This window comes from Xenopus laevis, chromosome 9_10S, assembly GCF_017654675.1.
Source record: "Xenopus laevis strain J_2021 chromosome 9_10S, Xenopus_laevis_v10.1, whole genome shotgun sequence".
NCBI lineage: Eukaryota > Metazoa > Chordata > Amphibia > Anura > Pipidae > Xenopus > Xenopus laevis.
The window spans coordinates 97,082,345-97,203,177 of record NC_054388.1 but is presented as its reverse complement, the minus strand read 5'-3'; the positions used below and the strand labels follow the sequence as shown (position 1 = coordinate 97,203,177).

At 39.7% G+C, this 120,833-nt stretch overlaps 2 protein-coding genes and 1 non-coding gene across 4 annotated transcripts; 2 read left to right on the top strand and 1 right to left on the bottom strand.

Annotated features, from left to right (window-relative positions):
* Window positions 1–21,389: 21,389 nt before the first annotated feature.
* Window positions 21,390–35,653, top strand: LOC121399165 (putative short-chain dehydrogenase/reductase family 42E member 2). The gene is made up of 11 exons (XM_041579115.1): window positions 21,390–22,121; window positions 24,016–24,111; window positions 24,540–24,597; window positions 25,800–25,918; window positions 26,911–26,986; window positions 30,729–30,811; window positions 32,049–32,186; window positions 32,367–32,432; window positions 33,582–33,645; window positions 33,723–33,796; window positions 35,322–35,653. The coding sequence occupies exons 1-11, from the start codon at window positions 21,777–21,779 to the stop codon at window positions 35,562–35,564; spliced, it is 1,362 nt and encodes a 453-aa protein (XP_041435049.1). The 5' UTR covers window positions 21,390–21,776; the 3' UTR covers window positions 35,565–35,653.
* A 6,262-nt stretch (window positions 35,654–41,915) lies between these two features.
* On the bottom strand, window positions 41,916–41,997 carry trnal-uag. The gene has a single exon. It is a non-coding gene; the product is annotated as a tRNA-Leu (tRNA).
* An 11,618-nt stretch (window positions 41,998–53,615) lies between these two features.
* Window positions 53,616–118,096, top strand: LOC108703159 (eukaryotic elongation factor 2 kinase-like). 2 transcript variants are annotated; one of them, XM_041579245.1, is made up of 19 exons: window positions 53,616–53,832; window positions 70,073–70,399; window positions 73,159–73,209; window positions 77,376–77,476; window positions 82,243–82,303; window positions 82,650–82,687; window positions 83,961–84,132; window positions 96,150–96,299; window positions 97,763–97,895; window positions 98,168–98,295; window positions 99,108–99,306; window positions 99,671–99,738; window positions 99,825–99,896; window positions 101,648–101,704; window positions 111,544–111,678; window positions 112,550–112,738; window positions 113,637–113,761; window positions 115,120–115,298; window positions 116,671–118,096. In XM_041579245.1, exons 2-19 carry the CDS (start codon window positions 70,154–70,156, stop codon window positions 116,778–116,780), a joined length of 2,214 nt encoding a protein of 737 aa, XP_041435179.1. In that variant the 5' UTR covers window positions 53,616–53,832; window positions 70,073–70,153; the 3' UTR covers window positions 116,781–118,096. The 2 variants fall into 2 exon arrangements, with proteins under 2 accessions (XP_041435179.1, XP_041435180.1); XM_041579246.1 differs by lacking the exon at window positions 73,159–73,209 and having other exon boundaries at window positions 53,617–53,832.
* The last annotated feature ends 2,737 nt before the right edge of the window (window positions 118,097–120,833 follow it).

Genomic DNA, 120,833 nt, shown 5'->3' with positions numbered 1-120,833 from the left:
TGCTGGAAGTGATGTCATAATTTTACTATGTTGTCTCAAAATGTCCAATTCTGTGGTGTTAGGAATTTCCGTAATCCATTTGAAGTTAGGTTTGTCTTTGTCATCTACGTTTAATAATGGTTTAATGGTGTGATAAATGTGTGAAGTCGAAAGTTTCTTGGTTTTATGCTTCCATAGTTGGTTCAGGAAGTTGTTTTTGTCTGTAGTTGTTAGGAGTTGTAATGTAGCGTTCGCAAAGTGAATGATTTGCAGAGTCAAGTATATGTGGGTATTTGTAAACGGAAATTTTTCTGTCATTTTGTCTAAAGAGAATACTGAGTAATCATTGTCTAATACGTCATGTATGTTATGTAGGCCACTGACACTCCAGTGATGCAGAATGGGATTTCGTATACCAGGTATAAAGTTTTTGTTGCCCATCCATGATATGTAGGAAGTCTGTAGTTTAATTGCATCTGAGTTGTTTCATTTAAAATTCATTGTGGTAATGTACAGAACCAAAATTAGAAAAAAGTTGTCTCTGTCCAAAGATTTATGGACCTAACTGTATATTTATTAATAATATGTATGCATTACCATGTTATATAAGCATCCATAAGAAACATTCTGTTATGTACTAAACTATTTTCAATAAACAGTTTAAAACCTAAAAAAACCTTGCTGTTGTCCTCATTAAAAACAATTTTCCAGTCTTGATTATTAATAACTAAAGAAATCCATATAAGAGATCTGTATAATTTCAAAAGAGCAGAAATGTCCCAAAGCCTGTCAATTTTAATACTTACAGTGTGATTTCTGATCTGTGAGTGTGCTGCTTTCAAATTGAATTCATTTTGCACACAAGGGCTCTTTAGCACTAACTATTGGGGAACCCAGATATCTCATATAACTCTTTCTAAAACTGTTCAGCCAGCCCCACTTGTGACACAAATTGGTAAGGCTAGAGTCCTGCACGGGTCCATTTTTGTTTTAACCCGTACCCGACCCGTACATGCAATTTGCAACCCGCTTGGACCCGCTATCCAACCCGCAAGTACCTTATCCACGACTCGCTGACCATCAAGAATCGAGAAGTGCTGTCATTGTAAACCGGAAGTGACATCATCTGAAGTAGGCGTCATCAGAAAAAAAGGAGTAAAACAAGAAGTGCTGTCATTGTAAACTGGAAGTGACATCATCGGAAGTAGACGTTATCAGAAAAAAAGAGTAAAAATCGCTATTGAGAAGACCCGGGACCCGCAGAACCGCTGCCACGCATCTATGCCCGCACTTGGAACTTCTACCCGCAACCCGCCGGCTACTGCAGGTTTTTGCAGGTACCCGACTCGTTGAAGGACTCTAGGTGAGGCCTAAGTGAACTCACAACTGCCCATAAATGTTTCCGCCGTGACAGCTACCACCAATTGTTTTTATAGTGACACAGATTCGTAATTATTATTATAGTGCAGGCTGGTGTTTTCTCCCTGGGAAGTTTTAGCGGTGCACTTTAATTTTACATCCAAAGGTGCAACATCTTTTCTCTTGGACATAGTCATCTAAAAGAACAGAATTTTTTGGTCTTCTTAAAATGTTCTCAGCCACCTTTTGTTGTCCTCAATAATGGAAACATATCCAAACTCATTGCCAGTTTTTTGTGCATAGGCATTTAGAGGTGATATTCCAGATGGGAAGTATTTTTTCCATTTCTCCTTCAAGATAGCATCCAGGGAATTAGTGCTAGATTTCCTGACCTATAAGCTTAGACAAATTTGGTACAGGAGCGTGACACCGATTTGTTATTATTATTATCGTGCAGGCTGGTGTTTTCTCCCTGGGAAGTTTTAGTGGTGCCTCCACCAACACCTCCTCCAACCTGACTCTATTTTTCCCCTCCTTCTCTTTCTCTATATGTTCTCTCCAGTTTTGAACTAACATGCACAATAAGTTATAATAATACAAACACAACACAATAGATTTTAATGAACTTAGTTTTATTTGTATAAAATAAAGCAGATTAAGAAATCAAAAAAAAAAATTGTAGAAAATTCTTCTATATGCAGGGCTGTAATTTTACATCCAAAGGTGCAACTTCTTTTCTCTTAGACATGGTCATCTAAAAGAACAAAACTTTAAAGTCTTCTTAAAATTTTCTCAGCCACCTTTTGTTGTCCTCAATAATGGATGTGATGCTGCGGGGATCTGTGTATTTTTCAGTGACACGTGCTCTTCGCAGCATTGCAATTTGCTCTTCTGCTGAAACATATCCAAACTCATTGCCAGTTTTTTGTGCATAGGCATTTAGAGGTGATATTCCTGATGGGAAGTATTTCTTCCATTTCTCCTTCAAGAGGGCATCCAGGGAATTAGTGCTAGAAGTTTTAGGCAGTTGGGTACTGCTTAAAGCACTGCTCCTCTGGGAATATTTCTGAGCACTTTCTCTAGGTTTAGAGTAGTTGCTGGCAATAGGAATATTTGTCACTTTGTCACCTCTTTTTAGATCTGGGACCTTTGTGTTAAATTCCTTTACATTTGTTAGTGTAGTCGGCAGCTGTTTGTAGCGTCTCTGCAGTAGCTCGACTTTTGTCTCCAGATCGTTGAGATTATATTTTGTTTTCTCCAAATCAAATTCCAGTTTCTTTGCTGTTTCTTTCTGCTCCTCCACCTGTGCCTTTATTCTCAGACAGGTAGGCCTAAAGTTCTCTATTTTTATTTCTGTTTTGTTCTTTTCCTTTCCCAGTTCGGAGGGTTTTATGCCAGCCATGCCAGGGCTACTGGTGGCCAGGGCTTTATCTTTGTTTTTCTTTTTGGATTTGGAGGGTGGAATTTTTCATTTCTGCCAAATTCTCTTGGGTTTTCTTTTTAAACGTTTCTAATTGCTGAACGTGTTGATTCTTCATTGCATCCACAAACTTGCTTGTTTCCATTCTGTATATTTCCCTTATCTTTTCTTTGTCCTTCTCCAGTTTTAACCTCATTTTCTCTTTTTCATCAGCTTTCTCAGGCAGCTTTTTGTCTTCCAGTGACTTAGCAAACTGCTCTGTTTTCTGCCTGTCAGCTTTCATTTGTAACCTTATCCTCTCATCCACTTCCTCTTCCATCTTGGTTACCTTGTCCATATGTCCAAGATGGTTGGAGGAAGCACGAATAGGTTTGGCAGGCTCTGCAACAGGTTTAACATCTCTTTCTGCATAATACGTATCTAACTTTGAACGAGTGCTTTTCAACTCATCATCAAATAATAATTGTTGGTTATGGCCTTTTACCTCATTAATTTTCTTGTTCCCATTCTCTGTAATTTGGTGCTGAACATGTTGATTCTTAATAGCATCCATAAACTTGTTAGTTTCCATTCCATTTGCTCTGTGAAACCAAACATTGTTTCTGTTTGGTTAAAAATAAAAAACAGTCATATTGTTTGGCAGTTTGTCTTAAACTACAGGTATAGGATCCCTTATCCGGAAACCCGATATCCAGAAAGCTCCGAATTACGGAATGGCTGTCTCCCATAGACTCCATTTTATCCAAATAATCCAAATTTTTAAAAATGATTTCCTTTTTCTCTGTAATAATAAAACCGTAGCTTGTACTTGATCCCAACTAAGATATAATTAATCCTTATTGGAAGCAAAACCAGTCTATTGGGTTTATTTAATGTTTAAATGAATTTCTAGTAGACATAAGGCATGAAGACCCAAATTACGGAAAGATCCGTTATCCGGAAAACCCCAGATCCCGAGCATTCTGGTTAATAGGTCCTATACCTGTACAGGCAGTCATAAATTCAGAGGTTTCAAAAACAGTTTTTATAAGGTACATGTAACCGTGCAATCTGTCTGGAACCCTCTGTATAAATGAGTGTTAGAGGGGTTCAGGTACCTCTAAATGCTGCATGCTTCAGAATCCTGCAGTGCATTTAATCATTGAATTATAAGCTTATATTGATATATTTTTGCAGAATACTTCGCTTTTCTCTTAATGTAGGTGGTGTACATCTGACTATTTAAACGGCTCATGCACAGATACATTGGCAGTTATTTGAAGTGACCGTTGTTACAGCAGTTGCTAAACAAAGGTTAAGTAACAAGCTCAAACTCTGAGGTTCTGTTATTTTGAGGTCCAGACACTTTTACTCAACCTATGGAAAGTTAAAGAACCAGACAGACAGAATTTGGAATCATTTTTCCTTTCCATATATCACTGGTTAGACCATTGGTCCATTTTTTATCAGTTTGCCTTTTGAGGAATTTTATGTGTCATCCTCTGGATCAGGGCCCCAACCTTTTGTACCTATAAGAGCAAGACAAGTATGTAAATAGTTCCAGGGGGTGCCGAATACAGTATTAGCTGCAAAATATGACAGTAGCTTTCTGAGCAGTCAGAATAAAGAATGCACCAAGACCCCTTGGTGATCAATGCTTTGTAGCTGTTTGCTGCTAATTGCAAGCCCCAAACCTTTCCCACAGTAAAGGAGGAGCTGAAGTTGATATTATTTGTCATAGGTCCTGTACTGAAGCTCTCTGCTAAACTACTTACCGACTCTTTTGTATGAATTTAAATACGCAGAAAGAATACCTTGAATTAACGGTAATCTGCCTGGTTGGAGGAATCAAAAACCCTACATACACAGTATATATTGATTTTATTTTCCTTTTGAATGTGCTTATATCTTAGTGTCTCTAATCCAAGGATCCCCAAACTTTTCTACCCATGAGACACATTTATAAACAAGTTGGAGAGCAACATAATCATGCAAGCAGCTCCTAGGGGTGCAAAATATGGACTGTAATTGGTAATTGGTAGCCCTTGTGTGGACTGACAGCCTATTAAAAGCTCTGTTTGGCAGTAAACCTGTTTTTTTTTTAACTTTTATTTTATTGTACATATAGCAATAACAATATGACATTCAAGCATTCAAATTGTTAAGATTATCCAACAAATTAAGGACAATATTAATTTGCATTGAGGTGGTAGCTTCCAATTTAATTGCAAAATTACAAACATTTTTTCTCCAAAATAAGGAGGGTGAAGAAATAGTATAGGAGAAGAGGGAGCATAGGGGGATACCTGGGGAAGAAGGGTGAGGAGGGAACAGGGAGAGGAAGAAAAAATCTGCACCAAATGTTAAATCAGTGAAAAGGTAAATGTATGATCATAGTGGTGAGTCACAAGTTATTTAAAAACAAGGGTCCTTGTTTTTTATGCAATTAAAAACCTGCCTCCAAGTCAATAATTGAAAAATAAGCACCTGATCTGAGGTCAGTGGGAGCAACAGCAGAAGAGTCGGAGAGTAATATGTTACTCACAAGCCACTGGTTGAGGATCACTATCTAATTAAATGCTCAAGCTACAATTTGCAGTGTTCTTATTCCCATACATTTTTTATATATATATATATATATATATATATATATATATATATATATATATATATATATATATATATATATATATATATATATTATACATTTCTGCATGACATATCAAGGAATTGAACAAATAAGTACAGTACATACATACACTTAAGATCAAAGTTTCCAAAGGAAAATAGATAACATAGCATATAAAATAAAAGGGAAAGAAATAATAAAAACCAAAATAAACCAAAACCCCACTCAGCGGTTTTACAAATTTAAATGAAGAGAACTATTGACTAATACAGCAGTATCAAATATCAAAAATATCTTTGAACTAATGGAGATTTTAAAAGTCTTCATGAAACAGTGGGTACAGGAGCTATAGCCTCAGGGTGGATGCAATTTGCTCCGTGCACTGAAGAGGGCGTTGTAGCTCCAAGAACTGGATTCTCCTGTCATTGTAAGCAGCCGGTAAGATGGGAGAATTTTAGTAGCTTCTAAACCAGTTAAAGGTATGGGATCCCTTATCCGGACACTCATTATCCAGAAAGCTCCGAAGTACGGAAAGGTCGTCTCCCAATAGACTCCATTTTATCCAAATAATCCAAATTTTTTTACATTATTTCCCTTTTCTCTGTAATAATAAAACAGCACTTTGTTCTTGATCCCAACTAATCCTTATCAGAAGCAAAACCGTTGGTTTTTTTTAATGTTTTCCTGATTTCCTAGTAGACTTCCTTGGTATGTCCGAATTACTGAAAGTTCCATTATCCGGAATTCCCCAGGTCCCAAGCATTCTGGATAACGGGTCCTATACCTGTACTACTTCACAGAACTACCAATCTTGCTAAGATCAAGCTATTGGGAACTAGTAATTGAGACAATGCTGGCATGTCCCAAGTTTAATATTTCTATATTAACATAAAATTGATCCTGGCCTTGGAAGCTGCTTCATGTGTACTGAAGTCAGTGCTTGCTGATCCCTATGATGCAATTATTTGCTATAGAAGGATGTTAGGTACAAGCATTTAAAGTCTACTACATTTTTTTACATACATTTTAAAATGCCCTTAACAACTTTTCATTTTGTCTTTGTTTCTTTTGTAGAAACCTACAAAAGCCTTCCTATATTGCCCTTTTCCAGCCTCAGCTTAAAATTCTGTATAGATGCTGGGGTCACTGACCCAGGTAAAAAAAAAGTTCCCTGTAAGGCTTCAATTTCTTCCTGGTTGCTAGGGTAGTAAGCCCCTAGCAACCAGAATGATTTACATTCCACGTCTGAGAGCTTAAGAACACAAATGTAAATAACTACAAAGCCATTAAATATAAAAAATGAAGACGAATATCAACTCCTCTATATTGTTATGTAAATAGTAAAGAAATATTTAATATAATTCTGTTGTATTCTGTAATATTTTCTGTTGTATTAATCTATCAGCTAGTAATGTGTTACATGTCTACCCTTTAGTATCTGTCCTCAGAGTGTAAGCAATTCTGTGTGTGTATCTCAAATGTTATTATTTAACCAAACAGGTGCTATCTGACTATATTCAGCAATGCATTACTGGGAGAATTTTACAAATCCACATTATTGCATTTGAGAGTCTGGGCCAGGTAATATTTTTACATATATATATATAATATGTTCATGGGACAAAGAAATGATATTGTAATATTGTCTTAACAGGATGGAGACATTATTCACAAAAATCCTGCTCATAAAACGAGAGATACTTTATGTTTAGTGAAACGCTGAATCCTAATTTAGGGTAGAACTACACGGCCGATTTCAATGCGTTTTCAGTGGATCCGACACTCTCTGCGCCAAAACGCAGGCATCAAATTGAATGTGACGGATAATAAGGTAAGCAATAGCAATGTCGGATGGTGTCGCAGCGTTCATCCAACACGACTTTCTGATGCAGGCGCTGCATGCTGTCATACAGTCGTGTCAGATGAACGCTGCGACAAGATCCGACATTTGTATTTCTTACCTTATTTTTTGTCGCATCCGACTGGACACCTGCGTTTTGGAGCAGCACGTCGAATCCGCCGAAAACACATTGTAGTTCTACCCTTACAATGCAGGAAGCAGCATGTAAAAAAAATGGTGCAATTGGCCTTTTTTGCACTTTGCAGGCAGTGCACAAAGACCTGTGAGCAAGGGGTGTCATGTAGGCGTCCCTGAACCTTCCCCTAACTTGTACGTCATTTACATATGCACACATACATGCAAGTTAGGGAGCATCTGGAAGCACAGCCCACATCAGCGCCCTGTCCTTACTGCATGACCTAAATAGGGTTGAGCTGTGTCTCCTGACTGTGCTGTCTGCTGTGGGGGTGCAGTAATCCCAGGAGCAAAAGTGAGCACTGAGGGATGACCTAAATAGATTAAAAATCTTGCACTTGGTGCAGAAAGCAGTGGCAGGAGCCACAGCTTAGTCCTTAAATGAGAAGGAAAGGTTAAAACTAAGTAAGCTTTATCAGAAAGATCTATATATAATCACCAATAAACACTCAAGGTAATGGTGCTTTGAGTCCTTTGTCAAAAGAAACACCACATTTCTTTCCGTCTATTGTGTACACGAGGGCCTATGTATCAGACTTCCTGTTTTCAGCATAAACCTCCAGGGCACGGACTTGGGCATGCTCAGTTTGCTCCTCTCCCTCCTCCCCTCCCTGCTGTAATGTGAGCCCAGAGCTATGAGTGAGCATGGTGATATGATTGATGTCACACCAAGCTAATATGGCAACTGCTATAACAAACAGAGAGAGCTTCTAGAGCTGTTTACTCTGGTATGTTAAAGTATTCTACAGAATAAATATAGTATTCTATCTTGCACTATTGTGGTTAATCTATTGGCAATAAACTACCAAGGCAGGGCCCTATTGGGGGTTTGCCTCCTGATGCTCCCTTACTTGCACACGTAACTGCATGCAAGTTAAGAATGGGTGGGGGGACACCTACTTGGCTCCCCTGGCTGCCCCTCTTAAATTAGTTGCTGACATACCAGGAAACATCAAAAAAGGCTGGCACAAGCCAAACCACACCAGGTAGAAAAACAGGAAATAAAAATGTATAATAAAAATAAGTATTTGAGATGAGAGCCAATGATTCCTTCAACAGGGTTCCCTACGAAGCCTGGCCAAATCCATTGCTACTCCTCATGGAAGTACTGTTGCTTGTGTTCGGAAGTAATCCATTACTTCAAATTCAATATTACAACTTTGTTGTCAGAGAAAAGGGTGGCAAAAAAAAATAAATGAGTAACTTTTGTTATCCTTTTTGATGTAGCTTGCTCTGGTAGGGTCTATAGAATGGCATTGTTGACACCATCTAGAGCAATGATCCCCATCAAGTTGCTCCGAACAACATGTTGCTCACCAACCCCTTGGATGTTGCTCTCAGTGGCCTCAAAGCAGGGGCTTCTTTTTGAATTCCAGACTTGGAGGCAGGTTGTGGTTGCATAAAAATCAAGTGTAATGCCAAATTGAGCCTCCTGTCTGCCAGTCACATAGAGGCTACCAAATAGCCAATCACAGGCCAAATTTGGAAACCCAGGGACTTTTTTCATGTTTGTGTTGCTCCTCAACTCTTTTTTTACATTTGAATATGGCTCACAGGTAAGGTTGGGGATCTCTAATCTAGGGAGCATGCAGGAAGATGCATCATGAGTGAAAACGAATCAGTTGGCCGTAATGACTGTGAAATAATTGTTTCACAAGCTGTCCGCTAACTATCCACTGCTCATATTTACAGCATGAGTTCTACACCAGCACTGATATTCAGTTACTGCTAAATGAGATCCCGACAACTATAAATGTCCTTAATTAGATCAATGAGATGCATAATGGAATGCTGGGAGATTCCCTCATCAGTATAATGCTGGAGGTAATATATGAGGGGATTAGTAAAGGAGGCTGGTATTATGAATTTATATGATGGTTTTTGTATCAGCCCAATTTTGCAAATTCCAGAGGGACTGCTGTAAGATTCCATAGACAGTCACTATTTAGTGGGCTGATGGGGAGCTGTTTGGGCCATTGGTAATCGAAATGCCAGAAACTATTTTGAATTTCAGTCCAGCTACATAATTATTCCATTGTCTTGAAATTTAAAGGGTGTCTGATTTTATTTTGAGCAAAAAACCTATTTTTACCTTTACAATGACATATTTATAAGAGCTCGTCATGGAACCTCTTTGGCCCATTGTTTTTGTTGTAAATAAGTTGTGGGTGGGTCCTATCAGTCATTTCTCAGAAGCACAGTAGGATGCATAGCCAATCACAGCTTTGCCCTTTAAGGTGGCCATACACATAGAGATCGGGGAAATCGCCAGACGAGCGGATGTCTCCCCGATATGCCCACATTGAGTCGGGCAATATCGGGCTGATCCTATCATGGGCCGAACGATAGGATCATAAAGTAGGCAATAGGGGCAGTCAGATCGCATCAACAAACCGATGCGGCCAAGACCCAACTGGATTTTTAACCCTGCCCGATCGACATCTGTCCAACTTTTGGACAGATATTGATCGGGGAAGCCCGTTGGAGGGCCCCACACATGGGCCGATAAGCTGCTGACTAGGTCTGTCTGCAGCTTTTATCGGCCGTGTATGGCCAGATTAAAGGAAAGACATGGCATTCTCCTTACAGATCTGGCTAATTGCCCGGCCACAAGTTGGGGGGACTAGTTGACTTCCTACTCTATAAATGTGCTTCTTGCTGCTGGCACTCCTGAACCGGGAAAGCAGCCAGCAGAAGATTTTGTTCAAATTTGGGGTTTTTGGTGCACATCTTTATTGAAGCTGTGAAAAGATACCTTTTAAAGGCACATTCCTTTATTCTTCTGAAGAATAACACATTACAATATAATTACAAAAAAGAGAAATAAGTACAATGAGAATTAGTTCTAATTTTCATTGTGGTATACTAGCTCACTTTATGGAAAAATGTTGGTAGTTCTGGGGCATATGGAATATACAGTAGAAGCTTAGCCATCATGGAAGTAAACTATAAGCCTCTCATCCTGAGAGCAGCACTAGTAACATCACCCTAGAACAGCATGGTACTATCAGTGCAATTTGTTCATTTGCATTAGCAAACGGAGAGAACATTAACTACTAGTGAAACAAAGGCACATCTATTAATTAACTGCTCCCTCTTTTTCATTTGAGGAGATCGGTTGGTTAAAGCTGATACATTTTATTGTGTCATTGAGTAGGATTACCGTGCAAGGTTTCAGAACCATGTTAGCCTCTTTTTTGTTATCAGAACCCTATACATTCTTAAAAACTCTCACTCTAATCTTCTCGGCCAATAATGGGTTCAAGTTTCCTTTACTCCATTGAAGTTTTGTTCACAGCTAAGAGAGTTCTAGGATCAATTTAGTTTATTAGTCTTTCTGTGAGCGATTATGCAACAATTTGACGCAGACAAACCAGTTGGTAACAAGAGACTGGTCATATAATGCTTTGCAAGCAGATGTAGTGGTGTTTCAATTGCTGCTTGTGATTCAAAAAAAAAGAAGATATTCTTGATGCTTGGTGTATCCCTTTGGCCTTTTATTACTATTTAAAGTACTACCAAACCCTCTCTGCATGGAGTTCTCTACCCAAAAACTGTTCTTTTTACATAATGGAAAAAATGTAATTCTAATGTCATATGAAAAATAATACGTTTTTGGGCTATCATATGCAAACTGATTAAATAGATTGAGTATGCTTAAATGTGTGAAGTTAGCATAGCCCTTCTAACTGAATCTTCGAAAAGCATCACTGATTTGTCACATGGGGGACATTAAAAAAGTGGAATCATTTTACTCCAGAGATGTAACCCTGTCAGGAGTGCTCCGTTGCGGAGCAATCTGCTTCATATCAAAGATGGTGGCGCCCAGGGCCGAGAGATCATGTCATCGCGCCAAAAACAGCGTGAAAACTTAAAGTAAAAGGACAGCAAGGTCACGGGATTTAATGCCTTATTATAGGTCCCAATTATTGGTGTTCCTGGGTGCTCCTAAATATAATTCTAATTGATTCCTGATTCCTGTTTTGATCCTCTGTTTGCTGCCTGCCTCGAACCTTTTTGCCTGAATTATGATGACGTCTCTTCTTAAGTCTTTGGAGACTTTTAAACCTAGGGCTTCCCATGAAGACCGCCCAAGTAAAGTCTCCCAAAAATTCAGTACAAAAATAAATAGAGGGACTGCACACTCAAATTTAAAAAGGCAAAATTTTATTAAATTTACAAAAATACACTTACATTTTCAGATATGGCCCAATATTGGCCCATGGCCCAGCATTGGCCCTACGCGTTTCGACCACTAACGTGGTCTTCATCAGGGGCAAAATTCATAGATTATTGCAAAAAGAGATAAAAGGCAGAACGAATGTGTCCAGCGAATAGGTTTAAATACCTTTGTGATGCCCTCCATAGTCTCCCTACGCATGGCAAGTGGCGTGTGACGTCACATACGCTCCTAACCCAGAAGCGTATACAACAAGAAATGCGTCACAATCCAAATGGAACGCGCATGCGTTCCAAGTAACGCCTATTGACGTAACTTCCGCCCACTCTTGTCGAGATATGAGGAAGTTACCGATGCTTATTTTATGGAGCGCAATTGCGTTCCAGCATCAATGAAGCCCATAAATTTCAAAGAAAGGTGGTATTTTCAAGAAATAATACCTTCCACCTTACATTTCATTTTAATTTCAAATAATCTCAAAATGCCAACAATAAGATACAGACAACTTCCTCACCTCAACAGATTATCGTTCCTAAACAAACAAAACCAATATAAATAAAAAAAATAATGTATATACTGTACAACAAAAGAAGGAGACCAGAAGAATAAGAAGAATAAAAAAACAAAAAAAAAAAATCAAGAAAATTATTTAACATAATGTATCATATGTTATATGTCAATGAAGGTGTAGTCCTTGTCACCATGTATTTCTCACATTACTGTCGTCACCTATAGAAAAAGGAAAACGTAAATCTTTCAATATTGTGTCAAGATCACTATAGCAACGTAAGGCAATCATACCTACCCAGGATTTGAAAAGAATTAATCTCCAATCAGAATGGCGTGTTGGGGAGTTGAGCAAACCATTATTAAATATGAGAACTATCTGTTCTGTAAAAAGCAAGACAAATTTAAAGAATCATTAAGACCATGAGGTGTAATTGTATTAAGACGATAGATCCACTCTGCTTCTCTCCTCAATAAAAGTGTATTTCTATCTACTCCACCAACTGTGTTAGTAATTTGTTCAATCCCCATAATTCTCAATGATGAAACATTATGTCGATAGTCTTTACAATGTTGTACCAGGGGTGTTGTTTCCCTACCTATTTTTATCACGCTCTTATGTTTACTAAATCTGTCCTTCAATTTTTGAATGGTTTTACCAATGTAATATAATCCACAGGGGCAGATCATCAAATATACCACATGTGTTGATTGGCAAGTGATCCTTTGCTTAATCCCAAATCTCTGTAAGGTTCAGGGATGTGTAAAAGAATCCCCCTGAATCATACTATTACATATAGAGCAACCATAGCAACGATAGTTGCCTGGTCGCGGATTTTGAAGAAAATGTGGAACACAATAATGTGCCTTGTTATCAGCCCTAACCAGTAAATCCTGCAAATGTTTTCCCCTTTTGAAAGCTAACATAGGGGGTTCCTGACATTCATTGCCAATGATCGCATCAGTTTTTAAATGGTGCCAATGTTTTTGTATAGTGTGTTTGACAAACCTGCTGGCAGTTGTATATTTAGTGACAAAAACTTTTCTGGCTTTATCTGCTTTAGGTATCTCAATATCATTATGACGTCACACGCCACTTGCCATGCGTAGGGAGACTATGGAGGGCATCACAAAGGTATTTAAACCTATTTGCTGGACACATTCGTTCTGCCTTTTATCTCTTTTTGCAGTAATCTATGAATTTTTCCCCTGATGAAGACCACGTTAGGGCCAATGCTGGGCCATGGGCCAATATTGGGCCATAGCTGAAAATGTAAGTGTATTTTTGTAAATGTAATAAAATTTTGCCTTTTTAAATTTGAGTGTGCAGTCCCTATATTTATTTTTGTTCTCCATCTTCTGAGACATAAGGCCCTGATGAACCCATAGCAACCAATCAGCAGAAAACTCTTGTAGCGCTATAGTAAAATGAGTGCTCTGTTCTGTACTATTGAGCTCCACTGCCAATACTGTGCTCCGGATGAGACCTTAAATCTTAGGGAGTAAGCCATCGCAAACGGTGTGGAGGCTGGGTGCAGTGCAACTGTAACTTGATGCAGGGTGCAATAATTGGGCGCCAGTAGTTCTTATAACTTAATCAATGAACATATTTATTGAATAATTACAATCCTCAGTGGAGTGTACATAATAGCAAAATAGGATCATACAGAACAGTGGATAGGCATATACTCACAGCACCTTTGGTCAGTATTAGTCCCCACAGGGAAGAGAACATACACAGCAGCAATGAAGGTACACCCAGCTTTCAGCCTTTTCCCTAAGTGGAACCCAGGGGAATTCTACATACTTAGTCCCTACTTCTGGGCAATTCTGATTCTCCTCGTCGGAGCCTTGAGCTGCTTAGCTAAGTAGCCTGTCTATCTGTCACTCCTAGAGTGACCTCATAAGGTGAGTAGCCTATCCTTTCTAGACCTGACCTGTCTAGGTTCCACTCAAGCTCTGCCTGCCTGCTCAGGCTAGAGCCAGCACAAGATGGACCCTGAGAGCATGGCTACAAAGGGGTTTATACTTTAGCACAGTGCCATCTACTGGACACTATTGAGAATCTCAGGGGCATAGCATAAAGCAGAGCATTGACACAAGTCCCCATTAGGACCAATTAAGGTGACTAGAACACTAAGGATTTGCCTGCCTGCTTAACTAGGGGTAGCTATTTTACACATCCCTACACTCTATTCAGTCAACTGCAAGACTAATGAAAGTTTTGATTGCTTGTCATGGACTACAACTCCAGATCAATATCAACCCAATCTATTTGAATTCTTACCACAATTTGCTATCCTTAGGCTAAATGACACTCTTCTGCCTGTAGACAGAAATGTAAACCTATGGGAGAATTCACAAACGTGGCATTAAGGGCAATGACACACGGAGCTACTTGTAGCCAGCTACTAGTCACAGCTACAAAATAAAGAATACTGATAAGTGTCTCTACGTGTGTATTAGCAGAGACAATTCTCAGTATTGTCTATGGCAGGGAATTTTCTGCCATTTTGCCACAACGACAAGATGACTTTGGCGTTAACCTGGGGAAGAAATTTCTTCAACAAATGGTGTGCAGGGTCAAGTAGAATATAGAGCCCTTAGAAAAAAGAATGACCGCTAAAATTGCACCTCCCCATTCGATATTCATTGATTCCTCTAACCAAAATTAAAACTTAACGTTTAATGATGTATTTTAAATAATAGTCCAGATTAACAATGAAGGTTTAAAATTGCAAATAGGAATGAACACAATTGGGATAGTAGGACTCACCCGTGGTATGGATGAACTCTCTTTGCGCAAGGGGCCTATAGTATGGGGACTAGCAGTGTGGTTACTGGTGTCAGTATATTTCTATATAACTTAATGATGATTGACAGGTGCCATGTAATGTATATATGTAATGTATGTATATAAATTACAAACAGGTTTATATATAGGTATGTGCTTATATTTATTCATTTTAATATTTTCTTTTTTTAACCTGATGAGAATGCTGGTCCAGTTGTAGTCATTACATAACATTTTTACTTTGCGCCTCTCTTTTGTGCTTCAAAGGAGTGCGGGCACTTAACTTCAAAATATATAGTGAATAAAGTATGTCCTATTGTAAATTGCATATATTTATATATTTTAATATTTTCTATTTTTAACCTGATGAGAATGCTTTTCCAGTTGTAGTCATCACGTAAGATTTTTCACTTTGCGCTTCTGTTTTGTGCTTCAAAGGAGTGCGGGCGCTTAACGTCAAAATTCAAAACGCAAGTTCAGTGAGTCGTGTGACAAAGAAGACATTACACAGAGCTCCGCTTATAACTGATGACATCACTAAGAGCCGTTTATAAGGATATCATTTACAGGATATTCATGGCTTCTGTGTATTATATCTAAATACATATATATATATATATATATATATATATGCATAAAATGGACCAGCACACCGTTTTCTTCAATCAAACGTGTTTATTCAATACACACTGTGTATTGAATAAACACGTTTGATTGAAGAAAACGGTGTGCTGGTCCATTTTATGCATGTATAAAGACTTTGACCGAGCACCCGGCCTGGAGAAAAAAGTGGACAGAGTGCAGGTGTTTGTACTATAATATATATATATATATATATATATATATATATATATATATATATATATATATATATATATATTTATATATTTGTAACAGTAAAGATAATAATTAGGTTGCAAGATTTAATACATGGTCAAGCCTGGATTTACGAACTGGGCTCCCCTAGGCTGGCTCTGGTCATCAACCACCCACCCCCTCCAGGTCCCTTCCTGTTGCTGTCTATGTATAATATAGTGAATAAAGTACCCCCTCTTGTAAAATATAAGGACTTTCATGACCATATAAAAACACAAGGCCGAAGGCCGAGTGTTTTTATACAGGTCATGGAACTCCGAGTTAACTTCTAATATCCTCATATTTTACAACTGGGGGTACTTTATTTATTATAATACACAAATTTCAGTGAGTCATGTGACAGAAATGACATCAGAACTCACCGTTTATAACTGATGACATCAGAACTCACCGTTTATAAGGATATAATTTACAAGATATTCATGGCTTTTGTGTATTATATAACTATAAAGCATGTACCGTATATTAGGGGCAAATTTACTTAAGATCGAATATCGAGGGTTAATTAACCCTCGATATTCGACTGTCAAAGTTAAATCCTTCGACTTCGAATATTAGTGCTATTCCTTCGATCGAACAAAAAATCGTTCGATCGAACGATTAAATCCTTCGAATCGTTTGATTTTTGTTCGACCCAAAAAAGCTTAGAAAGCCTATGGGGACCTTCCCCATAGGCTAACATTGACTTCGGTAGCTTTTAGGTGGCGAACTAGGGGGTCGAAGTTTTTTCTTAAAGAGACCGTACTTCGACTATCGAATAGTCGAACGATTTTTAATCCGAATCGAAAGTCGAAGGTCGAAGTAGCCCATTCAATGGTCGTAGTAGCCAAAAAAAACATTCGAAATTGGAAGTTTTTTTCTTCTATTCCTTGACTCGAGTAAATGGGCCCCTTAGTGTGCATGTGCTTCTACAGAAAGGAGATAATGTAGCACTGCATAAATAATAATTTTGTAATTAAAGCGGTTGTTCACCTTTGAGTTAACTTTTAGTATAATGTGGAGAGTAAAATTCTGAGACAATTTGCAATTGGTTTTCATGTTTTTTTATTTATGGTGTTTGAGTTATTTAGCTTTTTATTCAGAAGCTCTCCAGTTTTCAATTTCAGCAGTCTGGTTGCTAGCGAGTTAAATAAGAGACTGGGATATGAATAAGAGAGGGGCTGAAAGATGATGAATAAAAAGTAGCCATAACAATACATTGGTAGCCTTACAGAGCATTTGTTATAGATGGGGTCAGTGACCCTCATTTGAAAGCTGGAAAGAGTCAGCTTTCAAGTTGTTTTGCTTAGAACTGGCCATTCTATAACATATTAAAAGTTAACTTAAAGGTGGACCACTCCTTGAATATGATGACTGAAGTATATACTGTATTTGCCCAAGGACTTCACTGACAACATGAGTGACAGTTGTATCAGTAAAATCCTCCAGGGGGCACTGTTAGCTGCACACATGATTTACACTGCTTTTTAATATTTAAGACAAGGGAAGTCCAGGTTTACTCCTGTTTCATTAGAAATAGCACGAGGTGATGCCAAAGGCAGTTACGCTGGAATTGAACCTCTGTTCCTGTGAAGCTGTCAACCAGCGAACTGCTCTTCCAAATGAAGAGAGTCAATGAAATACATTTTCCTTGAATGATTCTTTTTCTTTTTTCCCCAAGAGAAATTGAGCTAAAATCATGAGCATCTCCAGTGAAGACCTAGTAACATTTCCTTAAAGGAGTTCCATTGCCAACAAATGGAAATCAGTGTCCAAAAATGACCCTGGAACGCAAGAGTGTATTATTGTGATGGGAAAGGTGCTCAGCCTGAGTGTGTGTGTGTATAGAACATCTCTGCCTGTAGCTATTCTGCTGCCATGTGGATCGTGATTCATTTAGTAGACATTTAATTCATGTGGATATTGCATTCCAATATATTTTTCATTGACCAAAAAACATACCACAACGCAGTGAGGATGTGCCGATAGGGATACAGAGTTGAGCACTGGATCTGAACTTGAATGGCAAACAGAGCACTGGAAGCAGGTAAGTACATTTCTGCATTTGTCTGATCTTGGCTAATATTATTATTATAATTATTACAGTTACAGGAATAGGATCCATTATCTGGAAACTCATTATCCAGAAACCGCAGAATGAAAAGAAGGCCATTTCCCATGGACTCCATTTTAATCAAATAATTCAAAATGTTTAAATTATTTTTATTTCCTTTTTCTCTGTAATAATAAAACAGTACCTTGTTTTTGATCAACTAAGATATAATTAATCCTTATTGGAGGCTAAACTGTCCTATTGGATTTAATTAATGTTTGATTGATTTTGTAGTAGACATTTTATGGAAAAACCTCCATGTCCAAAGCATTCTAGATAACAGGCCCCATACCTGTATATGATATATATACACTGATTCAGAAGGTCTAATTAAGACTATTTTTATGCCTGACATAGGGAATTCTATAACAGCATCTGAAAATCTTATAACTGACACTTATTCTTGTTAAAGGGGCATTTACCATGTGTCTAATAAAATAAAACATAATTCTAAGCAAGTTTGCAATATATATTCTTTACAAATTTACTATGGTGTTTAAGTTATTTGTATGTGTATTGCTTTTAAAAGCAGTGTCTGTCTATTCCCTGTCTGTCTATTCCCTGTTCTGGTGGCTCAGACTGTTGATACAATGTAAAGCTGGCCATAGATGTAAAGATTTTTTAAAGATCCAATCGTTATTGTGAGACCACGATTATCTCAAAAAGATTGTTTAAATGTACGATTTGTCCATCAACTAAAAAGACCATTTCAGGCGATATTGCCAGCAAAACTGAAGTGTAGCTGCCTGCTTGTCCCTGCAAACATAGATAGATTGCACTGGGACCAATAAAGATTTTTTAACCTGGCCGATCAATTTCCTGACAGATGTCGGCCGAAAAATCGTAAGATGTACGATCGTTCGAATCCAACTAACCGAACGATAATTTGATGGATTGGTCAGACTTCGCTAAAATTGTTCGTTCAGCAACGAAAGATCTTTGCGTCTATGGGGACCTTAAGACAAGGCAGCTGATTAACAGACCTGTCTTTGTTGGGGGACAAAGGTTTTTACAACATTGTTTAAAAAGCAATGACCAAGAGTTAAGCAAATGCTGCTTTCAATAGCAATTGTTTTCCCAAATAACTTTAAAAACGCTGAAAATATGTAATACATTAATATGGGAAAGTTGCTTAGAATAATGTTTTCTTATATTAAGCCAATTTTTATTTTGGGGTTGACTTGCCCTTTAAAATGAATGTTCCTTTCATGTTTACACACTTCTTGTAATTGTCACAGATGATAGATAGATAGATGATAGATAATTAATACTACTTAATTAATTAATATAATTAATACTACATCTATCTATAAATAGATAATAGATAGATGATAGATTAATACTACTCTATAAATAGAAGATAGATAGATAGATAGATAGATAGATAGATAGATAGATAGATGATAGATAGATAGATTACTCCAGCATTGGTGTATAAGTGTGGGGGCCTGTTATTCAGATTGCCTGCCTGGAACCCATGGTCTCTTTCCATAGTTTGGATCACCATACTTTTAATTTAGTAAAAAAGAATGTATACCGGTACATTAAATGCTCAATACGATTGTTTTGCCTCAAATAGGTATCCATTATATTTTAAGTATCATCAAGTACAAGGCACTGTCTTAATATTACAGGGGAAAAAGGAAAGCTTTTATAAAAAATTTGAATTATTTGATTACAATGGAGTCTACGGGAGATGCCCTTCCTGTAATTTAGAGCTTTTTCAGATAACGTGTGTCTGGATACCAGATCCCATGCCTGTATTCCCCAGTCCAGAGACAATGCTCATTGCTTTCTCGTTAACACACAAGTAATATGATGCAAGGGTAATCTGAACCTGGTTAATTGGGTAATTAATTGTTAACTGAGGTGCAAATGTTTAGGAAAGCCACAGATACTGGTTTCGTATGGGATCTTTTATCCAGAAACACCGTCATATAGAAACTCCAAATAAAAGGAGAACTAAAGCTTAAATAAAGAAGAGGCTAGAAATGTTGTACATTATGTTTTGTGGTTCTCTACCAGCCCAAGGCAACCACAGCCCTTTAGCAGTAAAGATCTATGTCTCCAAAGATGCCCCAGTAGCTCCTAGGGTTGCCACCTACCCGGTATTTTACTGGCCTGGCCAGTAAAAATGATGGTTGATCCCAATGTTATTAATAGGGAAGAAAGATAAATATATAGGAAGGCCAGTATTTTTTTCTAGAAAAGGTGGCAACTCTAGTAGCTCCCCATCTTCTTTTCTGCTGATTCACTGAACATGCTCTGTGCTGCTGTCACTTACTGAGTTTAGGGAACCACTCACAATATACAGTACACATAGAATAGAAATGTCACAATATAAAGCAGATTAGCAGGCCCGGACTGGCAATGTGTGGGTTCTGGCAAATGCCAGAGGGGCTGCTATAAGGTCCCATTGAGGCTGGTGGGGCTGTTTGGGCCTCTATGTGGGCTGAGTCGGCCTCTATGTACCTGAAATGTCAGGGCTTAATTTAATTCTCAGTCCGGACCTGCTGATTAGTAATTAATACAGATAATTACTACATGGCAGCACAGAAACCAATGAAACTAGCATCAGCCTTGTAACATCGGCTTATATTACTGAATCTCATTTTTTACTTGAGGATTTGTGACGACCCCTACGGGCAAGGCCAGACGTGGCATTTTTGCAGCGTTTTTACTTTGCGTTTTAAAAAAGAACAGCCAGGTGTAAATACGCCACTGAAACCACATGCGACCATGCGTTTTTCAGCATGTAGGATTCTTTTCCCAACATGCACTTCTTATTGTTCTCATTGAGAGTTTGGATGCCATATTTAAAATACGCTGCGTATTTATGCAAAGTGTGGTTTCAAACGTGCGGATCCCATAGAGTCTATTGACATGGTAGTTTCCTAACGTATTGGCGTTTTTGCTAAAAAACGCCAATACTGGCGTCCTGTGGCGGATTTCAGCTTGCAAGCGCCCTGTGTGAATTGCCATAGTGCGTTTTCCATTCGTTTCAGTGGTAGTGCGGTTTATGCATATTTACGCCTGGCTGTTCTTTTTTTAAAAACGCAACATAAAAACGCCACGTCTGGCCTTGCCCTAAGCTTAGCTTCTCAACAGCTGCTCAGACCCCACTGAGCATGTGCATGTGACTGTCAGTCTAACAGAATTCAAGAATCCTCCTGTGCACAACATTGACGGCTCGAATCATTACTGATATAGAGATTCTGAAACTGTAGTCTGGTGCATTTCCATCCCCTGCGCCTCCAGAAATAGCCTTTCCAATGTCACCCCCTCATCTCCCCCGTGCTTAAATTTTCAAAGCTGTAAATTTTCCACTACGTTAACCTTTTCACCAGAGTCTACTTTGCCAGGTTATACGATAAGATACATCCTCCTCAATCAGTGACATCATATCCTGTAATAAAAGAAGACAAAACGCTTATATTTTAATGTGGGATTATTTTTAAAATTTGTAATTGTTTTTTTTTGCTAATTTTTTTTTAACCACATTTATTTTAGGATGGGCTCATGTCCAGGACAATATTTATAGTATTTATTTTGATTCCTTGGACATTTTTAATAATAACATTTTTAATAATAAGTGGCCGCTTCCAGCAATTTCGCCAGTATTCACTAATAAAGGCATAAATATATTACCTATATCTATTCGGCATATTTAGATTGACTTAAGCACAAGTATGGTAACAAAGTGTGCTGGAGCCTTCCGACGTGAAAATTCGCCCTTTAGAAAATCTGCCCCAATAAATCATGAAAAACCTTACCTGTATTCAGTGTCTGTCCTATTTAAAGTTCCTTTGTTATGTATAAGGATGAAAGTACCATGTTCCTTTTTGTCTCTTCCCTGCACAGATTATCCTTTATTCATCTTTTAAACAATCATTCATCTTTGCAACACCAGAATTACATTCTTCAGGATGAGAGAGAAAGAAGGAACATGCGAGTTAGAAGACCTGAGAAGCCGGGTTGAGATGGGAGATGTGTGCTCCACTTGCCTGAGGAACAGCCACTCATTCCGAGGCAGCATTAAGCACAGGTCCAACGGAGTGGTACCTCACCAAAGCCAGGCATCTGCTTGCACCCCAAGTGCCCATCTCAGCACCCTACTGCATGCAGGAATAACCAAGGTTTTGGTCACAGGAGGAGGTGGGTATGTGGGACACAACCTTGGTTGTGCCCTGGCCCAATCTGGAATCTCTGTGCTCTTATTTGACATAAACCAATCGCAGTGGGATATCCCAAGTGGAGCCGTATTTATACAGGTAAGGAGAGTTCCTATGTAGTCATGTGCCCATGTTACGCCAAAAGTGTCCTAATAATTTATATTATCATAAATTACTATAAATTTAATTAAACAGTTTCATAGTGAACTGAATGTGGCCCAATATATTTCAACATAATTTGATCCTATGCTTTCAAAATTACTGCTAACCAGAACATTTTGAGGTCTAAAAAACTTTTATTAGGGCTGAATATTTTAGAGTTTGCCTGCCCAGGTTTTTCCACACTAAAAAGCCCAAAATCACCCTCCATTACTTTCTAAGCGAATCTTTGGAAGATACCATTGTGGACATTTCTTTGGTGACTGCTGTCTAGACGTGCACAGGGTCTGGTAGGATCCCATGTGCTGCGTATATTATAAACACCAAAGAATTTGGGACTGGGTTAAATAAATTTCCACTGTAGGCAAATATCTTTTTTTTAAAAAAGTAATTAACATTTTTTTGATACAAAAACTAAACAGTGGTTGTTAATAGAGTATAGAATAGAGTATGGCAGATGTCACAGGTATTATACATAAAGCATAGCCAGTACCACCATATGTGTAGATTGGTGCAAAAGCAGGTAGTGCATCATTGTTACAGCCCTAGATCCAGCCATGGGATCCAGATGCATTCCAAGTTAGTTAGGTAGGTAAGCTTAACGAGAGGTATTCCTTGATTTGCCAGTTATTACCAGTAGGGGATATTTGGCAGGGCGATGCCCATCCAGTGCATACCAATATCATTCTGGTACAGAACAGCAAAGACTGGTAGTTGGTGGGTATGACATCATATAGAATATTCGAATGGCAAATTATGGGGGACCCTATGGGGCAGATTTAACAAGGGTCGAATTAAAAATTCGAATTACAATTTTCAATATTGTTTATGGTCAAAACTGTCAAATTTGACTAGGGAGTTATCCAAATTCGATTTGAGTTTTTTTCTAAAATCAAACTTGATTCTTCAGATTTATCATACTCTGGCCCTTTAAGAATTCTAATTTGACTATTCGCAACCTGAAACAAGCCAAATTGCTGTTTAAGTCAATGGGAGAGGTCTATGGATCAATTTGGAGATGTTTGCAGCCTTTTTGACATTCAAGTTTTTTTCGGAGGAAAAACTTGACTCGAGTGATCGAATTTGATTCGAGTTTTTAGGTTGTTTCAATTCCTCTGAGTTGGGAAAAAAACGATTTTATTAACAAATTTCAATTGGTCGAATTTCGAATTAATTGGAGTTTTAAAAAACTCACATGAATTTGAAATTCGACCCTTGATAAATGTGCCTCTACATGTGGGAAACTTAAATCGTTCACTAGAGTATTCATAATATTAAGGGGCAGATTTATCAAGGGTCGAATTTCGAAGTGATAAATACTTCGAAATTCGACCCTCAAATCGAAATACTTCGACTTCGAATATCGAAGTCGAAGTATTTTTCACCAAATATGGGAATCGAACGGTCGAAGTAAAATCGTTTCATCGCACGATTGTTCAAATCGAACGATTTTAGCATAAGATCGAACGATTTTACTTCGATGTGTGAAGACTTAGAAAAATGGTCTAGAAGGTCCCCATAGGCTAACATAGCACTTCAGCAGGTTTAATTTGGCGAAGTATTGAAGTCGAAGTTTTTTTAAAGACACAGTACTTAGATTATCGAATGGTCGAATATTTGAACTATTTTACTTCGAATCGAATTCAAAGTAAATTCGAAGTCGTAGTATCCTATTCGAAAATTACTTCGAATTTTGAATTTTTTGACTTCGAAAATTCCCTCGAATTCACTTCGACCCTTGATAAAGCCAAAAGTTGCCTATTGGTGGACAGAACCAAATCATATGGAAAAGGCCTGTAGAAAGCATCTTTTTGAATGTTATTTTGCATTGCAGGGAGATATTCGAAATTACGATTGCCTGTACGCAGCATGCGAAGGCGTGGATTGTGTTTTCCATGTAGCATCTTATGGAATGTCAGGACACCAGCAAGTGAGTATCTTTGCATAAATGATGTCTGTTATTATTACTGTTATGACACTCATATAAAAGGATATAATTTACTACTTGGCGACCACCATAAATTAGAGTCAAAGCAAAAACATGCTTTACCCATGAGATTATGGTTTAAGAAGATAAAGTACAGACAGGCTTCAGTTCCCTATCAGGTCAGCCTGGCTGCTGATTGGTTCTTATCCTACAGTGCCGCCGGCTCCCTTGCACAGCCTGAGAATTCAGGGAGCAGGAAGTGGAACAGATGAAGGGACTACTAGGGTTTTGCAGACATTTGTAATAAAGTAACCAGAAACATTTTAAAGAATATTTCTTCTATATCTAAAAGAGTTTAACGTACTGGTACATTCTTGTTTTTTACATGTCTCCTTTAATTACATTCTTTTTTTCATGTCTTCTTGTTTTAGCTTGAGAAGGAAAAAATTGAATCCATCAACATCGGTGGAACAAAGCTTGTTATTGATGGTATGTGTATTACATTCACTGGTTGGGCCTTTCAACTAAAGAGGGTAACATCAATCATAAATGCCAAACTAATAACCAATAAGTCAATGATCATACTATGAGACAAATGAAATACAGGGGTTTGTTGAAACAGAAAAACAACAAGCCAGAAAATATTCCCATGCAATATTCCCTCTTGTGATGTATTGTTTAGTTCCCCTTTCTTCCCTGCTGTAATATTAGGGAGGAAGAGGGAATATAACTGAATTAAATGTGGAATAGACAGGAGGCAATTCTTGTGCAAATGTACTCAGAAATAAAGCAGCCAGCCAGGTTCTGAATCATCCTTATAATTCTAAGATAACCTTCTAGTGAAGTTAGTGTAAATGAGTGCATTATTCATCACCTGATGAAGATATAAGGCCAGTCTGACCCTCTTAAAGGAGAAGGAAGCTACCAAGGCAGTTTATTGCCAATAGATTAGCCACAACAGTGCAAGCTAGAACACCATTTTCATTCTTTAGAATGCTTTTCCATACCTGAGTAAACAGCACTAGACACTGTCTCTGTTTGTTTAGGATAGCAGCTGCCATATTAGCTTGCTGTGACATCACTTCCTGCCTGAGTCTCTCCCTGCTTTCTCATAGCTCTGAGCTCAGATTACAGCAGGGAGGGGGAGAGAAGCAAACTGAGCATGCTCAAGCCCTAGTCCTGGAGATTTAAGCTAAAAACAGGAAGTCTGATACAGAAGCCCATGAGTACACAATAGAAGGAAATAAATGTGGTGTTTCTTTTGACAGAGGACTCAGAGCAGCATTATTTTGAGGGTTTATTAGTGTATTCATATAGAACTTTCTGATAAAGCTTACTTAGTTACTCAAGCATGCATGACAAAGGGGCGTGACCCCGAAACGTTGCACCTGCACTGCATTAAAAAATTGCAAGGGCTTGCCCTGCAGCCTAAAATCCTGTGTGCCGGCGAAATTCTTTTCTATGACTCTGTGAGGTGGCCGTTGCCTCTATCGTTGTGCACCAGGTGATCACTTCAGGAAGGGTGGTGTCAGTGTGCGGTTAACCGAAAATCTTCTTGGCCATATCCGTAATTGTCACAAACTATATTTGTTTTTGAAATTGAAACTTCCGCACTTGTACAATGTATGCACAGTATTAATAAAATGAGTGTTACCTGAATTCAACGTATATTCTATTGCTTTTCTTTCCAGTGTGTGTTCAGAGAAGTATCCCCAGACTGATTTATACCAGCACTGTCAATGTAGTATTTGGTGGTAACCCGATAGAAGATGGCGATGAGGAGACTGTAACGTACTTCCCACTGAAAGAGGTTATATCATACTAAACTCTAAATATGTAGCTCCTTTAGCAATTGCTGGGCTAGGATACACTTGCATCCCTTCACCCTGTTAGAAATATCACCCCTTTAGTGCAGTAAACCAGATATTTGAAACTTATTGGGAGGAGGGCTCTTGGATTATGTGATAAATTTGTTTGATCAGCTTAGATCATAGCAAGAGGTACAGTATATGTAAACATGGTTCTAGCAGCCCCCTTCAATATTTTCTGGGATATCTAATACATATAATCATTCACCCACAGCCTGTATGCTGGCTCCACTATTAACAATATTGGGCTCCCATAGAGGGGTTAGTTCAAAGTCTAAGAACGTCCCCATTTCTTCATGGAAAGCTGCCAAATATGGTCATAGATCGTCACGCTAAACACCAAAAATAGCCACAACCACAGTTAAATTGTTGCTTAAATGGCTACACTGAGAAGGTGAAGTTACTGGTGCTAAATGGCAAGCAAGTTGCAGAAGGAGATTGTTGTAAGTCTACATGAGCAGAGAAATAACCCAGCGGTGGTCATCAACAGACTAGGATACAGCACTACTCTGCCTCCAAATCATTGAGATTAACTTTTTATCTTGTGAGAGTGATTTTGTATCTACTGTAAGACTCCCATCTCCCCAAATGTTGTAGATAAACATCTATTTATAATTAACATCTTGAACATGTCCCCAAGCTAATACCTTTGTGCTTGGCTCTATACTGGGAAGTTTGACTACTGAATTGCCGTAATCAAAACAAGGGCACTCAGAACTCATCCTCCATGTTCAGAACTAGATCGAACTCCTCACCTCTGTCTTCAACTTCTGCGGAAAAAAATATATATATATATAGTTACCTTTGCAGTCCAGGCAAAAACGATCAGCCTCAAAGAATGCTCACTTAGTTAAATGCCCAAATGAACAAAGCTCTGTAATAGGGATAGTAGAAATATAATGTAGATAACAGGCACATCTCGCTTTGTTTCCAGCAAATCGATCCCTATTCCAGGTCAAAGGCCATTGCCGATCAGATGATCTTGGAAGCAGATAGAAGACCACTCATGGGTAAGTAATGATAAACATATACCGGTATACTTTATTTATAAGATGTTTGTGAGTTGTTTTGGATTGCTGCTTTGGATTGCTGTCACAAGATTAACTGTGTTAGGGGGTGAAAAATAGAGGCAGTTGCTCTGGCCCTGAAACTGAGAATGAAAATGGGGGCCACCACATTGCACGCGCAATCAAGAGCGCACTCAGGTTGCCTAGGGCGCCTGGCCGGGTTGGCCCGGCTCTGTTGGCCAGTCTTTCTTTATAGCTAAGATTTTCCATACCTTTTACCAGCTTAGTTGCCCTTTTCTGTACCCTCTCTAATACAATAATGTCCTGTTTGAGTGATGGAGACCAAAACTGTACGGCATATTCTAGATGGGGCCTCACAAGTGCTCTATACAGTGGAAGAATGACCCCCTCCTCCCTTGACTCTATGCCCCTTTTAATACAGCTCAAGACCTTATTTGCCCTTGATGCTGCTGACTGGCATTGCTTGTTACAGCCAAGTTTATCATCTACAAGGACTCCAAGGTCCTTTTCCATAATGGATTTGCCTAGTGCAGTCCCATTAAGGGTATAAGTGGCTTGGATATTTCTCGGTTTAAAGGGAGCTTGGACTCAATTAATAAGTAATGACAACAATAAATTAAACAATAAGCTGTAATTGATTTTTAACGCAATCCCTACTTGTTAGATTTATATTTAATATACAGGTATATTGTTCCTTTAGACATCCTGATGTCTGTCACTCTTTACACTGTCACTGAGCTTCCCTCTCATCTAAGTCTCATTATCAGTCCACATTTAACTAAAGCTGCTTGTACATCGCTCGTATGGCGGCTCTTTATTTGCCGACGGCAGACGCTGTGGCTGCACCTGATACGCCCATCTGGAATTATTCATTGCAGCTTCCTAGACATTTCCATAGCGAGGGAGGTCAGTGCCGCACTTAATCCTCTCATAACAGCGATAAGGTTAGAAATGGCAGTGTAAGACAAATGAACGTAAAGTGCAACATGAGACTTTGCGCTCGGGTGAGGCTCAGATATATTTAGCCACAGAGAGGTTACAGGTAGAGCTTTCTCCATCTGATACCTGCACAGACATACTACACAGCAAGCTCCACTTCTGACTAACCAGTGTTTTGTAAAGTACATGTGCTCTGATCAAAGTGCCATCGTTTACTATAGCAAAGCACAAAAGCAAACACACATTTCTAGGGGGTTGCCCACAATGCAGCAGGTTTTTTCAATTATTCCAGTGTAATTGATGCTGTTGGGAATGTTAGTATCCATTGTACTTCCCTGTCTAATTTGCTTGGAGCTGCAGAACGTTTCATTGTATAATGTTGTTGGGGGTGCTAGTGCCCACTTTATTGTATTACCTGCTTTTCTCCTTATATAATGTGCAGAAGGTGCCATGTCTGATACAGCTGAGTGCAAAGGTTTGGGCACCCCCTGGCTAAATTTCATATTTGATGGCTCCTACAGTCACCCTATAAGTACCTCAAAACCGTGAGCTACTTGAAGAAAAACCAGCTGAAGGTTTCGGCTTGAGATGCGATCCCATTACCCACTGCTTTCAGTATATAATGGGATTTGGATGCTAATACCTATTGCTCTAACCTTCTGAGGCTCTTTTTCTGTCCCTCAATACTCTTCATGTGAAATAGTTTTTGCTTTCTCTGTATAATGTGCAGGGGGTGCCATAACTCATTTATAATGCACTGTAGATCCCTTTACCTTTTACTCTCACTGAATAATGTGCTGAGGATTCCATTGCCCGTTGCTCAGTGTGTAACATAATAGGGATATCAGTGCCCTCTGCTGTCGCTGTGCGTTTGCTGGCCTGGCATTACACTATCGTTACCCTTGCTCTTAATAATTAAGTCAAATTGCTACCTGCCCTCTTCTTTCTAGACCAGACAATATTCACCAATAGGATTCTGTAGCTGTGTTCCTTGTATTGCACATAGTGGGGTCATGCCATTTTATTTACTGCAGACTGTATACTGTATTTATAGGATAAATTGTTTATTCAGACACTGGGGGTCATTTATAAACACTGGGCAAATTTGCACCTGGGCAGTAACCAAAAGCAACCAACCAGCTGTTATTAAAAAAGATAAATATATAGGAAGGCCAGTAATTTTTTTCCAGAAAAGGTGGCAACCCTAGAGGTGGGGCATGCTCCAAGCTTTATTTGCCCCATTAATCACAAATGATGTCTGCCTAGTTCAGCTGAACAAAAACACATGTTGATCACGTTCAACCTTTTAAGTCTATTTTAACCTGCCTATCTGCCAGTTGATCCAGAGGAAGGCAAAAAACCCATTTGAAGCCTCTCCAATTTGCCTCAGAGGGGGAAAAATTTCTTCCTGACTCCAAAATGGCAATTGGACCAGTCCCTGGATTAACTTGTACTATGAGCTATCTCCCATAACCCTGTATTGCCTCGCTTGCTAAACACCATCCAACCCCTTCTTAAAGGAGAAGGAAAGCTACGGAGGCATTTTATTGCCAATAGATTAGCTGCAATAGTGCAAGCTAGAATGCTATATTTATTCTGTAGAATGTTTTACCATACCTGAGTAAAAAGCTCTAGAAACTCTCTGTTTGTTTAGGATAGGAGCTGCAGTATTAACATGGTGTGACATCACTTCCTGCCTGAGTCTCTCCCTGCTCTGGGCTCAGATTACAGTAGAGAAGGGAGGGGGTGGGGAAGAGGAGCAAACTGAGCATGCTCTTGCCCAGGGCAATGAGGTTTAAGCTGAAAACAGGAAGTCTGATACAGAAGCCCATGAGTACACAATAGAAGGAAAGAAATGCTGTGTTTCTTTTGACAGGGGACGCAGAGCAGCACTACTTTGGTGGTTTACTGGTATATTTAGATGGACCTTTCTGATAAGGCTTACTTAGTTTTAACCTTTTCTTCTCCTTTAAAGGAAAACCATACCCCCATAATGAATACTTGAGCAACAGATAGTTTATAACAAATTAAGTGGCATATTAAAGAATCTTATCAAACTGAAATATATATTTATCTCTGGCCTTGAACCACCATTTAGTGATGGTCTGTGTACTGCCTCAGAGATCACCTGACCAGAAATACTGCAGCTCTAACTGTAACAGGAAGAAGTGTGGAAGCAAAAGACACAACTCTGTCTGTTAATTGGCTCATGTGACCTAACATGTATGGTTTGTTTGGTTTGTTTGTGTGCACCATGAATCCAAGTATCCCAGGGGGCGGACCTTATTTTTTAAAATGGCAATTTTCTATTTATGATTACCCAATGGCACATACTACTAAAAAAGTATATTATGAAAATGGTTTATTTACATGAAGCAGGATTTTACATATGAGCTGTTTTATGCAATATCTTTTTATAGAGACCAACATTGTTTGAGGGGTATAAAGCTAATATAATCTAATGTATCAGCCTGTACAACTGATTCAGGGAGAGAATTCCACATCTTCACAGCTCTCACTGTAAAAAACCCTATTAACCTATTTAGGCGGAACCTCTTTTCTTCTAATCGGAATGGGTGACCTCGTGTCAGCTAGAAAGAACTACTGGTAAATAAAGCATTAGAGAGATTATTATATGATCCCCTTATATATATTTATACATAGTTATCACATGAACCCTCAAGCGCCGGATTTACAATTTCCCAGCATTCAATGACTCCTACGTGACCTTTTGTTATCTCAGTGAAATCAATGTGAAATCTGTTTTCTCCATTTTTATCGGCAGGAGGAGGTAAACTTCATACGTGTGTGCTACGACCTCCTGGAATTTATGGACCAGATGAGCAGAGGCATTTGCCCAGACTAGTGGTATGTGCCGTGTGTGTGTGTGTGTTAAACTGTGATTAGATGTTGAGTCTGATGGGCAAATGATATAGAGCAATTCTGATCAACTCCAGTTCCTTTATAGGCAGATATTTATACCTGAGTGCAGATGATAAGCCATTTGGTCGCTGTGAGTGACCCAGTTGTCTTTAACAGACAGTTAACCTAATACCTGGCCTTTTAAGGACCTGGAGGTGTGAAGATGGACATCTGTGAATTATAAATAAAGTCCACTTATCCACTTACCTTATTGCAAATGGTTTGGTTGATGTTTCCTTCCATATAAACTATTTTATGCATGGCTGCAACTCACCTCTTATTGTCTAAAAACTGTAAACCTGTACAGGTATGGGACCTGTTATCCACAATGATTGGGACCTGGCGTTTTCTGGATAATGGATCTTCCTGTAATTTGGATCTGCTAAAAAAACATTATTGTTTTGCCTTCAATAAGGATTAATTATACCTTAGTTTGGATCAAGTGCAAGGTACGGTTTTATTAATACAGAGAAAAAGAAAATCATGAAAAAAATGAATTATTTGATTATAATGGAGTCAATGGAAGATGGTCTTCCCGTAGTTCAGCGCTTTCTGGATAAATTGAGTCTGTGGAAGATGGTCTTCCCATAAGTCAGAGCTTTCTGGATAACAGATTCTATACCTGTACTGTTATTATGATTACAAAAGTGGCTACTCTTTTTAATCTACTGTTTTGTTCAAACATTTGGGCACCGCTAGTCAAGAAACATTAATAACCCCTTCAGGGAGTATTTATACATGATATATATATTTGCAAATGTTAATACACATTTACTACTTGTTTGTTGAATTTAACATATTGTAAAAAAAAATCATAATGTTTGGCATGTGGAAAAGTTGGACTTCTTTCCAGTAAATCCACTAGTCTTATTTTTTTTTTTTTTTTTTTTTTTTTTGGAAGGTCTGGTTATTTCATTGATTTATTTGGTTTTAACTCAAATCAGATTAAGTCAGTTCCAGAGCTTAAAGGGTCGGATTACCTTTACGTTAATTTTTAGTATGTTATACAATGCCCTATTCCTGGCAACTTTGCAATTGGTTTTAATTATTTTTTTTTTATTATTATTATTTGCCTTTTGTGTTCTGCTTCTTTCCAGCTTTCATATGGGGGTCAGTGACCCTGGCAGCCAAAATCTCTTCTGTAATAGATGTATATTTGTACTTTTGTATTTGTTCCCTTTAGAGTAACATTGAGAAAGGATTAATATTTTTCACTGTTGGTCGTCAGAAAACTTTTTTGAACTGGATTCACCTGTACAATCTGGTGGAAGCCCATATTTTGGCAGCGGAGGCACTAACTGCCACTAAAAGATTTATTGCGGTAAGTACCCGGGCACAGGTCGGAAGGTCCAGTTTTGCAGGGCCCAAAAGGAGCAGAGCTTGCATGGATTTAGGGCAGTTCCCGGGCTAATGTGTGAGGGTGGAGGAAAGGTCTTGCCAACTAACTAGTATGAGACGATTTATGATGGCTGCCCTGACTGAGCACTTCTCTTGAATTCAGAGTGGACAATCGTACTTCATCCACGATGGGGAAAATGTCAACATCTATGAATTTTTACATCCACTGGTAAGTCAGAAAGTCAGACTCTGACGTGTGAAACAGGTAAGAAATATGTAAACATGTCTCATCTGGGGTGTGAGTGCCTCTTGTAAATTTTCATTGACTGTGGAACGTCCATATGTACTGAAGAAACTAGAAACCTTTTACTTTATATGACACGAGACATTTTCCTCAGAAATCAGAAAACCTAGTGATAATTCTGTTTGAGCCTAATAGTGATGATCAAATCTCTGAAGGTAGCCGTGATTTCAAATGTGTTCCTCTCAGTGCTACCAGGTGCCTGACTCTCAGTGCAGTAAGGCTCACACTTATGTAGACCCAAATCTATAAAAGGTTGAATCCAACTATACAGAGCTAACATGGATCCACTTCGACGGGAAATACAATGAGTGATTAAAGGGCATGTGTACTAAGCTGTGCTGAACCCCCTGCTTCCTTCTGGCCTAGCCCTTCAGGTTGTGTCAGGGGCTCAGTGCATGGTCCTTGAGGCTGTGATGCTCTAGGATTCCTAATTTAAAGGAATTGTTCTGTATAAAAATAGGCTGTGCAATAAAAAAGTTTTCAATATAGATAGTTATAAGGCTGGAGTGGCTGGATGTCTAACATAATAGCCAGAACACTACTTCTTGCTTTGCAGCTCTCTTGGTTTCCACTGATTGGTTACCAGGCAGTAACCAATCAGTGACTTAAGGGGGGGGGCACATGGACCATAACCGTTGCTTTTGAATCTGAGCTGAATGCCGAGGATCAATTGCAATTGTTTTAAGTCGCTGACTAACTCAGTTAGAGAGCTGAAAAGCAGCAAGTAGTGTTCTGGCTATTATGTTAGAAATCCAGTCACTCCAGCCTTTATACATTACATGTTTGCCTAACTAACTATATTAGAAACATTTTTTATTTTGCACTATTTGTCTATTTACCCAGTTTTTATTTTTACACTAAACTGTTCCTTTAAAAGCGTAAATTAAGTTGTCCCTTACTATTACAAGGCTGATGTAACTACAAATCATACAGCAGCCCAAAAGCCCATGGAGCCCCAAGGCGCTGAAATATGAAAAAAATATGAAAAAAATATGAAAACATTAAATAAAAGAGATGCAACATGAAATGTTCCCACTAAGCCCTCCTTTATTGTTACCTGTTCCTCTTTTGCAGTTTGAGAAGTTGGCCTTTAGTGATCCCTGGGTATCGCTGCCCTATTCACTGGTGTATGATTCAGGTAACATCACATTTTTCTCTGTTTATTTATTTGTTTATAATATTTACCAGGAGTGTTTGTCATTTTTTATATTTCAGCTGTCTTCTTTGAATATCTCCATCTGGCATTGAGGCCCTTTGTGAATTTAAACCCAGTGCTGACCAGATATGAGGTAAGTAGATAAATCCTGGAGCCCCTAGGGGAGGAACTAGCTATTTATTTATTGTTTTATTATTAACAGACAAGTAAAGCTTTTTGTATGATATGTTTTTGTTCCCATTGGGATTCAGCCTATGGGGTTATGTTGGCTCGTGCCGTTGTCTCAGGGAGTTATATGTGTTCCCATGGAGTGCATGGTAATATAAGATTCCACCTTCTGCTTTTAATGAAAATGTTCAGTGTAAAAATAAAAACTGGGTAAATAGATAGGCTGTGCAAAATAAAAAATGTTTCTAATATAATTAGTTAGCCAAATATGTAATGTATAAAGGCTGGAGTGACTGGATGTCTAACATAATAGCCAGAACTTCCTGCCTTGCAGCGCTCTTGGATTCCACTGATTGGTTACCAGGCAATAGGGTTGCCACCTTTTTTAAAAAAAATTACCGGCCAGTGGAGGGGGTGGGAACTAAAGGGGCGGGCCGTGATGCAAAAAGGGGCGGGCTGTGGGGATTGTGTCGCAAAAGGGGGCGGGCCACATCACCAGAAGGCGAAGGAAATGTAAGTTTCCACCGGAGGGCATGGGCTTTTGTTAAGGGTATTACAAATTACCGGCAGCTAGGCCGGTAAAATACTGGCAACCCTACCAGGCAATAATCCATCAGATACTTGAGGGGGGGTCATAACTGTTTGATTTTGAATCTGAGCTGAATGCTGAGGATCAATTGCAAACTCACTGAACAGTTATGTCCCATGTGGCCCCCGTTAAAGTTGCTGACTAACTCAGAGTTAGAGAGCTGCAAAGCAGTAAGTTGTGTTCTGGCTATTATGTTAGACATTAGGGATGCACCGAATCCAGGATTCGGTTCGTGATTCAGCCAGGATTCTGCATTTTTAGCAGGATTCGGATTCGGCAGAATCCTTCTGCCCAGCTGAACCGAATCCGAATCCCATCCCTAATTTGCATATGCAAAATTAAGGTTCGGTTCGGTATTCGGCCGAATCTTTCACGAAGGATTCAGGGGTTCGGCCGAATCCAAAATAGTGGATTCGGTGCATCCCTATTAAACATCCAGTCACTCCAGCCTTTATACATTACATTTTTGCATAACTAACTATATTAGAAACATTTTTTATTTTGCACAGCCTATCTATTTGCCCAGTTTTTATTTGTACACTGAACTGTTCCTTTAACTATTTACCCAGTTTTTATTTGTACACTGAACTGTTCCTGAACTCTTTCATGGGGTTGGCTCTGAATAGGAAAGACAGGTGCATAGAGCTCTCGAGTCTGTGTGCAGGAGAGCGAGGATGGGTTGGGGGAAGAAGAGCTACCTTTTTAATCCCTATAAACAGGCCGATCCTGGGTGGAATTGCGGGAACAGAGGCAGGCGGAGGGGGGCAGTGGATGATGCCGGCCTCTGGGTTTTGGATTTGGGAACATCTTTTCTTAGATGTATTGGGAACAGTGTCTCCTATGACTTTCTTTCACTGGTTTGCTCCTAAGGCGACAAACCTTTTTGTGTTGTATATTGCAGGTACTAAAGATTTCGAAGACGCACACATTTCGGATAAACAAAGCCCGCAAAGAGCTGGGTTACTGCCCGAAGAAATTCTCCTTTGCTGATTCGGTGGATTTTTACATCCAAACCAGGCCCCGGCCATCACAGCGGCACATTGTCATGCGCAAACTCTTCCTTTTGATGTTCACCTTGTTCTCTCTATTTGCTTTGTTTTTTTGCAGCAGCTCTGTAATTTCACTCACCAGACTTCAATCCTGACTTCCTATTCTAAATTGCATAGAACTAATACTGTAATATAGTGAATAAAGTACCCCCTTTTGTAAAATATAGGGATATTATAAGTTACCGAGGAGTTTCATGACCATATAAAAACACGAGGCCGAAGGCCGAGTGTTTTTATACAGGTCATGGAACTCCGAGGTAACTTCTAATATCCTCATATTTTACAACTGGGGGTACTTTATTTATTATAATACACAAATTTCAATGAGTCATGTGACAGAAATGACATCAGAACTCACCGTTTATAACTGATGACATCAGAACTCACCGTTTATAAGGATATAATTTACAGGATATTCATGGCTTTTGTGTATTATAATGTACTAATGCAACAAGGTGTTCTGGCCCTAAACCCATGGACAGTGTCGGACTGGCCACAGGGATACCAGGAAAACTCCCGGTGGGCCCAGATGTCAGTGGCCCCTCATGCTGCTAAACATTTGGCCTATTTCATGCTCATTCCCTATTTCTATGAAAAAAGAGGCTAAATAGATGGAATAATGGATTATTGTATGTAAAAAAAAGACTAGAAGAATAGAGGTTGAGTGAGCGAGGAAGAATAATAGTACTGAGAGTGGACCCCTGATCTAAAGTTTTTGGATGGGCCCCTGGTGTCTCAGTCCGACACTGCACATGGAACCCATGCTTCTACCTGTGGGCTGGCTGGACTCATCTGCTTCTTTCTGACAGTTTTCTCACAAAAAAAAACAATCATTAACTTTAGGTTTTGAAAACATTCCTAATCCCTATAGTACTATAAATTTTAGCACAAAAAATGCATGTTTTTCTCTCCTTTTTCCCGATATTTTTACTACACTTGGCCCAGCCTGGATGCCCTATGTGATGAGATTGCACACTGATAATAGCCAGAACTTCCTGCCTTGCAGCGCTCTTGGATTCCACTGATTGGTTACCAGGCAATAGGGTTGCCACCTTTTTTAAAAAAAATTACCGGCCAGTGGAGGGGGTGGGAACTAAAGGGGCGGGCCGAGATGCAAAAAGGGGCGGGCTGTGGGGGTTGTGTCGCAAAAGGGGGCGGGCCACATCACCAGAAGGCGAAGGAAATGTAAGTTTCCAACGGAGGGCATGGGCTTTTGTTAAGGGTATTACAAATTACCGGCAGCTAGGCCGGTAAAATACTGGCAACCCTACCAGGCAATAATCCATCAGATACTTGAGGGGGGGTCATAACTGTTGATTTTGAATCTGAGCTGAATGCTGAGGATCAATTGCAAACTCACTGAACAGTTATGTCCCATGTGGCCCCCGTTAAAGTTGCTGACTAACTCAGAGTTAGAGAGCTGCAAAGCAGTAAGTTGTGTTCTGGCTATTATGTTAGACATTAGGGATGCACCGAATCCAGGATTCGGTTCGTGATTCAGCCAGGATTCTGCATTTTTAGCAGGATTCGGATTCGGCAGAATCCTTCTGCCCAGCTGAACCGAATCCCATCCCTAATTTGCATATGCAAAATTAAGGTTCGGTTCGGTATTCGGCCGAATCTTTCACGAAGGATTCAGGGGTTCGGCCGAATCCAAAATAGTGGATTCGATGCATCCCTATTAAACATCCAGTCACTCCAGCCTTTATACATTACATTTTTGCATAACTAACTATATTAGAAACATTTTTTATTTTGCACAGCCTATCTATTTACCCAGTTTTTATTTGTACACTGAACTGTTCCTTTAACTATTTACCCAGTTTTTATTTGTACACTGAACTGTTCCTGAACTCTTTCATGGGGTTGGCTCTGAATAGGAAAGACAGGTGCATAGAGCTCTCGAGTCTGTGTGCAGGAGAGCGAGGATGGGTTGGGGGAAGAAGAGCTACCTTTTTAATCCCTATAAACAGGCCGATCCTGGGTGGAATTGCGGGAACAGAGGCAGGCAGAGGGGGCAGTGGATGATGCCGGCATCTTTTCTTAGATGTATTAACTTTAGGTTTTGAAAACATTCCTAATCCCTATAGTACTATAAATTTTAGCACAAAAAATGCATGTTTTTCTCTCCTTTTTCCCACCTAATCTAGATATTTTTACTACACTTGGCCCAGCCTGGATGCCCTATGTGATGAGATTGCACACTGATAATGAAGGGTTTTATATATATAACTACTTTTATTATCAGTTCGGCCGGGCAGATTGATTAGGCCGTATGCAAAAACTGCTAAAAAAGGCCAAATTCCAAACAGACTCCTGGATTCGGTGCATCCCTAATAAGTATAGGATCTGTTAGCCAGAAACCTGTTATCCAGAAAGCTTCAGATTACGGGACAGCCATCATCCTTTCCACTCCGTTTTAATCAAATAATTCACCTTTTAAATTATTTTCTTTTTCTATATAATAATAAAACATTACCTTGTACTTGATCCCAACTAAGTTGATGACAAAACAATCCTATTGGGTTTTTGTAATGGTTAAAATGATTTTTAAGTAAATTTAAGGTTTGGAAATCCAAATTACAGAAAGACCCCTTATCCAGAAAACCCCAGGTCCCAAACATTCTGGATAACATGTCCCATACCTGTACATAGTAGAGGAAGGGAGTGTAAATGGTCCAATGAAACTATATTAATCAGCTTGGGAGTAGAGTCTAATGAACATTATGGTAGCGTGCTGGAGTCCTCTAGTGACCAAACAGAGGTACAACCATATATACTTAAATAATTTTCCAAAGCATGCTAGTAAGTATAATAAAAAACATTATTCAAAAAATCCCCTTATAGCGCCTAACGCGTTTCATGCTTACATAGCACTTAGTCATAGGCATGATATTGCCTATGACTAAGTGCTAGGTAAGCATAAAACGCATTAACCGATATAAAGGGATGTTTTGAATAATGCTTTTTATTATATTGATGTAATAAACTAAACTTTTTACTTACTAGCATGCTTTGGAAAATTATTTAAGTATATATAAATGGTCCAATGCACTTCATATCGGACCAATTGCAAAATGCTATTGCATCGTAGAGGATCGTAGAGGGTCCACAGGTGCAATTCAATTCTGACCAGCTCACGTAGAATTTAAAGAAATATGGGCCATTTGGGATTAGAGCAAAGGGTGAGGTTGGGGGTGTAACAGACCATGGTTGGGGTGTAATGGACGTGTGTGTCAAAGGGCATTTTCAAACTGACAAACATTATTCTCTTTTTTACAGATATGATTTTGTAATTATGTAAATACAACCTCAATTCAGGTGATTTAGCCAAAACTGAATATGAAGCTGAATTATGAAAGGTCCTAAGTTAGCAATAATATAAAGCTATTTAAATATATCAAAATAAATTATTTATAAAACAATTGTGTCCTTCCACAGTGTCCCATCATGTCTCTATTGTGTGCGCTCAGTTCTCTGTCTCCTCTGCGTGTGCCTGTGCATTAGTATGGAACTGAAGTACCCAGCATTCCCTGGCACCAGCTGGCAGTCAGTAACAAACAGGCAGTCACAGCCTGGCTATAGGTTTATAGGCTATAGGTTTGCCAAGTGTTTGCTCTCAGTGTTTCCTCATTAGGATTCTGTAGAGTAGAGGTCCCCAAACACCAGCCACAGACCAGTGGATGTGCTGAACTGGGCCACCTCTGGTTCCAGCTGCAGTCTATAATAGTTGCAAAAACAATGAACAAGGCCCTAATTACCTGCAATCCCAGCTCCCTGACAGGCTACAGGAGGGGTCAGTCCATAAGACTAGTTGTCCAAATGTCTGCCAGGACCCAGCGGAACCTTTGGGGTATGGTGGCCTGCAAGGTTCTCCGGGAGCAGGAAGCGAGGACAAGTAGAACGTGAAATCAGGCTGCAAAAAAAGCCATGTTTCCAGGCTACAATTAGGGTTGTCACCCAGCCAGTATTTTACCGGCCTGGCCGGTAAAAATGATGGCTGATCTCAATGTTATTAATAGGGAAAAAGATAAGTATATAGGAAGGCCGGTATTTTTTTCCAGAAAAGGTGGTAACCCTATCTACAATCCAAGTCTGTCGTGGGAAGGGGAATGGATCGGGTGTTTTGGCGCCACATCTTTAGGATACTGAAAAGAAATGGCCCTTGAAGTGCATGAAATAAGCCCATATAATATCCTATAACAAGGAGCCAAGAGAGATTATTCCGTTTGAGGGGTGTCAGGGAAGATCAGTGGGGGCCTCAAAAAAAGGTTTTGGATCCTAACTCATGTAATGTCGTAATGTTAGTCCTAATGTCTGCTCTGTTCTATAAATGGTATTGAATTCAACCAGTGCCATATTCTAACAGTTCTATACACTTGTATAACCATTCTTCAGTTGCTGGTAGGTATAAAGCAGGAAGCCCGGTGGCATCATAACAGCCCCATAGCACCTCAATTCCCAAACACCCACTGTTCCAATGGCCTTGCCATCTTTATTAGTACAGTCTAGTTTAAAGGAGAACTATAGCTTAAATAAAGAAATAGCTAGAGATTTTGTACTTCTGTACCAGACCAAGGCAACCACCACCCTTTAGCAGTAAAGATCTGTGTCTCCAAAGATGCCCCAGTAGCTCCCCATCTTCTTTTCTGCTGATTCACTGCACATGCTCTGTGCTGCTGTCACTTACTGAGCTTAGGGACCCACTCACAATATACAGTACACGTAGAATAGAAATGTCACAATATAAGGCTGATTAGTAATTAATACAGATAATTACTACATGGCAGCACAGAAACCAGTGCAATTAGAATCAGAATTTAATAATCAGCCCTGTAGCATCAGCTTATATTACAGGGGAAGCTCATTTTCTGCTGGATAATTAGTGACGAGCCCTAAGCTTAGCTTCTCAACAGCTGCTCAGAGCCCACTGAGAATGTGAGTGTCACAGACACTTTCCAAGATGGTGACTCCTTGTGACAAGTTTGAAGTCCTGGGACAGGGCCGCGATCACGTGTAGAGAAGAGGAAATCATGTTAGGGGCAACATATTCCTCCCAATCATTCAGACTGGTGGATCATGAAAGGGGTGAGACTTGTCTTGGAATGGACAGGATTGCAAGTAGCATGGTGGATCAGGGTTGGGCATTTTTTATTTAAACATTTTTGGGTTCCTGCTTAGACAGCAGGACCCCTAGTGGACCCCAGTGAACTGGTCTGCTGTAACAACTATGCAGTAGACTCTGCAACTACAAGGAGTCCTGGGAGAGGGGGGTTGGCAGACAGTCATAGGGTCTGCTGTATGGTTCCACCACCCACCCCTACTGTCCACCACAAGTAAGCAAAGCCCATGGGGTGAAGGGGCTGTTCACCTTTAAGTTAATTTATTATAAAGGACAGAATGATATTTAATTTGCAATTGGTTTTTATTATTTATGATTCTTTTTAGTTATTTAGCTGTTTTATACAGCAGCTCTTTAGTTTGCAGTTTCAGCAATCTGGTTGCTAGGATTCCCCTAGCAACCATGCACTGATTTGAATAAGAGACTGGAATATGAATAGGAGAGGCCTGAATAGAAAGATGAGGAATAAAAAGTAGCAATAACAATACATTTGTAGCTTTACAGAGCATTTGTTTTTTGATGGGGTCCGTGACCCCCCCATTTGAAAGAAGGAAAGTGTCAGAAGAAAAGGGCAAATAAATCAAAAACTATTTAAAAAAAATGAAGGCCAAAACAGAGCTCCAGGATTTCCAAATCTCCTCAGAGAGTAACTGCACCTGGACTATAGGAACTGGCAGCTGTGAATGTGAGCTAACTGGTTTACTGGCCATAGACAAGTAAAGTAAGAGGAATAATCAGGAATTGAGGGCTCCTCTCTAATCATACCTCCCAACATTTTGGAAGTAAAAAGAGGGACAAAAAAAATTTTCCGCATGTAGCGCAGCAATTTTTTTGACACCCCCTAATTACCATGTTTGTTTTACAAAATTTGGCAGGTTATGAAAGTTTGAAAATATTTCTCCTTATCTAAACTGTGTTTTTGTGTCTCAAAATTGTTACAAAGTATCTTATTTGCACCTGTTAGCTATTCTGGGCTCTCTGCTAAAAGCCAATTAAGTGAGAAACTTTGTTTCTTTTTCTGGCTGTTCAGTGCAGAGAAAAGAGGGACTTTCCAGTAAAAATGAGGGACTGCGGGTTGAGCTGTCAAAAGATGGAGTGGCCCTCCGAAAAAGGGACAGTTGGGAGGTATGTCTAATGACTCTGTGAGGGACCCGGATATTGGCAAAACTGAAACTGCTGCATTGTGGGGAAAAAAACATGATACATTTGCTGTGATTTGCATTTGGTTACAGGAAGGTGCAGTATTCACGTGAAAGAAAATAAAATGGAACTGGAAATATTATTTGTGGGGTAGGAAAAGAAGAAAGAAAAAAAAAAAACAATATGGCAGCGGTGGGATTCGAACCCACGCCATCGAAATGACTGGAGCCTAAATCCAGCGCCTTAGACCACTCGGCCACGCTACCTATACAATAAATACGCACCTCTATGTTTTATACATAATACAAAAGAACGAACTAGTTCCACATTTGCCTCAATGCGTATTTGCTGATTTAACCCACGACCTTATTACCGAGTGCGCTTCTCGAGCCGGCGCGTTCTTGGCCTCTATGTCAGAGACAATCGTTCTCTGTTTCGCTTTTACTGACAACTGGAGGCGCAGTTGCACAAAACGGCCGCACGATGGCGCTGCTCGTTTATCCACAGTTGGCGATTGTGACGCGCTTGAGTTCCACTTATAGCGGTTGACGCAGGTGCCCCCTTACTGTGTATAACGAGGCGCCTGCTGCTTTAGAAGCTTCTACAATTACACGTCATCGTTACACAAACGACGTCTGTACCGGCTTCTTTGCTTGTTTGCTTTTTATAGGGTTTCCAGACTAGGGCGCTATGGAAAAATACCTCAAGATGGCGCCACCCGTCACTTACAGGAAGTCAGGCGGTTATTCAAATGAGGCAATTGCGGACATTGCCACATGGGGGAGCCCTCGGTGTATTTACTTACATTATTAAAGGGATACTGTCATGGGAAAAAATGTTTTTTTCAAAATGAATCAGTTAATAGTGCTGTTCCAGCAGAATTCTGCACTGAAATCCATTTCTCAAAAGAGCAAACAGATTTTTTTATATTTAATTTTAAAATCTGACATGGGGCTAGACATTTTGTCAATTTCCCAGCTGCCCCAAGTCATGTGACTTGTGCCTGCACTTCAGGAGAGAAATGCTTTCTGGCAGGCTGCTGTTTTTCCTTCTCAATGTAATTGAATGTGTCTCAGTGGGACATGGGTTTTTACTATTGAGTGCTGTTCTTAGATCTACCAGGCAGCTGTTATCTTGTGTTAGGGAGCTGCTATCTGGTTACCTTCCCATTCTTTTGTTTGGCTGCTGGGGGGAAAAAGGGAGGGGGATGATATCACTCTAACTTGCAGTACAGCAGTAAAGAGTGATTGAAGTTTATCAGAGCACAAGTCACATGACTTGGGGCAGCTGGGAAATTGACAATATGTCTAGCCCCATGTCAGATTTCAAAATTGAATATAAAAAAATCTGTTTGCTCTTTTGAGAAATGGATTTCAGTGCAGAAGTCTGCTGGAGCAGCACTATTAACTGATTCATTTTGAAAAAAAATTTTTTTCCCCATGACAGTATCCCTTTAAATATAATTTAGAGAGAACAGACTCAGATACGTGACGTCTGGAGTCCCAGAAAGTCCAGTGAGGGGTTAAGGCTGATGTGCAGTTTCTCTCATTGTTTATACAACCCTCTGGGGGCTTTGGAATCATTGTTGTTCTGGGACCCTATAGGTTCTAGTGAAACCTAATTGGAACATGCACAACAAGGCACAAACCCCCATATGTAATAAAAGCCGCTAAGTTTGCCCAGGAGCAGTAACCCATAGCAACCAATACGATTTTGCTTTTAAAGGAGAAGGAAACCCTTTCGGCGCAAAACCCCTCCCCCTTGCCACAACCCACAGATTGCCAGTCCGGGCCTGCCTGCAACTACTGGGAGACTCATTGGGGCACGCTAATAGTTTCAATTGTTTAATAATTAATGGTGAATTCCAAATGTACAAAGGGTGCCTAAAATGACTTTGCTGTGTAACTGATAGTTATGCCATTGCTTCTACCTCCTACCCACATTCCTTTGCCATCTCCCTAAAATCACCTCTCCTTCCATCAGCCTCATAATGAGGGGTCCAAGGCCCCAGCCGTAACCCCTACACCCACAGGCCCCCCGTCCTACCTTCAACTCTCCTCCCCCCCCCGGACATTCCTTATATTTATTTAATTACAAGCACAATCAGGGCCAGAGGCGAAGGTCAGGGTGCAGAACCTCTAGTGGGGAGCGGATCTGGGTCAGTGGGTCCCACAAGGGTTGGCCCCACCAGGACCTTTCCTGGTGTCCCATCAGCCCAGTCCAATCCAACTTTCCATGATATTGGCACCTCCCTACACCAGTTTCAGAACTGACTAAAAGGGACTCAACTGCAGTAGGGTCCATAGCTGGCTGGATGTGATCCACACTACAGGCTACATGGGACAATACAATGGGGTCCAATGCATATTTTACACCAAGGTAAGTAATTCCACTGGCACACAGGTCTTAGTTGCAAGCAGGGACAATCCTTGCTGTATTTTATTTGTTTGATGCAACGTTTTGGGGTGATCCCCTTTGTCAAGCATGTTTGACAAAGGGGATCACCCCGAAACGTTGCATCATGTAAATAAAATACAGCAAGGGTTGTCCCTGCTTGCAACTAAGACCTGTGTGCCAGTGGAATTACTTACTCTGAAGTTTGTGGGTTTCCGAAGACTTCTCAGCCGGACACCGGGCAATATACAATTTGGAGAGCCAGGGTGTGCAAGCTGGTAACTATACCTGTTTCTATTTTACACCAAGCCCATAGGGGACTGATATGTTACTCTCTGCCCCCAAACATGCACACACAAGTCTTTGTCAGCTCCTGTCTGGCACTTATATTTTTATATTATTTATACTACTATGATAATCAATATACTATTTATTATCTTAGTAATGCAAAGGCCAAGCCCCTTGTTTTTTGCATGATCTCTATTTCATATTTATCTTCGTTCTATGTCTTTTATACTGCCAATTGCTTCTTTCTTTTTAGCCCATTGTGTCCTTAAAGAGTCGAGAATTTTTATACAAATCCAGATGGTTTACATTTTGCTGAGGTCTGCGTTGTTCTGTTATTCGCTCTCACATTTCACTTTGTGTAATGCTAATCCCACTTTGCTGCTGCCAAGTATACAAATATATATACTGTATATAGAAATGTGTTTATAAAGTTGGTTTAAAAGGAAACGCAAAATCAAAAAAACTTAATTTTGTATAACGGAAGATAATTTAATTCTCAGCAACTTCCAAATGGACATAAATTATACATTTCCAATGCTTTTTAATTATTTTAAACATTTTCAGTTTTTTTTTTATTATTTTTTAATGTAATTGCAATTGAAGGCAAATTGTGTCTGGCTATTACAGTGCCTTCCTACTATGAAAACCATTGAAAAACTGCATCTTTACATTGCATCGTACACTCAGCCCCATTAAATATAAAAGAGTCATAGAAACAGCATCAGCAATGCTCCCCACTACACTCATGTGGTTGTTCCCATTACAAATAGTAAAAAACAATATGTGTGCATCTCCAATAGTTACTGCAAATGAGGATATGTGACATAAGCCTAAGGGCAAGTAAGTATCGGAATTCCCTTCTGAACAATATAATGAACAATATAGGTCTCTAAAAAAGGAATTGCATAAAACAGCTCATATGTAAAACAATGCTTCATGTAAATAAACAATTTTAATAATAATATACTTTTTTAGTAGTATGTGCCATTGGGTAATCCTTAAAGGACATGTAAAACTTACATTTTCCTACCATGTATATAAGTTTTGCATTTCTTCCCCACCCAAGTCCCATCATTTGTACTGCATATACCCACTCCGTTTGCCAGCGCCATCACCTTTTCCTAAAACAAATAGCAGCTTGCAACCGGCGGCCATTTTCTCGCTGACACATCATCAGTAAGAATGACATCTGCAAACAGGACATGAATGCTGTAGAGTTCATGCAATGCAGAATGTAGGTTTACAACACACTTTGATGAGACAACTAGAGCAAAGTTTCTGTGGCAACCAGCAATGCTATCTCTTCATTGGCTGTAAGACTGGAGGGTGTCTTTAGTCATCTGAGCTAAGTCAACAACCAAAGCAAATTCCTGAGGGAGGGGGTTGAAGGGGTTAGAGGAGTAGAAGGATTTCTAAGTGATTAAGGGGATGCTGCAGCCTTACTGTTAACCATTTAACAACCAGAGTGGCAGTTATCTAAATATTTCAAAGAGGCTGTTCACTGATTCAGGTTTTGTGGAGGGGGTTTACATGTCCTTTAATAGAAAATTGCCATTTTGAAAAATACGGGACTCCCCCTGGGATCATAGGATTCACGGTGCACACAAACAAACCAAACAAACCATACATGTTAGGTCACATGAGCCAATTAACAGACAGAGTTGTGTCTTTTGCTTCCACAATTCTTCCTGTTACAGTTAGAGTTGTAGTATTTCTGGTCAGGTGATCTCTGAGACAGCACTAGGGTTGCCACCTTTTAAAAAAAAAAAAATACCGGCCAGTGGTGGGGGCGGATAATAAAGGGACGGCCATGACGCAAAAGGGGGCGGAGCAGACGGGCAGTGCCGTAAAAAGGGGCGGAGCCACAGGGTAGCACTGCAAAAGGGCCAGGGCCACATCGCAGAAGCCAATGGAAATGTACGTTTTTACTGGAGGGTAAGGGCTTTTGTAAAGGGTATTACAAATTACCGGCAGCTACCGGCTAGTCCGGTAAAATACCGGCCGGGTGGCAACCCTAGGCAGCACACAGACCATCACTAAATGCTGGTTCGAGGCAAGAGATGTAAAAGGGCAAGATTTACATAAATAAATATTTCAGTTTGGTAAGATTCTTTAATATGCCACTTAATTTGATATAAACTCTTAATTCAAGATTTAAGATTCCTTTAAGTATTCATTTTGGTATATAGTTATCCTTTAAGGCAGGGGTCCCCAACCTTTTTTACCTGTGAGCCACATTCAAATGTAAAAAGAGTTGGGGAGCAACACATGCATGAAGAAGTCCCTTGGGGTGCCAAATATGGGCTGTGATTGGCTATTTGGTAGCCCCTATGAGGACTGGCAGCCTACAGGAGGCTCCGTTTGGCATTACACTTAGTTTTTATGCAATTAAAACTTGATTTCAAGCTTGGAATTCATAAATAAGCACCTGCTTTGAGGACCCTGCGAGCAACATCCAAGCGGTTGGAGAGCAACATGTTGCTCACGAGCTACTGGTTGGGGATCACTGCTTTAAGGAATTATTGTCTGGGTGCAATTGTCTATTGACTTATAAGACTTCTTAGATGGACAGCTGAAACATTTACACTGAAAACCGAAGACCAAGACTTTCTCTGCATGTGTATATTTAAAGGACACTTCCCCCACAAACCCTGTAACCTGAGATTTCCTTGCCCCAGGACTTGCAGCCCTGACCTGCCCTTGTGTTTATATTCAGTGCTGCTGATGTCACCATGTCACACGGTTGCCCTGGAAGTCAGGGGCACAGATAGGTCCAGCAATGACTCTTGGTGACCCTGTGCTCCATGAAGAAGCCATGTTCAGAAAATGCACCATAAGCAAGAATGCCTGATCTATAGGGATGCATCGAATCCACTATTTTGGATTCGGCCGAACCCCCGAATCCTTTGTGAAAGATTCGGCCGAATACCAAACCGAATCCGAACCCTAATTTGCATATGCAAATTAGGGGTGGGAAGGGGGAAAAAATGTACTTCCTTGTTTTGTGACGAAAAGTCACGTGATTTCCCTCCCCATCCCTAATTTAGGATTCGGATTCGGTTCGGCCGGGCAGAAGGATTCGGCCGAACCCGAATCCTGCTGAAAAAGGCTGAATCTTGGCCGAATCCCGAACCGAATCCTGGATTCGGTGCATCCCTACTGATCTATGGGTACACCTGTTGTTTACCCTGACCCAGATGTCAACATTACAAGGGTGCATTACAGTTTAGCAGCTATGAGCAAAACAAGAATAGGAAACCCATTATACAGAGAAGCTCTGAAAAACAGCAATTCTATTTCCATACTGTATAAATGGAGGCAAATCTAGCAGCCACACAGCTAAAATAAAACATCCCTTGATAAATTCAAATCAGTGAAGGTGAATAAGTGCGGCACAATCCAGGCTTTTATTCTTAGCACACATCCCTCCTCAGGTGTAGACATCAAATGCAAATCTCCAAGGTTTCCTAGGAAAAAGCCAAAAAGCAGATATTGCTGCAAAAGTGTTTAATTCCACGACATGTTTCGGGCTAACAGCCCTTCAGTTCAGTTACACTTGATGAAGGGCTGTTAGCACGAAACATGTCGTGGAAAAAAACACTTTTGCAGCAAGATCTGCATTTTGGCTTTTTCCTAGGAAACCTTGGAGATTTGCATTTGATCCCTTGTTAAATTCACCATTTATTTTACTCATGTTTTTATAGCAAATTTAATTTTACACAGCATAATAAATAGACCCCTATAAGTGAGGCTGTGATTGTGTCTGAATATCAAGAATCCCTCCAAAAAGCAGGGCAGCACTGCAGTTCTTTTTATTAAGACATGCCTTTTTCTATGCAGTACTGCTCTCTTATGTATACTGCGATCTATTATGCCAAATGTGAAAATGCTGTACACTTCTATGATGATATTTTTATTTTTGTTTAATAAAAATATTTTGAAAAAAAAGACATGCCTTTTTAACTATATGTTTGGGACATAGAATAGCCTAGTAATTTTGGACTGAATTGATGGAGCCTAATCATGTATGTGCAAAAGAAGAAAGCAATTAACAGATCTAATTGCCTTTGGCATTCACTCCTGTTGTTTTCCTTATGATTTACAACTAAAGGGTTTGACAGGGCCAAAGCATTACAGAAGGTAAACTTTTGAAGGTCAAACCTGGAATCCACTTGGAGCTGCTGAAGAGACAATGCATTATGAAGAACAAACTCTGATTTAGAGGAAACTAGTATTTTAAAGGTAAATATGCATATATTCTAGTTTAACCCCTGAAAGCAATGTTCACTCTAAGCTGTGCGCATGTGCATATGCACACAAATTTTGAAGGCAGTGCACACAACATATTGCAGTGTGCAAAAAGAGATGTTTGTGAAAACACTCAATTTTGCATTTATTCTGACCTGTGTACACAGTTTTAAAAAAAAAGTGCACTCAAGTTTAAAACGTGTTGCACAAAATACTTTCTCTGCACACATAGCCAAGAAGGAATCAGAGGGAACATTGCCTGGAATGCCCTAAATAAAAGAGTACAACTCAAGCTGACTTTAAAATCTGGGTTTGCTTTAACTTGGCAGGAAATCTAATAAAAACAGTGATTTTACTTCTCTAAAATCCAAAATGTGTCTCTGGAATGACCCTTTATTTACAGACTCTCCAACCACAACAACCACCAGCTGTAGCTAAAACTGCAAACGTCTGCTTTATTTTTTCCATAGGCATTGTGGGAGGGAGTACTTTTTCGCATCAGCCTCCCCACAAATTATTGTTTTCAGAACTGTGAATGAAAGTGCAAAATGTGGACCTGGACGTTCCTCACGCTTGTGCCAATATCATGCTCTGCTCTGACTTTGAAGTGATAAAATCAGTTTATCCATGTTCTGTGTGAGATGTTAACATCTCCTTTCAATGCTTCATATGAGGTTGGCTACATTTCATCACAGAAACACGGAGCCAGAAAGTGGAAAATGTTACAGCAGCTGGAAATTACCTTACAAAAATATTTACAAACTTCTGCCTCCCTTTTTGTTCATAATGGGCAAGTTGTATCACAGATGCTAACATAAAATAGCTTCAGTATACACTATATGCTGCTAAATGCAATGCCCAGTGCCAGATCTCTCACCCTGCTCTATGTTGATCTGCCCATCGCCATACCTTGTGTTTCATATAGCTCACTCACTTAATGCACAGCAAAGAGTAATATGTTGGTGCTCTGTTAATAAGGGTTAATAAGAGCATAATTATACAGTAATCAGAATTAAATTACATCTGCACATTAGCCATGTAGATCGGCAGTTTATCACTCTGCAAGGATGACACAACCCAAAATGGACCCAATACAGAACTTTGCAGCACAACCAGTGTTGGTCTGGGCTGATGGGAACACTGGTAAAATACTTGGTGGGCCCTGCAGATGCAGGCCTGTTCCTGGGGCCTGGCCCACACACCCTTCAGCTGCAAAAAAGGTACAGTATATCGCAATGGAAGGACCTGGACTGTTTGTGCAAACCCGTGTAAAGTGTGAGGGATACAATGCTGGGGGATGTCTCGGCAGACAGAAGTTAGACCACTGGAAACCCTCCCTGATCCAGTTAGAGAAAATGTAACTGGCAGCCACCTTCTGTACACAATCTTTTCGCCACAGCATCACCAAGACCAGGAGACCTTGATTTAAATTAAAGGTTTATATGTATTCTGTAAGCTGTGGCAAAAACCTAAACATATTAAATGTTTTTCAGCACCTCATCGATCTAACTTCTCACTTTTCACATCATAAAAACATGTTTACCACAATCTGTTCCTCATAAAAACAAGCTGATTCATATAATGCCTTTCGGATAGCTTGTGAGTCCAAGAAATCAGAAATAGTGGCCTGGCTAAAACAGAATTAAATGACAAGGAAAGTTGAACATACTAGGGGTTGACAGTGAGAAAATTGTTTATATTCCATTGGCCAGCACTCCTTTGCTCCAAAAAACGGCCTGGGATCAGGTTCAAACTGGGAATGCCCTGGCATTTCAAACTTACAGAGTCCCTAAGAGCCCTCTACAGGCCCAATGAAAAGTACTGTGAGTGTGTGTGTGTATGGCATCTTACTGCAGTTCCTCTGACATGTGCCAGAATCCACAGATTGCCAGTCTGGGCCTGGCTGGGATACTTAACTTGGGAGTGTGGCAGTGACATTTTCTGCACTCAGCTACTCTTGGTTAGGTGCAAGGGCAATATAGTCATTTTCGGATGCTGTTCTGCACATGTGCCCACCATAAATATGCTCCTGTAAGGGACAACTAGGTGCAAATGTTGCTGCTTTCCCCATGGGGAGGAGGCCTCTAGAAGCCCCTTTAAAAGGACCATTTTGATAAATAAAATGCATTAAGGTGCTGTGGTGCCCTTACTTCATAGTTGGGCCCAACAGCAATAACCCATACCTTCCAACTGTTCCGTTTTCTGCGGGACGGTCGTGATTTTGACAGCTCATCCCGCAGTCTCTTACCGAAATGTCCTGACTAGGATCAACTTCACGGATTCGCGAAAAAGATACAAAGTTTCTGAAATGTAATTAAAATAAGAAGCTTTTTGGCAGAGAGCCCAGAACAGCCAGCAGCTGCACTTAGATAAATTTGTAACAATTTAAGGTAAGCAAAGAAACAATTGTAACTTTTTAAGATAAGCAGGTCTCTTGGGAGAACTAAGACTAGCAGCTTAAAGGGCAATACACTTTCATTAGCAAAACTGTTATAACACATAAAACATTGCACTAAAACTCACAGAAATGTGTTAAAATTTTCATAACCTGCCAAATTTTGTAAAATGGACATGGTAATTAGGGGGTGCGGTCATAAATATTTTTCAAATATTGGGAGGTATGCCATTGCAACCTTCTGCATCAGCTGACATCAGCTCTTAAAGAGACAAAACCTTAGAAAGCTATGCAGGAATTTACTAAACCGTTGCCTGGGCCACATGAGACTGTAACATGAAGTAAATGTGTCCTGTTGTAGAGAGCAGCAATAAGGGGATACTAAGCATGCAGGGATTGTACATCTCCATTACTAATCTTATGACAGGGTGAATACTTTTCATTTATGGAGCTTTCACTCTCCATCACATATGGCAAAGCCTCAGGGCCAGGTCTGGGCTGTCATTCAAAATAGGCCCTGGCATTTCAGGTAAACAGAGGCCCAAACAGTCACCCACCAGCCCAGTAGTTAATGACTATCTATGGCATCTTACAGCAGCCCCTCTGGCATTTTCCAAAACCCACAGATTGCCAGTCCAGGCCTTCTTCTCTTCAAGAGTCCTGTCATCCTTAACACCTCTTTTTAGGGGGTATTCTCATAATATGAGTGCTTCCACAGTGTTATGTTATCCTATGAGCGAGGGGATATATATCTATATATATATATATATATATATATATTCCTCCCAGAAAGCAGCCGCACTCACAGGACTTATCCAAAATATAAATGCTTTTATTTAGAAACTAACGTTTCGGCTGTGACCCAGCCTTTGTCACAGCCGAAACGTTAGTTTCTAAATAAAAGCATTTATATTTTGGATAAGTCCTGTGAGTGCGGCTGCTTTTTGGGAGGACTACATGTTGGAACATCGTGGCATGCACCCAGGCAAGGTTAATCCACGAATCGTGAGTGCTGTGAGTTTGGGGAAGTATATATATATATTATAATACACAAAAGCCATGAATATCTTGTAAATGATATCCTTATAGATGGTGAGTACTGATGTCATCAGTTATAAATGGTGTGTAGTGATGTCATTTCTGTCACATGACTCACTGAAACTTGTGTATTATAATAAATAAAGTACCCCCAGTTGCAAAATAAGAGGATATTAGAAGTTACCTCAGAGTTCCATGACCTGTATGAAAACACGAGGCCGATGGTCATGAAACTCCTCGGTAACTTATAATATAGTGAATAAAGTACCCCCTCTTGTAAAATATAAGGATATTATAAGTTACCGAGGAGTTTCATGACCATATAAAAACACGAGGCCGAAGGCCGAGTGTTTTTATACAGGTCATGGAACTCCGAGGTAACTTCTAATATCCTCTTACTTTGCAACTGGGGGTACTTTATTTATTATAATACACAAGTTTCAGTGAGTCATGTGACAGAAATGACATCAGAACTCACCGTTTATAACTGATGACATCAGAACTCACCGTTTATAAGGATATAATTTACAGGATATTCATGGCTTTTGTGTATTATATCCTTATAATTTACAAGAGAAGGTACTTGATTCACTATATAATACACACAAATACAGCCATTACTTTTTGGGGCAAATTCACTAAAATCCGAAGTTGCGCACAGGGGTAGCGTAAGGTTGCGGAGTTGCGCTAGCGTTGTTTCGCTATATAAAGCGAAGTTGCGCTAGCGAAGGCTAATTTGCATACGGCGCGAAATTCAAATTTCAATGGAGGAACACGTATCTGCACTACAAATGCCTAGAAAACCTTCAAATCTGGAAATAAAAATTTTATTTTGCCCTACACATGTGCCCACTGTCTAGGTAAGTTGCCATGAGTCAGGAAATGTAGGGGGGTGGAAGGGGAGCCCCATAAAATTTTCGATCTTTTTCAGCCTATCAGCCATCATGTAGAAAACACGCCAGCGTTTTTTGGGACTTAGAAAAAATGTTGACTTTTTTTGAAACAATCCCTATCTACTCTATTGCGCTTCGCCAGGTCTGAGGTGGCGAAGGAAGTCTAGCGTAAAAGGTAGCATTCGCTACACTGCGCAAGTTAGTGAATTTGCGTAGTTTCGTCGCTAGCGAAGATTCGCCTGGCGTAAGGTTGCGAAGTAACACTAGCGAAACTACGCCAGCGTTCGTTAGTGAATTTGCGCAGTAGCGAAAATGCCAAATGCTAGCGAATTAACGCTAGCGTTCGGCGATTCGCGCGTTAGTGAATTTGCCCCATAGTCTTTATTGCATTCCTAATCCTTGCTACTTGTATTTTATTCCTGATGTTTGTATTGACCATATTTGGCACTGAATAAGTTCACTCAACCAGTCATTGTGTATCTATAATTAAAAAAAAACAACTTGCACTCTTCTGCTGCTGCTACATGACACCCAGCAGCCATACACAACAAAAACAACCTTCGCAGTCCTCCCCATGTGCAAGCGAGATGGTACTGGCCGGGGGGCGTGACGCTTGTGTTATGTGGGAGGGGCCATCAAACAGCAGGAATTGAGTGTCAGGCTGAAGCCCAGGCAGACTAGAAGAGGGTCCGGCTGCAGTTGGGAGGTCGGAGAAGACGAGGGCAGGAATACACTGGCGGCCTCGTGTGTTTTCATTGTGTCAGTGTGTGTGCGACGTTCCTTAACAGGTCTGAGCTGCTGTACACAACTGTGCAGGGCCGTCTCTGTGAGTGGCATTGTATAGGGTAAGAGCAATATTATTATCTTTTCTTAATATTCCTAATGCTTTTAATATTGCATAATGGGCAGCCTGCATTCACATTCACCCTGTAGTTACCTTCCTGTCTGCAATTCATTTAGGGGCCTGCAGGATCTGCTATGGTTGTCATGTGCCCCTGCCCATCTGCACCCCTTACTGACATTCATTGGCTCACATCTGCCCTTTAAATGTTGCCTTTCTGTCCTCAGATGCACCTAGATCTTTTGGTTTATGTGAAGGAATGTAAAGCTTGGGCAGTGACAGGGTTAAAGTGGCCATAGAGGAAACAATTAAGCAATTAATTTCCTGCAAAAGATATTTTCAGGAAAGATCGTTCTTTTCAACACACACGTGTAGAGCTGACTCGTCTGATATACAGGTAGAAACAATAGAATTCTACCTGTATCTGACAATCCAGCACTAACAATGAACGATGTTCAGGGGGCCTTCAAAATTTTACAACCAGCGCAATCAACGAGCTGAGCCAATTTTTGACCTGAAATCGATCGGGAGGACCCGTCGGAAGGCCCCACACATGGGCAGATAAGCTGCCGAACCGGTCTAAAGCTGGCCATAGATGCAAAGATCCTATCGTACAAATCGAGTCCCGACATTTTTCGTCCGGCGGAGATCGGTCGTTTGGTCGATCGGACAGGTTTGATTTTGTCCCGACTGATCCCGCCAGAGCCCATTGCGCTCTCTTAAACTGATCGTTCGGCCATAGGGCCAACTGTTCAGATTACCCCTGATATAGCCAGGCCCGTTAGTGGCATATCGGGGAAAGATCGGCTCGCCAAACGAGCAGATCTTTTCGTCTATGGCCACCTTAAGGGTCAGTCCACACAAGCAGATTCGGGGAGATTAATCGCCCCAGCGACAAATCGCCTCTTCTTCGGGGCGACAATCTCCCTGAACTGCTTAGTTTTCCGAAGTCGCCCAAAGTTTCCTCGACTGATATCGGCAGCTTTAATCTGCCCGTGTATGGCCACCTATTCACTCACTCAATATTGTATGAAAATGAATTTTGTATGATAATATTGGTGCGTGTATGGCCACCTTTAAGCGTGTGCTGATCATCTGACAGATCTGATTGTGACGTTTGTGTGTATGTGATTATTGTCACGTCATAACAAGAGCACATGCTGCTGTGCATGAAAGTATAGGGAGGGGGTGCCACACAACAAGAGCTCTCAGCCCACATACACACATACACACACACACATACACACACATACATACATACATACAGGACATGGAAGGCAAGCCTGCCTTTTATGGCAAAGTAAAGAGATTAGGAGCATGCTCAGCTCCATTTATTTGGAATGAAAAGATTTGTTACATACGATATGTTTTTGCTATTTATAAAAATGCCTACTGATGAGTGTTCTTCAATGCACAAAGGGCTGTAAATAGTGTGGAGCAGTGGGGGCATTTTCAAGAATAATATTTCACATTATTATGGTGACTGTCTTGTGCACAGTTTGGTTTACAAGCCCTCAGAACAGCAGCACTGTTCTCTGCACAGGGATAAATAAATATTCTCTATACCAGCCAGGCAAACTCTATTTTGTTGCGCGTCTTTTTTTTTTTTTTGACGCACGTCTCCATACAAGTCTATGGGCGTCATTTTTTCGGCGAAACGAGGCAAAAAAATTCGCCCATCCCTAGTGATATTTCATAGCAGTATCAAGTAATAAGTGTCCTCGTGTTGTGGTCTCTGCTTATAGTAACATCCCTATAAATCCCAGTGTCGTGTCTCTGGGGGACTGATGTCAGGCTGGATATTTGTCTGTATCTAATTGCAGTGTTGCCATCCCTGTGTGCATGACTATATGTACATTGTGTTTTGAGTGCATATATAAACGCATACATTTTTTAAAAAACTGAACATATTATGTTAAATAATGTAATTATATCAGTATATCAGTATATAAAGTAAACAAAAATACCATTTTAATATATTAACGATATTATCAGTGACTGCATCAGCTCTTTAGATATGCCGTGTTAATGAAAAACCTTGTTCATCTTCTAATCATTTGTTCATCTTCTAATCATTTTATTTAATTAACTGTTAAATAGGGGAGTGTTTGTTATCATGCATACTGCCAATTTAATTTAAATAATGTGAAACAGATGAGATGGAGCTGCCATAATATTTGTATAGCTTAGTGGCAGCAACAGAAATACATGCTCTAGTGCAGAAAAGAGATTATGATTTTCTGGTGACATAAGGCTGATAAATTAAACACCATCACCATTGTTAATTTATACAGTTATACAGTGGTGATAATACGTATAAGAAACAGTCATCTTACAATGAATTGAAATACAAGGTTTATAAAATGAAACAGTAGGGTTAGAAGGGCTTGCTTACAAGAGCCATTATTTAAAAGTTGTTTTAAATCAGAGTAATTTCTTATGCTCCAGATTGCCAGCTTTTGGTTTCTGAATGGAAACTGTGTGTTTGGCATCCATTCAAACACCCTGAAATGTCCCTTTAGCTCTAAGGCTGCACAGCAAATAATCTTCTGGCAAAGCCATCATCTTTCATGGGTTAAAAGCTCTGTTTTAAAACCATTGCTTTGTCATTCCTGGACCCGATTTCAAGGTGCCAAAATTTAGGCAAAATCACATTGAGATGCATTAATCCTGCTGCATACTCGCATAGGGGAATCCAGGCAGCAAGCTGACTTTCAGCACTATTTAGAAGTTTGGGAGGATGTACCAATGAAAAGCAGACATTTTGGGGGAAATTTTTGTTCATCGGAAAACTGTTTTCTGAGCATGACATGCAAATTATTTTTTAATTAGTGTGGTATGTCTTTAAAGGGTTATTCACCTTCCAAACTTTTTTTTTTCAGTTAAATTGTTCACCAGAAATTAAAAAATTTTTCAATTACAGATGGGCGCGGGTTAGGGTTGGGTGAAGGTTGAGTTTTTCTTGACCCGCACATCACTAGTTTAATGTTTCTGTTTATGGTGTTTCTGTCTGGCAGCTCAGTGATCCACGTGCAAATTCTGAACTGTTAAAGGAGACATTTTGTGGAAAAAATAAGAACATACCAGTGCATTATACTCATTTAGATATAGAAGAATTGTGCTTAAATAAGAAGTGTTTCAGGGTGATTTATTAAATAATTCTGTAAAAACCCTAATAATCCCTCCCTTCTCTTCTACTTCCTGCTCCCTGAATTCACAGGCTGTTTAGGGGAGCCGGCAGCTCTCAGCTCACTGCACTGTAGGACAGGAACCAATCAGTAGCTAGCAGGACCTGATAGGGAACTAAAGCCTGGCTTGTATGACTGCAGGGCTGTGATTGGCTGTCCGCCTCCTACTGTGCTTCTGGCAGGGACCATTAGGACACGCCCACCCTCATTTGAAACACAGACAGGGACCAGAAAACATCTATAGGGAGCTCCAATAAAGGAGCTATTTTTAAAGATAATATTAATTTTTAGCACCATGTAAAAGCAACACCATATATTACTCATAATTGCCTACAAAATTAGGGTTTTTTCATTTATCCTATATGTCTCCTTTAAATTTAATTGTAGTAACTGTTACAATTTGCTGCATTTAATCGATACATTTCTCCTGTGCATCTGTGGAATATTAGCAACTATTGTAACTATTCTAACGGCTGCCTTTAATGAAAAGCTGGGAGAAAAATAACAAATATCTCAACTTAACGTATCAGTTTACAGAGTCGGTGACCCCCCCCAGAGCTGCTACAGAAATATATAAGAAGGTGAAAAATAAACCTTTATAAACTCCAATATTAGAAAAACAGTTGCACATAGAAAATATATATAGTAATTGGATAAAGTCATTATTTTTGGTGAACTATCTGAAATCAACTGATCTGATAAAAAATGTTGGAAGGTGAACAAACCCTTTAACATCTATTGCACACAACTTCTGAGAGGAAAAGGAAAGACCCCATAAAAAAAACGCAGGGCCACCTGCCGAACACATCTTTGATGTCAGTGGGAAACAGTCTGTGACAGGCAGTGATTGTTTGGACGTGAATGTCCAATGGGCACATACAGTTGTTGCAATATTTTCTTAAGGTGGCCATACACGGATAGATCCGCTCGTTTGGCGATGTCGCCAAACGAGCGGATCTCCCTCCGATATGCCCACCTTGAGGTGGGCAATATCGGGCTGATCCGATCGTGGGCCCTAGGGCCCAACGATCGGATCCTAGTGTTCGCCAAACGGGCGGTCGGATCGCGGGACCGCATCAACGAACAGATGCGGCCGCGATCCGACTGGATTTTTAACCCCATCCGATCGAGATCTGGCCGACTTTCGGCCAGATCTCGATCGGGGAAGCCCGTCGGGGGCCCCCATACACGGGCCAATAAGCTGCCGACTTCGTCTGTCGGCAGCTTTTATCGGCCCGTGTATGGCCACCTTTAGTCATGGGAGTTGTGCAGAAAGTTGCCTTTTATTTGTTCCTGATGCACCAAACCAATGAGGTTGAGTTTCTGAAGAGATAAGCTTACTTGATGCTTCCACTTATCATCAAAAATCCTGTACTGTTTATCTGCCTTCCTCTTCTTTGGTGCCATATAATAGACAATGCGGAAATGGGTCTTACACTCGGCACCACCATCATATCTAGTCCTGCCAACTCTGCAAATACAGAAAGCCCTGGACACAGAGCAAAGCATAGGAACCAGTATGTTCAGGGATCCTTATCTGCCATTGCATGGTGCTACTGTACATATGGCTGCCTGCAGCTGCTTGATTAATGTTGAAATGTAAAAGTATAAACTTGTGTCCAATTTTATACGTCACATCTAATATTATTTTCTGTACAGAGCTGTATGTTGGTGCCAGTTTTACTAGCATTGCTGTGCATCCACACCCCCACTTTGCCACTCCATTTTTATGCCATATTTAGTCCTTCCAGGAGTTATAGTCCAATTATATTGTACTTTTATGCACTGTACAGCTCTGCAGCTTAACAGCACTACAGATAAAGTTATACACACATACAATATGATGAGAATATCTGGTGTTCAGCCAAATTATAAGATATTCTGTATACAGGTAAATGGCTCCCAGCACGACATTGCTTACAGCTGGCACAACCTGGACATGATTTGTTATTAAATTGATTAAGATGGTAAACCTTAGCAATGCAAAGGAAACAACTTTCCAACATGTAGGCTTGTACAAAAATGTGTACATGTAGATTTAAAATGGAACAATTGTGAATTTAGAGGCTTATAATAAGACACTGGCCACTGTTCTATTTACACTTCCGTTCTATTTGTGGTTGAAAAAGGAAGTTATTCAAAATGTATTGATTGTTAGATACTTCTAAATATGGAACATGGGAACAGTCTGAAAAAAATTAAAGGGTTGAGAGATCACAGTGCTTTTCTGCCTAATGCTATTTCTGTCCTGGTCTCTTGAGTTCTCCTTTTAAATGATTATAAGGGAAATCATCATTAGTTAACAGCCACATTGTTAACATTTAGCATATGCAGTTTATCGTTAGCTGGTAATTCAATAGACGGCCTGCCTGGCATGTGGCTGACTGGCCCATGGGCTGGACAGCTGTATATTGTGGTATTTCAGCATCCATGGAAATGGAAAAATACCATTGTTTTAGATGGTAGGAAGTGAGGAAGAGCTGAGGAAGATATGCAGCAATGTATATGTATGGGATTCAGTATACGGAAACCCGTTATCCAGAAAGTTCAGAATTACGGGAAGACCATCTCCCATAGACTTTATTCAAATCATCTAAAACATTTTTTAAGTATACTTTTTTCTCTGTACTACTTAAACAGAGCCTTGTTCTTAATCCAAACAAAGATATAATTAATCCTTACTAATGGGAAAAACCAGCCTATTGGGTTTATTTAATATTCACATGGTTTTGTAGTTGACTTATGTACGAAGATCCAAATTACAGAAAGACCCATTTTCCAGAAAACCGCGGGTCCTGAGCATTATGGATAACAGGTACCATACCTGTACCATTCATCCACCAAGAATGTACAAGGCAGATAGACAGAACCACAGGAAGTTCAGTTAGATCTGCCAAAAGGAAACAAAGATGTCCAGAATTGGGCAAATAGGTAAAAGCTAGCAAACCTCTCAACTTAAACTGGACAAGTTCAGCCAGCTTTATTGGCTGCTCCTGAAGTGACATAAGGTGGCCATACACGGGCAGATTTAAGCTGCCAGTTTGGGTCCTTTAGACTGATTTGACAGCTTATGGGCACGTATATGGGGCCCTCCAATAGTCCCCCACAACTGATAGCTGGCCAAAAATCTGTAGTTTGGGCAAGTTTGATTTTCAACGCCAGATCAAGGACAGTATTGGCTAGTTGATGTGGTCCTTGTCTCGAAGGCACCTATTCCCATCATTTTAATTCAATTGTTTTGCCCTAGCCTAATGGTTGCATTAGCCCAATATCACCAAGCTTTTGGTGAGTTTATTGGGGAAAATATCTTATAGTTTATGGCCACCTTAACAAACATGCCTGCCCCGAAACCTTACATCATTGACGTGAATTAAACATGCAGGGTTTCACCTTAACAAACAGCCATAGGCTGCTACAAAGATGAATGTTTAAGGTGGGCTCACACAAAAACTCATTTTGACCCTGTGCATTTATGACCAAATTTAACATTTTCAGGGCATTTAAATCTAGGGGAGACTTCCCCCCCCCACACCCTGTGTGTATAATGTCATATATACAGTTTTCTAGTGGTAACTGTTCATAATATGAGAAGTAGCCCCTCTATTGGAAAAATTCAAATGAGGAAAATGCCTTTTAATGTGATTATTAGCAAATCACATAATCTGCTATATTAGCTTTACAGCTTTGATATCACAAATTGTATAATAGGCAAGGTTTTAGATGCTTGAGAGTCAGTGTATATGCAGTAAGTCTTTCTAGAATGCCTTTGGCAATGTTTTGGAAGCTAGCCTGAAGGCATTTTTTAGACCTGAGAAAGCAAAAGTAATTTTATCTGTAACATACACAGGCTATGGTCACTTGTGACAAGGTAAAGCATGTCAGTATGGTACGAATGTAAATGAGACGATGTGACATTTACTTATTTATACAGATCTCACCTCATTTGCATTTATTTGCATGTCTTCTTCCGCTGTGCTTATTATGTAATTGTTAGGGCTCTTGTGCGGTGATTTCTGCACTGTTTGTGCCATTTCGTAGCACTTGTGCCATTAGTGCATTTTCACATGGACTAAAATGCTGTGGAATGTTACATGCCTATTAATTGAGTTGATGCTTTAATCGTTATAATAAAAAGCCTTCAATCTGCAAAGCATTTACTGCACATGTGTCGCCTCAGGCACTGACTGTTCTCGTGGACGATTCTTGTCCTCGAAATGAAAACGAAGAAAGTGATGGTACATTTAATAGCTGCACTTTTTTTAGCAAGATACAAAATAAGCATAAAGACAAAAGTATGACTAGTTTTAAAGTTTAAGAGGAAACCAGATCCACCCACTTATGACTTATGCATCTCACAGGAGTTGAGCAAGATCTCTACAAATGATTAATTCAGACACTCCTGCTTTTAACCCCTCTGGTCTGTCTGTGTTTGTTCTGACTATTTGCAATGCATTCCTAACAGACTCGAGAGGTATTTAATAGGTGTGTTTTATTCTGGGTTCAGCGAAGCTGCACATCTGTGGGTTCAGGATATCCCTGTGTACTTTTGAATTATGGGAGGTGGTGTAACAATAGTGAAATCAGACTCAGCTGGAGTATAAAGGGTAAGGTGGGGGTTCTGAAGCACAGGATTTTTTCGATGGGGGGGCAAGGTTCAATAAATGTGCGGGGGGGGCAAGGTTCAATAAATGTGCACATTTATTGAACCTTGCCCCCCCATCGAAAAAAGGCACACAACACAGTAAAAAGGCCACACAGACAGTTATATCTAAGGGATTCCAGTTTTGCTGTTCTGCCAGTCCCAGCGTATATGTGTTATGCACTTTTTCATTATTAAAATTACATTTGGTGCAATATATAATATATATAACTGCCTGCAAAAGTATTTCATGCACTTTTTCAATATTAAATGACCCTCCTGGTCCATGATTCAGAGTTGATCTGAATGGGAGACATCTGGTTGGAGACTGGAATGGGTGACAAAGATTTGAATGGCGTATTTTGGTATACACTGGAGATCCTACTTTTCATAATGGCTTTGGGCAGCACAGAATATTAAAAGCCAGTTCCTAGAAAAGCCTTTGGAAATCATAGTTGCATTCCAATTGGCTCCACAAACCGTAGACACCTAGGGGCACATTTACAAAGCTCGAGTGAAGGATTCGAATTAAAAAAACTTCGAATTTCGAAGTGTTTTTTGGGCTACTTCGACTACGACTTCGACTACGAATCGAACGATTCGAACTAAAAATCGTTCGACTATTCGACCATTTGATAGTCGAAGTACTGTCTCTTTAAGAAAAACTTCGACCCCCTACTTCGGCAGCTAAAAGCTACCGAAGTCAATGTTAGCCTATGGGGAAGGTCCCCATAGGCTTGCCTGAGATTTTTTGATCGAAGGATATTCCTTCGATCGTTGTATTAAAATCCTTCGATCGTACGATCGTACTATCTGCGCTAAATCGTTCGACTTCGAAGTCGAACGATTTTAGTTCCTAGTCGAATATCGAGGGTTAATTAACCCTCGATATTCGACCCTTCATACATCTGCCCCCTACTGTATGTTTTATTTAGAAGCTGAGGAGGGGTTGCCAAATCAGACAGCTGTGGCGTTTCCCTTTGGTGAACTGTGGCAAACACAATTATTACTCTTTAACATATATACCACCTAGGGTATTTTGAACTTGTTTTGTAAAGCTGTCCAAATATGGATCATAAAACACCTGTTTTACCACTAGTGATTCACACTGACACTAACATGAAGGCATACCTCCCAACTGTCCCGTTTTTAGAGGGACAGTCCCTCTTTTGACAGCTCATCCGACTGTCCCTCATTTGTACTGGAAAGTCCTGTTCTTTTCCGCACTGAACAGACAGAAAAAGAAACAAAGTTTCTAACTTAATTGGCTTTTAGCAGAGAGCCCAGAACAGCCACAGCAGAAGATAAGATGCTTTTGTAACAATTTCTAGATAATCAAATAAGTAATTGTAACAATATAAGATAACGGGTCCCTTGGGAAAAGTTAAACTCACAGCTTAAATTCACCTTCATTAGCAAAACTGTAATAACTGAAAGAAAAAACACAGAAATATGTTCAAACTTTCATAACCTGCCAAAATGAACATGGTAATTAGGGGGTGTGACCACAAAAATAGGCTTGGTAAAAAATTGTGCTGCGCTGCATGCAACAACTTTTTTGTCCCTCTTTTTATTTCCAAAATGTTGGGAGGTATGTGACAATACTTGCTGAGGTTTTGTCAGAGATTAAGTACAGGCAAAATAACATACAGTGCCTTGTGCCATTGCCCTAATGGTTGGCATATTTGGATGTTTTCGGTATTACTTTACCCTAATTGGGTGACCTGGCCCCTAGATAGAAAGTTTACAGACCTACCAGTTTTCAGTCTGCCCAGAGAAAAGGTCTAGTCTGTGTGTGCCCTTTATTTGTACTGTCTTGGTGCCATTGGTCCATTATCAATATATTAAGAATGCCAAATATAATAAAAATGTAACAAAAAAAAGAAAGTGTAATTGTTACTTGTTTGTCCTGACCCTGATTAAATAGTTTGTCAGAACAGCCTCTTAGGTTACAGGAACAAAGGTTTTGCATAGGGATTTCAGTTGCCCAGTAAAATTACTGTAAAAACATAGCGATTCTGGTTTTGCGACTGCATCCACAACCATTATAATTATGACATGTCCCATTTAGGCTAGAGCCATGCCCATTGTTGCTGAGTGCAGACTGCAGTGTTTATTATGTTTATTGCAAACCTCCGCAGTTGCAAAACTGTACCCATTCCCTTAACAAATATGGCCATAGGACAGCTTCCATTTTGGTATGGCTTTTGGTATAGTCACATACCATGCAAAATGCCGGGACATACCAAAACTGCTCGTCTTTCCAGTGGTCACTAAGTGTTAATATCTGTATTGGCAGCCACAGCAGAGGGAGTGTCTACTCTTGGCACACACAAGGCTCAGTAGAACAGCAGGGTATCTCTGAGTGCCAGCTCTGCTATCACATGCTTTGCCTGCAGAGCACTCACACAGAGAGGCTTCTGTTCGTTAAGCTGAAAGCTCTGACTTGAAGATTCTATGGCAGTGACCCTGTGCTCTCTGTTTGCCTGTCGTTAATGCAGGCCTACAAGTTGGAGCAGATCATTTCTACCCTAAAGCTTTAAATATTTCATTGCAGGACTTTAATATTGGTTAATACACTACCTTAATGCATGTTTCACTAAAAAAAAAAAATTATATATATATATATATATATATATATATATATATATATATATATATATATATATATATATATATATATATACTGTGTGTGTGTGTGTGTATATATATATATATATATATATATATATATATATATATATATATATATATATATCTCTATCTCTATCTATAACAAACAAGGGAAAGTTGTGCTCACCACTATTTTTATATATATATATATATATATATATATATGTATGTATGTATATATATGAAAAACAAAAAAGGTCTCTCGCACACCTTAAAAAATGGTCAGAAACCAGGTGCTGCTGTTGTGTCCATTATTCAGAAATCCAATTGTAATTAGCAGCGCACACTGGGATTTTTTAAAATAATTAATTTATTTATCAAATGTTAAAATTCACATGTATCGATGTTTCGGCCTGGGTCTTGGACCGTTTTCAAGCTGTATGTGTATATATACAGTGGTGTGAAAAACTATTTGCCCTATTCCTGATTTCTTATTCTTTTGCATGTTTGTCACACTTAAATGTGCTCATCAAAAACCGTTAACTATTAGTCAAAGATAACATAATTAAACACAAAATGCAGTTTTTAAATGAAGGTTTACGTTATTAAGGGAGAAAAAAAACTCCAAATCTACATGGGCCTGTGTGAAAAAGTGATTGCCCCCCTTGTTAAAAAATAACTTAACTGTGGTTTATCACACCTGAGTTCAATTTCAAAGGTTATAAAGCCATTTCTAAAGCTTTGGGACTCCAGCGAACAGGGTCGGCCTGGGGCCCACCGGGACTGCTGTCCAGGGCCCCCCAGCCCCCGCGTCCCCCAGCCCCCCACATCCTCTTGCTGCGTCGCCACCGCTGCGCTCCCCTTTGGCGTTGTCCCACGCCGGCGCGATTGGGGGTCTGGCCCGGCGGGGCCCCTTGAAGGTCGGGGCCCACCGGGTATTTTCCCGGTGTCCCGCCGGGCCAGTCCGACACTGCCAGCGAATCACAGTGAGAGCCATTATCCACAAATGGCAAAAACATGGAACAGTGGTGAACCTTCCCAGGAGTGGCCGGCCGACCAAAATTACCCCAAGAGCGCAGAGACAACTCATCCGAGATGCCACAAAAGACCCCAGGACAACATCTAAAGAACTGCAGGCCTCACTTGCCTCAATTAAGGTCAGTGTTCACGACTCCACCAAAAGAAAGAGACTGGGCAAAAACGGCCTGCATGGCAGATTTCCAAGGCGCAAACCACTTTTAAGCAAAAAGAACATTAAGGCTCGTCTCAATTTTGCTAAAAAACATCTCAATGATTGCCAAGACTTTTGGGAAAATACCTTGTGGACCGACGAGACAAAAGTTGAACTTTTTGGAAGGTGCGCGTCCCGTTACATCTGGCGTAAAAGTAACACAGCATTTCAGAAAAAGAACATCATACCAACAGTAAAATATGGTGGTGGTAGTGTGATGGTCTGGGGTTGTTTTGCTGCTTCAGGACCTGGAAGACTTGCTGTGATAGATGGAACCATGAATTCTACTGTCTACCAAAAGATCCTGAAGGAGAATGTCCGGCCATCTGTTCGTCAACTCAAGCTGAAGCGATCTTGGGTGCTGCAGCAGGACAATGACCCAAAACACACCAGCAAATCCACCTCTGAATGGCTGAAGAAAAACAAAATGAAGACTTTGGAGTGGCCTAGTCAAAGTCCTGACCTGAATCCTATTGAGATGTTGTGGCATGACCTTAAAAAGGCAGTTCATGCTAGAAAACCCTCAAATAAAGCTGAATTACAACAATTCTGCAAAGATGAGTGGGCCAAAATTCCTCCAGAGCGCTGTAAAAGACTTGTTGCAAGTTATCGCAAACGCTTGATTGCAGTTATTGCTGCTAAGGGTGGCCCAACCAGTTATTAGGTTCAGGGGGCAATTACTTTTTCACACAGGTTTGGATTTCTTTTCTCCCTAAATAATAAAAAAGTAATAACCAATTTATTGCAACGTTTCGGCTCCTGTACTCGAGCCTTCTTCAGGTGGGCTCGAGTACAGGAGCCGAAACGTTGCAATAAATTGGTTATTACTTTTTGCACTTAAGTCCTTTATGTGCGGTTTTTGTTGCTCTATGAATTTTTCAAGATAACCTGCACCTGGGCAATTACCTAAATGATTTGAGCGCTCCAGCTACATGCATGATATATACTATACTGTATATATACTGTATATATAGTGAATAAAGTACCCCCTCTTGTAAAATATAAGGATATTATAAGTTACTGAGGCGTTTCATGGCCATATAAAAAACACAAGGCCGAGTATTTTTATACAGGTCATGGAACTCTGAGGTAACTTCTAATATCCTCATATTTTGCAACTGGGGGTACTTTATTCATTATAATACACAAGTTTCAGTGAGTCATGTGACAGAAATGACATCAGAACTCACTGTTTATAAGGATATAATTTACAAGATATTCATGACTTTTGTGTATTATAAATATATATATATTATAATATATCAGTGGACCACAAAAAAGTGTAAAATTAGGGAAAAAGTAAAAAAAGGGTATGTAAAATTGATGTTTCACTGTATTTGGGTCATTTACCTTTAATACGGCCATATTTGCTGTAGGTAAAAGTTGGGGATTTATAGCTGCCACCAAATTGTTACCTATTCTACAGTTACCAGGTTTTACACCTTGCTGTTTTGAAACTGCCAATAAAATCCACATGCTAAAAGACTAATCGGTAATTGATTTATATTCATTCTTGCACGTAATTTGAACATTTTTTACCCCATAACACTATTGTCAGACCAAGCATTGTGACCATTGTGCACATTGTATGCCCAAAATATTTACTTACAGTGTGGCATCAAGATTTTTCTCTGCTTAGTCTGACATTAGATTTAAGTCTGTTTTAAAAGTCATTATAGCCTTATGTTGTTTTTGCTGTCCCTTCATTGTGAAATTTACAGCACTGCCTGGCTGACTGTCCATGCTCCCATTCTGAGGAGTTTATAACAAAATAGGGTACCAGCGAAAGATATTTAACTAAAGGGCAGATAGTCTATTAGACAGTAAGTGCTCCGAAAGAGCCTTCACAAAAACTAGGGATGAAAAACATTCCCCTTTTATTATTTTTTATGGAGCGCTAAGCACCAGTATTTTACTGATCACCCAGTGTTCAGCAGTTCAGGCAATGGGTGACTTTATCAGTGCAATGTAATTGCCTGAGATGGGAAAATGTGCTTTATAATCACGTTGTCAGATTCTGTTCTTCCTTTATTTTGCAATGAAAGGGCCCTGTGATTTGCCATCCTTTGTTACTGGAAATATAAATTACATGAAGCTTTGAGAGAACAATGAGGGGATGGAGCTAAAAGAAGATAGCTTTTGGTATCTGAAATGGCATCTGATTTGTTGGATGTTAATTATATATACCTTGTTTAATTATTTTTGTAGACAGAAATTCTGCCCACACATCAATTTCTTAAGGGAAAAGAAAAGGTATAATTACTTGGATTGGCACCAATTTGATAGGCAACCCCCAGTCATTATAATCACTTACCTGAGACCATTTTTTTTTATTGTATAAATCCTAAAGAGCATGGAGGTCCATTTTGGGTCTACACTTGTTGATTAAAGTGGACCTATCATCCAAAAAATTATTCCACATCCTATTTTATCATGTTAGTCAAGCAAAATTAACTTTAATTACACTGTATAAATTATTTGAATCTTGTTTCCATCAGTCTGGGAATTCATAATTATAACAAGCAGGCAGGAGCCATTTTGTGGACACTGTTATTAAGACAAGCCTTGTATTATCTCAGAATCTTGTTTGTGCACCAGAATGAGGGACCCAATGTCCATCCCCATACCCTGGCTACACAATTAAATGGTTACGAGAACTGGGGGAATGTGGGGAGAGCAGTGACATCTAGAATGTGCTGAATGGAAAGTGAAAATAATTGCTTGCCCTCCTCTATGCCTAAGGCATAGAGGAGGGGCAGCCAATTTTTGATTGGCAGCTGAGATTTTTAAATGAGTTTCCAGCAGCCGTGGATGCTTTAATAAAAAAAAGAATTTGGATTTCATGTTTAATTTGAAAAGGACTTTTATTATACAGCTTTTTGTGTCTGGGTGACAGGTCCCCTTTAAGGATCCCTGCCAATCAGTGGGGCCATTGGCAACCTTTCCTGACAATCCCAGCCCAAGCCCCCAGACAACAGTTGTGAAAAGGAGTGTGCTTGACCCTTACATGATCAATAGCTGCCCACTTCAGTCCAGTATTTGCCTACTGTGAGTTTGTAAATCAGCCGAATATCCCTTGTCTGTATTTATACGTGTGGAAGAGCTGCCATGTGGTTAACCTGGCAAAACCATTCCCCATATGCATATATTTACCGCACCCCAGGATGAATAGATGTAGGAAATCCTCAATGTTTGTCCTAATTATGGTTATCCATAGCACCAATCAGCAGGCAGGATTTCCTCATCTGCTGTGTGGAAACAAATATGTTAGTTTGCTGTGGGTGATTTCCTTAGCTTAAATCTGGCTCAGTATTGGATCCTCTATTTCTTTATGAAAATGTGCAGACTGAAAGACAGGAGTGCCTTACAGGGCCATTTTTTTTATTTCAGTCAAATACAGTGTACGGATATCCCGCCCTTGTGAAAATTGTATGATTTGGTTCAAAAGCTCTTGTGTAGTTATGTTATCTTAATAGTACTCATTTAAATATTAATATAACAGGCTTCTGTTACATGATTCATAGAGACCTGTGTATTTTAAGAAATGTTGCAGCCCTTATTTTATCGTATATATAAATAATACTCAGATTTGGATGTCCTGTACAAAACAACTTAGTCTGTGACCCATATCTTGGTCATGTTGATAATTTTGTGTATTTAACAGTAGGGGTACATTATTCCCTATGTATACACAGTTTATGGAAATATAGACAAATACAAGAGGTCCTCTGCACTCAACCCATTATCAAAATATTTAAGACATCGAGACATTTTGTGCATACTGCTACTGAAAAATGCCTTACCCTTTAAACAAAACAGGGATTGTTTGTCCATATATTGCAATATATTTAAGCTGGCCTTAAATATATTGATAATGGGTTGAGTGCAGAGGACTCTTGTATATGTCCATATGTATTTTGTGGTCACAGCCTCATTGCACCCCCCACCTAATGGTTTTAAAAATTACTGGTGAGCACAACTTTCCCTTGTTTGTTATAGTTATACAGGAGCAGTGACCAGCTCCATGTTGTAGCTCCCACCCTTCCCAGCTATAGTCAGGTGATCCCACTGGTGTCTAATAAAAGGGCAGCCAAATTTGGGAGTTTTACTTTGAAAGCAGCTAGTAAGTTGCAGGTAAAACTTAGTCCCTTTGTAAAATGTATAATGAAGCAATAGAATTCTTAATAAATCAGATGAAAATTGAGCGTAGGACTGGCCAGATATGGGATGACTTTGACGTAGTTGGCCAGCTTAAATATATTGCAATATATGGACAAACAATCCCTGTTTTGTTTGAAAGGTTAAGGCATTTTTCAGTAGCAGTATGCACAAAATGTCTCTGTCCTAAATATATTGATAATGGGTTGAGTGCAGAGGACTCTTGTATTTGACTATATGTATTTTGTGGTTACAGCCTCATTGCACCCCCGCCTAATGGTTTTAAAAATTAGTGGTGAGCACAACTTTCCCTTGTTTGTTACAGTTTATGGGAATGACAGTGTCACACATAACTAATGCTGTTGCATGTGTAGGCTTTCTGATCATTGGGTAAATATTCTGTGTTCTTTTGCAGGCTATTTTGCTTTATGCCAATCTACAACAGCACTCTGGCTATTTCAGTTATCCAGCGAATAATCCCAACCAGTCAAACACGATGGCAGACGAAGATCTCATCTTTAGCATGGAGGGCCTTGATAACATCAATTCGACCAAAGACCGATGCTCAGATTACAACAAGGACGACAGTGACGAGGAAGACAATTTCTACATCTGCCCCATCACCGATGACCCAGCTTCACACCATGAGACCAACAAGAAAAATCCACATTTCTTTACCAACTTGGTGAAACAGACAGAGTATGGAACCAGTTCCTCCCCAAGGAACTCCTTCAATTTCAAGGTATGAGGACTACAGGATGAAGAATTTTCATAAGACCGATAAAGTGTTGTTCTTGTTCTATCACTATACAACTCTACAACACCTTGCTTGATTCCTCCATATAATGTATAGGGAAGATTATAGGCTTGACAAGAAGTGGCTGAGCCTGGCCACAAACAATTTGATTGAATTCAGACATTCACCCGCTGCTGTATTATAATAAATGTTCTTCTCTATTGTTATGTTACTGAGTGACCAAAAAAATCAGGTTGTTGTGATATAGCCCTAAAAGTGCTTAATAGAAAGCCTGAATCCAGTAACTCTGATCAGTAACAAATCAGATGTAATCAAACATAATGGATGAATGCCTGATCCACCAACCTTTGTCAATATCAAAGCAAACAGATACCTAAATATATACTTTTTTTATCCTGAGCAAGGCAGTTGCTAGGCAGTGTAATTTCCTATTTGTCCCAGTGAAGCCCAGAAACCTATACAGATAAGTGACCAGTTATCCAGAATCCTCGGGACCTGGGATTTTTCAGTTAACAGATCTTTTCATAACTTGGGTCACCATATTTTGTCTGCTAAAAAATAATTGAAACATAAAATAAACCCAATATATTTGTTTTGCAAGCAATATGGATTCATGCAGCTTAGTTACCATCAAGTAAAATGTACTGTTTTATTAATAGAGAGAAATAGGAAATCATTTTTAAAAATGTTAATTATTTGTTTAAAATTGAGGCTATGGGAAATGGCCATCTCATAATTCGGAGCTTACTGGATAACGGGTCTCCAGATATGCGATACGTGTACTGTGCGGTTTATAGCATCCGCGTTCTTGAGAGATATTGCCATAGAGTCTCTGGTGGGTGAGCAGGTAAATGTTCAGTTAGTCTTATAATATGACCAGGTTATTTGTTTGAAATCGCCATCGGCTACATATTAAAGCTGAAATATTTGTTGATAGAAATGATGAAGGAGGGGCTAATGGCTGTCCTAGCTGGGCCAGACCGGTTTTACTGCAGCTTTTCCCCTTTTGTTATTAGTGAAGCTCCTACAGAGGTCAAAGATCACCTGGCTAATACTTCATCAAACACTCAGAGGAGAAAAAGAGTAGGGGGTTGCGATAGTTACTGCTGTCCTGTTTACCATACATATTAGTTAACCCCTCTATGGGGGTTTACCGTACATTAAGCCTCATACATCTGTTATGTGTAGTGTAAAAATAATAGATTTTATTGCTGTACAGGTACGGGACCTGATATCCACAATGCATGCGAACACGGGTTTTTATGATAAGGGATTTTTTCATAATTTGGATCTCCATACCCCTTAAGTCTGCAAAAAAAAAACAAAAAAATGTTGAACATTAAATAACCCAATGGGATTGTTTTGCCTTCAATAAGGCTTAATTATATATTAGGATCAAGTTAAAGCTACTGTTTTATTGCTACAGAGAAAAAGGAAATATTTTTTAAAAATGAGAATTATTTGATTATATTAGAGTATTGGTACAAGGCCTAAATAATGGCTTGTGTATTATTTTCTGAAACAAAACTTCCCAGAGTTTTTGTTATTGCACTGGTGACTAGAACACAGAATACTTTTCAGAGCATGTGATGGCTCGAGTGAGAGAGAACAAACATAAGAAAATATTGAACGGCATCCAGAACTTAAGGAAAAGAACTGAGAAAGCCTGAGTTGCTGTTATAAGTATACTGTGAAAACAAATGTAAATGAGAGGATCGTGAAACTGAGTTGCATCAAATTGCAATACCCCATTAGTTACAAATTCAGATTTGTGTTCTGGCTTCAAGTTTTGTATTTCTTTTCTGTTTTTCTTGAGGGTTATAAGCAAAATGTAAAGTTGTTTTCCTTTCACCCCCCCCCCTTCAGCTTTTCTAAAGATATTATTGGATTATAGTTTGCCGTTTCAGCCTTGCCTAAGCAGCCACTTTTCCTAAAGCCGGCCATAGACGTGCAGATTTACCTTCATATCGGACAAATGATCGTCGGGAGCCATCTCCCCACCTGCCACTAACCATTCAGGTCAAATAAAGTAGGGAGGCTAAGAGAGGAGGGACAGTCGGGACTCGGGAGAGCAGCGGGGAATGAAATGCTGAGAAGGGAACGCGCACATCTCAGGAGTGAGGGGGAAAAAGGAGAGCACAAGTACTGCTGCTGCCTTTATTAAGCAAATATGTGTGGATCCAGCCCATGTCCCTGCGTGATTGCTTTCTCCCCTGCACTGTGTCACGACTGAAAAGATTCCCTTTCCCTCATTACACCCAGTGCTGCAAGTTTAAACTTCAGTAAACATTTGCATTTTAAGCCCTTACTTTGCCTAGTAAGTATGACAGTCAATGGGCTTGCTCCGTGCAGAATGATGTGATATTATAAGAGGGAGCTGTAGAGAATGTGTCTGGCCATTCATGTTTCATTTGTTGTATTTACAAATGGCTAAAACTATGGCAGCATAGGTATTCCCTGTTCTAAGCACAATTCAGCAGGAACAGACCCATAAGTTTGCTCATAGTCTGTACAGAGAGATCCCGTAAATTGTAGTGGCTTCACATTTTCATTCTGGGATCCAGCATGTCAGGCTGAATGGTCGGCCCCCACACATTTTCACCTCACCAAATCTGGCCCTTGTTGTAAAAAGTTTGGACACCCCTGCCCTAGCATGTCGAATAGCATGAGCTTCTTGCTGTGATTGTAAATGTTCTGCTTCACATTGTCTCTGGTCTCCATTAATGTCTCTGTGCATCTCCTAGAATGGACAGTCCAAAGATTCTGTGCATGGCTGCTTGGCTGAACGAGGTCGGGTAGGTGTTCTTACAAATTTGGCTCTTTCACTTCTATCCCTTCATGTACAAACCACATAAATACATTTAAGGTCCCTTGTTATCTGATGCATATTTATACGCTATTATTTCTGCTAACAGCCACAGTTATGTATGTGTAAAAGTTCACAACTAATTTACACGTTTCATATTGAATTCATTGTCACTGAGATATTTTTGTACATCTACTAAAGATGAGCTAAGAATTGTTGCCGTTGCCTTTATCTAAGCGCACAGGGCTGAAGTATTGAGTTACCAAAATGGCAGTAATAAGGATCCTTAAATCAAACGGAGCTTTCCTTATTTATTTTTCGTACATCAGTAATACATTACATTACCTCCACCACCTCTTCTTTGTGTCATACATTTAAAGAAAACTGTTGTACATTCATTTAGTTTTTATAAAATAAACATCTCATTCTGATGGGCTTAGATAAAAATGTAGTTATTAACCCACAGGGGGCTAAGCATTCAGCTTTTGCTAACAGGCAAAATTAGATAATGAGAAACTTCGCCCTTCGTGGGGTTTATTGTATACCATAAGATATTGTGCAGATACAAGTATATGTATCTGCATAGCTGTATATTGTATACATATTAGTTTGTGCTAAAAATAACATCATATACATTAGTACACATTAGTCAATGTTCTGGTTTGTAATCCTTCCAATTAGCGATAACTAGCTACCGGTGTATGTTGCTTTTTAGGCAGGACAATTGATTTATAGATCAGAAAAACTATGCAACTTAGGGGTGTGTTTTGGCACAGGACTGCCATGATAAATCATGGGAATCCACTGCTGTGGACCCTTTCTTCTTGGTAGTGGACCTAGTGGACCCCTAGCCATAACCTCGGTTTAAAATAAACTTTGCTAATAAGGCACCTTCAGCCCTAATATTTGTGGGCCCCCGCCTGGATGCCCAAATCACCCCACTTTAGGTGGATCTGGTTGTGTTGTATAGAACGAATGGAAGGTGTTTTTTTCAAGGGGAATGCCTAAAGAGCCACACAAAAAAAAACCCCACTAAATTGTATCATTCTGTAGTAAATGTGTCGATACTGTCATATAACTTTATCGCCATTTTTGCAAAGATTACTATTCTTTTAAAGACTGGATTATGTAAGTGCTAAAGCCATTGCTTTGCATGGATCCCAATCACTGGCTGTGCTGCTTGGTTGGAAGCGTTTGGTTGGGTACATTGTGCTCTGCCCTGCTATCAGTTGGAAGGTTTTTGCCTAGTAGTCATAGTGGGGCCTGGATCCAGAGTAAAATACCCTGTGTGGGGTCCTGGCATTATTATTCATTTGTGCTACAATTCCCATAATTTTTTCATGTAATAATCATATATTCATGATTTGGCCTGGCATAGGAAAATTCTTATGCAGTCATTGAGGGAAAAGCATACAGACATGATGCATAGGGAAATAGTATAACACAGGCATGAAGTGGCTTTTCTGTTTTGCCACACTGACAGGACCTTTGCAGGAGGACCAACAATTTTCTGTCAAATAGTTTATTACTCTATGGCCATTTGCTGCCTGACCATTATGTTTAGATGGGCATTAGGTTGTCTGAAATAAAGTCATATTATTGCCCCCTAATCCACAGAAAATGACAGATCTACTATACAGTTATCTCAGCAGTAGAAGCAATTGCAGCTGAAACCGTCTGAGATTCGGGTCAGCACTCTGCACTGATAACAGTGATGTAATTGGTAGCTGGAAGAAAGAAATCCACATTTTCCACTGAACAGGTTCTGCAGCTCTTCCCTAAATATACACCAGAGAACTGAAGGAAATCAGTCAGTCCAGAGGTTCCTGTTTGGCTTTTTCCTGCTCATAACTTCTGGAATATTTTTTTTATATGTCTAACTTTTAAACAATGTTTAGTAAACACACACACACATACAGAGAACTGGTGATTACTGTGCCCATAGATACGTAGGGGGTTGTTATAAGCAGCAAATTGCTGGGAATTGCCCCTCCACTGAGTTGTATGGCAATCACCTGGACCCTGCTAGTGCACCTGTGGGTTAGGTGATTATTACTTACAAGTGAGTGTTTCCGATCAATAATTGCTTGACCTGTGAGCACACTGGCAGGGTCCAGGCGAATACCATACAGGTCAGTCGAGGGCAATTCCCAGTTTTGTCACCTTCTGCACTGGGAATCGTTGTGGTGGCAAACCATAAGCAATTGCCTTGTATGCCATTGACCTAAAAACTCAGCTCTGATGGAAACAAATTTCAGATAAGTTCTTAGACTGCTATGCTTGGAATGCTCAAGGCTCAGCTTTGCATGAAAAATAATGTTACATTTACATTTACAAAACATGTAAAATACAGTGTGAGTAGTGAATAAAGTACCCCCTGTTGTAAAATATATAAGGATATTATAAGTGACAGAGGAGTTCCATGACAATATAAAAGCACGAGGGCCTTTGGCCGAAGGGAATTCCGAGAATATTCATGGCTTTTGTGTATTATAAGCTTATTAACATGTCCAAAAGCATTCAGTTTGGTTGGTCAGTTTATTTTTACTGTTCTTTTTTTCACTCGGGGGCAATAAGCCTTTAACATTCATTATCCTTCACTCATTTACATCAAACATTACCCATCCTCATCTCTTCATTCAAGTCCTTTTTCTGCTGGTATTTTAAGTGGATTGGCTCAGGCAGATTCTTTTTTTCTTGTTCTCTAGCCTTTTAGAGTAAGTGTTCTGTTTTGAAACATTTTTATGGACCCACTTGAACTATCCCAAGAGTGGATGTAAACGTGTTTCCAATGTGTGTTCCTTATCTCGGCTGTACTGTATGACCTTTACAACACAGCCCTGCTTTATCTCACTGGAGACTCCTAATCGCCTCTTCTTCGGGGCGACAATCTCCCCGAACTGCCTTCTCCCTGCCTTCGGCCTGCTAAAATGAAAAATCGCCTGCGGCAATGCACTCGCGGCGCTTCGATTTCCAAAGTCGCTCGAAGTTGCCTCACAAGGAAACCTAGGGCGACTTCGGTAATCGATGCGCCACAAGTGCATTGCCGCAGGCGTAAGGCAGTTCGGGGAGATTGTCGCCCCCAAGAAGAGTTGATTAGTCGCCAGGCGACTAAATCTCCTCAATCTGCCCAGGGGCTAAAGCCCATAAGGTGGCCATACACTACACATAGAAATCTGTTCGTTTGGTGATTTCGCCAAACGAGGGCCCCACACAGGGGCCAATAAGCTGCGGACTCTGTCTATTTGCAGCTTTTATTGGCCTGTGTACGGCTAGCTTTAAACTGGTCATACAGGCAAGGAAGCCAAACAAGTGGAGCTCTCCTCTGTATGCCCACCATCAGGCTGATCCGATCATGAGCCCTAGGATCACAACGAGTAGAATACTGGCGTCGATCAATGACTGCATAGGTTAGTTGCTGAGATCCTTGATTTGATTTTTAAACTTGCCTGAAAGACTTCTGGTGACTTTCGGCCGTATATTGATTGGGGAAGCCCACCAGATGGCCCCATACGTTGCACAATAAGATTCAGAGAAGCAAACCCTTGCTAATAAAAACCCCTACCCTACATAGACCCCGCTCCCTGCTCCCTCCCCCATGCCTAGGTGGTACTTTTGGTAAATGCCCATAACTCTTTACTTACCCCTCAGTGCAGATTCAGGGCATTGGGAGTTCATGGGCGCCATCTTCTTCTCTTCAGTAACCTTCAGGGATAGATTGGCGCATGTGCAGTTGGAGCAATCTTCTGCTTCGTGACAACTGTGCATGCGATGAACGTCAAGGAAATTGCCGAAGCACCGGATGAAGACCCGAAGGGGTCTATGTAGGGTAGGGGGGTAGGGGTTTTTATTAGCAAGGGTTTGCTTCTCCTTTAATCTGTCTGCAGCTTATCGCCCCGTGTATGGGAACCTTAAGTCATCTAGCTACAACTAGGGTTATAGATCTTGTATTTGCTTTAATATACATTATATTTTATTAGGACTAGAAAATTATTAAAATCACTTTATACATGACATTTCATTTCACCATTAATGTTTATTATTAAAAAGTTCTATTTTACTAATAATACTACAAATAATTGTAATTTACTTATATTTAGTACAGCCTAAAATCATGCTCTGTGCCATTCTCACCATTCTTTTTGCCATACACAGGAGGCCTGGAAACATGCCATTCAGAAAGCTAAGCAGATGCCTGATCCGTGGGCCGAGTTTCACTTGGAAGAAATTGAGACGGAGCATGCTACCAGGCACAGGTCAGTAGGAGCTCTCCCAGCCAGCTATTACATTTCAGGACAGTAGGTCATGCAGAAAGGAATCCACATGACTAAAGATCTGGAAAGCATCCCTTACAGTCCCATTAACCCACTCCTCTTTACTGTGGCATTTATCACTTGAGTTCTAGTTGGATACAACAGGATCTGTTAATGAGCACACTGCACAGACTAATGATAAAATGCCTACAGCCATGGATAAGCAGACCAGCCTTCCAGATATCCATGCAGGCATTTTGGGACGTAACTTGAGTCTATCAGCTTTGCACCAGCCAGCTACTACTACATCCACATGTCCCTGTATCTACTAATTCTATGCTTATAATTTCTATTTCTAGGCGACTTTCCAGATTGTACTGTTTAGAAATTTTCAGTGGATTTCAAATAATTTATAAAGTAATTACTAATACATTTACAGCCACTAAATAAGTGTGTATTGTAAAGTTGTTTTCCTTATGCATCGGGTAGTGATCCCCTTTAAATCTGCTGTTTGAGTGCATAAAGTACCCTGCAGTTTAGTGTCCAGAAATCCAGTATAAAACATTTCAGCAGTACATTGTATGTAGCTGTGATACACTTGGGGCCCTGTAAGGATTATTTAACACAGGCATGTGCAGAATGTAACATCCACTCTTTAGATGCGGTTGGTGTCAGGTTATTAGTGAAAAGCCACAAGAGGCAGAATGAAATCACAGTGATTATTGGACAAGATATTAAATCTGTGTAATATTTTTATTTTCTGTGAGATGTATCCTGTAAACATTTAAAGGTATGTTATAGATTGTTCTAGTCAAAAAAAAAACGGCTTTTGATTTGATCTTCATTTTAAAATATTTTTTAATTAATTCTCTTTGTCTTCTGCCTCTTTCCTGCTTTGTGAGCAATACAATCTCTTACCTTCCATTTTCCTCCATGTACATTTATATACCCAATTTATGCTTTTTCTTGTCTGAGTATTGCTATATTTAATAGCAAGACTGATGTGTCTGTGTGGCAATCTCAAAGGAACCATTCAGTGTAAAAATAAAAACTGGGTAAATAGGCTGTGCAAAATAAAAAATGTTTCTAATGTAGTTAGTTAGCCAAAAATGTATAAAAGCTGAAGTGTGTGGGGGGCAACATGGTACATTTCTGTTCAGTGAGTTTTCAATTGATCCTCAGCATTCAGCTCAGATTCAAAAGCAACAGTTGTGACCCATGTGGCCCTCCCCCCAAGTCACTGATTGTTTACTGCTTGGTAACCAATCAGTGGAAACCAAGAGAGCTGCAAAGCAGGAAGTAGTGTTCTAATTATTATGTTACACATCCAGTCACTCCATCCTTTATATATTACATTTTTGGCTAAATAACTATATTAGAAACATTTTTTTATTTTGCACAGCCTATCTATTTACCCAGTTTTTATTTTTACACTGAACAATTCCTTTAAGATAAAAATAAAGGGTGAAACAGGGCCATCACTAGAGGGTCTCAGAAGGCCCAGATGCATTCAGACCATGGGTCCTTAAGCAGGACAGTCTGTACTTGCATGCAGAGAGGCACATATATGTAGAAGGAGTAATTGGGGGTTTAGGGATGGGTGGAGAAAAGGCCCATTTTGCACCAGGACCCATGGTAGATACCTTTACTAAAAAGAGTATATTTCCCTTTAACATCTCTGTCGTTGTGAGAGCCGGAGGATTGGCGCCAGTATTCTCAGGCAAAGACATTTGCAAATCCAAAATAAGGAGGACAGTGGAAATATACACCCATATTTATCTAAAAAACCATTTGTTCTGTGTACTCTGGAACTTATTTATATTAAATTAATAAGGCTGCTCTATTGAATTTCTCCTTATGCTTTCTGCTTGGCAGCACTCTACAGTGGTGCTTGAGTCTGAGGCCAGGAATGTTCCAAGACACATTTTTCAAAGTTCTCTTTGTGATACACAAAACTGCACATTTCAGCCTTAAATATACAGTACAAAGCCAAACTATGACAGGCTGCAGAAGCCAAAATATAAATAAACAGGCCAAAGGGAAAAGAGCCTTCAGCCTGAAGCTTGCTTTGTGCATTATTCCTAATATCTCTATTTCCACTGGGGGCTTGGAGAACAATTAAATACATGGTCCTTATAAGGGCAGGGTGCAAATGTAATGTATGTATGAGCCACAGCACATAAGGTTCGGCTGACTGCTCACTGCAATTTTATAAACTACAATATATATATATAGTGGTGGTTAAGTGGTGGGCCAAGTAGCTGACATACTGCATGTTTTGTATTAAAATTGCCATGTCATATGCAACATCCATTAAAGGCTATTGCCTGCTATGGAGCTTTAAAAATACCCTGAAGGCCACATCTGGCCTGCAGGCCTCCGGTTGGACGCAACTTACCTGCCAATGTGAAGGCAAAATAAGCCCAGTGTTAGGCGTGATTAAAAGAAATACATGGAAAACAACCCACATTAAAGGCTGATGTAACTCCATACAGATGTGTGTTATGACACTGTTGTTATTGTTGTTTAAGCAGTGACATTCTGGGAGTCTGCTAAATATAGTCTTTGGTCCATTTATGCATAGTAATAACATCTGGGAGGGGGGACTTTAAAAGGACAAGAATAGTACAAAATGGTGTCTGTGGTTAAATTAGTTCAGTTTCGCTACACTACGCTTTGTCATTTTCATTGGCTTTTTGTTTACTTCCTTTGTATTGCATCTAGGCTTTTTCTTCCATCATTACTAGATGTACTGGACTATTTGGTATGTTAGGGCTGCATTAAAACTCATGCCTAAACATCTGCAATTGGTTAATTACACTGCACAATGTAGCCATGAAGCAGAAAAAATTCTAGTCATTTAGTAAACCCTTTATAAAACGTCAGTCCAAATTGGTCCTTCAAAGTGTTATAACGGTATTAGTATAGGCTATCATACAGTTTTATTCACAAAACAGACCGAAAAAGGCAAGTGATACATCAGGAAAAAATTGATTTACTTATTCCTGTAACAGATTATGTCCACCAACACAGAGTGCATATGGACACAGCTTAGAAGGAACATTGGTCTGAGGAACACCTTGGGCACCCAATCCCTTGCAATCCCTAGTCAATTTCTTGGCTCTTCTCTTCTGCATTGTCTCAGTTTACTTTTTCCTGAGAGCCTCGCTACCATATTCTTATGCTTTCACAGACATTCATTGTAATGCTCTGGGCAGCACATAAGCAGTGCATGGGCAGTATATAACCTACAGTATATCCGGTTTCTGTACATTGTTTTGTTCTACCTTCTGTGGGTGCATGGGGTTCCTGGAGACCATGTAGAAGATAGCTGCTGGGTTATCTTCTGTAAAGTACCACAGGCCAAAAAAGTACTTTTATAGAGAATTTTAGATTATGCTGCAGCCTTAGAGAAGAATCACAAAACATAAATTCCATTCAAATGACAGATTGCTGACCTATGTAGGAGGCACCAGCTAATTCTTTCAGTGTCAGGAAGTTCCAACAGACTGCTGGCAATAAATGGAAGGCATGGGATTTAGATTAAAGGAAAACTATACCCCCCAAACAATGTAGGTCTCTATTAAAAGATGCTGAGTAAAACAGCTCATGTGTAAAACCCTGCTTCATGTAAATAAACCATTATCATAATAATATACTTTTTAGTAGTATGTGCCATTGGGTAATCATAAATAGAAAATTGCCATTTTAGAAAATAAGGGCCGCCCCTTGAGATCGTAAGATTCACTGTGCACACATACAAACCACATGTAAGGTCACATGAGCCAATTAACAGACAGAGTTCTGCCTTTTGCTTCCTCACTTCTTCCTGTTCCAGTTAGTGTTGTAGTATTTCTGGTCAGGTGATCTCTGAGGCAGCACAGATAGAGTCACGAAATGGTGGCTCAAGGCAAGAGATGTAAAAGGGCAATATTTATGTAAATATATATTCCAGTTTGGTAAGATTCTTTAATATGTCATTCAATTTGATATAAACTATCTGCTGCTTAAGTATTCATTTTGGGGGTATAGTTTTCCTTTAAATTGCAATAGCACGCCAACCTTTATTCACTTGCACAGTCTGTTTTATTAGAGAGAGTGTATCTGATCCTATCAATTTCATTTGCCAGAATTTAATTTATTCTGCATTAGAGAATCAATGTATATCTTTTGTGACCATTGCATCATATGCATTTAAAGTACCGATGCACCGAATCCAGGATTCAGTTCAGGATTCGGGCTTTTTCAGCAGAATTCTGGCTTTTTCAGCATGATTCTGATTCAGCCGAATCCTTCTGCCCGGCCAAACCGGGCAAACATATTTGTATATGCAAATTAGGGGCTGGGAGGGAAATCGCATGACTTTTTGTCACAAAACAAGGAAGTAAAAAATGTTTTCCCTTCCCACCCCTAATTTGCATATGCAGATTTGGTTCGGTATTTGGCCAAATCTTTCGAGAAGGATTTGGGGGTTCGGCTGAATCCAAAATAGTGGATTCTGTGCATTCTTAAATTAAAGGTTATATAATCTCTCTGTAAAGATCTGCAGAATATGTCAGGGCTATAGAAATAAAGAATAATACATGTCCAAATAATTAGTTGTTATTTTAGTATTACACAGTTAAGGTAACAAATTACGATGTGGGTGTGTTTCCATCTCTGTTGCTGAAAAAGCTGTGCATTGAGGGGGTAAATTCACTAATGGAAGTATTGTGCTGTGACTATGGATGTAATTGTGTATATTAAGACTCTTTCCTTTTGTTCTTTAGGTATAATGCTGTATCTGGCCAGTGGGTTCAAGATGATGTGCTAATTAAAATGGCCTCTCAGGTACGTGCTTCCCCTTGTTATCTTGTTCTCAGCTTTGGGGAAAAAAAGGCTTATTCCTCTTTCTGATAATAAGTTGCGTCATTGCCAAGAGAGATTCATTTGTGCTGCAGCAGAATTAGCCTTGTGCTATTTACAGGAATTGATTGCTTTTGCTGTAAAGCTTCAATATTTTCCAAATAACTGTGTACGTGAAAGATCACGAACTCCTAGTGAGTGAAGAATGAAACTTAATGTTGAAATTAATTTGTTTATGGGGGAAAAATCGTTCTAGATGTTTGGGTTGATCTGATATTGCTTTATTTTTAATAGTGGAGAAATTATACTTTACGGTTATTTTATTTCACAGGCGTTTGGCAGGGGAGCCATGAGAGAATGTTACAGAACGTAAGTAATTGTTTCTATTTATCAGTCAGTTAACAAATAAATGCAGAATGCATTTTCTAGACTAGGGGGCTCATTAACAAAAAGGGGCAAGGTGCAAAAAAACAGGGACAAAGAACCCATAATGCAGTTTTCCTGCTCTATTTGGGCTGCTAGGCAGCTTTGCACCCTTGCTGAATACTGTGCCGGTGGGTGCAAATTTTTTAAGCGGCAGTGCAAATGCTAAGTAGATTGCATCCAAAAAGGGGCTTTACAGGGATAGCACTTGCACCTGTCTGAGAGTAAATAAGCCCTTAGGTTAGATTTTAAGGTAATCTAAAATATTTTATAGATGGTATATGTAAGAATATGCTGCCCTGTTTTTCAGTTCAGTGTTATGTGATAGCTACGACGCTTGACTGCTGGAGAAGTGTCATTAGAGAACATTTTGGCAAGCACCCAACAGCTTCATCTTGTTTTTGTGGGGATTCTTCCAAAGCACTGCAAATACTATGGGCACAGTGATGCATGCGCTAAAGCAATAAATGCAGCATGCGCCCAATCTTGTATCCGCTCTGGCTTGCCATTCTAATGAGACTGACTTCTGTTGTGATTAATTATGAAGGGTGTGTTTGGCATCTGTCATCCTTGTAAAATGTTGGAAGTGTAACTAGACTCACAGAGGTCAGAAAGATGGAGGGGTTTTCCAGAAGGCTAAGTGTTTGTGATCCAGTTTGATCTTATTCTTTCTCAGCTGTAATTTGATATTCAGTATAGCCTTTAAAAAGAGCAGAGGTTCATGTGAATATATAGACATGTAGGCCAAGGCTTGCTGGCAGTCACTGCTGAAAATCCGAGTTTCTCCATTTTTTTCAAATAGCGCCATTGGTAGTAGATTCAGTAAAGCAGTGTCTAGGGTCCACCATTTGCATATGTTTTCACACTAACTTAGCTCCTAATTCATACTCTATTCCAGTTTGGTTCCCTCAATTCTTTTGTTTAATTTCTACAGTGAAGTTAATCCGTTCTTCACTCCAATTTCTGCAGCCTGGTCTTTCCGTAGTCCAAGATCTTTAGTGATTGCATGCTATACTATACTAATATGTATTATGGAAATTGTACAGCAATTATAATTTAAAAAAAAGCACCCCACTCCAAAAGGTACAGTAACACCAAAAATGTCAAATGTCATTTTCATTTGTAATTTCTTTTATATTAGTATATTAGTATAGTAAAAGATTAGGATTTTTAAGCGTGTCCACTAATAATGTGCAAATGATCTTAATCTTCTTTGCAGGAAAAAACTCTCCAACTTCTCACATAAACAGCAGTGGAAAAGTGCATATAATTATGTCGCCAAACGATACTTAGAGACTGTGGACAGAGACGTGTACTTTGAAGATGTCCGACTCCAGATGGAGGCAAAGCTGTGGGGAGAGGAATATAACAGACACAAGCCACCAAAGCAGGTAACTGTGAATCTGTGCAGCCTATGAAATGGATTTTCCTTCTTAAGTGGTATCATAGGTCATAATGTAGATCACCTTTTTAATTTTGACAGAAACAGCAGATCGCTCCTTCTGGGGGCTGAGTTATCAATAATCACTACTTTTTGTTACATTGGGGCCAATGAATATGATCGTATCCCCTCTTTCCTACTAATTTCTCCCCAAGTGCAATTTGCATTAAGAAGCAAGAATTCAAATAGGTGTTTGTGCTCAGGAATGCTGCAAAGGAGTACTGATATGCAATGAAAACAAATCTGTTCGACTGCCCACATTTCAAGTAGATGATACTAGGGCCTCACCTTGCATAAAGTTGCAGTGTGGGACCTCAGGGGAAGCAACAAGGCTCTACTGATAAGTTTAGGGGGGTTATTTATCAAAATTCAAAAGGTTCTCTATTTTCTGAAAACGACACCAACCAAATCCGCACAGACTTTCTCCCCCCCATTCATCAATACATTTTTCTGAACATTTCTTGTGCGGGAAAAAAACTAGAGAAAATCGAGGAAAAAATGTGAATTGTACAAATTTCGGATTCGTCTCTGAAAACTGAGACTTTGTTTGCATTTGATGCCTAAAAACCAAAAATCTTCTGATTACTGAAGAAACCCAGAGTATATCAGGATATCAGCGGGACATCTGCCATTGACTTCTAGATTATCTCGGCAGGTCTTAGTCTGAACACCATCGGAGTTTAATAAATCTTGAAAATTTCAAGTTTTTCGTCTACGAAAAAATAGTTTTTGCCCTTTTAAAGTCCGACCAGAAAAAAATCGTACCTTAATAAATAAGCCCCTAAATCCGACCAATCCTTCGAAATTATCGTGCAGTTAGTGGGATTCGAATGATCGTACATCTTACGATTTTTCTTCCGACATCTGACAGGAAATTGATCGGCAAGGTCAAAAAATCTTTGTCGGTCCCAGTGCAATCTATCTATGTTTGCAGGGCAAAGCAGGCAGCTCCCCTTTGTTTTCCTGGCAAATTGGAGTTGAGATTACTGTTGTTAAACCATAAATATGACTTTTGATGTGCCCCCCCCCCTTAGATAAGGTAGGTGGCGTCATTGAGAAGGCAGTTTCCAAGCTAAGAACCGCTCCTGATTGACCTGTGATCTTGATACATAGCTAACCACAAAAAAGCCTATGAAGCTGCCAAATTGCTCATTGATCCACTTATTTGTTTTTACTGCCGGGAGTGAGGTCATTGCTGAGCTTTATGGAAGTAAATCAATGCTTGTTTCCTAAGAGCTCGCTAAGAGTGAATACTCCACACATAGCATAAACTGACATCCCAACAACAAAGAAGATATTAGGCGTAATGGTCTATACATTTCAGTCTTACTAATCTACGCTTTTTGCAGCTATTTACAGACATGGGTACAGCTGTGTGCTAAATGAATGAAAACAAATACCAAAAGCACAGTATATTTATACACAAAAACAAATTCACCTTTAAATCATATACAGATTTGCAGATGACCGTATCAGCTACAGTGTTATGAAATGATTCTGAAATAAGAGCCATATTTAGTTAAAAAAAAAAAAACTAAACTGAAACATGGTAATGCCCAGGATTTATTATGCTGTGTAATAATCCTATGTGTGTTTGTGTATAGATAAGTGTAAAATCAGGCATGTGTTAGAATTTCTCTGCCACCTAAATTCATCCTATTGACTTGGTCATGGGATGATCACAGTGGTTTATGCCAGGTCTGATGTGATACAAAACAACAGTGTAAATTATTGAATTAGTCTGGTATAGACAAAAACACTTAAAGGGATACTGTCATCGGAAAACATGTTTTTTTCAAAACGCATCAGTTAATAGTGCTACTCCAGCAGAATTCTGCGCTGAAATCCAATTCTCAAAAGAGCAAACAGATTTTTTTATATTCAACTTTGAAATCTGACATGGGGCTAGACATTTTGTCAATTTCCCAGCTGCCCCTGGTCATGTGAAACTGGAGAAAATGAAGGGGAGACATTAATTTTAGCACCATGTACACATTAACATGCCCTAATGCCATACATGTTACATTTTCAAGATGGCATTATGGTCGATCAAAGCTGACCCCTGATCGTGCACAGACAGTTGGGCAGTATGGTACAAATCATATGCCTGATTTAGGCATGTATTGCTAGTTTTACATGCCATGGTATTCAAACTTAAAGGGATACTGTCATGGGAAAACGTGTTTTTTTTTCAAAATGCATCAGTTCTGCACTGAAATCTGTTTTTCAAAAAAGCAAACTGATTTTTTTTAATTTTGAAATCTGACATGGGGCTAGACATATTGTCAGTTTCCCAGGTTCCCCCAGTCATGTGACTTGTGCTCTGACTCTTTACTGCTGCACTGCAAGTAGGGTTGCCACCTTTTCTTAAAAAAATTACCGGCATAAACCCCGCCCCAAATCCCGCCCAAAGTCCCACCCCTTGAGCCAGCAGCGCAGCAGTTCCGACTCCGGAGTGAGCAGGGAGAGAGCTCAAGAGAGGAGCAGCATGGGGAGCCTGTGTCAGTAGTGCAGTAAGAACAATAATAGCACCTGTTCTCCTGCCCTCTTGTCTTTAAGGACGCCAGTCACACGGCACACAAATCTCATCGCGCGAGACGTCATGTAAGTGCCGTGAAGTCCCAGGCACCTCATAGCTGGGAATTTCAAGCAGGGAGGGAGCAGCGAAGCTGCTTGATAATGGTGGTTCCTCTCCTCAGAATTTTACAGACCGTGTAATTGACGATAATTTTTTAATACCGGCATCGGCCTTGAGACCCGTTTTTCCAGCTAGGCGGGTTAAATGGCAACTGGGTGGCAACCCTAACTGCAAGTTGGAGTGATATCACCCCCTCCCTCAGGTACGAAGTGATGTCACGCCGAGCTAATATGGCAGTTGCTATCCTAAACAGAGATAGCTTCTAGAGCTGTTTATTCGCGTATGGTAAAGCATTCTACAAAATAAATATAGCTTTCTAGGTTGCACTTTTGAGGCTAATCTAGTGTCAATAAATTGCCTTGGAGGCTTTCCTTCTCCTTTAAGTGGAGCAATTCTGAGGCCGTAAAATATACACCCCTGTCTTAGTGCAAAGTAATTTGCCTGTTGCTCACTGACTGAATGCGCCTATGGCAGATCCTGGTACTGTCAGGTGGAATTAGTTTGGATTGCTCCATTAGTGCAGCTGAGCAAAACCAGTCCAACTGCCCCCATGGGATTCTTTTGGCAGAGAGTTTTCCATTCATTTAATAGGAAGCGACTAGAGGCAGTATGTAAAGTTACTTTTGCAAGTGTCTGAGGCATTAAAATGCTCTTTCGTGTTGTGTGCCTTAAGGTGTATTTATTGCATTAAAAGTCTAGATTCTTCCAATTCACAGCCCAAAAATGTCCACTTTACAGTTTTATAATGTCATTATAGTGGGATAACAGAGAAACCTACACGACTAATTGCCCTGCACTGAATGGTTATTACCTTTCTTTGATGTGCCCCACCCCTGATAATTGTGAAGTCTGTCAGACAACATTTCAGCTGGGTAGGGGTATCACCAAAGTCAATAATAAGTGCATGTTATAAGCCCTAGCGCTTGTATACATTAATTGAAAGCAACCTGCATTAGCCTCAATCTCCAGCACATTTATGATAGCATATGGAATACCACTACTTCATTTTCATGCACACATTTTTCTTTAAAATAAAAAAATGAGGTATTTTAAAAGTACAGTGGGTTGGCTCTTCCATTGCTTGGCAAACTTACTAAGGGTGTTTAATTCCAGCAAATGAACAGACTGGCGTCGAACTACAATGGCAGCTCAATAAAACTGCAAAGATCCTGGTTTAGTGCTAAATAAACACTGCATCTTGTTTTTCTCTAGTGATGTCTGTTACTCAGCAGTTCTTATTATGCCAGTCCCTGTGAATCACTCTTCACTTATAGAGTGTAAAGCAGGCCATAGACGCAAAGATCTGATCGTACGAATCAAGGATTCGTACGATTTTCGAACCGTGTGTGGAGAGTCCCGACATTTTTCGTCCGGCGGAGATCGGTCGTTTGGTCGATCGGACAGGTTAGACAATTTCTGTCGGCTGCCGATAATATCTCTGCGTGTATTGCCGATCGTACGATTTTCAGTGGGAGACTGTCACTAGCTTTGGTTGGACATAGATATCGTACGATTGCGGTCAGGGGCAGAACATTGCTGATCTGTGTTTAACTAATCTGACTGGTAAGACTTTGATCTGAATGGTTAGTGGCGGGTCGGGAGATGGGAAAGTCCGATCGTACGATGATTCATACGATCGGATCTTTGCATCTATGGCCAGCTTAACAGTGAGACCTGTGTTGCTCTCCCTTATCATTTAAGAGGGCTATTGTTAAAAAGTGACCCCTCACCCATGCAAATTTGCACAAGCACACAGACCCACCAGCTTCTGTAAAAAGTGTTCTATTACAAGTTGGGGGCAGGGTAACATTTTTCTGGAAAAACAAGGGGTGGTTCTTTTAGTATATTATAGAATGGTGAATTCCAAGCAACTTTTCAGTTGGCCTTCATTTACTCTCTTTTTTTTATAGTTTTAGAATTATGTGCCTTTTTCTTCTGACTCATTCCAACTTTCAAATGGGAGTGGCTGATCCCATCTAAAAAACATATGCTCTGTATTTTTGTATGGAGGCCTCTCCTATTTATACTCCAGTTCCTTATTCGGATCAATGCATGGTTGCTTGGGTAATTTGGACCAAATATATGGAGAGCTGCTGAATATAAGGGTCAGGGCACACAGGCAGATTAGTGGGAAGATTAGTCGCCTGGCGACAAATCTCCTCTTCTTCGGGGCGACTAATCTCCCCGAACCTTCCCGTCGGCTAAAATGTAAATTGCTGTCGGGATGGCACTCGGCGCGATTCATTTTCCAAAGTCGCCCGAAGTTTCCTCGTGAGGCAGTTTCGGGCAACATCGGAAAATGAATCGCGCCATCCTTCCGGTGGTTTACATTTTAGCTGGCGGGAAGGCAGGGGAGGCAGTTCGGGGAGATTAATCAGCCCGAAGAAGAGAAGATTTGTCGCAGGGCGAAGTTGGAGTGATATCAACCCCCCCATCAGATAGGAAGTTATGTCACACCAAGCTTACTCTAATCTCCCCAAATCTGCCTGTGTGCCCTGACTCTCAAGCTAAATAACTCCACAGAAAACACAAATAATAAAAAATGAAAACCAGTTGCAAATTGTCTCAGAATATCACTCTGTACATCATACTCAACCACTATAATAAAAAGACTGTGCTTATACGTTTATTTTTTTTACCAGCATTTTATATTACATTATATGGGCAGAAAAAAATTACAAAATAGGAAAAATGTTTACAAATCATTTAAAAATTTATTTGAAAAGCACAAAATTGCCTTGAAGCAATGTGCAGGTACAAAGTACAAATGCAACTGACACAATGAATTCCACGCCACTGCTGTTTCTGGTGGAACATGTATTGGTATGCTGACAAAAACATATTTCACACATACCAAAATATGCAGAAATCACATTAATTTTGCCAACGTGAGTGCTAATAACATCTGCACAGGTAAATGGCAAGCTAATTGCAGTGGGCCATTTTTTGTGTCATCCACGATTACATTGGAATTCTGGGAAAAATGCTTTATTATGGGTAAAATGTATGCACGTTGCACTTATTATGTAAATGGTATTTAAAACATTCTTCCTCGTGTGTAAAGTCCTAAACCAGAAGTGCAAAATGTCTCTGGCCAAAGCAAAGATTATAACATGGAGCAAATGCATTAAAGGGCAATTATCCAGGAGGTATTCTACAACTTTGTGCGGGTTAATTCGTTTTTGAAGTGTGGAGGATTGTGTTGAGTAGATTTGTCAGCCGTGTGTATGTCTGTGGTAGATAGGCAGGTTAATATTTAGCATAACTATTGCCGCATGTCTCCCGTTTTAACTTGTAACATAAGCAAGCGAGGGACGACAGCTGTGGTTTTCTCAGGCAGAGAACAGAGTGTACATGGTGTGGTTTATAAACAGCTCCTGGGTGTGTGGACGTGAGAAGAAGCAGTGTGGTGACTTGTTTACATACTCTGAAAAACGTGAGACACTGACAGAAAGGAATGGCCGGTGCATCATGTGATCGTTGCATCATGTGATCACTTGCCTCATTCATTCATTGTCAGCACAGATCAGACAAGTCTTTCCTCTGCCTGTTACATGAGACTCGTTCTCCTGCTGGCCTATCAGATCAAAACCTGCCTCAGAACATGACTTCAAGCAGCTGTCAGCTTTATTTTATTGTCTTTGTTTGTGCATGAGTTTAGGCCTGTGTGTGCCTAATTCCTTATTATACACACCCGTGCATAAATATATATATATATATATATATATATATCTATATATCTATATATATATATATATATATATATATATATATATGGGTCCTTGAGAAAGGTCCCAGTGTGGACCGAAACGTTGGATATGCATGTGTGAATAAAATTCAGCACTTTTTTCACATAAAACTTGGAGTGCGGGTACTTTTACTACTGTATATATATATATATATATATATATATATATATATATATATATATATATATATATATATATATATATATATATATATATATATATATATATATAATACACAAAAGCCATGAAATATCTTGTAAATGATATAGTGGATAATGTACCCCCTACTGTAATGTATAAAGATATTATGTCACCTTTTATACAGGTCACATAACTCCGAGGTGACTTCTAATATCTTTATAAATTTCAATAGGGGGTGCATTATAATCTACATTTTGTGTGAAATGCCAGTTGGGGGGTTGGAGGGGTCGGCGTCCAATTCTGGATGTGCTGCGTCAAATTCAGATGCGCGCCGTCAAACTCAGACGTGCTGTGTCAAATTCGCCACCCGGGGACCCCCTGTTATAAACGGCGCGTTCTGACGTTAGAACGCGCTGTTTATAAGGATATAATTTACAGTCTGGTCACATAGGGAAATGACCAGACTGTAGATTATATCCTTATAATACACAAAAGCTATGAATATCTTGTAAATTATATCCTTATAAATGGTGAGTTCTGATGTCATTTCTGTCACGTGACTCACTGAAATTTGTGTATTATAATAAATAAAGTACCCACAGTTGTAAAATATGAGGATATTAGAAGATACCTTGGAGTTCCATGACCTGTATAAAAACACTCTGCCTTCGGCCTCATGTTTTTATATGGTCATGAAACTCCTCGGTAACTTATAATATCCTTATATTTTACAAGAGGAGGTACTTTATTCACTATATAAATGGCTTTTAGTAATGTCATCAGTTATAATTGGTGATTAGTGACGTAATTGTTATCAAATGGCTCACTAAAACTTGTGTATCATAATAGATAAAGTACACCTTGTTGCAAAATATTTGGATTTTATAATTAACCCTCAGAGTACTCCTCGGTGACTTATAATATCCTTATATTTTACAATAAGGGGGTACTTTATTCACTATATTATCTGAATCTTAAATATTTAATTTTGACATACTGGTTTCATGTTTTACGTGAGCATTTGGTACATTATGCTATTGAGGGATCGTTCTAAGCAACTTTTTAGCTGGTCTTTGTGATATATTTTGTATTTTCTTTTTAACTGCTAATCTTCCTATGAAGTCTTTTTACAGCCTGCAACTAAAAATGCTATCTGGTTATCAAGGGTCACTGCCTCTAGCAAAAAGATTAAAAAAATATTTTTTTTAAAAAGCTTCCCTTCTCCCCTATTTTTAAATGCTTAGGCAATCTACTGTTCGTCTTTATTTTTCATTTCAAAACAGTTCCTTGGTTGCTAGGGTATTTAACCACAATAACAATGACAGATTGTCATTGAATTCTGCTGGCTACACTATGCTAAGGGCACTTACATGTGGCTGTTTTCTTTATGCATTTTTCAAACACATACTAAGCGGTTTATTTACTAAAATGCCTAAAATGTTACATTTACTGAAAAATTCACTGCGAATTTTGTTTGAAAATTATTTGAATCTTTTTGATATATTTGCCTCTAGTCCTTGTGAGATTCTGGTTGACCCCAGAAAATAAGTGCCAATGTGTCAAGGCAGGATTGTTATGAATGGATGTTCACTGGGGTGGACACTCTTGTGTCCTTTGACCCATAGCAGGTTGCTGTACACCGAAAGCTTCCAACTGTGACATTAGCTTCAGGCCACAACTAACTAAATACCCTCCAAGTCAAATGCAAATTAGAGTAGTGCTGAATGGCAAGATCCACACTTTCCAGCAATAAAAGATCTTTGCTTTAGGGTAGGGACACACTGGGCGATTTGGGGAGTTTTAGTCGCCTGGCGACTAATCGCCGCGACTTTTCTCCCCGAATGCCTCCCCTCGCTCTGCGCCTGGCTAAAATGAAAAATCGCCTGCGCTAATCACACGCGGCGATTCGTTTTCCGAAGTCGCCCGAAGTTTCCTCGTGAGGCAACTTCGGGCGATTTCGGAAAACGAATCGCCGCGTGTGATTAGCGCAGGCGATTTTTCATTTTAGCCAGGCGCAGAGCGAGGGGAGGCATTCGGGGAGAAAAGTCGCGGCGATTAGTCGCCAGGCGACTAAAACTCCCCAAATCGCCCAGTGTGTCCCTACCCTTAGTATGTTGTGTACCAAAGTGTATCAATAGTCCATAATAACCTATTCTGTGTTTACTACCACCACTTTATTCTGAATGACACAGCCTATGTGCTTCCCATTTAATGGATGCAGCTATCTGAGGATCATAGTATATTAATTGCTGAGGTATTCTTACATGTATACATTGATACAAAAAGCATTTAGATTGCAGCTGTCCTCTTTCAGTGATATTCATGGCAGTCAATCAGTACACCACTAGTAACCACATTCCATACTAGTGAATGTATACCTTCAGAACGTTTGAACTACAACTCTAAGAATCCTTCTAACAGGAGAAGTAAATGAAGTTCAACATTTCATGTGCACCTAATGTAACGAATAATGAATGGAATCAAAACAAATTAGACAATCTCCTGTAATAATTGTCGTTAAAGGAGAAGGTGCCAAAAGTTAGGCATTTACTTACCTGACAACCCGGGTTGGTGCTTCTATCAAGAGAAAACGGCACTGGCCGTGGGTTTTTACCACGTGCACCACGGAGCTATCGTGTTCCTATCGTGTACCGGCAACTGCGCATGCACAGTAGTGCGAAACAATGAAATTTAACGAAAAAGCCTGCTATTTTGTTCTACTGCACATGTGCCTGCCCTGGTAAATTTGAAGAAGAAGCCAGAAGACGACCGCTTGCTGGAATAACCCCAGCGCTGGTGCAGTTTTCTCCTGTTAGGAGCACCGGCCTAGGGTGTCGGGTAAGTAAATGCAATCATTTGGGGTGTCTAACTTTTGGCAGCGCCAAGTAAAAATGACTTTCCTTCTCCTTTTAAGTACAATTCTCTTTCAGTAAAGTGGGAAGTCCCTGCCAGAGGTTTAAGCTGTTACAAAAATAGGCTGTTGATGCTGGTTTATTTTTGTAAGCAAAAAGTTAACAATAAAATGATCAGATAAAATAGTAATCAGAGATTTAAACACAGCTCAAGCCAGTTCAATAAAGCAAGGCAGTGGGGTTTGCCTCAAGGCAACTTTGGGGGACTATTGAAAACGCATCGCCGCGTGTGCATTAGCGCAGGCGACTTTTCATTCTAGCCTATGGGGAAAAACGCAGAGGCAGTTCGGGGAGATAGTCGCGCAAAAGACGAGGCGATTAGTCGCCAGGCGACAAAATCTCCCCGAATCTCCTCGTGTGGCCTTACCCTAAGAATCATTTCTGGAGTAAGGTCTCCATTTGGTTTATTTTTGTATATCCATTGTATATCCACTGAGCATAACAATGGTGAGGGTTAGAAGACAATAATTTACACCAAGGTTTATTTTGTCAGTTAACACATCGTTCATTTTATGAGGTGTGAGAAAACATCTGACAATTAGCTCACTGAAATCGAGATGTATCAGTGTTTCCTTGTGTTAGAAGATATTGCTGGACAAAGTCAGTTGTTGGCTGGAACCGTGTTTTATTTATTGGAGATTTATCGGGCTGCCTTTGGCACATTGACAGGGTATATAGCATTACAGGATATCCTGGAAGGGGTAAGAAGTCATTCTGGTTTTGTAGTTTCTGCAAAACGTGAAGGGGAAGTTAAAGAACGAATACTTTTTTTATTTGTTTTATTTTCCATTGAATTAGAATTTGATATTGTAGTTCAGTTCATCTGCAAGTTTACCAGGGTTACTGAGCAACAATGTAATAGTTTAGGGCTTATTACAGCAGCTCTGAGTTACAGTTTACAGGTATATGACAGGGCGTATAAAAGCTGCTACAACTGCACACAGCCAAGTATGGAGGTTTACTTTGAAAGCAGCAAGTTAAGTTGCAGGTAAAACCAAGTCCCTTTGTAAAATGTATAATGAAGCAATAGAATTCTTAATGAATCAGATAAAATTAAGCATAGGACTGGCCAGATATGGGATGACTTTGACGTAGTTGGCCAGCTTAAATATATTGCAATATATGGACAAACAATCCCTGTTTTGTTTAAGGGCTAGTCCACACGGGGAGATAGCCACGCGTTTGCGGTCGCGGCGACAAAGCGCCGCGCCAGTCGCCGCGACCGGCGACAGTTTTGTATGGGCGCCTATGTAAAAACGCCTGTGCTAACCACACGAGGCGATGCGCTTTTCAACAGTCGCCTGAAAATGCCTCGCCAGGCTTTTTCAGGCGACTGTTGAAAAGCGCATCGCCTCGTGTGGTTAGCACAGGCGTTTTTACATAGGCGCCCATACAAAACTGTCGCCTGCGCCGGTCGCGGCGCTTTGTCGCCGCGACCGCAAACGCGTGGCTATCTCCCCGTGTGGAATAGCCCTAAAGGGTAAGGCATTTTTTAGTAGCAGTATGCACAAAATGTCGCTGTCTTAAATATATTGATAATGGGTTGAGTGCAGAGGACTCTTGTATTTGACTACACACACACACACACACACACACACACACACACACACACACACACACACACACACACACACACACACACACACACACACACACACACACACACACACACACACACACACACACACACACACACACACACACACACACACACACACACACACACACACACACTCACTATGTAGATTGTTTACATATGGATAATATACATTGTTGTGGTTCTTTAAGGGATTGATTAAGAATCCTTACCTATTAAAGGGTGTATCATACAGGTTTCCAAAATGGCTTTCTTCATGTATAATCTGTTATTTGTATATTTATATATATGTTTTGTGAATGTTATGTCTGTCCTCTTTCTTGCTACCTGTAAATGCTTTGGTGTTAGGGTTACGTCCTACTATTGACCCATTTATTTATATCTAAAAATCCCAGGATATGCATACAGCACGATAAGAAATAATTACACAAGATATAAAACATACGTAACAAAGGTAAGTGATTGAGGGGCCCAGCCTGTGCATTTCCCTGGGGCCCCTCTGCAAAGCAAACAACAAGCCAATAAGTCTTAATGGGTTAGTAGAGTGTGGCATTAGCCTTACAATTATGTAGGAAAAATGTCTGGCATGTCAAACCTGCATAGTACTAAAGTACAAGAAATCAGACTCAAAGCCAAAAATAAATTATTCTAATCTAGAATCATAGGTAACCACACCCTGTATAATGCTCATACCGCTCCCAGTTTGATGATAACTGCGACAACATCTTCAAGATGGCACACCTTTCTTTAACATCCTGGATAGCTTCACATAGGTCATATGATTATTGTGTTATCCAAAATGCCTCTGTTCCAGCACGTACAAGCTCTTAAAGGCTGTAGCTTGGTTTTCTTTATGACTTGAAATAAATGTTATACTCACATACAATTTTGGACTTGGTACAAGTTAACATGTGTTTGTGTCCCTGGCAGGTGGACATTGTGCAAATGTGCATTATTGAAATGAAGGACAGGCCTGGCAAACCGCTTTTTCACCTTGAACATTACATCGAGGGAAAGTATATTAAATATAACTCAAATTCTGGGTTTGTACGAGATGACAATATCCGCCTCACTCCTCAGGTATGGCTTTGGTTTTGCTTATACATGACTACAGTGCAAAAGATCATTTACCTTTAAAGGATCAGTAAGTTTTAAAAAACTTGAACAAATTAGTTCAATATTAGTGAATATTTAGCAACATGTGTTTTTGCCCCCTAGTAGCAGACTTTTTAACTTAAATCAAGAGCAACCCATTCAGAATGACTCCTGCTGGTTTCACTTAAGTTTATATTATAATCCTGTTTCTGAGTCAGGTCTGACACTGAACCTAGAAAGTGAAGGTATGCAAACTTTGTCATTAAAGGAGAAAGAAAGGTTAAAACTAAGTAAGCCTTATCAGAAAGGTCCATCTAAATATACCAGTAAACCCCCAAAGTAATGTTGCTCTGAGTCCCCTGTCAAAAGAAACACAGCATTTCTTTCCTTCTATTGTGTACACATGGGCTTCTGTATCAGACTTCCTGCCTTCAGCTTAAACCTCATTGCCCTGGGCAAGAGCATGCTCAGTTTGCTCCTCTCCCCCCACCCCTCCCTTCTCTACTGTAATCTGAGCACAGAGCAGGGAGAGACTCAGGCAGGAAGTGATGTCACACCACATTAATACTGCAGCTCCTATCCTAAACAAACAGAGAGTTTCTAGAGCTTTTTACTCAGGTATGGTAAAACATTCTACAGAATAAATAAAGCATTCTAACTTGCACTATTGCAGCTAATCTATTGGCAATAAAATGTCTCCGTAGCTTTCCTTCTCCTTTAATCCCTAGTCACTAGGGATTTTTATAGGAGAATGTGCAGAATAAGGGTGGATTAACTAAGCAGTTGTAAATTTACTCTGGAGCAGTAAACCAGAGCATCAAATCAGCAATTAGTTTTAACTGGTTCTGGCTGCAGCAATACTTATGAAAGCAAAATTCTGTTTCTGCTGTTTTATTCCCCCCGCTGTGTATCAGTTATGACAACAGATGAAGGAGAATGTTGTATTCTAGTATTGCTGTCCCTTAAATAGGAAAAAATATCCTAGAGGCAAGTTCAAACATTGCTGATACACAACAACATTGCCCTTAGTAATCTTGAAATTATGTGATGCCTCCATGTTGTATTCTGTATTTATATAAATGATCAATATCAATAATATTTATCAATTAAAATCCCCTGTCTGACACACATGCCACACGCTGACCTCCTTGCTAAAACTCTGAAGTGGGTGTTTTTTTCTGGGAGGGTCTTCTTGTCTGCACACTGGGGCAAATGTATTATATGTATATACTATATATTCCAAATTATTATATCTAATATTAATTCCTGAGTTTCTTATTTCTAAACACGTGTGTGTTTATAGTATATACATATTGTATATAATATATTAGAATATATATATATATATATATATATATATATATATATATATATATATATATATATATATATATATATATATATATATATAATGTGCCCTGATTGAGGGTTCACTCTTCTCTTCACAGGCCTTTAGTCATTTCACATTTGAGCGCTCAGGACATCAGCTGATTGTTGTTGACATACAAGGAGTTGGTGATTTATACACTGATCCGCAGATCCACACAGAGAGTGGGACGGATTTTGGAGATGGAAATTTAGGTGATCACATTCCTCTTTTCTTAAAAAAAAAAAAGGGGGAGAAAGGGACACCTAGTGGTGAATTCTTACCAAGTCTTGATGTGGAACAACTGAATTTTTATCTTTTTTATTTATTTATTTTTTTGCTGGAGTGGTCCCAATGTGCCTTTAGAAATAAAAGAATTAAAATGACAGATTTACTTTACGCAAAGTGGAAACTGGCAAGTCACAATAAATATCTAATAATGTTGTGCCTACAGATTTCTTAAAATTATTTTCCTAAATGGTTACAGGGGTACGAGGAATGGCTTTGTTCTTTCATTCCCATGCTTGCAACAGAATTTGCAAAAGCATGGGACTGACACCCTTTGACATTTCGCCCCGAGAAAAGTCTGTTTTGGATAACTGCGCCAAAATGTTGGTAAGTGTTTCATTCTGATTTTTACAAGCTCAGTCTGACATGTATATATCATGTTAAAATTGTAATCCTCTGGGTCTGCATTTATAAAGTGGTATGAAAATAAGGTACATGCTATACAGTGTGGCACTGGTTTACTGGCATCCTAACAAATTACTTAAGCTGGGCATCAGGTGCCCCCCCATCTTTTAGCCAAATCCGCACATGTTCAGGAAAGTCTTTATGCATGTGTCTAGGACAGGACCCCTACTTGAGCTTCAGTAAGCAACTGGCTGCAGGGGATTTAAAACTTAAAAATTGATGCCTATATAGAAAACAGGGCCCTGATGAGGTCCTCAATGACACTCTGAATTTTCAGACCTATGCGACAGATATCTGGGTGATTTCAACCCAGGTATGGCTCCTATAGCTGTTACACAGGCCAGGTTCCACCTGGCCAATAACCCATACTAACCAGTCAGTAATAAGCTTGTTCAGACATAAGTAGAGCAATAAAAACAATAATTTGATTGTTTGCTATAGATCGCGGCTCAAGTGCAAATTTTCCCAGTGTTGATAAATGTGCCCCACTGTGGTCCGTTTTATTAGTAGACACAGGCACATTTTCTTTCACATTTATTATCTCTTTTTCTGTATTTCTGGATCGTCAGCTGACACCGTTGCTCACTGGGCATTTTCTGGTGTTCTTGGGGCCCCCTCTGGACTTACAGATATAAACCTTCCCTCCTCATGTTAATCAATATGATCACACCAATTTTTATGAATACTGTTTAGTGTGCATTATCCCTCATATGAATGGTGTTGTTTTTACCCAGCAAAGAGCCCAGACTGTTGTTCGTGGCATTGAAGAGAAATGTGGCAGCAACCGGGTCAGAACTATGTCTGGCAGCCGCCCACCTCTTCTCTCTCGTCTCTCTGAAAATTCTGGAGATGACATAAGCGACATGGCATTCGATTCCTTACCCAGCTCACCTTCCCCAGTCACCCCTCATGGACATAGATTTGATTCTCATGGTAAGAACAGAATCCGTATACAGTGTAATGTAAAGATTATTATTATGATTATTGCCCGAGTTCTAATGTTCTTTGAGTTGTGGCACACTGATGGCAGGGCTTTCTCTATCTCTGGGCAGCATGTTCTAGGGTAGAGAGATTGCCTGAAACCTTGTTGATATGAAAATTGCTCAGACGTTTGTATAATTGTTGCAAGTTGCCCTCGTTGAGAACTTTGCAGTGCATAATATGCTGTTGTAAATAGACATCAGATTATTACTGTGCTGCTGTGTTGGACTGTTTATATGATTTGAGTGATGTGACTGAACACTCCTGGAGCCAGTTTTCTTGCTTACATTTGTGTTTATTTCCTCTTCTTATTTAGGTTGGCCTATTTTTAACGAGGTTGACAACTTACATAACGAAGAAAACAATAACTTGGACAATCACAGAGTAGGTTGATTCATACTTTTCCTATATAGTTGTTTGAAAGACTTGTCTTTCATTTGTTTCATTTATTTTAATTATTTACATTTAAGGACTCTGAAAATGGAGGGGATAGTGGATGTCCCAGTGAAAAGAGAAGTGAATCCGATGAACTGGAACACAGAGTAAGTTAGAATCAACATTATTTCTGGGAGAGACGAGCGAAAACACATTCATCGTATTCACTGGGGCTATTGATATACAGTATAAAACAGTGATAATGTATCACTCCAATGTCAAACTGCCTCCCTGCCCCAGCCTCCAACAGTCCCCTGCCCTGCACGTATCTTTCTTTCCTTCATGATGCAAGGCAATCGGGTCTAGTATGGGATCATGGAGCAGCATATGGAGCAGGTCTGGGCCGACAGGACCCACTGGGTTTCTTCCTGGTGTTCTGTCAGCCTGGTCCAACTCTGTATCCATTTAGTTTAAACAGTAAGGTACAACTACATAGGATCTTTTGTTGGATGTCCTTGCTGTTGCCTGGCAAGATTTTGTGGGACAAGTAAGTCTATTTAGCCAAAGTCTCTTGTGTAGTTCCACCTTTATCAGCAGTTATAATTTCTTAGGTTAACAATGCAACATAAAACATTTGAAAACAGAAGGTATTTACTTGCCTTGTGCCGTATACATAGCACTGCCTGTAGCCTTCACAAAGTTTACTATTTTCAAAGCTTTATTAAAAATACCTCAATATAACTGAGCTTCTGGTCTACTTAAATAAGGCGCTGGGGCGACATTCACACTGCAAGAGTCAATATGCAGCACTCAACATCTCCTCTTAGCCGACTTCTGCCAAAACCAGAAGTTCAATTTTACTGATGTACAGAGGGTTTTTTTCAGATGCCTTGTAATATATCTCCATCTTATTTCAATTTAGGTACTGGGAGAGGGTGAGTGTGGGCAGTGTTTTTCCTTCTGTAATTTATTTTTGTAAGACTGAGCTAACCTGCGTGCTACAGAGATAAATCAATGTGACACACTAAACAAGGCAGCTAAAAAAGTATCTGTATAGCTGTAACAATTCACTTCCGGTTTAAGCAGAGTCCAGGCTAAGATGAGACGTTGAGTGCTGCATGATGGATCTTGCAAATTGAATGTTGCCCCATCGCCTTATTTCAGTAGACCAGAAGCAGAGTTATATCACAGTATTTTTATTAAAGCATTGCAAATAGTAAACTTTATGCAGGATAGATCTTATCTTAGTGCAGGGTAGAACATCTATTATACTAAAAATCTTTTAGTGTTACAGTTCCTTTAATAAACCAATGAGAGTTTAACTCTCCCATAAGACATTATGGGTGGCGACATGCAAATCACTCCTTTATGTTGCTTTGGCCAACTATGCATGCAGAACCACTGGTTTTATAGCACAGATACAGCCTAATAGTTCAGAGCTGGATATATGGTCCTGAACTATTAGGCTGTATCTGTGCTGTAAAACCAGTGGTTCTGGATGCATAGTTGGCCAAAGGAACATAAAGGAGTGATTTGCATGTCTCCGCCCATAATGCCTGATGTAAGAGTTAAACTCTCATTTTTGGTATTAAGGCAGTGCTATGTATATGGCACAATGCCAGTAAATACCTTTTGTTTTTAGAAGGTTTTATGTTGCATGTTTTGCATGTGAAGGGTATTTTGGCTCCCTTTATCCTGTCTCACTCTTACCAGGCTAGATTGATTCTCTGTTAGGTTAACAAAAACATTATCATCAGTAATGCTTATGGCAAGTTTACACTATAAGGTGCAAATCATCACTCTCATCTTGTTTGTAAATCTTCTCTGTAATATTTAAATGTCTGCATTGATATACTTGTCTGCTGCATTTGATATACTATTTATATTGTGTTTGGAATTGATATCTGCTTATGTGTAGATCCATAACGTCGGCAGGAGACGTGTTGAGTCAGAATCTGAGGACAGTTTTGGAAAGGTATTTACAATTAATGACATCGTAGTAACTGTTTTGTCTTCCACAATCATTCCTTCTACTATCATTCTGATATGCAGTAACAAAGCAGCAGTACTGGGATTGCCCAAATTCTGTTAAATGTTGTGCATCAACATTATTCTGTGCAATCATCTTTACATTTTACATTTCCAGATACATAATATATAAATACCTTAGCCAGGAATAATAAGAGTTAAGTGACCTGGCATCCTGGTGACTTGATTGAATAATAGAGCTAATAAGATGAGATACTGGGTTGGAGTAATATTTAAGCCAGAAAATGCAGCCATTTTACATGAAGATGTGTCCATTATTTATGTCCATTGTCCTTAATTAAGTCAACAAACACTGATCGAAAAATAATAAAGGGACATATATAATCTTCATGATACTGATTTAATTGAATATCTAGTACTGCTGATTTTGATGCCTAGTCTTCATTTGCTTGTCATGCTTTAACATTTCACATCATAAATTCCTTTTCTCCCAATCAGAGCAAAGGTGTAAATAAGGCCTATGTCATCCTTAACCCTTTAAATGCCACAGATCGTAGAATCTACGTTCTGTGGCAAAGGTACTTGAAATGCCACAGAACGTAGATTCTACGTTCTGCAGCACTTCCGGGTTCAGAAGCGGAGGAGCGGCTGTTAGAGCCGCTCGCTCCGTTCCTGCTCGATCCCCTGCCCCTAGGCAACGAGCAGAGCAGGGGATCGAGTGGCCCCTGGGGCGCGATCGCCCAGGGGCCCAAAAACAGCAGCAGGCACGTGTTACTTACGTGTCCTGCTGCTGCAGCCTGCACCGGATCGACGATCTCCGCCCCCACAGCACACAGACAGGAACCACGAGGCAGATGTCTTCCAGGGAGTCTTCCTGATCGCCTGCAACAGTCTCCAGCGATTTTTTCAGGTTAGTGCAACAATTACACACACAAACACACCAACACACACTTATTACAGTAATACACACTTAGATTCACACTTACACACACTTACACATACATTTTTGGGGATTGGGGGGGTCACTTACACTCACTGCACTTACACACATGTGCACACGCACACACGCGCACATAACATGTAATTTACCATTTGTACACACGCACACGCACATACATGGCATTGTGGCTTTTTTTTTTTTTTCTTATCGCATCGTCTCTTTTTTTGGCTGAAAAAAATGTTTTATTGCCATTACGAATAGCGTATTCGCTAACCGTACTGTGCAATATCTTTTTTATGTTATTTTGGTGATTATATTGCAATTTTGGGTATTTTGGTGCATTTTTAGCCATTTTATTGAATTTTTAGCCATTTTATTGCATTTTCAGCTCTGCGTATGTTGTGTTCACTTGTTTCTAGCCGTATAACCTGTTTGGCCCAGCTAAAATATTCAAACTGTGATTCTGACGGCCGATAACACTAGTCTGGAAAAAAAACATTGATTTTTGTGGTTTTATTGGATTTTTTTGCATTTCACTCTTTACTGCCTTATTTTGTTTTGCCTTGTAAATTTTATCTACTTTATATCCATTTGGGGGTCTCTGTGCGCCACATAGTTTGGTATATCTATGCATATTGGGCATCAAAGTGTTCAGTAGACCCCTGGCGTTCATATTTAGGATGTTTTATGCTGATACGTTACGAAATGTGGGGCATATAATGGGGTAAAATTCAAGCTTTGTGACGATTTTCAGAAATTTGATAAAAACCGTTATGTTCAGCATTGCTTTGCAGTTTGGCAGTTTGCAGTACAAACACTTATTTACCCATATTGGATTCGTCAGAATGTGTACTTTCTGAAAATATATGGTTTTCTGGGGTCTCTGTACTGTTAGGGGGGTCTAATGTCGCATAATACACACACCAGGTGCTCATATTGCAGCAGCCAGCGCGTCAGCCGTGAAAATGTATATACACTATTGTCATTTGGGGGTCTCTGTACACCACATAGTTTGGTATATCTATGCATACTGGGCATCAAAGTGTTCAGTAGACCCCTGGCGTTCATATTTAGGATGTTTTATGCTGATACGTTAAGAAATGTGGGGCATATAATGGGGTAAAATTCAAGCTTTGTGACGATTTTCAGAAATTTGATAAAAACCGTTATTTTCAGCATTGCTTTGCAGTTTGGAAGTTTGCAGTAGAAACACTTATTTACCCATATTGGATTCGTCAGAATGTGTACTTTCTGAAAATATATGGTTTTCTGGGGTCTCTGTACTGTTAGGGGGGTCTAATGTCGCATAATACACACACCAGGTGCTCATATTGCAGCAGCCAGCGCGTCAGCCGTGAAAATGTATATACACTATTGTCATTTGGGGGTCTCTGTACACCACATAGTTTGGTATATCTATGCATACTGGGCATCAAAGTGTTCAGTAGACCCCTGGCGTTCATATTTAGGATGTTTTATGCTGATACGTTAAGAAATGTGGGGCATATAATGGGGTAAAATTCAAGCTTTGTGACGATTTTCAGAAATTTGATAAAAACCGTTATGTTCAGCATTGCTTTGCAGTTTGGCAGTTTGCAGTAGAAACACTTATTTACCCATATTGGATTCTTCAGAATGTGTACTTTCTGAAAATATATGGTTTTCTGGGGTCTCTGTACTGTTAGGGGGGTCTAATGTCGCATAATACACACACCAGGTGCTCATATTGCAGCAGCCAGCGCGTCAGCCGTGAAAATGTATATACACTATTGTCATTTGGGGGTCTCTGTGCGCCACATAGTTTGGTATATCTATGCATATTGGGCATCAAAGTGTTCAGTAGACCCCTGGCGTTCATATTTAGGATGTTTTATGCTGATACGTTACGAAATGTGGGGCATATAATGGGGTAAAATTCAAGCTTTGTGACGATTTTCAGAAATTTGATAAAAACCGTTATTTTCAGCATTGCTTTGCAGTTTGGCAGTTTGCAGTAGAAACACTTATTTACCCATATTGGATTCGTCAGAATGTGTACTTTCTGAAAATATATGGTTTTCTGGGGTCTCTGTACTGTTAGGGGGGTCTAATGTCGCATAATACACACACCAGGTGCTCATATTGCAGCAGCCAGCGTCAGCCGTGAAAATGTATATACACTATTGTCATTTGGGGGTCTCTGTACACCACATAGTTTGGTATATCTATGCATACTGGGCATCAAAGTGTTCAGTAGACCCCTGGCGTTCATATTTAGGATGTTTTATGCTGATACGTTACGAAATGTGTGGCATATAATGGGGTAGAATTCAAGCTTTGTGACGATTTTCAGAAATTTGATAAAAACCGTTATGTTCAGCATTGCTTTGCAGTTTGGCAGTTTGCAGTAGAAACACTTATTTACCCATATTGGATTCGTCAGAATGTGTACTTTCTGAAAATATATGGTTTTCTGGGGTCTCTGTACTGTTAGGGGGGTCTAATGTCGCATAATACACACTCCAGGTGCTCATATTGCAGCAGCCAGAGCGTCAGCCGTGAAAATGTATATACACTATTGTCATTTGGGGGTCTCTGTGCGCCACATAGTTTGGTATATCTATGCATATTGGGCATCAAAGTGTTCAGTAGACCCCTGGCGTTCATATTTAGGATGTTTTATGCTAAGTTATGAAATGTGGGGCATATAATGGGGTAAAATTCAAGCTTTGTGACGATTTTCAGAAATTTGATAAAAACCGTTATGTTCAGCATTGCTTTGCTGTTTGCCAGTTTGCAGTAGAAACACTTATTTACCCATATTGGATTCGTCAGAATGTGTACTTTCTGAAAATATATGGTTTTCTGGGGTCTCTGTACTGTTAGGGGGGTCTAATGTCGCATAATACGCACACCAGGTGCTCATATTGCAGCAGCCAGCGCGTCAGCCATGAAAATGTATATACACTATTGTCATTTGGGGGTCTCTGTGCGCCACATAGTTTGGTATATCTATGCATACTGGGCATCAAAGTGTTCAGTAGACCCCTGGCGTTCATATTTAGGATGTTTTATGCTGATACGTTACGAAATGTGTGGCATATAATGGGGTAGAATTCAAGCTTTGTGACGATTTTCAGAAATTTGATAAAAACCGTTATGTTCAGCATTGCTTTGCAGTTTGGCAGTTTGCAGTAGAAACACTTATTTACCCATATTGGATTCGTCAGAATGTGTACTTTCTGAAAATATATGGTTTTCTGGGGTCTCTGTACTGTTAGGGGGGTCTAATGTCGCATAATACACACTCCAGGTGCTCATATTGCAGCAGCCAGAGCATCAGCCGTGAAAATGTCTATACATATTGTCATTTGGGGGTCTCTGTGCGCCACATAGTTTGGTATATCTATGCACATTGGGCATCAAACTGTTTAGTAGACCCATATGTTTATATTTAGGATGCTTTATGCTGGTAATGATACATGGACAATACGATGCTGGAAAGTTGAAGCTTTGAGGCAATTTCCAGATATTTCACCAAAACCGCCAAATTTGGCAAAGCCTTGCGACTCAGTAGTTTGGAGCAGAAAGGCATGGGTACCCATTTTAGATTCTGTAGAATGTGTACTTTCCAAAAATATATGGGGTTGGGGGGTAAACATCTATTTCTGTGTTTTTACCCCACAAAAATGCAGTGAATGTGTTAATTTTTCATTAGCTGAAGTTACCCACCGGACAATTTGTATGTGCTAACTTCATTTTGGGGCCTCTAAATGCCATATACTTTGGTAAACTTATGAACGATGGCCACCAAAATGTTCTGAGGAACCCTGGCAATCATATTTAGGGTGCTTTTTCTTAGTACGTAATGACACATGGGTGATATGGTGCTGGGAAGTTGAAGCTTTGAGGCAATTTTCAGATATTTCACCAAAACCGACAACTTTGGGAAAGCCTTGCGACTCAGTAGTTTGGAGCAATAAGGCATGGGTACCCATTTTAGATTCGGTAGAATGTGTACTTTCCAAAAATGTATGGGTTTGGGGGGTAAACATATATTTCTGTGTTTTTACCCCACAAAAATGCAGTCAATGTGTTGATTTTTCATTAGCTGAAGTTACCCACGGGACTGTTTGTATGCGCTAACTTCATTTTGGGGCCTCTAAATGCCAGATACTTTGGTAAACCTATGAACAATGGCCACCAAACTGTTCGGAGTAACCCTGGCAATCATATTTAGGGTGCTTTTTCTTAGTATGTAATGACACATGGGTGATATGGTGCTGGGAAGTTGAAGCTTTGAGGCAATTTTCAGATATTTCACCAAAACCGACAACTTTGGGAAAGCCTTGCGACTCAGTAGTTTGGAGCAATAAGGCATGGGTACCCATTTTAGATTCGGTAGAATGTGTACTTTCCAAAAATGTATGGGTTTGGGGGGTAAACATATATTTCTGTGTTTTTACCCCACAAAAATGCAGTCAATGTGTTGATTTTTCATTAGCTGAAGTTACCCACGGGACTGTTTGTATGCGCTAACTTCATTTTGGGGCCTCTAAATGCCAGATACTTTGGTAAACCTATGAACAATGGCCACCAAACTGTTCGGAGGAACCCTGGCAATCATATTTAGGGTGCTTTTTCTTAGTACGTAATGACACATGGGTGATATGGTGCTGGGAAGTTGAAGCTTTGAGGCAATTTTCAGATATTTCACCAAAACCGACAACTTTGGGAAAGCCTTGCGACTCAGTAGTTTGGAGCAGAAAGGCATGGGTACCCATTTTAGATTCAGTAGAATGTGTACTTTCCAAAAATATATGGGTTTGGGGGGTAAACATATATTTCTGTGTTTTTACCCCACAAAAATGCAGTCAATGTGTTGATTTTTCATTAGCTGAAGTTACCCACGGGACTGTTTGTATGCGCTAACTTCATTTTGGGGCCTCTAAATGCCAGATACTTTGGTAAACCTATGAACAATGGCCACCAAACTGTTCGGAGTAACCCTGGCAATCATATTTAGGGTGCTTTTTCTTAGTACGTAATGACACATGGGTGATATGGTGCTGGGAAGTTGAAGCTTTGAGGCAATTTTCAGATATTTCACCAAAACCGACAACTTTGGGAAAGCCTTGCGACTCAGTAGTTTGGAGCAATAAGGCATGGGTACCCATTTTAGATTCGGTAGAATGTGTACTTTCCAAAAATGTATGGGTTTGGGGGGTAAACATATATTTCTGTGTTTTTACCCCACAAAAATGCAGTCAATGTGTTGATCTTTCATTAGCTGAAGTTACCCACGGGACTGTTTGTATGCGCTAACTTCATTTTGGGGCCTCTAAATGCCAGATACTTTGGTAAACTTATGAACAATGACCACCAAAATGTTCAGAGGAACCCTGGCAATCATATTTAGGGTGCTTTTTCTTAGTACGTAATGATACATGGGTGATATGGTGCTGGGAAGTTGAAGGTTTGAGGAAATTTTCAGATATTTCACCAAAACCGACAATTTTGGGAAAGCCTTGCGACTCAGTAGTTTGGAGCAGAAAGGCATGGGTACCCATTTTAGATTCAGTAGAATGTGTACTTTCCAAAAATATATGGGTTTGGGGGGTAAACATATAATTCTGTGTTTTTACCCCACAAAAAATGCAGTCAATGTGTTGATTTCTCAGTAGCTGAAGTAAAGTCCTGAACAATTTGGATGTGCTAACTACATATTGGTGTCTCTAAATGCCAGATACTTTGGTAAACCTATGCATAATGGGTATCAAATTGTTCAGTGGACCCCTGGCAATCATATTTCAGGTGCTTTTTCTTGGTACCTAATATAGTTTGGGATATGCGGAGCAGCAAAATAAAACCTTTGAAATGATTTTTCAGAATTTTGAATTTTTTGTTGAAAAACCGCTATGTTCAGACAAGCTTTTATGTTTGGTAGTTGGGAGTAGAGAGACATAGTTACCCATTTTGTAATCGGCAGAATGTGTACTTTTCAAAAATGTATGGTTTTCTGGGGTAAACCTACGGTTTCAGGATTTTTTGCCTTGGAATCTAAAGCATGCCGTTTTCTGCCTTAGTGCTTTCAAAATTTGGTAATAGACTGCCGGGAGTTTTTGCTGTACAGAAATCCTAAATCTCCCTAAAACTATACATATCTGGTATTGGCACGTTCGAGAGACATAAGGCTTTCCAAATCAGTTGGATTTTCATCCGTAAAATGAAATATTTTTCTGGTATAAATTGATATACGATGAAAAATGGTAATTTTTCATTTTTTTTTGGTATTTAGCACTATAAATTTTTTTGCACAGGTGTAAATACATGAAAACTCAGGCAGATTTAGAAAGCTCAGTTTCTACCGAAAAAAACAATGTATAGTTTTCCTAGGTAAACTATAGGTTTCCCCTCAGAAAATGCCCCTAAAGTGAGAGAGCACAAAATGTTTCAAAAACGGCTGGCATTTCGCGTAACCAAAATGTGAAATTCTGCTGGCACTTAAAAGGTTAAAAACAGTCCTCGGAGTAAACTGGTGATTCTGCATGATTTTATGTTGGAGTTTCCATTGAGTCACTGCTTTTGTCACCAATTCATTTACCAGCGTCCTTGTTATCTGCACATGTTTGGATGGATTAAAAACTTGAGCCTTAAAATTAGGCTCAATAATAATAGGCTTAAAGGGGAGGTTCACTTAAAAGCTAACCACAATAAATAAACAATGAAAACCATTTACAAATTGTCACAGAATATTACCCTCTACATCATGTTAAAGGTTAATTTAAAGGTGAACAACCCTTTTAATGGCACATTTATCCTACTTTCACTGATATTAATTAGGAAATGTGTTATTTAAACATTATCCAACCCAAAATTTATGTAGATATTTTAATTGCCTTAAGATGGCCGAGTCGGCAGCTTATTGGCCCGTGTATGGGGCCCCCCGGAGGGCTTCCCCGATCGAGATTTGGCCCGAAAGTCGGCCAGATCTCGATCAGATGGGACTAAAAATCCCGTCGGATCAGGGCCGCATCTGGCCCACGATCGGATCAGCCCGAAATTGCCCACCTCAAGGTGGGCATATCGGGTAGAGTCGCCAAACGAGCGGATCTCTCCGTGCATGCCCACCTTTACAATGCTCCACTTTAGATATTCATTGGATGTTAAGTACAACATTGAAAACTTTTATATGCTGAAATACAGGAAAAATTGCTGTAGTCCTATTAAAATGTGGTTAGTACTCACTTATATATGGATAGATAGTATCTACAGCTATAGACAGACAGTAGGGTTTATATATCACGTGAAGGACATGGTGGATATAACTTAATATTTTTTTGCACTTTTGTAACCCTGTCCAGCATTTAGCACCCTAGTCATTGAGAGGCAGGAGCATCAATTGGCACTAAGTGTAATGTATGTGTTGCACCCAACAGTGCTGCACTTTGCAAGTTGTTTTGGATTTTTAATGTGCCAACCAATTATCCATCCAATCATGGGGCTGAAAGATGTCTGCATTTTCTATTCTGTGTCCTGTTTGAAACACCTCATGTTAAATGATACACTTGTGTGAAAAAGGCATGTTCGGATATTGCATTCATATTGTTATTTCCTAGATGTGTAACAGAGTATTTGTATCATTGTGATGATTATGCGGCTGCTGTGTGAATGCAAGGGGAGCTTTCAAGCTGCAAGCAATAAAGACACAGGACTTGTATGAGCTCTACATTTTTAAGCTAAGATTGCTATTTACGTATGTAGCAGTATAGTTTAATATCAAACTCCTACATTCTGGAAAAAGATATGCTTTGTCATTCACAAATAGTTTAAATTCTATAATGTTATAAAACCTGTATACACATATCTGCAGTAATTGTAGCAAAGATAGGCAAATGGTTCTAAAATATCCTGCATAAAAGCTAAAATAAGGATATGTTCCATGTAGGGGCAATTTGTGTTTTAGTAGCTATCTTTAATTAGATTCACAACTGGAGAGTCTTTATTCTAATTTGACTCTTAATTTTTCTGCTTTTCATGTAATTTGCTGCTATGCACGAGCAGTGTTTGCTTTGATCAGGGGGTAATACACAATTGAGACTATTAATAATAATATAATGGGCTATTCATGTTGGCTATCTCAGTACAGCCATTCTTTTATTACATATATTACAGTACAGTCATTTATTATGAATGAGGCAGGTGTAGAAAGCAGTGTAATTGCCTCATTGAAATCCTCCTTGTTATTAGAGGAAAGCTTAGAAATCAAAGGAGAGAATAATTGCCAGCCAGAGTTCATAGATCATGGGGCAGATTCACTAAGGGTCGAATTTCGAAGTTAAAAATACTTCGAAATTCGACCCTCGAATTGAAATCCTTCGACTTCGAATATCGAAGTGGAAGGATTTAGCGCTAATCCTGCGATCGATCGATCGAAGGATTTTTCGTTTGATCGAACGATTAAATCCTTCTAATCGAACGATTCGAACGATTTTAATCCAACGATCGAAGGAAAATCCTTCGATCAAAAAAAGGTTAGCAAACCTATGGGGACCTTCCCCATAGGCTAACATTGACTTCGGTAGGTTTTATCTACCGAAGTAGGGGGTCGAAGTTTTTTTTAAAGGGAAAGTACTTCGACTATCGAATGGTCGAATAGTCGAACGATTTTTACTTCGAATCGTTCGATTTCGTTCGAATTCGAACGAATTTAACCAATTCGATGGTCGAAGTACCCAAAAAATACTTTGAAATTCGAATTTTTTTCATTCGAATCCTTCACTCGAAGTTAGTGAATCTGCCCCCATATGTAATAGTGTTGTAATAATCATCCCATGGCAGATTTAGGCAGAAGCTATTATTGCGTAAACACTGTTTTTTGGGGGTTTTTTTGTGATGTTTTGTAGGTCAGCGTTGAGAAATGGAACCAGTTCCACGCTTCTCGAGTTAATGTCCACAGACCCTCCTGTGTGGCTTTTGAAGTACAAAGACTTAATGCTCTGGAACTAGAGAAGAAAATTGGGAAATCGATTCTTGGAAAGGTATAAACATGTCATCATATAGCATATTAGCAGAGAAATATCATTAGCTTGACTCTGTATCTAATGCACTTATATAAGGGCGAAGACACACAGAGCTACTAGTAGCAGCTACTTGTAACAGCTACAGATTATTTACTGAGAACAGTCTCTCTACGTGTGTTTTAGCAGAGGCAATTATCAGCATTGTCTATGGCAGGTTATTTTCTGGATTTTGTAGCTGTTACTAGTAAAGGTATGGGACCTGTTATCCAGAATGCTCGGGACCAGGGGCTTTCCGGATAACGGATCTTTCTGTAATTTGGATCTCCATATCTTAAGTCTTCTAGAAAATCATGTAAACATTAAATAACCCCCATAAGATGATTTTGCTTCCAATAAGGATTAATTATATCTTAGATTGGATCATGTACAAGGTACTGTTTTCTTATTACAGAGAAAAAAAATTGGGATTATTTGGATAAAATGGAGTCTGTGGGAGACAGCCTTTCAATAATTCAGAGCTTTCTGACTAATGGGTTTCCGAATAACGGATTCTGTACCTCCATGTTTCTTCACCCTAAAAGGGAAAATACAGGTTGTGTTACATATTATTGTGCAGTAACCTATGAAAAATATGGACAGTTTTGGCCTCCAGTCTTCCCAGACCCTCTTAGCTCCCCCCTTACCCCACCTACTTTGTTTTTATTCCCCCCCTGAAAAAGATCACCTGTTTTGGGCAATATTACTAGCTAATCTTTTCATTAAGAAATTGAGAATAGACTTATCAGGAAGTATAATGTTTAATAGGGATTTTTAACTCTTTACGTTATTTAGCCCTTGGTATCTGTTTAATAAGGCAATACATACAATAGGTTATTTCCGGTTGTTCCAGGTTCACTTGGCCATGGTGCGTTATCATGAAGGGGGACGTTTCTGTGAGAAAGACAAGGAATGGGATCAGGAATCTGCCATTTTTCATCTGGAACATGCTGCTCATTGTGGGGAACTTGAAGCCATTATTGGACTTGGCCTCATGTACTTGCAGTCGCCCCATCACATATTGACTGATGTAACTGTTCAGGTAAGCCGATAGTTTGGTGTAAGCGTCTGTTACCTTACTACTTATTAAACCAGCTAAGGAGCTCATTAGGGCATTACTTTGTATACAGACGCTATCAAATTAAAGGGTTGATCTATTATAGACAGCACGGTGGAAACCAGAATTGATTGAAAACAATTTGATCTGTTCTGCAATTAAAGGAGAACTTTACCAAAAAAAAATAACATTAGTTTGATATCATGGAAATAAGAAACTCAATCTAATCAATTAAAAATTCTATACCAGTTCTGAAATAATCAATGTACTCTTCAGTAGCGATGGGCAAATCTGACCTGTCTCTCCGAAAATTTTGCCAAATGCATTGGTCTATGGGTGACATTTTTTTCTTTTTGATGCGCGACAATTGTTTTTTGTTTTTTTTTTCAGCATTGCACTTTTTTTCACCCATTGGAGTCTTTCGGGGTCTTTTTCGCAGGAAAACCTGGTGAAAAATGTAGCTCACCACTACTCTTCAGTATTCTCCCTATCCCCCCTCTTAGCAGGATTTTGTTTGACAATAAGGTTATTGTGTGTTCCCTAAACCTGGGCAATGGATTAGAGCTAAGGGCCTTTCAAAATAAATTAACACACCACAAAGCTGCATGTAGACAGACTGACTATGGCAGTTTGTCAGAACGAATTTAGCTGCTTTGAGCAGTTCACCCGTCACACATCCAAATCCTTACTCTCTGATACAAAAATCAGGAATTCTTGCCATGTGGCTCTGGGGAAAGCTGAAGCCATATATATTGCTTGTACAGCCATATTTAGTCCCTAGGTCTCAATTAGAACAGTGCTGTTCTCCACCTGTATACACAGAACAAGTATTATATTTCATTTGCCATTGTATAAAGATTTATTTTGTCTTACTTCCATGTAGGACACGGGAGATAACAGAATAAAGGGATTCAACTATTTGTTGATGGCAGCAGAAGCCGGAGACCGTCCTTCCATGATTCACGTTGCCCGAGCTTTCGACACTGGTGTGAATCTTGGTTCTGACAGGTAATGTCCCCATCAAGCCTAATCATGTGCTGGTTACCACATACTGGACATGGTATTACTGTATGGCAGTGATCCCCAACCAGTAGCTCGTGAGCAACATGTTGCTCTCCAGCCCCTTGGATGTTGCTCCCAGTGGCCTCAAAGCAGGTACTAATTATTGAGTTCCTAGCTTCGAGGCAAGTTTTGGTTGTATAAAAACCAGATGTACTGCCAAACAGAGTCTCAATGTAGGGTGACAATCCACATAGGGGCTACTAAATGGCCAATCACACCACTTATTTGGCACCCCAAGAACATTTTTCATGCTAGTGTTGCTCCCCAACTCCTTTTACTTCTGAATGTTGCTCACGGGTTCAAAAGGTTGGGGATCCCTGCTGTATGGCATATAGACTGTTCTCTGCATTTTATGGCAGCCTAATGATATGTTATTATAAATCCCCATAAGTGCCAAACAAAATTTTTTCAATGACAATACCTGGAAAGCAAATGAAGTTCCCAGAAATCTAGCTGTCAATAACACTAGTTGAGGGGTATTCTCTGTACTTGTGGTTTTGATTAATTAAAGCATAGTCATTTATAGCGACATTTCACAGATTATAATCTCACTAACACAGTGGTAGGAAAGAGAATTATATCAGGCAAATCTAGTCCATATTGTACATGTTGATTAAATTAATTAGCAGGAAAGTTAAACTGCAGCCATGCCATGCATGGATTTTCACTGAACAACAGAATAAAAACCCTTTCCTATAAAATAGAATATTGTCAAGGAATAGTTTATTTGTAGGTTGTGAATGTGCTTTTTCTTTGTTATTACTGGTTCTTTAGTACCGTGTGCCCAAACATGTATAACTATTGAAAAGGCTGTTACTCATGTGAAGGATCAGTGTCGGACTGGGCCGGCACGACACTGGGAAAAAACCTGGTGGGCCCTGTTGGCCCAGATCCGCTTCTTAGTGTTGCGCGACCCCTCTTTGTCGGGGGTCACGGCAAAATAAAGTTTTTGCGTGTGCGCACAAACGCTGCGCCACGTGTACAAACTAATGTGGTGCCGTGCACACACGCAGAGACCCAGCACCGTGCACATATGCAGAAATGCGCCGCGGCGCACTAGAGTGGCAGTGGGTGCCGGAGGAGGGCCCTGGGGTAGTAGCCCCGGTGGGCCCCAGTCTGAACCTGTGGATAATGAAGTTTTTGGGTTTTATGAGAAGAAACCAACTGCCTTATACAAGTATATAGAGGGAAGGACACCAATTATAAGCCATCTTATTACAGTTCTAATGCTGAGACTTTCTTTATACTGTTTGATATTTATCTGACAACCGATGGCTTCCCTTTTACAAATTGTCACAATTTAGGATACAGGACTGGCAAGAAGCCCTCTTCTGGTACGATTCTGCACTCAACATGACAGATTATGATGAAGGTGGCGAATATGATGGAACTCAAGATGAACCAAAATACTTGCTGCTGGCCAGAGAGGCGGAAATGTTACTTACTGGGGGATTTAACCTTCAGAAGGACCCACAGCGATCTGGTAAATCCGTTCTTTTCCAATACCTACTATCAAAACGTTCAGCATAATAAGCAAATAAGAACTGAACCCCTGGGCTGGGATCTTTAGATCACCGAAGGAAGTGTCAGAGAAAAGAGACTGAAGCTACTTTCAGCAACTTTAAAAAAAACGTACAAAATCTGCGGCTTCATTTATTTACCACCTGCTTGAAAACTGCCTAATACTGTATCTCGCAGTGGCTGATAAAAAAATTACCATCATGCCCATTAATCCATAAAGACCCAGTTCAGAGCTGTGCAGTGAGATTGGCGGCCATATTTGTCTCTGTCACATACTGTGAGAGCCATGGTCGTGCTGGAGCATGCGCATTGAAATCCTGGACCAGTTTGGCTTATAGTGCAAATGGCTCCAGATGGGATCAGAGGGGTCTAAGCTCTGACAGAATGATGAAGCCAAACATGGTGGCTGTCAACACAAAGGGGTACTTTTTGGGAAGTATGGATGATGCAGTTGGGGAGGCCTTTACACTGGCCATACTGTATATAAAAGGCTTTTTTTTAAAGTTCAATTATTCATTGTTTCTGGGGGGAGCCATCTAGTCTTTGGTATTTTTTAAAGCAGAACTAAACCCTAAAAATATATAGCTAAAAATGCCTATTTTATATTTTGAACCGGACTAAAGGTTCAGCATCTCTATAGTAATAATGATCCAGGCCTTTAACGTTGTCGCTGAAGTTTCCCATCTTGGATTTTGTTAGGAGTGTCTGTGATACACAAATGCTCCGTGTGCTTTGAGCAGTTTAGGGGTAATCATAAATCAGCATAAGAAAAAAAATATCCCAAAGCTGCAGCTAGAGGTGCAACATTCATATAATTACCCAGTATATTTTAAGGGAAACTTCACCCGGAGCTCCCCCCCCCCCCAAGTAAAGTTAAAATACATTTAAGAAATTTCTTAAATGAAATCATGAATCATAAATCATCAAGAAGAAATTGAGGTCATATAAGCTGATGCTACAGGGCTGATTATTAAATTTGATACTTATCGTGCTGTTATCTGAGCTGCTATGTGCCAATAATTGACTTATTTACTAATCAGCATTATATTGTGACATTTGATATGATATATATTCAGTATCTTGTGTGTCATAGAGCATGTGGCATGAATCAGCAAAAGAGAAGTTGGGGAGCTACTGGGGCATCTTTCTAGGCACAGATCTTCAATGCTAAAGGGCTGTGGTTGCCTTGGGCTGGTACAGAAGCTTACAGCATAATGTACAACATTTCTGCAATACTTAGTCCTTTAATAGAAGAAAATTGTCTTTTTTTTTAAGAGAACCCACCTGCAATAATTGCTCATTTATGATTATTGTCATTTCTGGCTTCTTTCTAGGTGACTTGTACACAGAAGCGGCTGAGGCAGCAATGGAAGCAATGAAAGGAAGGTTAGCCAATCAGTACTACCAGAAGGCAGAGGAGGCCTGGGCCTGTATGGAGGAGTAGTACTTCTGGCCTTGAACAAAAGCACAAAGGCAGCTTAACAATGGCAGCAGACTGAACCATTTGAGTTTGTTACAGAATTTGTTTATATTTCCTGGATTGTTCTAATGCTTGTTTACATTGAGAAAATATACAGAATCTTATATTTTGTAAGTGATATTTGAGGGGCTGAGTATATCCACAGTTCTACTCCCTGTCAGTGTACCTTTTTACCAACCTAAAAAGCAAATTTCTGCACCTTAACTTGCATTGCCAGACGGCAACCTTTTCCCTGTATCGCAGGAATCATTTATCTCACATGTACAAATCCACAAATAGGAACGATATAATTAACATGTTTACCCATGCTGGCTGCCTTCAAGGCAACTATAATTCTAGGATTTATTGTTCCTGCACCAAAGAAAGTTTTAATATATATGGGCATAAATTAGAGGTTATTCTGCTTATACATGGAGGACAATCATAAGCAAACATAATAATTATATGTTTTGACTTGGTCCATACTGAGCCCCCAGGGCCATCTCCACTGCTGTGTTGTCTGCTCCACGAGTATTGTAAAGGAATGCCACTGCCAGTGATTTATGGTGTTATGTTGGCTGCAGTTTTCCTAGAGAAGGTAATGTTTATCAAGATACTTGTTGTGCAGTAGATTGTATATCCTTAGATTTATGGCACCTACCATCATTTTTGCCTAATGAATTTTGCCAAGGGGGAAAAATGCATAGAGAAAATTGCCATGGCGTTTTTGGAGAAAACTGCGCCACAGTTATCTTGGTTATAACTAGCTATGCACCAAAGCCGGGGTTCAGTTCGGGATTCGGCCTTTTTCAGCAGGATTTGGCTTCGGCCGGATACTTGTGCCTGGCCGAAACCAAATCCTAATTTGCATATGTAAATTAGGGGCGGAAGGGAAAAATCACATTACTTTTTTTCACAAAACAAGGAAGTAAACATTTTTTATCCCACTTTTTCCTTTCCCGCCCCTAATATGCATATGCAAAATTGGATTTGGCTGAATCCCACATAGTGGATTTGGTGCGTCCCTAGTCATAACTATAGCTTTTCTCATTCTCAGTGCAGCGTGGTCAGGTTGCTAACTGGCCATCCCAAAATGATCAGGTGCCCTGCATGATTATAATGCAACAAGCTGCATGAGAGCATATCATTTTTAAGAAGAATTTAACCAGCTCTCTGGCTGGTGGCTAAATCCTGGAGATGCTATTCATAAATGGATTTTGCCAACTTTCCGCTGTTGACAGGTTTGAAATTCTCTATCTTTAAATAGACCCGATGAGAGACCAAAGTAAAGAGATTTCTCTCTGGGACAGAGTCCCAACCTCCATTAGTTTTCTACAACTAAGTACATAAACATATATGAAATGTTCATTTATTCTCTGATCAGGATTAATCTTAACAAATGTCTCAGTGCAGAAGTTTCCTGTCACTCAGATATAAAGGGCTTTTAATATTGGGAGAATTGTGATTTACTGCGTTTATGTGAAGCTTCAAATTCAGTTAAATGTGTGAATTTGGCACTATGGACCATGCAGATGGGAATAACATTTTCCTTACATGGTTGTGGCAATGTTTTGTTAAATGGGCAGCAAACACCCCCCACCAACATCAGCCTAATAAATAGGAGTTGTAGTAAACTGCATTCGGATGTTGGTTTTAACCGAACAGTGAAATTGTAAGTACCGTATATACTCGAGTATAAGCCGTCCCGAGTATAAGCCGAGGTACCTAATTTTACCTCCAAAAACTGGGAAAGCTTATTGACTCGAGTATAAGCCTAGGGTGAGAAATGCAGAAGCTTCTGGTAAGTTTCAATCAAAAAATTGAGGGTTTCTGCTCCCATTGGAGGTGCCGGCATCTCGTTTTTGGATGTCGGTGAATATCCTTGGAGACTATTCTTAGGCGCCAGCGACTATTCTTAGGCACCGGTGACTATTCTAAGGCGCCGGCGACTATTCTAAGGCGCCGGCGACCGTTTTTGCACTTGACCCGAGTATAAGCCTAGGTAGAGTTTTTCAGCATATTTTGGTGGCTGAAAAACTCGGCTTATACTCGAGTATATACGGTACTTTTATTTTACACTTTACCCTAATTCCGTGGCTCTTCAGATCAACTCAAGAAAGGAGATAAGTGGAAAATCCCTAAAATAATGATGTTTGTAAGGTAAAAACGATCATATATTGTGCTTTTGCAATGGAAAAATAAAAATAGATTTTTTTTTCTCCATATTTTAATTTAAAGAAAAAGCTGATTATATTTTTAAGACAAGCCCTATTTATATGGCTCATGCAGGTTTATAATTTAAACCCACTAAAATGGCAGTGCCCCAATGACTTCTGCACGTTGTTTCTTTATTTTATTTATTTTTTCTTGTTTATTTTTTAGTGTCATGAATTTTCATATAAAACTAACTTTGCTTTGGGATTTTGCATAATTTGTCATTGTGGATGATTAATTTCACAAAATGCTGAATAAGTAAGTATTAGTAGGGGGTTGAAGTATAGAAAATGTTGATGATTTTTTTTTTTTTTATTCGGATGCCAGAGGATCGTTTAAATTAGTTTTTTTTGTGTTCTGTGTATAAATACTTGCTCTTTAACCAGGACTAAGTACTAACTTGCCCTCTACGTAAATCTACTCATGATGAATAGGCCCAAATGTATACATAAAGGTCCCCATATCTGAGTATACATTGATTGCCATCTGATAGTTTTATGTATGGAACCAAAATGTAGAGGGGCTAAAAATCATCTGAGAAACAGTCTGCAGCCTGTAAGCACATGACCCATAACTTATATTGTTGGTCCTAGGGATGGTTGACTACTAGGGTGGCTATATTGGACAAAGGTGTTATGAGCTGGCCAGACATGCATATGTTAGTGTATATTGCCAGCCTCCAGCAGGTACAACTACAACTCACAGCTGCCTTGGTCCAGGATATCGATAATGTCTTGAGAATACACATTGTAGATGCTATAGATGCTTTGTTCTTGGGAAATCAAAATCGAATTTATCTCCGCTTTATTCGTGAGGCTTCAGTTAAGGCGCACAGGGGCAGGTGCTGAGCAGGTAACACAAACGAATGCAGTGCAGTATAGTGGGAAGCAACTGCAACGGCTTCAGAGTGTTCTGAGTCCATAACGTTGTGTCTGGGAACACAAGCTTAATAAACTGGGCTCTAGGCAATTGTCTCTTCAGCTGATGTCAAACAAAGCTCTGCTGCAGATAAATGCCAATACCACCTGTGATTTAACAACACTTGCAGACATAACATTTGGCCTCATAATACAGAATTATGCTTTTTAGGGCCAAAATCCACAGTGTGTGTAAATGACAGGTGTGATAGTAGCCTTATCTTTATGGTACGTGCCATTAAAAGGCATAGAGAAAGTGCCAGGGCAGTGTCTGGCAGTGAGTTTTTCCTTTAAAGGAAAAGGAAAGCTACTGCAGTAGTTTATTGCCAATAGATTAGCCACAATTTTGCAAGCTATAACACTATATTTATTCTACAGAATGTTTTACCATACACGAGTAACCAGCTCCAGAAGCTCTCTGTTTGTTTAGGATAGCAGCTGCCATATTAGCTTGCTGTGGCATCACTTGCTGCCTGATGCTCTCCCTGCTCACTCATAGCTCTGGGCTCAGATTACAGCAGGGAGGGGGAAAGGTAGAGGGGAAAAGGAAGGGAGGGAGAGGAACAAACTGAGCATGCTCAAGCCCTAGCCCTGGAGGTTTAAGCTAAAAACAGGAAGTCTGATACAGAAACCCATGTGTACACAATAGAAGGAAAGAAATGTAGTGTTTCTTTTGACAGAGGACTCAGAGCAGCATTACTTTGAGGGTTTACTGGCGTATTTATATAGACCTTTCTGATAAAGTTTACTTAGTTTTAGCCTTTCCTTCTACTTTAAGCGCATGTCAATCTAGGCATCGTTGGCTAGATCAGCATTGGCAAATTCCCCGAATGAGGGTCATGCCACAAGATGCATGAGACAATATATTAGTGTTAAATGCAGTGTGATCCTTTTGGTTGCTGTTGAG

What these genes read in the sequence shown, in the direction of transcription:
- LOC108703159 (XM_041579245.1), top strand. Translation starts at nt 70,154, where the DNA reads ATGGCAGACGAAGATCTCATCTTTAGCATGGAGGGCCTTGATAACATC. An exon ending in GCTTGGCTGAACGAGGTCGG is followed by an intron (nt 73,210 to 77,375) that starts GTAGGTGTTCTT and finishes TGCCATACACAG; the next exon opens with GAGGCCTGGAAACATGCCAT. An exon ending in ATAACTGCGCCAAAATGTTG is followed by an intron (nt 98,296 to 99,107) that starts GTAAGTGTTTCA and finishes GTTTTTACCCAG; the next exon opens with CAAAGAGCCCAGACTGTTGT.
- LOC121399165 (XM_041579115.1), top strand. Translation starts at nt 21,777, where the DNA reads ATGAGAGAGAAAGAAGGAACATGCGAGTTAGAAGACCTGAGAAGCCGG. An exon ending in CGTACTTCCCACTGAAAGAG is followed by an intron (nt 25,919 to 26,910) that starts GTTATATCATAC and finishes CTTTGTTTCCAG; the next exon opens with CAAATCGATCCCTATTCCAG. An exon ending in ATGAATTTTTACATCCACTG is followed by an intron (nt 32,433 to 33,581) that starts GTAAGTCAGAAA and finishes CCTCTTTTGCAG; the next exon opens with TTTGAGAAGTTGGCCTTTAG.